The sequence below is a fragment of the Siphateles boraxobius genome, unplaced genomic scaffold, assembly GCF_051911475.1.
Source record: "Siphateles boraxobius isolate OS27281-9 unplaced genomic scaffold, OSU_SipBor_1 8, whole genome shotgun sequence".
NCBI lineage: Eukaryota > Metazoa > Chordata > Actinopteri > Cypriniformes > Leuciscidae > Siphateles > Siphateles boraxobius.
In genome coordinates, this window is record NW_027509208.1 from 20,394,690 (window position 1) to 20,538,868 (window position 144,179).

The following is a 144,179-nucleotide window of genomic DNA, read 5'->3' on the forward strand; positions in this document are numbered from 1 at the left end:
TAATCTCAGGTACTGTTTATGTTCTTTATGTTAAGTTAAAAGTGTGTAATATGACTTTGAATATCATTTAGTGCTCACAGTTTTGTAGCTGTAAAAGAAACAATGCTAATTCATAATTCACCTCAGATCTTGAAATGAAACAAATGGAAACAAGAACGTTCAAACTGTAAACAAACAAGTGTATTCTTTGACAAACTTTGTTTTAGTAACTCAGTAGCCTATGTATTTTTAATAATGTTTAAATTGTGTAATATTTGTGAATTTGATTATGTACTTATCCATTTTCTTGTGAGTGTTGTCAAGATTACCCATTGGTGCTGTGCACTTGCCCACTCTGTTCACACGCTGTTCTGATTGGCTGTGGATTTTGATTGATTTTGACGCATCTCGCAGTTGCTTCGCGTCTAGTGTGGACAGTCAAATTCTTGTCACTGGATTCTTATCGCATCGCGTCTGCTTAGGACACGGTGTTAGGCAAAATCATATTATTTCATATTACTTCAAAAGTACTGTACTTCATATTACTTTTGTACATATTACAAAATTGAAAGTTATCACTCATGAGATAACAGCTATTACTAAAACACAATACATTTTACAATAAATAGAGGCCTATGATGTGATAATTATAGCTAGAAGACTTACCATTAAACCTATAATGTACCCATTCTAAAAAACTTAAAGTGTCTGTAGTTTCGTAGTTACCTCGGGATGGGGAGCGCTGCTCGAGGGCAGACCGTTATTTGGCCAGTGGTCAGAACGGGAAAAGCTCTTACACATAAACTGTCTAGAAATGATAGCAGTCGACAACACGCTACGGCACTTCTGTACGAAGTTGGGAAATCAAACTGAATTATTTCCCTAAGCTAAGGAATTCAATCGTATGTATTATCACTAGGTAGCCTAAATGAAGCAAAAGGCAAATAAAGTAAAGTATAAGAAGAATAGTACTAGTGATGATATCAGGGATTCCCAGAAGTAGGGGCTTGGATGACATTCCCTAATTGGCTATTTTGTTGAAATGAGAGCGATTGCGGGTGTGGTCGTAGTACTGTGGGACAAGGTCAGATACAGCTGAAATTTTTGGCCGATCAAACTTATTTCCAATCACACAGGTGTAAATTTAATCCAGCTAAAGAATCTGGAGATACAAAACATGTAAAAGCAAGATCTTCCTTTGATTCTTATGGAAACCATCAGCATTGTACAGCTGTTTGTCCTCGCTTGACACTCAGTGTACCTGTCTGTTTTGTCCTCCATATTCCGAGAGTGTCACCATAACTCATCAGGACTTCTCAAACATTTATCAAACCTGCTGCTCTAAAGAAGCTCAATCTCTAAACTTATTAATTTTAAAAGCATGTCTGGCAGCCCGCTGAATAATTGATGGAGTTAAGCTTATTCAGCTTTTCCAGGCCTGAAATAAAGGTAGTCGTAAAGAGATTTGACTTGCATGGTACATGCTCACTGATACATAGACTGTGTGTGGGAGGACATTTTATCTTAACTTTAGATGGTATTATGATTCAAACGGACAAACGCAAATTAAAGAATGTAGCATATTCGTGGGATTTTCAAAGACTCTTTCATTTTGCAGGGGAGATCGTATGAAGGGACAATTTCCCCGTTTAGGCCTCCTTTGCTAAATAGTGTCATTGTGAACCGGGTTGATAACAATCTCACTCGCTCTCTTGCACACTCTCCATATGTGTGTTGTTGAAGTATTCCTACACTTGTGAAAAGGAAGTGCGCTTAACTGCATTGAATGTGCACTTGTACTGTACCTCAAATCTTAAAAGTACATTTTTAAAAAACTATACTTGCAGATAATAAAATATGAATGAAATAAAAGGCTACTTAAGTGCACTTAAAGAGTAAACTTGCATGACTACGTTCATGCACTTGGTAATAATGTCAAATTTAAATTTTTACTTTAAAGAACCATTTAAATAATTATATTTTAATAATCTTTTGTCAAGCTTGAAACAGGGCAAAAAACAAAACAAAACAAACAAAAAAAAAAGCTTGAAGCACTAAAAATATCGATTGTAAATAAATAAAAACTATAACTAACTAAAAAATACAACTAATAAAATGACAAAAGCACATAACGTAATGACTAAAAATTAAACAAAAAATAACGTATAAAAAGCTAATTTAAAATATGAATAAAACTATAATAAAACTAAAATAAAAAGTAAAAAAACACTGGCTTGAAAAAATGACACTTGTGTTGTCTAACAAACCAAAGCACATATACGTACATGTTATTCAATATTACATTTAAAGTCAATACATTTTAAATAATTTAAATAATTACAAATGTGTATATTTTAATAAATTAAATTAAAGTATATTTTAGTTTACCATAACATATTGTCACTTAATTCGACAGTACATTAACAATGTTTCAAAGACAACACAAGAAATTATGAAATTGCATCATAAAGATGTATGAAATTATGAAAGTCCTTAGTGGGTAAACATGCACTACTAAATTCAACTTATTTAATTTAATATAAATTTAAACTATAATACATTTCAATTTATTTGTAAATGACATGCAATTAAGAGTCTGAAAAAATTACATTCAGTTCATCTTAATACTTCAGTAATTATATCTTAATATCTTTAAAATAAGTACTCATTTTAAAAAATATGCTAAAACTTTTTTTTTCCACAAGGCTGGGAAGAAGGAAAAATATTTACTGAAACTTGGAAAACATTGAAAAAAAAATAAAAATAAAAAAGGAATAAATGTTCGCTGGTTTAAGGATATAAGTTGTGCATGTTGAGTTCCTCTGAGCATGAACACCACACATATCTGCTGTTCACCCACATAGCGAGCCCTTATTTGCTCTTTTGGATTTGTTGAGAATCTATTTATAGGCGAGACTTACAGACGGGGTTCCTGATGGCCATGAACTTGTGGTCATTTCAGAAAGCCATGGGGGCCCGGCGTAACGATCCTCTGTCTTCCTCTGTCCTTCATGTCCAACCTTCATCCACAGGCCTCTCGCGGCAGAAACAAGGGATTGAAGTGAGAACAATACGTGCTGTGAACATACTAACACAGCATAATTCATGTGGCCCATGTGTGGGTGAATAGAATAGCCTTATGACACAGTCGTAGGAACGGTGTAGTCGATTATTGATTTGGGCTGTAACTGAAACATATGGTAAATGTACACAAATACACATGTACTTAAATCTTAGGCATATTATTTGCTTCACAAAAACAGTTGTTTTTAGACGTTACTTATTTATTTTACTCACGACAAAGTTATTTTTGTTGTTCACTTATAGGTAAAGAGAAGTTCAAAATACGTAAACAGCGATATACGGTTAGTGAACATCCCGACACTGCTAAGAGCAGCATTTAGATGGATATGTAAATATGTGCTGCACACTTTCTTCTCGATAACAAAATGAACACCCAACTAAAATAACAGTGGCGAGACTGGGGGGGTTTTGGGGCGGTGTTGTTGCAAGAGAGATAGAACAGTGAGATTTGTTGGGGGGGTTGAACTGACGAGCTACAGCGATCTGTCACATATACAAGTCCAAAAACGTTATTTATTGTGTATCTCGTAAAAATATTGTTTTTCTGACAGCTGAGAATTTGTTCCATGTCAAAAGTAACCTTCTCTGTCTTGTCTGTTGGTGTCAGTGTCCTCTTTGTCCGCAATTTTTCTCTGCGCGAGAAAATGGATGTGTGGCGTGAGAGCGTGTGAAAAGGGTTTGAAAACTTACCCATCATTGGGGTTTAGACAAATCGTATGAATTCGTAAGAATTGGTTGTGAGATAGCGTTGTCAGTTCCTATTATGAAGCAGCTCTCCAATGTGTTCATGTTTTTACTCGTAGACCTCCAACCTCGACAGACTAAACAGAAGATATGAACCGGAGAAGATTTCCACGCCAAAAAGGCGGAGCCTCAGAGCCACACCTACCTATTACGTAATTTCCACGGACCAATGGTAGTTCAAAGGTGTTTACCAGCTGAAACAATTTTTTTCAGAAAGTTCACTTTGGCAAGATCTTTTGAACACCCAAAACGAAACCAAACAAATTCGGCTTGATTTATTTTGAAATAATTTTTTTTGCCATTTTTGCTCTTAGTTATTTATTCAAAATATTCACAAAAATACACCCTGTAATTGAAGTTAATTTACACAAAATATAATTGTAGAATAAATGAAATTAATATGGTTTACTCCAAAATATGTGTTGGCACCCCTACAAATTTTAATGAGCAAAAATCTAACTGAAGTATATGCCCATTCATATATGTTTTTAAGTGAAAGTGATCAAGAACAATTAAAGGGGACCTATTATGCCCATTTTCACAAGATGTAAAATAAGATGTCCCCAGAGTGTGTATGTGAAGTTTTAGCTCAAAATACCCAACAGATAATTGTTTACAGCATGTTTAAATTGTCACTTTTTGTTTCTCAAAAAAGCGCACCGTTTCAGTGTGTATCTCTTTTAAATGCAAATGAGCAACTGCTGCCGGCCCAGAGGGCGGAGCCTCACGAGCTCGCGCTAAGTCTCTAGGAATGATAATATCAGAACATAAACTCTCAGTAGCCGTGTTCATTTCGACCCGGATTCGGACAATGATGCCCACAGAGCCAGATAATATATGCTGTATGGAGATAGAACAGGTATAGTCTAGTTTAATTACGGTTTTATAACTTATTTTCCCATCTTGCTTTTATCCACATTGTGTTGTAGCGGACCCTGTCCGAATGTTGTAAAAATATACTGATGAGTTCAATGAAGTTTATTGTACATCACACAAAAGATGAAGCGTCAATTTCACTTCAGAAAATCACTGTAAGAGCTGAATAAACCCTATATAAGAAGTCCGCATTAAAGTCTTATACATAAACTCTCTCCCTCTCCCTTTCTTTATTTATTATCAACATAACGTTACACAGCGAAGTACAAAAAACAATCGTTACAACTAACAGTAAACAAATATTATACACACCTTTTCATGGGGTGCTTAATAAACTGGTAAACTCAACTGTAACGATTATATCTGTAAAACAACTCCTATGAACTGTAATAAAGTGTGCGCTCTCACTTACATTACTGCCAGGATCAATAACGTTAGGTCTATCGCTCCAGTAAATAAATAGAGCTATGAGGATTAATACATCCAGCTACACAACACCGACAAAGCTTGGGAGACATTCTCGTCGGTGCAGCAATGGCGGATGTGTACAACTCTCAACTCGCTGTGACCTCGATCAGCGATCAGGGCGGTTCTATGTTAGAACGGCAGTGTCTGTCAACACTCGTGGGCGGGGCCTGTGGCTTAAGTGACGTCACTAAAGCCGCATTCTGAAAACAGGTCGTTGGGAGACACTGCTTTTATGGGGATATGCTTTTATGATTTATGGGGATTTAAAAAAAAAAAGGAGTGGGTGGATTTTTATCACTGCTGGGTGGTTGTGTACACACACTGCCATCACACATTTATGTCCAAACACCATGCAAAAGTGAATTTTGCATAATAGGTCCCCTTTAAGTGATAAGACATGACTTCCTGTTTCACTGGGCTCAAAATATGAAGTGACACACAGGCCAAATTCCTGTCATCACAGTCAGTTGTGCTCATATTTATTACCAAAGGGTGCCAACATTTGTGCCCACTGTATCTTTCACATATGGGAAAATATAATGGGTAATACTGTATGTCTCTGTCTTCTTCAAGATCTTCGACAAAAAAGTAAAATAAAGTCATTTTGGGTGCACACGTTCATTTTTAGAAAAATATTTATCATAAAAATAAAAATACTTAAAACTTGAAGCTGTAACCAGGTGCTAATCTGCATCCATGTTTTATACAACCATTTGCGGAGACAGGCACACCATAATTAGATTTTTTTTTATTTCCACAGTTGTGTATTATTGTTCTGAGAACTGTTTTAGATAAGCTCCAAACGGTATAACAGTGGCTATATGTGAGCTCCTTAAACTTTATAAGTGGACCAGACCCGAGACTACAGTTTTGACAGAACCACTAATTTTCAAACTTACACAAAATAGAGATTAAAATTGCTTAAATTGTTAAAAATCCAATGAGTTACTTTCTTCATTTGTGTTTTAAGCAGTCATCTATGACTCACAATGACCCATGATATACTGACGTACAGCTCCTTCCAGTAATATCTGAACTTTACGGTGACATTTTCCACCGTCATACTGTGCACCACTACACCACAGTATAACAACATAAGGAATTAATTCATGTTCACACATGAAGGTGGAGAAGATATCAGTGATGTAAAACATAGGAATGAGGCCATATTTCCACTCTTAGGGTATGTTGTTTTAAGGGGGGTGACAGTCATTTGATCCGAGACTCAATGGAAGAAATTTTAATTTTCCTCATTCTTTCTTTCTTACTTGTATGTGCCTACTCTACCTGCCCAAGAAAATAAAATAAATAAATGTAAAAAAATATATATATATATATAAAAACCACAGTATTGTCAAAACATACCATATTTATAATCCAAATGCGAAGTTGCAACATGTTGGGTTATAAACTAGCAAGGTTGTGCAGTTTAACCCTGCTGAGATGCACATGATTTAACCTAAATCTCAGCTCATATTGACTGGAATACTAATTTCCCTTACAGCAAATACCTTATATAACATTACCAGATTAAAAGTTAACTTGAATACTATATTAAACAATATTTCCATTCTCTAATCTGGTGGAAAATAAGTGGTTCAAGAGTAAAAAAGAAAAAAATAATAGAGCCAAAAATATTCCTAAGGGCTGTTAACACAGAGGATGATAACTATAAAGATAACGCCTAGGTTACTAATGTAACCCTCAGTTCCCCATTCCTTCATGGGGAACTGAGGGTTACGTTAGTAATCTAGACGTTCCCTATCAGTCAGTCACGTTCAATGTTAATCATCAGTGACTAGTGAATTGGGATCCCTATGGAAGACACCACAACTATTGACTACTTGCAGTGCCCCGAGTAGGCCAGCTGGGCAAAAGCACAGAGATTGTCAATCTCTGAATTCCTTTCACCCTTACAGTGAGACTATTGAATAACATTGGGAGAGCTTGCCTATTCCAGTTTTGGAAATGCACGCTGTGGAGACGTCATCCTGCCCATAGGGAGGATGACTGACCGTTAGGGCAGTACTACATATGGATCTCTGAAGTTGATCCAACCTATTTCAGGGGTCGATTCCATACCATACATGGGTGGCAGAAGAGAATTCTGCCGAGGGAAAGACACGTGCTTGCCAAAAGGTAAGTGTTACTGTGGAATTACACATATGGGCATCTAAGGAGGGGCATCACAACATATGCTGGAGGAACTCCAACAGAATTCGCTATCTGGGAAACGGCACTGCAAGCAGGACCAATGGCATATACTTTTAGACAGCACACGGGAGGACACTGGTTCCACTTGGAGTTTATCAAGTCCCCCGGGGCCAGCTGTGTACCAGTCCATCTATGCCAAGTGTCCCCCGGTCAGAGAATAGTATAACTGGCAATGGGTCGACTCTGTAGTCGTGAATAGGTCTACTTAAGCGAGTCCAAAGTGGTCCGAAATCAGCTGGACTGTCCAGGGCTGGAGTCTCCATTCTTCCCTGGATGTACGCTGTCGTGAGAGCTCGTCGGTTGTCTGATTGAGGTTGCCCGGGATGTGAACAACACAAAGCGACCTAAATCACTTCTGACTCCACAAGAGGAGATGACGGGCGAATTGCGACAAATGACGGTAGGGTAGACCACGCAACAGTCGAAGTGTTGTCCATCCGGACTAGTACATGCTTGCCCTGCACGGTGGCAGAAACGGGCACAGAGCAAGGTGTACTGCCAGCAACTCTAGGCAATTGACATGTCAATGCAGGTGGGGTCCCGTCCAGGGGCCCGAAGCTGCTTGCCCGTAGCACACATCACCCCAGCCCGTGTTGGAGGCATCTGTTGAGACAAAAAAGCAAGGTCCAACCACGGCCTGAAAGTTCAACGACAGACCAGAGTGATTTCTACTCGGTGTGTGCCGCAGTGCCATGCCTATCTCAGGACTCAGTCGTGAAGCCAGCACTGAAGTGGTCTCATATAAAGCATTCCGAGCTTTGTGACTGTGGCTGCCAACTGCCCCAGGAACTTCTGAAATACACTGAGAAAACACTTTGTTTGCCCCCATTTTTCATGAGCTGAACTCAAAGATCTAAGACTTTTTCTATGTACACAAAAGGCCTATTTCCCTCAAATATTGTTGACAAATCTGTCTGAATCTGTGTTAGTGAGCACTTCTCCTTTGCTGAGATAATCCATCCACCATATGGTCATATCAAGATGCTGATTAGAAAGCATGATTATTGCACAAGTGTGCCTTAGGCTGGCCACAATAAAAGGTCACTCTAAAATGTGCAGTTTTACTGTATTGGGGGTTGCCGTGACAACCCGCGCTATCAACCAGCAGCTTGACGGCTCAACACACAAGCGGTGGCTGGGCAACAGCAAAGGGGACTCAAGCCTTTATGAGAAAGGCAGGTCACGACCAACGTGCCAACATGCTCATATTCTCATGATGAGAACATGAACCACCCATGAACGCCATCTCAGCATGCTTATGCCAAGGCATGTGAGACAGCGATCCTGGCCGTCCGATGAGGACAGGAAATGAGCGTGCATTGGCTTAATTTGTACCACTCGAAGATGAGATATCTGGCGGGATCCAAATTTGTCAGTCACTCACGATTAACGTCGAATATGACTGACTGAAAGGGAACTATAATGATTAGCATCCACACCCATGGACGATATTCTGTTTAATATAAATATGCTCTACAGTTTTGTCATATGTTGCTTTAAATGCTCAAGCCTATTAAAGTTGGATGGATTCTGATTGGTTGTTTTTTTGTTCATCAGTTGGAAAACATCACTCTGCAAGTGATTCCAATGATATCTTTCCCTTGTGCCATTATTGTTATAGTTCTCGTTCTTAGTGTGAATGAGCCTGTACACTTTGATTCAACAAAGAAAAAAAAAAATAATAATTGGTAAAATTGGAGGCTCATAAAGACACATCCACAATATTCTTTATCTTCATTAATTGTATTTTTGTATTTTACAAATGTTTTATCTGATATTGAATTGTATTATATATATATATATATATATATATATATATATATATATATATAATAAACAAAAAAGTACCACATAAATGTCTGTTGACATGCCAAACTTAATTATCAAATACAACAAAAACTGTCAGACTGTCAAAAACTGTCCTCGCAATGATGTGAGACCATGAATGGATCTGCAATGGATGAACATTTACCCATTTCCAGTCCCTCAGAACTTTGATTTCAAATCAATTTTGTCAAAACCCCTGAAGTGTTGTCTCGCCGAGTTATTTCACATCACCGAACATTTGGGCCTGGTTTTGAAGCAGACAAGGTTAAGCTCTCAAATACCAAACTGCAAAAATAATTTTGCCCATGTTGGCCAGCTGGCTCTGTGCACTTTGTCTAAAGCTCCCCAGCCGTCTGTGAATGTCTTCTCCCGCCAACAAAGAGCGGCTTTGTGCTCCGTCAGAGCTATACCTCACCATGCTCTTAAATAATACATCAATATAGATAGAAGCTAAGACTTATGTTGTTGTTTTTTGAGAGAAGTGAATTGACTGGTCCATAGCAGATTACTTAAAATCCAGATCTCTCCTAGGGTGATATGTCTCCGCTCAGCATAGTGTTTTCTTACTGCAAGGTCAGGTCATTTATGTCAGCCATATCTGAACAAAGCCTGTAGAGTTCCCATGACATGAAATGCATAAAGCACTTTCTGCACTGAAAGATATGGTTATGTTTTGCCAAGGGAGATGGCATGAACCTGTGCAGATATGCGATTTTAAATGTAACAAAGCATTGTTGGCTGACTCGGGCAGCAACTACACATTTCTAAACAATGGTTTCCATTAGAAACTAGCCTTGTTTTAAAAGCAAAGTAAACACGCTTATACTGTACTGCATGCATATATACAAACTATTTGGATTCCATTTTACATCTATTTGCATACTATTTGGACCATTCCGTTAAGAAAGTGCATATGATGGATAAATATACTGTTTTATATCATTTTAAATATAGAGTGAAGAATAAGACATTATATTTTTACTCCAGTATCTAATAATAATTATAATTTTAATGACACATAATAAAATATCTTCTTAAATAAATACTAAAATATATTCATAGTATTTACAGCATACTTTCAAATGATCTCAACTAGCTGTCTCGATCAGTGTGTTTTACTTTTGTTCCCTTTCGTTGTCACTCCGAGTTACGTCGGATGACGACGAATGGGGTTTCGCTTAGAAAGCCTATCAACTTCGAGTATTACAAAACGAGCCAATGGCAAAGAAATGCCATGGGTCTGCGGAATTTGCATGGCGTAACTCCGCCCCACCTCGTGGGTATAAAAGGAGGAAGCCGGCAGCAAGCAGATATGTTTTCGCTTCGGAGCCAAGTGTATTCTTCTCTCCACAAGCCATCTCTGAATTGTCAGCTTTACAAACGAGTACCTCGAGTGTTGGTGTGACGGCGATCTACGGCGAGAGCGTGCTTCCTGCTGATCTGTTGCAGTGGTCTGCCAGTCGGTGCGTTTCTCCCCGGGTGCTTCAACACTTGAGTTTTCTCTCACTAAAAGAGCTTACACGTGGCACGTCTTTTTAAAGACGGCTCGCCCGTGCATTTCTGGTTGCAGCGGACTGGTATCGGACTCTGATGGGCACGAGCGCTGTCTAGTGTGTTTGGGCTTTGATCATGCTTGAACAGCGCTCGTGGGTGACTCATGTTCTCGCTGGGAACGTGATCATCGCGTCATATATAGGTCGAGACTCGGTGAACTCGCAAGAGTGAGAGTCCCCTCATCCACCCCCCGATCTTCGGCTGGTGGCCAGGGTGACCTGAGGGTTACGGTCTGGATCTAGGCGCCGACTATGTGTCCGTGTCCCCAGCCCCCCTCTTCAATGACGGTGCCCGCTAGTGAACTGCTGATTCCCGCGAGTCTACCCTCTGGTGGCCCGCGTGTTTCAGTTGAAGCTACAGAGGAAGATGCCATGTCTGTTGCAGCATCACTAGGTGGGTTTGAGTCTTCTGGAAGTGAGGGCTCGTCACAGCTGCCACCTTCCGGTGTGCATACGGCTGTGCCTGAGTCTGATCCGGAGATGACGACCATGCTTTCCTGGGACGATGGGTTTTGGGTAAGGCCGCCGACCCTCGTCCACGGCAAACCCCAATACCTCTCTTCCCGGACGTGCATGATGAGATCTCGAAGTCCAAGAAGACCCCCTTGTCTTCTCGGGACCGCTCGCTGATCTCATCCGCCTTTCCTCCCCTCGATGGGGCCGCTGCCCATGGGTACACTGGGGTTCCCCCGGCTGAACGCTCTGTTGCGATGCTATGTGTCCTCAGAGTGCTTCTTCTCGGCGCAATCCTAAGCACCCGCCCGTGGCCTGTAGTTTTTCGTCTACGCTTGTGGCGAGATCCTATAGCGCCACGGGACTGGCAGCCGCCTCACTGCATGCCATGGTCATTCTGCTGGTCCACCTGACCCAGATGCTCATGGACCTGCACGAGGGCGGGACTGACCCAGGGCTCTTCACTGAGCTGCGCGCCGCCACTGACCTTGCTCTCTGAGCGACGAAAGTGGCCGTACGCTCCCTGGGTCAGGTGATGCTCACCAGTCTGTGGCTGAACCTGTCTGATGTGCTGGATGTCGCGCGGACCCGTCTGTCCGACATTCCCATATCCCAGGTCGGCCTCTTCGGCGGTGCGGTTGAGGGCTTGCCCAACAGCTCTCAGCCGCCTATGAGCAGAGTGAGGTTGATTCTGTCCCGACGGCCCCGCCGTCCGCTCAGATCCCTCGTCTGCCCACCGCCGAAGGCGCCCTCCCGCGGCTCCCACCCCGCCCGTTCACGGGCCGGCTCTGGGGGCCGCGGGCGGACGCCACAGCCCTCTCCAGCCCCGCCCCCTGCTACACGCCGGGTTAAGCGGCGCTCGTGAGACGGGCACCTCGGCGATGGAGCAGACTGAGGTTGATTCTGTCCCGACGGCCCCGCCGTCCGCTCAGATCCCTCGGTCTGCCCACTGCCGAGGGCGCCCCCCCGCGGCTCCCACCCCGCCCGTTCACCCGGGTCGGCTCTGGAGGCCGCGGTCGGACGCCACAGTCCTCTCCAGCCCCGCACCCCGCTACACGCCGGGTTAAGCGGCGCTCTTGAGTTGGGCTCCTCAGAGATGGGACTCATTTCTTTCCAGGAGTTGGTAGCAGGACCACTCCTTTCCCCGGGGAGGGCCGGGGAAGAATCCTTATTCTCCAAAGAGCTGATTCTCCCGTCTCTGAGCACAGAGTTCTCGGACGTCACAGAGCGCCGCCCACAAGCCGTGCTCTCCTCGTCCCCCTCTGTCCCAGAGGTGGTTGACATGGCGTGCCGTCCACGGACCGCTTCGCCGCTGTCCCCCTCTGTCGCCAGACCCCTGGCAGAGCAGGCCCCCGCGGGACGACCAGCCTGGTCCTCCCCTGGCCCCCTCTGCCAGGGCGCGGTTGCTAACTGTGCCCCCTCTCCGGGCCGCTATGCCGTCCACATCTGGGCCAGTTACTCCGCTTCGCTGCCCCTCCGGGGGGACGCCTGTGGCTCGCATGATCCCGTTGGTTCAGTTCCTGGGAGCCTGGCTAGAGCTTCCCCGTCTGTCCCACTGGATCGTGCGTACCGTCAGGCTCGGCTATGCGATTCAGTTCGCACGGTCTCCTCCCCGCTTCAGGGGAGTCCGCTCCACTTTGGTCGGTGGCAATGCCCCTATCATGAGAGCAGAGATTGCCACCCTGCTGGCGAAGGGTGCAATCGAGACTGTCCCTCCAGCCGAGATGAGGTCCGGCTTCTACAGCCCCTACTTCATTGTCCCCAAGAAAACCGGTGGGTTACGGCCAATCCTGGACTTGCGCGTGCTGAACCGCTCCCTTCACAGGATGCCGTTCAAGATGCTCACCGCCAAACGCGTTTTCGAATGCATACGGCCCCAGGATTGGTTTGCAGCGATCGACCTGAAGGACGCCTACTTTCATGTCTCCATTCTTCCTCGACACAGACCGTTCCTCCGGTTTGCTTTCGAGGGGCAGGCATACCAGTACGCGGTTCTCCCTTTCGGGCTAGCCCTGTCTCCTCGCATCTTCACGAAGGTCGTCGAGGCGGCCCTTGTTCCCCTTCGAGAACAAGGGGTTCGCATCCTGAGTTATATCGACGACTGGCTGATCCTAGCTCACTCTCGAGATCAGGTTTGCGAACACAGGGACCTAGTGCTTCGGCACCTAGCCCGTCTGGGCCTTCGGGTCAACTGGGAGAAGAGCAAACTTTGCCCCGTGCAGAGGATCTCTTTTCTCGGTATGGACATCGACTCGGTCGCCATGTCCGCGCAGCTTACGAGCGAGCGCGCGCAGTCACTGCTGACTTGCCTAAGACAATTCGAGGGCAAGAGTGCGGTTCCACTGAAACTTTTTCAGAGGTTCCTGGGGCATATGGCATCTGCAGCCGCGGTCACGCCGCTCGGATTGCTTCATATGAGACCGCTTCAGCTTTGGCTTCGCGACCGAGTCCCGAGGTGGGCATGGCAACACGGCACGTTCCGAGTACCAGTTACTCCGACCTGCCGTCAGTTCTTCACCCCGTGGGCGAACCTCGGTTTTCTCAGGGCCGGTGTCCCCCTGGCACGAGCTTCCCGGCATGTTGTTGTCTCAACAGATGCCTCCACCACGGGCTGGGGCGCCATGTGCAATGGACATGCTGCTGCGGGCTCCTGGACAGGACCCCAGCGGCTGTGGCATGTCAATTGCCTCGAGTTGTTGGCAGTACGCCTTGCCCTGCACCGCTTCCGGGTGTTGCTCAGGGGTCAACACGTACTAGTCCGCTCAGACAATACCGCCACTGTAGCGTACATCAACCATCAAGGTGGTCTACGCTCCCGCCGTATGTCACAACTCGCTCGCCACCTCCTCCTTGGAGTCAGAAGCATCTGAGGTCGCTTCGAGCCATCTTCATTCCCGGAGCGCTGAACTGTGCAGCCGACGAGCTCTCACGGCTTCAGCCCCTCCCTGGAGAATGGCGACTCCATCCCCAGTCGGTTCAGCTGATTTGGGACCAGTTCGGGGACGCGCAGATAGATCTGTTGCCTCTCACGACTCGACCCATTGCGCCCAGTTCTATTCCCTGACCGAGGGCACGCTCGGCACGGATGCTCTGGCGCACAGCTGGCCGCAGGGCCGCAAGTATGCGTTTCCCCCAGTGAGCCTTCTTGCGCACACTTTGCGCAAGGTCAGAGAGGACGAGGAGCAGGTCATTCTGGTTGCCCCTTACTGGCCCAACCGGACCTGGTTCCCCGAACTAGTACTCCTCGCGACAGCACCTCCCTGGCCGATCCCTCTGAGGAAGAACCTTCTTTCTCAGGGACGGGGCACCCTATGGCACCCTCGTCCCGATCTTTGGAACCTCCACGTGTGGCTCCTGGATGGGACGAGGCAGGTTTGAGTACCCTACCACCAGCGGTGGTGGCTACCATCACTTCCGCTAGAGCGCCGTCCACGAGACACGTCTATGCGTTGAAGTGGAACCTCTTCGTCAACTGGTGCTCTTCTCACCGAGAAGACCCCCGGAGATGCTCGATCAGTGTTTTGCTTTCCTTCCTTCAACAGGGGCTGGAGCGAAGGCTGTCTCCCTCCACCCTGAAGGTATATGTTGCCGCCATTGCCGCACATCATGACCTCATCGAAGGTAAGTCAGTGGGGAAGCACGACCTGATCATCAGGTTCCTGAGAGGAGCGAGGAGACTGAATCCTCCTCGTCCTCCTCTCGTTCCCTCTTGGGACCTCTCAGTGGTTCTAACTGCCCTGAAGAGTGCTCCCTTTGAGCCCCTGCAATCAGTCGAGCTTAAGTTCCTGTCTATTAAGACAGCGCTCCTGGTTGCACTGGCCTCCATCAAGAGGGTTGGGGACCTGCACGCATTCTCCGTTGACGAAGCGTGCCTGGAATTTGGGCCGGCTTACTCTCACGTGATCCTGAGACCCCGGCCTGGATATGTGCCCAAGGTTCCTACCACTCCCTTTCGGGACCAGGTGGTGAACCTGCAAGCGCTGCCCTCGGAGGAGGCAGACCCAGCCTTGACACTGCTCTGTCCAGTACGCGCTCTCCGCGCCTATGTAGACAGAACGCAGTGTTTCAGGACCTCAGACCAGCTCTTTGTCTGTTATGGTGGGAAGCTGAAGGGAAAGGCTCTCTCCAAGCAAAGGTTGTCTCACTGGATAGTGGACACCATTGCTTTGGCTTACCAGCAGCAAGGTCGACCGTGCCCCCTTGGTGTGACTGCCCACTCCACCCGGAGTGTGGCGTCCTCTTGGGCTCTAGCGCATGGTGCCTCGCTAACAGACATCTGCAGAGCTGCAGGCTGGGCGACACCTAACACATTCGCCAGATTCTATAATCTCCGAGTGGAGCCTGTGTCCTCTCGTGTACTCGCTTCAACCAGCTAGTACCGGACCCGCTCAGGTGTCTTCGCTTGCTCGCCATTCCACTCCACGGACTGGATACGTGCGATATTTTCCTCAGATGAGCTTCTCCGAAAGCCCTGAGCTCCTCCAGCACTCCTGACGTCGGCGCCAGTGTCTATTGCCTGTGCGTCGGCTAGGTGCCTCCCGTGTGCATGGTCCCTCCTCTGAGCGACCCCCACATGTGTATTTCCACTGTAAGCCTCTCTGAGCGTGTGTCTTTCCCTTGGCAAGCCACCTTGCCACCCCTGGGGTTGAAATATTCCACCTGCGGCTGGACACCCCAGTGTTTTCCATATGCTTCCTTCGGGTCATATGTGTATTCTCTAAGTCCCCCCCCTCCGGGCTGGCATTAATTGCATACTTCCCCTAAGCTTGGGATATGCTTCCCAGTGTACCTTGGTATTCCTGTGTTATATGGAGTCCTTTGTCCAGGCTGACAGGGATCTCGATTTACGCAGGGCACTGGAAGACAGCTGAGAAGGTGGCGTGATTAGACTGGTAACCCCATTCGTCGTCATCCGACGTAACTCGGAGTGACAACGAAAGGGAACGTCTACGGTTACGTATGTAACCCTCGTTCCCTGAGTAGGGAACGGAGACGTTACGTCTGCCTGCCACTTTCCGCTGTACCGCGGGGATCGCCTGAGCTCAGTCTTGGCTCCTCAGCGAAGAAACATATCTGCTTGCTGCCGGCTTCCTCCTTTTATACCCACGAGGTGGGGCGGAGTTACGCCATGCAAATTCCGCAGACCCATGGCATTTCTTTGCCATTGGCTCGTTTTGTAATACTCGAAGTTGATAGGCTTTCTAAGCGAAACCCCATTCGTCGTCATCCGACGTAACGTCTCCGTTCCCTACTCAGGGAACGAGGGTTACATACGTAACCGTAGACGTTTTCATGGGACTTTTAGTTTGTTTCTTGTTACCTGTTTTCTTTGTTTCATTTTCCTGCTCCTTGTTGGTTTTGATTAATTAGCACATATGTTCGTATTTGAGTTTATCATCCTTGTGTGTTTAAGAGGCTGTTTACATGACACTATTTTCATCAAAAAACAAAAAAACCTTTTTATGCGTTTTGGCCATTCATTTTCACTAGAACGGCGTTTTGGGGGCCTGAAAGTGCAAACTTTTGAAAACATGTTTCAAAGTGCAAGCTTTTGAAAACGATACAGTTACCGTCTACATGTAAACAACAAAAACGCGAATTTGTGAAAACGGTAACGCTGTGCACATGTATATTACGTGTTCAGTTATAGCCGCGTTTGTATCTTTACAAAGTGACATTGACAACTACTGGCCTAACATTGTCACGGTTCATTAATTCACTGACTCTTTCTCGCACTGTGGGTGTTTGGGTGTGTGGGCGTGGTCGCTGATGATCATCAGTGCCAGCGGATTCTGATCAGCGGCCTCTATTTATGCTCATGGTCTTTCGTCTTGTGTTTGTCAGATCGTTGTTGGATGTTTCCCCATGCTGTGTTTGGTCTTCATCGTGTGCTACCTGTATCCGTTGGACTTACTCACCGGTTTCTGTCTGACTGCCATCCTCCGGAGGATTACTGTTCGTTTCCCTTCATTCCTCTGACTATTGGGTTGTCCATCTGCTCCCTGTGCTACCACAGAGACTGTGCCTGTTACTTCACTCATCTGACCATCTTCCTGTTCTCATCAATAAACCTCATTTCTCGCACTTGCATCTTCTGTCATCTGTTCCGTTCCAAACATGAATAATACATCTTTTTAGTCTTTTCTGCGGATATGTGTGAATGGGGATCTTTTTTACAACGTCGTTGTCTGTATGTGAAAAAAATACAAAGTACATCATTGTCACTAAGTCCCTTAGTTCATTGTCTGGTATTGTTTGCGCTGTTTTGTTCTGTTTGCACCCATGTGGATATCTGTTTTGCTTTATTTAGTAAACCAAGCTGCTATTTTTGAACTAATTTGCCTATCTTCGTCTAATTGGACTAAAAACTGTACAATGGCAACATGTTGGGTTGATAAACTAACCCAGGAAAGTTTCAACCCAGCTGTGCTGCACATTGATTTTACCCAAATGTCAGCTCATATTGACTACAATGCTAAGCTAAGTCCCCCTCATACACTTTTTATTAAACAGCATAATCTGTAAAAAGTAACATTTATAAACCGATTTAACGAAATCTTACAATAAACAACAGTCTCATCCTCTAATGTGACTGTCAAGCCAAAGTTCAAGAGTAAAAATATACCAAATAACTAGCCATATTGTGTCTAAAATTTATGTTTCTCAATATTAACTTACTATTTATTGAACTGTTGTAGGAATGCAATTTACAGAACTCGGCATGTGGTTTTGAATGTCCTTTTTCTTGTTGTCTTGCTCTGGTATCCAGGGTTATTTTTCTCTCTTTTTTTTTTTTGAATATGCTTGTATATCTTTTTGTTATGTGTCCTTGTGCCTTGTAAAAGTACTATATAAATAAACAATTATTATAATTAACTAATTAATCTTCAAGAATGTCCCACATTGTTTCATCAGGGTCGTATTTTCAACCATTTTATGGTAGTACAATAGAACTTTGTATAAAGTAAAGTCATCTTGACAGCTTTAATCTCAGCCAGAGATAACCTATTTGTCCCGCATTACGTCATTTCAGTTGCTATACACAGCATGTTACTGTAAGAATGATGTTTTAAGGAAATGCTGTGGTTAAAATCAACCAATGCTGCAAACCACATTTCTCAATGTAAAATCCACAAATATCTCAATTGTAAACAGCCATTACAGCTAAACTTTATTAAAGGGACTATGTGTAGTTTTTTACATATTTTATTATCTAAAATCAATATTTTTATTCATAATTATGTCCTCAATGGTGTACAAATACCTCTGCCAATTATCTGACTTATCCTCGTAAACAAATAATTTATTATCTTTATGTGACGGGTAGGTCCATGGAGGCTTCCATGTCGTTTCGCCATCTTGGAAAATTATATTAGCAGAGAGGGTCAAAAAGTACTAGGCCAACGCGTTTCCACAAAGCGTTTTCGTTCAGAGCCAGCGTCACGTAACTGAAAGCAGCAGAAACGGAGGAGCAGAGCAGTGAGAGGCCCTTCACTACCCCGGCAAGTTTAAAATGCTGCATTGCACTGTTATTATTCATACTGTAACATTCGTTTGTTCGTTGAGTCAAGCTGCAGTTTGTTTGAAATAACAAACCTGTTCACCCGAAGGAAAACTCGACGAAGTGCTGTTAGAAGACATCCTGTCATAGCTTTTTTGTACATAACAGCTACCGTAGATGTAACACGCGTTTAAAAAAGCGAGGCACTGGAGAGCACAATTCGTTTGAATGCAAAATAAAATTTCACTGCTAGATGGGAGAAATTCCTACACAATGTCCCTGTAATAAACACCAATAGTCTGACATAGATAATATCCTCTCAAAAGTCAAAGTACTCACAGAGAGCCTTTTGTTTTAGAGAGATTGGCCAATTACAGAAATATGCTACACCATTTGAGAGGTAAAAGCGCCCAAAGCAAAATCTCTCGGCTGGCTTTAAATATTCCCTGTTATCTGAAGACAAAAGGCACTCTTCAAAACAACTGAAACAGCCTTTCAGTTGACCAATCAGCTGTCAGGGCTTTCAACATGGCACAGACTTCCATTGAGATAAGTCCTCAACCTGTGACCTTTAAAACTAAAACATATTATATGTCTATTCCACCCCCAAAATGGGTGATTGAGTGTTTAACTCCCTTCAAAGGAAACTGAGTTATTCATAAAAGGTGTGCAGGGGCAAAAAGACACACACAAACTTACAAATCCAGAGGGGGAATATGATACACCTTATCTCCAATATGGAGGATGGAACAGAGATAAGGTCGGTTACTGAAGTAAAACCCAAAATAGTTTCCTTTCTTTCTTATTTTTTTTTCCTTTGCTATTTTCCTGTTTTGTTTTAACAAAAATAACTTGTACAAATGTAACGACCACGTTAATTAAACCCATCAGCGTGGCCTCTTTCAAAACGGTCACCTGTCAAGAGAGACGTAACTTTATTAAAATTTCAATTGCCTTAATCGGAAGGCTAATCATGATCCCATTGTCCCAGTTTGATGGCCTATCATTACATCATCCCCCGTAGAGTGTATAATCAGTGTTCTTTATTCTCTTCATGGACTTACAAGAGGCAGGTTCTCTGAAATCCTCGGAAGACGTCAAAGCGCACCATGTCATATTCCGGTAATAATGATCTGCCTCGGAGAAACAGAAATAAGAGAAGAAAGATGGAACAAACCGTCCGTGTCCAACAGGCCGATAATGACTGCAGACTGTGAGCGCCGTTAAATATAATGTGTGCTTGTTCTGATGAAGCTTAATGGACCTGATTGAAATAATTAAACAAGCTACACGATACTCTTCCTTCACACCATGAACATCAGTGTGGGCTTTAGACATTAACCCTTTCACACATAAGTTTAAAATATTCTAACTGACCCCCCAGCTTGAGTTTTTCAAGGCGACCGTTATTTAGAACTTGTCACTTTAATGTTTCCATGGTGACGCGTCATTGCTTGTCACCTGACACAGCGCAACCACAACACAGTGCTGAATGAATGATCTGCTTTTATGTAATTTTCCCTTTTTTATTAAAAATATTCACAAATGTATTAGCTATAGCATGAAACACTGATATTCCGATTGTCAAATATGTGCAAGTGGATGTGTTTTGATGTTTAAACACCTTTATAACGAACGATCGCGTTAGTTGAGCTGTATGCGCGATGGGCGGCGCCATGTTAGTTTGTTTCACAGTTCAGAGAATCGGATCTGTTGGATTTACACGTCAATTCCTCCACTTCTCACGAAATGCATGAAAGTAAGTGGCCGGTGAACTGGGAGAAGAATAGGGTCAAATGTAAAGCTACTTACACAATGTGTATCTGATATGAATAAAACGTGTCGTCTTATTATAATGTAAAGGATTATTATTGCTGCTTCCATAGACATCACGTGTGTATTTTACAAACTCAAAATCATTGTTTTGCTAGTACTTGTTTGTATTTAAATGTCTGAAACCTAAAATAAACATTATGTGGTTGAAAACACTCAATAGTTGTGATATATGACAGCACTGAGTGTGTCCTTCTCTGGCTCAGCCAGCAAACGCACAAAAGCACGTTTGAATTTAGCAGTTGATCACGTGATGCACTGACCGTTCTAATCACACCGGTGTGATCGTATCCATAGACATCATATAGATAGACGCCCTATCAACCGCTACTGCCTATTGGCGCGGACGAGCCGTGGGGGCGCCATCTTAAACCGGTCACCCGCTCCGCTCAGTGTGCAATGAACTGCCAGCGCATTTAATTAATCATATCTCACTGTATACCGAACATTTTTTTTTACGCAGGTTTTTTTGCTGCAAAGGTCATACACGTAGCTACGATACAGGACTCATTGAATATTTTGTTCACAAAATACAACCAATAGTACGGTAATGTTAATTGTTAAATCTTACTTGTGTAAAGTAATCACCGAGTGATGGTCCGCCGATTTGAGCAGGAATATGCTGCACAGTGCTCTGGCATCTACTGCTGCTATGCAACGCAAATAGGAGTATGACCGGTTTAAGATGGCGGCCGCATTTCTTGCGCCTGAGCGGCCAATAGGGCATCTAGTCTCTATATGATATCTATGATCGTATCCACCTTATTCTGCTCTAAACAATGGGCGCCGCCATGACGACGACTCCGGTTGCCTACTTCCGGTTCGTACTGTATTAGCAGTGAGAGAATGAGTTCAGGCTCTACATGTGCTGTTGTTGGTTGTTTTAACAATTCAAAGAAGATAAAAAACTTTTTAGAAACTGGGTGCTTTGAGCATAAGATAAAAAGGAGAGAATGCCTATGTCCGGTTCGTGTCAGCTACATTCAATACCAGAGAGTAGACGTTTTTGGTTAGCTGCGCTAAAACTGAAGCATCCAACAAAAAATTTGTAATACGTTACCAGTAGGGATGGGCATTTCAAGCAAAAATAATATTCGAAGATCGATGGGTATTGTGCAATTAATATTCGAGAATCGCACGCTTAAATATAAGTTAAACAAAAAATAACTAAACATACGTTTTATATTTAAGTTTCACAATATAATGTTTTTTTTTTTTAAATTTATTTCATCTATGTTGATTATATGAAAAGGGAACCGCATAAGATGAGTCAGATATGATCATAAGATGCCCAATATATCGGAAAACATTTGGAATGGCTCAGACATGATTTTGACCACTTATCAAGTTTTGTTTTGTAGAAAGCCTTTCTTTAAAGTAAATTTCGTTTAGTATAAATTGTATCTTCATTTTTATCAATGTTTTATCAACAAATTGCCTGGAATATTAAATAATAAGCACAAATAGTAGATATACAGGACACAGAGGCGCGGGCGCGTGAACTGGAGCGCGTCTCATTAATAAACGAAACGCAGCGTATAAGTTACTTGCCTCACATACATGATAAGTATATCTATAGAAAGCTTGAAATGTGTAGTTTTAAACAAAATAATTAAAAACGAGCAGAAATGGGCTGCTCTCTGCTTATGTATAGGTTAATTCGTATGAAGTGTCCATTTCTCTCTATAGGCGCGTTCACTACTGCGAAGATGGCGAGTCAGTATCATCAAATTTATCTTTGCAGTCGACACTTACAGAAAACACTTATTAATAAACAATTCAAATGTTTTATGCATAATCATTACTTTTGCCGAGTTTTTTTGTGGCAAGCTTAGGCTATGCGTGCGTTGAGATGCAGAATAGCCTATATTACGAAAACGCTCATTATGGTTTAGCATTCTCTTCCATATAGTATACATAACTTCCAACCCAACTTCAGTCGTGCACGGGTAGGGGCAGTCCTACTTATTTCACATATTTTCTAACCAGCACATCACTGCGACGTTCTGAGCAAGCGGCGCTTAATCTTCATAAAGCTTCGAACCGGAAAAGGACAACCGGCTTCCGGTTCAAACCCGCTATGAATCATGGGTAAATTCGCTAACCAGGAAAAAGGTGGATACTCCAGGGACTAGCCAAGACTGATCACACCGGTGTGATCGTACGTGTGAAAGGGTTAAAGGTACAAAACAGGATAACCACTTAAATTTCGCTCCATTCATTATATATACAAGACTCACTGAATACGGATTAGTTTAAGGTACCTTTATGTCCTTTTTGGAGTGCTAAACTTTTGAACACCGCTTACTTTTATTGTATGGACAAAGACAGCTACATTCTTCTAATATCATCTTTTGTATTCCGCAGGTAGAACAAAAATCATAGAGTACACTGTAAAAAAAAAAAAGAAGAAAAGTTGCTGCCTTAAGTTTTTAGTACAATAATTTCAACTTAAATTATATTAAACTGAAATAACATTCCTGACTCTATGAGAAAATGATTTTCTCCTTAAAAAGAGTAGTCAGACACGTTTAGTGCTCAGACACAGAGATTTGTTCTGACAATGCGATGGAGAACTACCTGAACATTACAACTGAATTTGGTATTTTAGACAAATAAATTATATGTCTCAATGCAGAATCAAAATTATAGATGGGTGCTAGAGGGATACAGCAATTACTGGTGTTTCAGAGAAGTCTGCTCTTAAAAAGCCATTTTATTTAGATGTCATGATACTGTTTGACATCTAATTTGAGAGTAGTTCTGTAGGAGCCGCCTGGAATTATTGGCATCTAAAATAAATGAACAGGCGGACGACAGACTGAACAACTGACCGACCGGCAGTATGTAGTCAGCCGATTACCCAGTCACCTTCACAAGCATGAAAAAGAAAAAAAAACAAAGTTGGGGGAAAAAACATTTCATTCTGATGAATTCAACAGCTGGCCATCTCTCTAAGTGTCAGGGAGGGAGGGAGGGAGGGAGAAGAGTCTCAATGAAAACAATGCATTTAGAGCATATCAGGGGCCTGTTTCAATAAGGAGCTTCAACCAACTCTGAGTTAAAACTTGAACTCTGAGTTGACTTACCCTGAGATGGGAAACTCTTGAGTTTTCGGTTTCAGAACAGCTGAAATTAGTAAGTTCAATCAACTCTAAGTTGACTGACTCTGAGTTAAGCGGGTGCACCACAACTATAAAAAGCCATTATCAATGGAGCACAGATATTATGAGTCACCATGGTAACAGCGCCAGACAAAAAGAGGTCTGCATATTTCTCACCAGCAGTACGCAAACATTTTTTTTTAGGCAACAGGGCAGCAGCGGCAATCGAGAGAGTTAGTTTGGGAGAAAATAGTTTCTCGAATCAATGCGTAAGTTTACATTTAATTTACTGTTATACAGTGTTGGGTGTAATTAGCAAGTATTCTAAATACTGTAATTTAATTAACGGGATTACTCTTAATTCTTCTGTTATATAAAGTAAAATACGTTGTCCTTGCATTAAATACTGCATAGACTAGAACAATTCTGTATAAAACAATAGTGGATTTAACATAACATTTTTAAAAGGTATATTTTTAAATGTAACCATCTCTCTCTACACTTTGATCAATTCAAGAATAATTCATGCAATTGTATATTGTTAATTTGAAAGCATTAAAAGTGTAGTTTATTGTCTCTTTTTGTATTGTTCAAGTGGTTGAGGTTGATATGGGATTTATAAAGTAATTAGTAATAAGTAGACCAATACTTTCTAGAGATAGTAATTATTACATTAATCTAATCCTGCAGGCATTAAAAGAGCATGGCAGCAGCTGAAAATGAAATATAAAAACATTATTCAATCAGGTAAGGCTTGAGCATATCATGGATGTAGGCTACCTGACTTTACAAACATTTGACATATTAAATAACTAAATAGCATCCAGTGTCTAGCAGTGCAGCAGCATTTTTGACATAGGTCTAATTAACACAATTACATGTTCATTCTCATTTGGCTTCTACTCAGCCAACAGAAAGAAGGAAGAGGCTCGAAAAGATGGAGATAGAGATGGAGATGCAGAGGATATTAAGATGGAGATGCAGAGGAGATGGAGATGCAGAGGAGATGGAGATGAAGAGGAGATGGAGATGGCCCTGAGCCTGAATGCTGGAAGGCCAATGGCTGAGGGAATTCCTGGAGGGACTTCATCAGAGCCAGTCACTCCCGAAGATTCAAGTGCCTTCATAAAATGTAAGAGGTCTACATATGTGTTATTTTTTATATAGGCTGTTTTTGATATTTCCATATATTTTACTTTGGGTTGGGTTTTTTGACGATCCCAACATATTCTGATGGTAATATCTGTCTTTTGGAGCCTCCTGTCCAAACAGAACCCCATACAGTTGTAAGTAGCCTACTCAATACACCAGAAATTAAGACAAATAGTATTATAAAGTGTGCTCAACCAAATGCTCATCTTCACACGACGATGGGGATGAAGAAACAGTTTCTGACGCCACAGAGAGGCCTACAGAGCAAAAAGTAATATTATGTGTTTACACATCAAACAATCTACACATTCACATTTCTTCACATTATTTATGTGTAGTAGCCTATAGAATCTAAGTTTATATCTAAGTATAAACGGATATTCTTATCTCTCCCCCGTCCCCCAGAGTGTGGAAGAACAGTAGGAGGAAGGTCCATCAACTTCTGGTGCACAGATGAACATAGTTCAGTGATTTTCAGTGAATGCCACAGTTTAATTCTGTAGAATTTGTTTAGAACTACATGATGTAATCTACTGTATTTTCAGTTGCCAGTTAAGAAGTTATATAGACTTCATCTTATAAAAAAAATTGGGGGAAAAAACAGCAATGAAAAAATGTACCGAAAGAATGAATGAGGTGTTTAAACACCGCTTCCTCTTTAAAAAAGGGGAGGAGACCGAAATAAACTCTGGGTTTACTGAAGAAAACCTGCTCCCGACCAGGTTAGGTTCACAGAGTAAGTTACCATGGTAACTGACTCGAAGTATAAGTTACCTCTCTTTCAGAAACGGGCTTGACTTACCCTGCTTTCTCAGGTTTGACTTACCTCCCCTTCTGAAAAAGAAAACTCATAGTTTCCCTCATCTCAGGGTTAACATACTCAGAGTTTTCACTTAACCTCCTTTCTGAAACAGGCCTCAGGTGCTTGCCGAATGTGAAAACAATGGATGGAACGCACATCTAACGTTATATGGGTAACTTCATTGTTAAATTTTAGAATCCCCTGAAATAAGTCGTATTCTGATGTGTGTTTCTGACATGATCAGTTAACTATATAGCTTTTAACACTTTCAACACCAGAGTTTTTTTTTTTTAAGTTTCCAGCCACCGCCAGCATAATTTCATCGATTCATGCATTACTTTTATCAACATTCGAATGTGTTTAAGTTTTATAAAAAAGTAACATTTTGAGAAAAAAGCTGAGAAAAATGTATTCCCTTTCAAGGGAACTCGCGTTGCGTCGATTGACGCTAAGGGGACGCTTTGCATGTTGATGTATTGAAGCTCATGTAAAATCAGTCCAATGGCGTGAAGGGACGTCAGAAGCGGGTGACGTCATGAACCAGGAAGTATAAAGCCGGTTCAAAACCCAGCCGCGACAGCTTTTGTGTCTTCACAAGCGCTCTATGTGAAATTGTCCTTGTTATTTGGTATATACCTATTGGTATATATATATATATATATAAGACTATAGCGAGCAAGCAGCAGTTTAGAGTGTGTGTGCTCCCCTGCCCCCGTTATTTAACGGGTGGGGACACACACACTTTATGTGTTGTTTATTTTGGAGAGAAGCATGCACGGTCAGCGCTCGAGGGTGCTGACTTTGAGCACTGTATTGTGTTTCCCTTGGGGACACTCCGATCCCGCCTGGCATTTTTTAAACGAGGACGCCCAGGCTCGCGTTCCCCAAGGCTCAGGTCCCGCTGCTGCCGAGGCACAGCGAAGACTTCAGACTTGGGGTTCGCGAATGGATCTGTCAGCGGGGTTAGAGACGGGCTCTGCCTTATCTCTGACTTCACCTGACAGATCTAATGCCTCGTATCAGTGTTCGGAAGCACGCGCTGCGGTTTCTTCCACCCCGATACAGGCACAAACACTACAGCTATCCAGTTCCGATGGACTGGATGTTGTTAGTGTTTATGCTCGTGATACTGAGGATTCACCACCTCAGTCTCATGTTTTTGAGGAGCTTGTTGAGGTTGTAACAAAAGCGGTCCAAAGAATACATATCGATTGGCCGGAAGATAAGCAGGACGTTCGTTTAAAAAGCAAACTAGACGAACGCTTCCTGTCCTCTCATTCACAATCTCAACGCCTGAGCCTTCCGTTTTTTCCCGATCTCCACACTGAGGTGTCGAGATCGTGGACAAAACCTGTGTCATATAGAATGTACAGTGCACAATCATTATGCTACTCTTCTATTTCACAATATAAAGAAGGTGGAAGAGATGCTTGCGAGCTATCTCTCCCCTGAATCTGCATCTTCCCTTAAAGCCACATTATTACCCACCAAACCAGTTAGATTAACTTCAGCTTTGGTGGGTAAGGCTTATTCAGTAGCTGGTCAGGCTGCAGCATGTCTTCACACAATGTCGCTGCTGGAGGCTGAAATGTTAGGAGACATTAATGAGGGCGGGGCTATTTGCCCGAACGCAGTTTGCGAACTGCGTCGAGCCACAGATTTGTCTCTCAGGGTCGCCAAGGAGACGGCTATTTCTATCGGCCGTTCTATGCCAGCCCTGGTGAAAACCTATTAAAGAAAATGAGAAAATATTTTTATGGATTTTCCTATCTCTTTATCTGGCCTCTTTGGTGACGCAGTGAACACGGTCATCGAGAGGGTTCAGGAGTCAGCCATACAAGAAACGGCTGCCTTCCAAAAACTTCAACCCTCGCCAGACACATGTCTCTGGGGTTGCTGAGCGGGAGCAGCCCCAAACTTTTAAAAACTGTGCCACACAAAAACAGAGCATGGCTTCCCGTGTTCCCCCACAAAAAGACTGGGGACACGGAAAGCGTGCTCAACAGCAGCCTTCAAGGGGTAAGACGGATCTGAGGGCCGTCATTATTTCCAAGAAAGCTGCAAAGAAAAGGCCTGACGTCCGAGGGTGCAGGCCATCAAGGGCAGTTCCCCACTGAAGCAGAGCGGTTAACACCTCTTTTTACGGTGCCCTCGGGGGACCGTTATGCTAACCCTGCCACCTCGTGTGTTACAGGGCGCAGCGGTCTCCAGCGAGCACATATCTCATGTGCCACCCAGAAACGTAGTGGCCCTGGGATGCCCTCCCCCTCTGAGGAGGGTCCTAGAGCAGTCAGTTCAGTCGTTCCCTGCCGGTTTGCCGTTACAGGGCGATGGGCTGATTGCTCAACAAAAACTGAATGCAGAAACCAGTCTCGAGAGGCTGGTACCTTTACTAGAATTCTTGGCAGCGTGAAGCTACTGCCAAATATTTCTCATTAGGTCCTGCAGACCATAAGGGTCTTTCATCCCACCGTGGTGAGCCCCGAGCAGGTTTTGGTAATGGAACAAGAAGTGAAAATCCTGTTGGACATAGGGGCCATAGAATATGTACCTCCCTCCAGCAGGGACACCGGGTTTTTCAGCCGGTATTTCATCGTTCCAGAGAAGGATGGGGGGTTGCGTCCCATTTTGATTTTAATAGTTCTGTACGTTTCCATCATGTAACTAAGGTTCAAAATGTTGAGACAAATCGTGCCACAGATCAGCTCCGAGGACTGGTCTGTCACGAAAGATCTCAAGGACGCATACTTCCACTTTTCCATCCTCCTATATCATGGGAAGTTCCTGAGATTTACTTTGGGGGGCAAAGCATACCAATATCGAGTTCTTCCGTTCGACCTAGCACTATCACCCCACACTTTCACGTAATGCGTAGATGCAGCTCTGGAGCCACTGCGTCCTCAGGGTATTCGCATGATGAACTACATAGACGATTTGTCGATTCTAGCTCAGTCGCATCTGTTGGCGGTTCGGCATCGAGATGTCGTTCTCACCCACATGAAAGAACTGGGGTTACGGCTAAACGCCAAGAAGAGTGTACGTTCTCCATTACAGAGGACCACTTTTCTAGGGGTAGTGTGGAATTCTATGTTGATGCGGGCGCGCCTGTCTCCGACATGCATAGAGTTCATCCTGTCAGCTGTGGAAAGAATAATGCTAGACCAGTCACTAACTGTGAAACAGTTTCAGAGACTGTTGGGTTTGATGGCAGCAGTGTCCAGCATGATACCGTTTGGCCTGCTGTACATGAGACCTTCGCAGTGGTGGCTCAGGACCAAAGGGTTTTCCCCGAGGGGCAACCTCTTTCGCATGATCAGGGTTACGTGGTGATGTCTACGTGCCCTGGTTATGTGGAAGAAACCTTGGTTCCTCTCCTAGGTCCCTGTGTTGAGAGCTTCTTGTCGTTGCAGGATGCTAACGACAGATTTCTCCTTCACGGGCTGGGGGAACGATCCTGGAAGGACGCTCAGTTCAGTGTAAGGGTTTTCCCCGAGGGGCAACCCCTTTTGCATGATCATGGTTACGCGGTGATGCCTACGTGCCCTGGTTATGTGGAAGAAACCTTGGTTCCTGTCCCAGGTCCCCATGTTGAGAGCTTCTTGTCGTCGCGGGATGCTAACGACAGATGCCTCCCTCCCGGGCTGGCTAGCGATCCTGGAAGGACGCTCAACTTAGGGCCTACCAGACCTCAGGGGCCACCATGTGTGGGTCCACACAGACAGCACATCGGTGGTCACCTATATAAGTCATCTAGGAGCAGACATCCTGTTGAGATAGGGGCTGAGGCCCGGGGATTAGATGTTACACCCTGAGGTGGTGGAACAGATATTTAGGGAGTTCGACCAGACTCAAATGGATCTGTTTGCGTCTCGAGAGACTTCTCTCCCTGTCCACTCTGGTTCTCCCTCACGCATCCAGCTCCTCTCAGACTGGATGTTTTGGTACAGACGTGGCCGAGGCTGCGTTTGTATGCTTTTCCCACGATCGCTTTGCTCCCGGGAGTTCTGGAGAGAGTTCGCAGGGACCATCTGCGCCTACTTCTTTTAGCCCCGCGGTGGCCGGGCAGAGTACGGTTCCCAGATCTATTGTGTCTCCTCTACGGGCCTCCTATGGAGCTTCCCGTCAGGAGAGACTCTCTGTCCCAAGCAGAGGGCTCTATATTTCACCCTCGTCTCAAACTGTGGAACCTGTGGGCTTGGCCTCTGAGGGGGCCCAGCTCACAGGGTCAGGTCTCTAAATCGAGGTTGTGGAGGCCATTCTACAATCCAGAGCTCCCTCCACGAGGAAAATGTATGCCTGAAGTGGAAGGTTTTCACTTCATGGTGCAGTGACCATCAGCTGAACCCAGTTAACTGCCGGTTGGTACAGTGCTGGAGTTTCTGTAGGATCGGTCTTAGGTGCTTAGCACATTCCTTTGGGGGGAATGTCTGTGGGTAAAGACCCTCTGGTATATCGTTTTCTATGTGGCACGTTGAGGCTGAGGCCTGCTGTACGCACTAGGGTACCGACTTGGGACCTGGCTATTGTCCTCCTAGGCCTTTCCCAGGCTCCCTTCGAGCCCCTGGAGGAGGTTCAAGCTAGTTTTCTTACTTTAAAAACTCTGTTCCTCCTCGCTGTTTCTTCCCTTAAAAGAATAGGAGATCTTCAGGCTCTGTCGGTTGCACCCTCGTGCTTGGAATTTGCACCTGGAATGGTTAAAGCGTTCATTCATCCTAGACCAGGTTATGTTCCTAAGGTCCCCACTAATGTGGCCCAATCTATAGTGCTGCAGGCCTTCTGTCCTCCTCCGTTCCAGGATGCGGACCAGGAAAGGCACAATTTTCTATGCCCAGTGAGTGCGTTGGATGCTTACGTCCACAGAGTTGCCCTGTTGCGTAAAACCGAACAGTTATTTGTCTGCTTTGGACCCCCTAACAAGGAGTCCCCTGGATCTAAGCAAAAGATGAGCAAGTGGGTGGTCGAGGCCATCTCACTTGCTTATGAGTCGACCGGACAGCCTTCACCAATGGCCGTTCGGTCTCACTCAACTAGGAGTATGGCGGCCTCTAAGGCCTTATTGTCAGAAGTACCTCTTCAAGATGTTTGTGATGCGGCGGGCTGGTCCTCACCTCACACATTCGTTAGGTTCTATTCTCTGGACTTAGACTCTACACCAGGGTCCCGAGTGCTCTCGTCCTAGTGCTGCTCGCCCTGATTTCACACTGGACAGGCACTTCTCGCTATGGTGGCGATAGATGTTCCCTTAGCGTTAGATCGAGTCCATTAACACCCACAAAGCTTCACAGTCCTATAGCTCGTCCTGGGTCAACATTTCATTCAGTAACATTAGGCAGTTTTGATTTATATGGTGTTTAATGTTAATGATTGCGCTATTTATTTTACATTTGCATCTGCTTGTATCGCTTGTTTCTGCTTCTTCTTCACCTGTGTTTTGATCAGGAGAGGAACTTTTTCAGAAGATACGTAATAGCGCCCCCTACCCAGTGGTTAAAGTGGTATTTGGCAGGCGGTGGAACCCTCCGATTTTGTGTAGGTGCAACAGGGAAAAACCGGACAACATTGAATATCGTGGTAAAGCAATACTTTTTGGGACAAGAGAGTCACTGTGGCAACAATATCACAATACTTATTTACTTGATATGTTAATGGTTTTATTTTGGTCCATCTATATCTACATCTACACTGATATGATGACGATACCATGTTAAAATTGCTGAACACCACAATATGGAACACAACCTTGTTTTTCACAATGTAAATTTAAATGGGAAGTCCAAAACTGGACTCAAATTTAACTGTTACGTGTGGGTTTTGCTGTGTCTTGTATATCACGTGATTCCTTGTTTGTCATGTGACCCTGCCATATGTCTTGTCTTTTGTTGTTGTTGCTCAGTGTCCACAGGTGTTCCTCGTCCATGTTTATTAGTCTCCCTAGGTGTTTCTTATTAACCACGCCCCCTTGTTATCTTGTTTAGCTTGTTTGTCTGTGTATTTAAACCCCTGTGTTTCAGTTGTTGGCAGTCGGTTGTTGTTTTATGTTACTCCTGTCCTGTTCTGAGTTCCCTGGATTTCCTGTTTTTGTATTTGTTTAATTAAATGTGCTTGCAATTGGATTCACTCTCCGTTTCATTCCTGACTGGATGTAACAGAACAACCGACCCAAGATGTATCCAGCAGCCAGTCTCTTTCGCCTCAGCCAAGGTGACCGCCCTATTGGGAAATATGTGGAGGAGTTTTGTGGACTTTGTGATGGGGTGGACGTTGATGATAATGTCTTGAAAGATATGTTCCGTTATGGCCTTACGGACCTCCTAGAGTACCTTATGCCGGACAACACCCCTCAATGGACTTTAGAGCAGTACATTGATATTGCCCTTCGGATAAGCTCTGCGCTTCACGTCAGCCACATCCAGCCAGAGCTTCACGTCAGCCGCGTCCAGCCAGAGCTTCACGTCAGCCGCGTCCAGCCAGAGCTTCACGTCAGCCACGTCCAGCCAGAGCTTCACGTCAGCCACGTCCAGCCAGAGCTTCACGTCAGCCACGTCCAGCCAGAGCTTCACGTCAGCCACGTCCAGCCAGAGCTTCACGTCAGCCACGTCCAGCCAGAGCTTCACGTCAGCCACGTCCAGCCAGAGCTTCACGTCAGCCACGTCCAGCCAGAGCTTCACGTCAGCCACGTCCAGCCAGAGCTTCACGTCAGCCACGTCCAGCCAGAGCTTCACGTCAACCACGTCAAGCCAGAGCCGAGGCCCTCTTCGCCGCTGGTCCTGCCCAGCACAAGGCCCTCTTCGCCGCTGGTCCTGCCCAGCGCTCAGTCCTCTTCGCCGCTGGTGCTGCCCAGCTCAAGGCCCTCTTCGCCGCTGGTCCTGCCCAGCGCTCAGTCCTCTTCGCCGCTGGTCCTGCCCAGCTCAAGGCCCTCTTCGCCGCTGGTCCTGCCCAGCTCAAGACCCTCTTCGCCGCTGGCCCTGCCCAGCGCTCAGTCTTCTTCGCCGCTGGTTCTGCCCAGCGCTCAGTCCTCTTCGCCGCTGGTCCTGCCCAGCTCAAGGCCCTCTTCGCCGCTGGTCCTGCCCAGCTCAAGACCCTCTTCGCCACTGGCCCTGCCCAGCGCTCAGTCTTCTTCGCCGTTGGTCCTGCCCAGCGCTCAGTCCTCCTCGCCGCTGGTCCCGCCCAGCTCAGAGCCCTCGCCGCTGGTCCCGTCCAGCCCTGAGCTTTCTTCTACCGATCCAGAGACTGTTCAAGTCACGTCTGCCGATCCAGAGACTGTTCAAGTCACGTCTGCCGATCCAGAGACTGTTCAAGTCACGTCTGCCGATCCAGAGACTGTTCAAGTCACGTCTGCCGATCCAGAGACTGTTCAAGTCACGTCTGCCGATCCAGAGACTGTTCAAGTCACGTCTGCCGATCCAGAGACTGTTCAAGTCACGTCTGCCGATCCAGAGACTGTTCAAGTCACGTCTGCCGATCCAGAGACTGTTCAAGTCACGTCTGCCGATCCAGAGACTGTTCAAGTAACGTCTGCCGATCCAGAGACTGTTCAAGTCACGTCTGCCGATCCAGAGACTGTTCAAGTCACGTCTGCCGATCCAGAGACTGTTCAAGTCACGTCTGCCGATCCAGAGACTGTTCAAGTCACGTCTGCCGATCCAGAGACTGTTCAAGTCACGTCTGCCGATCCAGAGACTGTTCAAGTCACGTCTGCCGATCCAGAGACTGTTCAAGTCACGCCTGAACCTGATCGCTCTATGTTTGTTTCTGTGTTTACGTCTCTCCTTGTGGCTGTTTCTGTTCTGGTGTCTGTTCCAGAACCGGAGCCAGTGTCTGTTCCCGAGCCCGTGTGTGTGTTGTCTGTTCCCGAGCCAGAGCCAGTGTGTGTGTTGTCTGTTCCCGAGCCAGAGCCAGTGTGTGTGTTGTCTGTTCCCGAGCCAGAGCCAGTGTGTGTGTTGTCTGTTCCCGAGCCATTCTGTGTGTTGTCAGTTCCCGAGCCAGTGTGTGTGTTGTCCGTTCCCGAGCCAGTGTGTGTGTTGTCCGTTCCCGAGCCAGTGTGTGTGTTGTCTATTCCTGAGCACGAGCCAGTGTGTGTGTTGTCCGTTCCGGAGCCAGTGTGTGTGTTGTCTATTCCTGAGCACGAGCCACTGTGTGTGTTGTCTGTTCCCGAGCCAGAGCCAGTGTGTGTCTTGTCTGTTCCCGAGCCAGAGCCAGTGTGTGTGTTGTCTGTTCCCGAGCCAGAGCCAGTGTGTGTTGTCTGTTCCCGAGCCATTCTGTGTGTTGTCTGTTCCCGAGCCATTCTGTGTGTTGTCCGTTCCCGAGCCAGTGTGTGTGTTGTCCGTTCCCGAGCCAGTGTGTGTGTTGTCTATTCCTGAGCACGAGCCAGTGTGTGTGTTGTCCGTTCCCGAGCCAGTGTGTGTGTTGTCTATTCCTGAGCACGAGCCACTGTGTGTGTTGTCTGTTCCCGAGCCAGTGTGTGTGTTGTCCGTTCCCGAGCCAGTGTGTGTGTTGTCCGTTCCCGAGCCAGTGGGTGTGTTGTCTATTCCCGAACCAGTGAGTGTGTTGTCTGTTCCCGAGCCAGAGTCTGTGTTGTCTGTTCCTGAGCCAGAGTCAGTGTGTGTGTTGTCTGCTGTTCCTGAGCCGGTGTCTGCGCCGCCCTGGCCGCCCGAAGGGTCTTCGCCGCCCTGGCCGCCCGATGGACTGTCTTCTCCGCCCTGGCCGCCCGATGGACTGTCTTCTCCGCCCTGGCCGCCCGATGGACTGTCTTCTCCGCCCTGGCCGCCCGATGGACTGTCTTCTCCGCCCTGGCCGCCCGATGGACTGTCTTCTCCGCCCTGGCCGCCCGATGGACTGTCTTCTCCGCCCTGGCCGCCCGATGGACTGTCTTCTTCGCCCTGGCCGCCCGATGGACTGTCTTCTCCGCCGTGGCCGTCCGAGGGCTCATCTCTGCCCTGGTCCCCTGCGCAACCTTCTCTGCCCTGGTCCCGTTCCCCTGTTAGGACTTGGCCCTCCTACCCTCCCCCAAGACCACCTCCGCTTCACCACCCTCCTGAACTTTAGTGTTTTTGTTTCAAGGGGCGTCGGGAGCCGCCCATAGGGGGGGGGCTATGTTACGTGTGGGTTTTGCTGTGTCTTGTATATCACGTGATTCCTTGTTTGTCATGTGACCCTGCCATATGTCTTGTCTTTTGTTGTTGTTGCTCAGTGTCCACAGGTGTTCCTCGTCCATGTTTATTAGTCTCCCTAGGTGTTTCTTATTAACCACGCCCCCTTGTTATCTTGTTTAGCTTGTTTGTCTGTGTATTTAAACCCCTGTGTTTCAGTTGTTGGCTGTCGGTTGTTGTTTTATGTTACTCCTGTCCTGTTCTGAGTTCCCTGGATTTCCTGTTTTTGTATTTGTTTAATTAAATGTGCTTGCAATTGGATTCACTCTCCGTTTCATTCCTGACTGGATGTAACATTAACATACAAAAATGGCTGCCAACCATAACAGAAATAAATCAATCACAATTATGGAAATATGACATTAGCCCACTTCACCTTCTGAACAGCACTTCATCTTCTTCACCTTGCTCTAGAACAGCAATTGTCACATTACCACCTCACCACAGCCCCACCCACATTACCACCCCCTCATAGACACAGACATTCAAATGTGAGGTAGTTAGGGGGGTTTGGGGGCAAGATCCCTCAAGAAAGTTTGGGTTTCTCTGACCTGCATATGTGATACACTCAAGTCAGAACCGTAACGGAGAACATAACGTCGGGAAGCGTGTTTGTGAAGGAGGGCCAGGGGGTGATATTACGTTTTGATTTCATGCATGATGAGAATCATTGAATTTGATTTGAATGCATTGATTTTATTTTATTTGATTTGAATCTATTTATTTATTAATTTATCTGAGGTGCCGGAACCCAGTTCTGGACCGTTCTGGCCCACTTTAACCCCTGCCCCTACCTCATAACAGTGAAAACATGGAAAGCCGACCAAGAGTATGTACACCTTGCTATTTAAGCAAGGTAACTATTGTTGAAATATGGTTTATACAATACCGTTCAAAAGTTTAGGGTCAGTAGCCTACAATGTTTTTTAAACAGATACTTTTATTTAGCAAGGCATTGCTAAAGCATTATATTGATCAAAAGTGACAGTAAAGACATGTATAATGTTCTAAAAGATTTCTATTTCAAACAATTGCTGTTCTTTTGAACTTTCTATTCATTAAATAATCTTAAAAAAATAAATAAATAAGTAACAGATTCCCCAAAAATATTAAGCTGCACAATTGTTTTCAACATTGATAATAATAAGAAATGTTTCTTGAGCATCAAATCATCATATAAGAATGATTTTTGAAGGATCATGTGACACTGAAGACTGGAGTAATGATGCTGAAAATTCAGTTTTGCATCACAGGAATACAGTACATGTTAAAATAGATTAAAATATAAAACAGATATTTTAAATTGTAATAATATTTCAGAATATTGCTGTTTTTACTGTATCAAATAATTGCAGCCTTGGACTTCTTTCAAAAAAATAAAAAAATCTTACCATCCCCAAACTTTTGAATGGTAATGATAAGAGGCGGATTTTAAAAGAGGAAAATGCCTTTTAAGAAGCCTGTTATTATTATTATTATTATTATTATTATTATTATTATTATTATTATTATTAATTAGTAATATTATTATTATCCTTTATTTAACCAGGAGAATCACATTGAGATATTGCTAGCTCTTCTTCCAGAGAGACCTGGTCAAGACGTCAGCATATAAAGTTTCACACAAAAAGAATACCACAATTCACACATTCAACATTAAATAAATCAAATCAAATCAAGAGAGACAATTGCAAGTGTCCTTTAAAACATTGTGCAAGAGCCATTTAAAAGTGCTTAAGGTTGGAAGTGCATCTACTGTAGATTAAGTACATTTTGCAATTAATTCCAAGCCCAAGGAGCATATAAAGAAAAAGCACATTTACCAGATTCTGATAATACCCTTGGGACTTTTAGCCGGATATGAGAACCAGATCTAGACAACAGGATATCTATTTGTATAATAAATTAGAAAATTTGACATATAGGAGGGGTAATTTACCTAAAGGAGCATGTGAGACAAGGAATTCTGATGTGCAAATTGAGTTTAGCACAGATAATTTTTTTTGCTGTGTTTGTAGTATTATCTAATTTGCCTAATTCCTGCATGATTCTGCTGCTAAAACAACACATGCAAAAAAAAAAAAAAAAAAACAGACAAACTATTAACTTGCATAAATCCTTCTTTCAGAATTCACTTCTAAGAGAGAGAAACTAGGGCATGAAGTGTATAAATGGTATATCGAGGAGTTTCTATAATCTCAGTGTGTTTACACAGGATTAACTCTGGAAGTTTTAGGTTGTGGAAAACTCAGTCTGCTCCAGAATTAATTAACATGCAGGGGTTCGTTTGAGCCATTTGTGAACGGCTCTTTTGTTCAAATAATCACAAAAAGGAACTCCGGACCCATTCCACTGCCATAAAGTTTTCCAGCATCCATTTGCCTCAGCAGGAGGCCGTGAGAGCTGCTACAATGGGATGTGGAGATGAAGGCAGACAGGAAGAGAAGATGATATAGCTTGTCTTATGTAATAGTTGTTAAAGCCACAGGTGGATCCAAACGAGAGTGGTTTGTGATTAAGTGATCATATTAAACCGTCATGAGTCATCTGTGCTCCACAGACGGAGACCTGAGGGACATCACAATTCTTTCTTAGAGATTACTATAGGGCCGAAACAACTACAGGAATGTAAGACTTTTTTTTTTTTTTTGTTCTGTCTACAAGATTGTGTAAATGCAATGTGTAGGCCTTTAGATTATGTTTCTAAACCTAACTCAACACGTTATGTAGATGTTTGTCTGGCAAAATGCAGAGTATCTGCAGGGTTCTCTTGTAGAGGAAGATAAAGGGTGGGAAAGTAGATCAGCTTACACACCTGAACCAGATCAGGTGACGTGGAAGAAACAAATTCCAACAGCCAAATACACTAACAGAAAAAAGGGACTTTCCTAATCGGTTTTCTTCTTTGCATACTATATAAGCAAGATGAGAAAAGATACTAGAGAACAATGAATAGAATTGAAGCAGTTTGACCGAAGTTTTTCGGAAAGTATTTATAAAAGCTGATAAAGTATTTAATATATCGTATTTAATATATATATATATATATATATATATATATATATATATATATATATATATATTAAATATATATTTAATATATATATATTTAATATATTGTGACAAATCATAAAACACTAATTCAATTCAATGTAATAAAATAAAAATAATTGTATTACTACATTTTTTATTACTCAATTTAGTGGGAAAAATCAACACTAACATGCTATATTTGCCTCTTCTTCTGTAGTTTAATCTTGTAAATACTTTTCCAGATTTTTATTTTAATCAAAGTTCAAAAACATATGATATAATAATAAAGGGACACACTTATATACTATTATTATTTACATTCACCAATTAGCTTTTTTTGCACAAATGCTATATTAATTCTTAACCTGGGAAAACAAAATGAGTATTACTAAGTGGTAAGAAGTGGTATACCAGTAGAAGGGGACATTTCCAGTATTTTAAGCACTTGATTTTTTCTCATGTGCAAATTGAGAGAGATTATTGAGTCAGACCATTCCATGTTACGTCATTTTCAATGAAATACATGGTTTATTGAATATTTTAAACGTTTTTTAATGACAAAAAAGTCAAGGCACATGCTTGTCACCATATTTTTTATTTGAATGGTCCCTCCATTTCCTCTTTATATTTCCACAGTTTTTATTACATTAACAAATATCAGATTCTCTAAATAGATAGGAGCCATGGAAAGGTCAATGGCGTTATTAATTCACTCGATCGCCCATCTGTGTCCATAGAGACAAAGCTGCAGTGTTACTATACCAGTTTTAGACACACAATCCACTCTCCCCGGGGCTGGGAGCATCTATAAATATTTCAGTGACTCAAATGGATGCCATTTAGATCCCATGCAGCCTTGGCATCCACAGGTGGAGAGCAGACCTCCTGGCCTCTCCGTACAGGCAATGTGGCTTATTTATGGAGACGGAAGGATCGAATCAATACCCCAACAGGGAGAGTTTTAAATCAAATAAAGATGATTTGTGGTGTACTCCAGTATGAAGAGGTTTTAGTGTGACTAGATTTAATTGTACTCAGAGAGCAATGCTCGATGAAACTGAAGCTGACTGTGATGACGGGAGCTAAGATGTCGTCATCACTGCCGTAGTCATTACAAATTGTTTGTGGACTTATGCTTCTTCACATTTGTTATTTAGGGTTTTGTGTTTCTGTTGACTATGGTGCAGTCCCTTAGGTTCATTATTCTATAATACTCATTTATAATAAGTTTAAGATATGCTGTTGGAGTTGATTGCAGATAGGTGCACATATCAGTGGTCTTCACAACATGTTATGTCTACTATAGTTTCTTTTTGATTTTCTCATTAACCACACAGACAAGTTTTTAGTTACGCATTTTTGTTATTTATTATTTCAAATTTGTATTTATTCCCACATTGCAAACACATGCCCACATGCTGTCTACTCACCATTTCCTGTTCCTGTGACTCCTCAAAAGAGGGGGCAGGTCCACAGCTTTCCTTTTTCTTGGGTCGGGTTAAACCATTTCTACAAATAGGGAACTTAACCCTTGGTAATGTAGGCATAGAGAAATGTATTATGGTGTTTGCATTTAGTTTAAGTTGCTGAATGAGTTTATTTTATTTATTTTTGATTTTTGAAAGTTAATTGGATAATGGTCATATATTTAAGCTACAAAGGTTTTGTATTGATACCCCTGTAGTTGGTATGGTCTTGAGTGTAATGAGCCTGTTCTAGGCTATATAAGACAGTCTAAACTGAACCTTGGGAGAAAAGGAGGGGGTATCATGGAGATTTTTGCTGCCTGTAGCAATTTGTTTTTTCTTTGGTTATTGTCATATCAAAGTTTGCACTGAGTCCAGTGTATGTTTATTTTTGGAATATATATATATTTTTTTGGTTTAATTTTGGAATTGTTACTGTGACACTTAACTGAGAGTTTGTACACCCCTACTACTACACTGGCCTTTAATAAAAATCCTCTTTGGGATAATATCTGAGTCCTGAGCCTATCTACCATCTCCCCTTGACACTGACAAAGAACTTTGTGCCTTGTTTAGGGTGTTTTTACATCTGGTTCAAGTGTCTTAAGCTCAAAGGTGTTCTTTCGGTTTTCCATGTCAATGGAAGCTTATGGGTTTAATGCAGTGAGCAAAGAAAAAATGATATCTCGATACTTTCTGGAATTTTGTCGATAATATTTAGTGTGTTACTGTGCAAGAATGTTGGCAGTTATAGGACTGTCATGGACAGCTCACTCCTGAAAGCTTTTGACATTCTTCATATTCTGTGTGGTGGTTAGTTCACATCAGTGACAGAAATTAACTTATTTTTAAATTAACCTATAATTTTAAATGGAATTCAACATTTTATGGGTTTTTATTTAAACCTTTATAAGTTATTTTTATATTATATATTATTTTTCTGGAAATGTATTCATCATCTTTTATGTCAAATTGCTTAACTAGATCATATTATATAAATATAAAAGACACAAACTCATAGAGGGGCATTTTTAGCCCCCATATCTTTAATTTTGGGGCAGTCTAACTGCATTTTAATAAACTAAATCAAAGGTGAAAGCTTGCACTCTCTAGATGAGTTTTTATGTGTTTTTTTGCAAATTGAGGGACATAGACCTCACATTGTTAAAACAATTATGATGTTATCATAAACAATACAGAGAGAAACGTAGTTGTTTCCGTGAGAAAAAAAAATTAATTCCTTCTTTCTTTTATCAGAACTTTCAAAACACAGGTTGAAATCGGGAAAGTAATCACAATACAACAGATTTTAATCGTACACATTTTAAGGTGATGTAGTTTGATGTAGTTAATTAACTACGTGTACTTACTAAAGAGTTGGGGTTAGGGTTTGGTTTAGTGTCAGTTACTTGCAATTATGCACAATTTTACAATAGGAAGTACATGTAGTAACGTGAAACTACGTGACCTTAACATAAAGTTTTACCAAATATATATACATATATATATATATATATATATATATATATATATATATATATATATATATATATATATTTGTACAGTGACAATGTAAGAGTAAAATTCATTTTTGGAAACAACATGTAATATCACATATAGGCCTACTATTTTATTTCACAATTGTTTATGTATGTATGTATGCAGGGTATTATTAGGCTGGTCTATTAGGCTGCTGTCACTTTAAGACCTGACCAAGGATTAATTATACTGTTACTTGTGCGTTTTCTTTCTGACTGTGGTTACTTTAATACTCGCCAAAACCGGCATTTTGACCTTATTTTACGTGTTTTTGACTTTTTAATCGCAATACACAGCGAAAACTAACTCAAGGCAGCTTTATGTGCGCACACTTTGGCTGTGAGCACAACATCTGTGTGAATGAGTAAAATTATGCGCAGTACACATAATCCCAAGCTGAAATTCAAGCCCTGTAACACCAACAATATTATATATTGAGTCTGAGTGAGGGGAGGCAGATTTGTGTGTAAACTTGCTGTTGGAGAGATGAGAAAGTGCAGCTGCATCATGTATCTATTGTGGGGAAAATGAGTGTATTTCAGTATCTGTACAAATAATTTTTTTATATTTTTGACTTAACTACATTGCACTTAGTTTATTCAGATGCCTTTTTAAAAGACTGAAAAAAATGAAAAAAATAAATATGTATATATATATATATATATATATATATATTAGGTTATATATAAAATTCAACCTGCCAAAGTGGCTAATAGGAGTGACTGTTACACGCCAATGCTGTGATCCACAGCATTTGGCGGGTTGGCGGGTGTTAATGTCAAGCCATGTATGTGTGTGTGTATGTATGTACAGTATGTATGAATGTATGTAGTTAGTTAGTTGTTTATTTGTTTATGGGGGTTTTAAACTCTGCCAATTTCGTGCTTTAGAAGAAAAGAAAAGAAAAAAAAAAACAGGGCAAAAGATGCCCGAGTTTGATTCTTTAAAAGACAACAAGTATGTTAACATCCTAAAAAAATCTTTCGTTTAACTGTCGACAGGATTTACGCTTGTCATTTCTCTCCCTCTGTTAATTCAGAGCTGTGGGTGGCGAGAGGCTTTTTAAAGTCTGAATCCGTAGCAGCAGGATTTTATTAATACAGTAGCTATGCTGACTCTGTCTTATTAGCATGATGATCTCTGACTTCCACATGCTGAGTAGATCTCTCAAAAGAAGGCATGCTGAGGGAAGGATGTGTGTATGCGAACACAAGTCAGTGTGTCCATGTTGTCGTTGAATCAATACGCCTTATTTCAAACCCTGTCTGGGTAGTTTATGGATGGGTGAATGAATGCAGGCTCCTGTTTAATCTGATGAACGTAATTCCTGTTAGACGAGGAAACTTTGCAGCAAGGCAAAGACAGAACAAGTGTTAAAGGTTTGTGTGTGGACAGAAGAGGAATAAGAAGAGTTGTTTTCCTTTTCAGTAGTGTGAAACCGTTTATGTTGTACCCTGGCCATATGTCCTCAGTAGGAAATGGGTTTTATTAATTCTGTTACGTCCATGTCAGACGGGTGACTTATGGTCCACGTGCACAAATGTGAGGCTGTATTGTCGGCCACGTTCAGAGTAAAAAAAGAACCTGGAAGGAAAAACAAGCTCCCATAGTTTCTTTCAACACACAAGCATGCTGCTTTCCCTAGTTTTGGAGGAAGCGGCCATTTTATTGACCCTCTGTGGTCCAGGTGTTGTCTTTTAATTGGCCGTTCTGAAAGCAATAAAGCATTTCAGTTACATTGTCTCGTAAAGTGCTTTCACGCCACTTCCAAATGATGTAATTACCCAGCCATTCAACGCACAGGCTTGAGCTAACTGGAACACGTAAGACAGGGCCATGGGCTCACAGCAAGAGAGTCAGTGAGGTTTCTCCAAATATGTTTTTCATTTAGGAATTAAAACAGAAGAAAGAGAAGCAGAAGTTTGCTCAAGAAACGGCAGCTTTCATTTCACTACTTCCACCACAGCCTGATGTGTGTTCTCAGAGTAGAGTGATGAAAAAAAGGTGCTTGGATATTTCCTTTCATGTGTAAAGTAAGCCCAATTATTCAGAGGTGTTTGCCAACAGCAGCGCACCACTGTTTATACACATTTATGAGGCTTAATGTTTGTATTCGTTGTACTATTTTTATTGTTTTGTACTGCTCCGATTGGTTCAGATGGCCCATTCTGTTGCGATTGGTCTACTCTGCTCTGATTGGTCTACCGCTTAAGTCCTCATCCTCTGGAAATGCGTACAAAGTGGTTTTGCTTACGCAGTGCAGATAACAGCATCTTCTTGACATGTCGACAACAAGAGCCAATCTCTTCCAGGCCTCAGCTACAACTACAGTGTTTGAGAGCGGGTCAATGTAGACGTTGTTCATGGGAAGCGAATGAAGTCCATAGGCTGGCATAATGCAAATTTGTTACAGACCAACATAGGTTAGAACAGAAACTAAGACTGTAATCATTGAAGACTCAGGCAGTTTGAAATCGGTTCAGAAGGAACTCTGGAAAAGATCACTTCTAATAATAATCACTTTTATTAGAACCAACTAATATCTATCTAAAATATCCCTTTGATAGCCATGATTATACCTGATATATGGAGACAAAATTGTGTCTCAAAAACATGTCTCTCCCTCAAAATGCCTTTTAATTACTCTTCTGCAAAACATGATTGGCCGGCCTTCATTCACGCTCAATGTGATAAATAGAAATGATAGTGATTAATAGAAAGAAAGCCGTGATGACCCACACCGAGCTGTAGTACATCCGTCTTGAAACACTGAAATTTCTCAAAAAAACTAAACTTGGAACATAAACAGCGCACAAACATCCAGAGTGATAGTTTGCTCAAACTTTTGTTAAATTTTGTTAAATTTTGAAATGTTGCTTTGCAAAAGCAAACCAAACAAATGCGAAAATGCAACATTTTATAACATTATAAGGAAATCATGTATTTTTATTTATGCATCTGAAAATACAATTGATTTAGAGATCATGTTGGTAGATTTGAAAATAAATCCTTGAACTCTATAAATCAGGATTTATTTGCATGATTAAGCTGATGCTGGATAAACGCAGCTGTATAATTAAAAGCAGTTTATTTTCTTCTAAGACAGACCTCCTGGCCTGTTTACTGCCTCCTGCCATGGAAACAATTGATGTCTATTCCAACTTTGTGAGCGTCCAATCAGTGTGGTCAGATATCTTGGATGAGGAAAAAAAAACAATCAGCCAAGTGGGCTGTATTGAATATATTCAACAGATGATGTGGGTGCTGAAAGAGGTATTGCTGTCTCAGAAATACATTTATTCATTTAGCTGACGCTTTAATAATAATAATAATGGGTTAAACAGTTCAGAGCTTTGTTTTCCCGTAAACAAACTATGGATTACATCGGTGCAAATTCAAAATATAATTGACATGTGAGGATGCTAGAGGAAATGTAACAAAACAAAGCAAGTTGTTCACCACGATGGGGTTCCCATGGGAACCGGCCCATGTGCGTGTGAGACATCATACAACTCTCGTTCAGTTCAGCCAGTGACTCATTCCACATTCCTGGCCAGGGGAAAAAAGAACTCCCTCAGATGAGAGCGTTAACCGTGTGAGAGATTAGCCTATTGCACTTGTGAAACTGCCGTGAGGTAGGGGGGTGGATATCGGGATTCCTGATATCTTGGCCTCAAGTGCTCACTCAGATATTTCCTGTCACTAAAAGAGGCCACTCTCCCTGCTAGACAGGTGAAGGCATGAGAAAAAATGGGCAAGAACAAACCATAGGGCTACTTCAATGAACCCACATTTTCATACACAACGAGATTTGATTGGACCTAGTTAAAATAAAGGGATCATGCTTCTTTCTCTCTTTTTTTTGATTTTCAGCTTTTTTGTGTGTAAAAAAAAAGAGTAACATATTACTTTTTTCTTTCTTTGGAATATCAGAAAGCACTGTTTCCCAACTCTCTGAAACGCCTCGATTGCATTCTTGAGTTTTCTTCAGGAAACAAACACATCAAAATCCTCCTCATTTAAATTAGGGGGGGGAGGTAGGGGGGGGGGGGGGTGTCTGGTTTAGTTGCATTAGTAGTGTGTTGAAACACACAGTAATGGTAAAGGGCGTGACCTTTCTGAAACATGCTCAAAGCAGTTGACCAATCAATTTGCTCTTAGCAAATGTAAGCAATAAAAATATGTTTATATGTACATATTTGGCAGACACTTTTATCCAAAGCGACTCACATTGCATTCAATGTATATTTTATCAGTTCATGCATTTCTTGGGAGTCAAACCCATGACCTTGGTCTTGCCATTGTCATGCTCTAGTGTTTAAACTACAGAATTGCTGAATTATGCCACACATTTTAGGCTTTAGAATTGTTGTCTTATACATGTGAAGGCATGCATTTATTAACAAGTTACATGTCCAACAAATACAACTGGTTTGATTGATCATACAAAAATAAACTACCTATTTCTTCAGTATAAGCGGTAGACATTACTTTCTAATAACTAGCTTATAATGTTAGCTTAATTAAGAGCTTGTTCTGTGACATAACAGGATTATATCTCTCGCTGTTCAACCCATGAAAGCACAATCAACTCAAGAACAATAATAACATCATCCGTATAGACTATTCTCTTGACGGTCGTGCATCAAGCAGACACAGGAAGATCTCCAGACGTGTGAAAAGCTTTTGTTCTCTAAAGAGCAGAATCGGTTATGACCCTTCATTCCACTGGATCATAAAGCATCATGAACGAAACCATGTTGTGCTCAGTTAGCAGCTTATTGGATTCCAGCTCGCAAACATAAATCAAATATCACCAAAGCTCATAAGAGTTGAAAGGCCTTAGGAACCATGAGTTATATTTTGCTCTTTACTCAGCAACACACAGCTGGATATAGGGATCAGATGACGCTGTTGTTTTTATATAGAGCATGTTGCACTACAACAACATTGTATATGATCCAATCCCCATCCAGTTTTTGATATATTCCTCGAAGGACTATCGGCAGAGGGAATTGTGAGTGTCCCCTCGCTGGTTCATTCTCCCTGAGCTCTGACATCCTGCGGCATGCCTGACCCCCTCACCCTCATGACTCCCGCTTTGTTCAGCGGGACGCAACCCCATGACCCGCTCCTTCTCCTCGAGTCGTATCTCAGGCTCACTTTCAGAATCTGCCTGCCCTCCGAATTCCAGTACGAGGCTGAAACATGAGCCCGGACCCAGTGAGCTCATCGACAGGCGTGGACTTACAAAATAACTGCGAAAAAAGAAAAGAGAGAGTGTGCGAGAGATGGAATGTAGAAACAAAAGACAGGTTAGACAGCGCTAGACTCGGCTCCTGAGGGGTTAAGTTACACGCAGCCTAAACATAAGGAAACACAAAGGTGTGTTGTGCTCAAGAGACTCATTCTCGGGACCGACCTGCACATCTCAACGGGAGCTTCTTCTCTTGAATTCAGGAGTTTCGTTCTCCCCTGCTGGAGTCGGTGTCAAAAACAAACGTAATTCCAGAAGGCTCCCGTTGCCCTTCTGACCTGCTGTGACCGAGAGGCTCTGGTAGAAGTAAGTGGCTTTCGCTAAAAGAACATCTGAGCGTGGATTGAAAGAAACACACGGTTTTGGTGGTATATGCACTGGAGACTTTCGTAACGGAATTATCAAAACTAATTGTGGCAATTACGAAATATGTCACACAGATGAAAAGGTAGCTTGGAAACGGTTATGACAGGACTGTGTGATCTGAGGCTGTTCATGTGGACAGGCTTTTTAAACTTTAATTCATTGCAGTATAATTGGATATACGACGTGCATGAATTATTTAGCCATCTTCGTGTCATTTTTTTCCAGAACATTAACTGTTGTATACTGTATCGCTTTCTACCATTTAACACTTGTTTGGATGTAGCATATGTGTGTGTGATGTGTGAACTGTGTTGTGTATGGAAGAATGTGTGATTACAGTTATTTAAACTTAAATACCAGAGTAAGTAAAGTAGGCAGATTTAATACCTTGTGGAAAAATGCAGTTCCGCTAATGATTATACGCGTAGCGTCTGAGCGCTTTAAAGCGCTGCACAATTCATTTTATTCAATTCAAGTTATTCAGTGAGGGAAACTCACAAATGATAAGGAATTGCAAGTTAAAAGCAAATTATTGTGATGCCATTCCACTGCTGCAAAGTTTATATGATGAGTCATATGTTATTTAAAACTACAACAAAAATAGAGTAGTTAGAAACCAGGTTTAAGGCTTGATATGATCGTCTGCAGGGATCATCTCTCTAACATTATATTCTGACATTTTTGCTATTACGACTGTGTTCCTTCCAGCTCAACTGTTGAAGTGTACCTTGAATATGAATCTGCCAAAAGGCTTAAATGAAAATGTGTCTTACACCCGTTATTCACCAAGTTCTACACATAATCCGGTCCTTGAATGTTTATTAAACATTATGGGGATTATGCTTTCAGCTATTAATAAGAATGTCAGTCTGAGCTCACAATGTAAATCCATACCACAGAATTCTGCCGATTTTGACTTAAAAAAGCTTTTTATCAACATGGGTTCTCATGGATTTTGTGTAACTTCAGAAAACTTACTTTTAGTTAACTAAGATTTTTGCTTCAATAAACTCCTAATTTACTGCTTATTAATAGTAAGTTAGTTGTGGTTAAGGTTAGGTATGGTGTATAGGATCAAGGGATGTAGAATAGTCATTCAGAATAATGTATTAATATGCTCTTTATAAGTACTAATAAACAGCCAATATGGTAATAAAAATCATGCTAATAAGCGATAGTGAGAATTGGTCCCCAAATTAAAGTGTTACCTTACTTTATTTGGTTATGTTAGACTACTAATTCAAGTTTTCAGGATTAAACCGTGATCTCAAAGCATACTTGGATACTGCTTGGGCTCTTACACCACACTTGAGTTGCTTGAGTTTTCCTGAGAACAAACTTCACTTTTCTATCCATTTTCTCAGACTTTTAGCCAATCGGTGTAGCAGTTCTCTTCAAGTTCACACAGGCATCACATTAACGACATGTTTCACTAGCGTTTTCCAACCAGAAAGTGTCACAATACTTAATTTTGAACACTAACTGTATTATTTTATCATTTATCATTTCATTTCATTTCATTTCATTTAGTTGTTTTTTTTTTTTTTTTTTTTTTTTTTTGAGAACGCTGTATATGTTTGTGAAGCAAAACAATAATTTTGACTCAATATTTTATTACATCTGTGCACAAACATTCATATATTTTTAATTGTAGCTTAAGTGCCCATAACTTTTTGGGCCACTGCACATTAATTATTTAATTCAAGCAAAACCAAAAGCTTATAATAAATAAGTAAATGCTCTTTTACCTTATTAATGCTTTGATATGCTTTAAACTATGGCATTGCAGTGCATAATATGACATTTCAGCAGACATCCAGCAGTAAAGTACAGTGACGGCAGTCCATGTGCGGTCAGACCAGTGCCGCGAGTTGAGAACACAGTTCATGAATCAGATGTTTTGTGAAGCAGGACCTGGCCTGAAGGCACGGCTCAGATATGCAAGAGTGCAGAGGGCGCAGTCTAGTCGCAAAATGCCAGCACAAGCGCTTAACTGTTCTGAAGCCGCACCAGAAATAGTCTCCGGCTTCTTTCGAGTCCCCCCTTCAAACACACCCTTAAGATCTTAAGATGACCTCGATCCCTCCCGCAAGAAAGAAAAAACAAACACTGTGAAAAGAGGGCTAATGTAATTAAGCTAAAGCGTGGGGTAGGGCATTCATTTAATTAAGTCAGCTATGCTTATTCCTCAACCACCATCAATCATTACAAACTGACAGGTCATGCTGCGCTTGGTTTGTTATTCCTCTTAATGTTGAGCTATCAATAAAAAAAAAGGAGCCGTGTTTTACAATGCAAAGCATTTTGGCTGAATGTAGCGAGAATGGGCACTGTTTTTTTTCCCCGTTGCTTTTGAAGGGAAGATATATTGGGATTAATAAGAGAGGCACATTTGCATATTCCAAATGATTACTGTAACACCACAGGAGACAGAAAAAAAAAACTATTGCTAGTTTCAGTTAAACTGAAGCGTTCCTACTCCAATCAATAAAAAGGGCATTTTGTATACTACAGATATATCATATAACTCCTTATATATCATAATAATATTATCAATTGATTTTCCTTCCCATTATTATAGCACTAAATTTAATGTGTTAAAATGACAGCCCTAACAACATTGGCCACAACATAAATGTAATAATAAAAATGAATAATAATAACAACAATATTAATTATTATTATTATTATTATTATTATTATTATTATTATTATTATTATTATTATTATTATTATTAGTCACCTTTATTTATATAGTGCAATCCAGATTGTTTCAAAAAAGCTTTACAGTGATAACAGGAAAATTATGAATTTCGGCTGTTTTTCAGCTGAAGTCAGTTCAGTGTTGATTTAGTTCTGTTGTGAAGATCATCAATTATTAAATTAGTTAATTTCATCTATAAAGCAGTTCTGCAAAAAATGATGTCATTGTCCAGCTCAGTTCAGTTCTCATATAACAGCATCAGTACAGGCAGATCAATAATATAGCTAAATATTAAGTATCCACAAGAAAGCCAAAGGTGATTGTGGCGAGGAATACAAACTCCATTATGTGACAGAATGGAGAAAAAAAACCTTTGAAAGAAACCAGGCTCAGTCGGAGAGCCAGTTCTCCTCTGGCAAACGAACGAACATGGTGTCATTATGATCCAGGCACTATCACAGAATTCAGGTCGAGATCGGTAGCATTCAAACATTCATCCAGTTCCTTTTGCTTCAAAATTGATTCATCACGCCGGTATGGAGCCGAAGCTGGTCATAGGGTCATTTTAACACATTAATTTTAGGACTGAGCATATAGGACCTTTCTGGTTCTTGTTTTCTCTGCTGCTGATCTGTGCCAATTGCTATTATTATTTATTCATTTTAAAGCCACACAACTCCTTAGTCACAAAACTTAATTTACATCACCACTGTTGTTCTTTTTAGGTGATTCCATGAAGAAGAAGAAAAAAAAAACACTATGCTGATTCTCTCTATAGTAACACATCCATATGAATAACACAATAGTGAAGAAATATATGCCTGCATGGTAAAAGTCAGCAAGAGAGATGAAAACAAGAGAAAATAGACAGAACATCAGGTTCAGACCATCGGAAATAGAATGTAGTAGCTGATTTATTTATTTATTTTGACCATAAGTGAAGAGTTCCATGTATTCAGCATAATGAATTGTGAGGAATTAGGGATATTTTTTGATATCTAGATAAACTATTTGTTTTGTACAAGCCAGTGTGTGTGTGTGTGTGTTTATATATATATATATATATATATAATGTCTGTTAGATCCGATGTATATATTATGACATTCTGGATAAGTTCCATCAGAAGTTCCACATATGCGGCCCTCGCATGTGCACTCTGGACTCTGGGTTTCATTTTAACCGGCCGAATTACAATACCACACTCAGCTCAATACCTGGAAGTGGTCAGGTCCACGGGCAAACTGATCCCCTCGCCTCCCCTATGCCCTATGGAGCAGTGGGGTAGAGGGAACTGGCAAACTGCCTCGAATGGAGGGAGTGGATATGGGCCACTGCTGTTCTTGGCAACCTCTGCTCATGCTGACCAGCGGGAGTGCTGGTGAAAGCAGACAGAATTATTCCCAGACACAATGCACAGCCTCTCCTTTGGGTCCGCAAGTTCTGAGGAACCTCTATGACGAGATTCAGTGTGAAGACGGGGCATCCATCCCACCTTGCACTCTCTAATTAGGCACTTCTTTTGTTTCAGTTTTTTCCTAGTACTTTCTTCCTCAGTTTTTTTTTCCCCTTCAACAACTGCTTGACAGCAGGGTTTTTGAGGTGTAACAACACACCACACATTTCTCCTGGAAAAGAGTAGGCAGCTGTCGGAATAACAACCTCATCAAAGGATACGCCGTGTCAAAGGAGGGCTATTCATATATTTTTGTTGTTAGTCAAATCCAAGTGCAACAAGCAAAGGCAAAAGAAGACCTAACGTATTGAAGGAAATATTGTTGTGATCAAGGCTGAGGGAAAAGACAACCCAAGAGTTTGTTCTCAGATGGGCATATGGAGGATATTAAGGATTTTTTTGATGTAGATTGACACTGAAACCCTTGTGAAACACGAGTCAAGATGACAGCAGCTTAAGGCCAGAGTCTGTCTTCCCACACATTGTTTCTGATACACTTTATTTGTCTGTCACCTAATAAAACACATGCGCACAGAGCTGCATGACCACATGTTGGCCAGAATTGGCTTCTACGTATCTCACGGACTATGTTTGGAGGTATGGTTTTGTGTTTATGAAGTCGAGCGATAGAACCAGAACCCACTTCTTTGGTGCCGGTGGAGATGTAGGAGAAGAAACCGCAAAGATATTGGATTACACTCCGGACCGTTGTGTCCATGTCGTGTGCTCCTGGTCTTGGGTTGAAGTTGTATTAGATTTACACCAGATTTCCACTTGTGGAGCAGACATCCCTTTTTTCTGGCTTTATCCAGTTATGTCTGGGTTCAGCTCAGCATGACAAGAGCTGTGGGGCTCTAATGCACATCACTGATGCCACCTGCAGTTTGAACAGAACCAAGTGACTGGCCTGCTGTCAGAACCTACTTCCCGGCACTGGGACACTAATCGAAAACAAATTCGGGTTTAAGCTCAGGCAGTTAACACGGCTTTGCAGAAATGTTCACAATGTGCTGACAGTCAAAAGGGCTGGTTTGATCATGTTTTGCTGATGGACTCACATGTTGTTAAAGGGAATGGTAAATTGGTTTAGTCGGTGGTCCTCAAACTTGTCAAGTACAATGGCTGATAAAATCAGAATGACTACCACATCATTGTTTTTCTTTTTCTGCTTAAAAAACAACAACAACAACAACAACAACAACAACAACAACAACAACAACAACAGACATCTCTGAATACAAGGACAATCTGTTAGAACTTTATTAATATCCATTTTCTTATCATGGAACTCCAGTTTTGGGGGTAACACATCCAAAGTAATGTGATTTATCAGATTACTTATTTCAAGTAATGAGTAATGTAACACATTACCTTTAAATACTTTTTTTTTCTCAATAAAAAACAAACAATCAAGACCAGCACGTGAGAAATAGTAACGCACAAGTTGTGTTACGTAACTTTCCATAAAAAAGTAACAAACTAACCCATTCGTTTTTACAGAGCAATATTGCAACACATTTCTTTTAAAAGTAAGTTTCCCCAGCATAACAGCATCTAAACTGTAAATTTATACATAGACATTTAATTAAATGTGACAGTTTGAAGTGAAAAGTATATATATACTTTTCACTTCAAACTGTCACATTTAATTACACACACACACACACACACACACACACACACACACACACACACACACACACACACACACACACACACACACATATATATATATATATATATATATATATATATATATATATACATATACATACACACACATTTGGAAATAAACAAAGATTAGTGGTGTATGATTTGCAAGAAAATAATTTGCACATTTAATTCAATGTGTTCCTTGATGTTTCTTTGTAATTACTTGTGAAATGTAATAGCATTTTCAGAGTGATTACTGATTCAAAAGAAATCCCTTACCATTGTTTTTTTTTTTAGTGAAATAGCACAAAAGCACGACAAAAATAACAATTACAAGTTAATTCAATGTAATACATGCATAATAACAGTGTTATTACATGTCAATTGGACCTTTAAAAACCTAACAAAAATATCAAAATATATTTTGGAATTTACATTAGTTTACTCATCCCTAAAATGACTAGAAGCGATTGCAACTTCTCTGTTAGACCGGTTACATTATCAATTTTGTACTGAAAGAAGGACACTTTTTTAAGAGTGTGGCTGTCCACCTATATTGAACGACAAAATGCCACTCGCGGATTTTAATTTTTAGTTTTCTAAAGTTCCAGAATCATGTTGTGTACCACCTGCAGGGTGAATTGCCCCACAGTTTGAGACCTCTGAGCTGCATTAAGTTTATTTGGTTGTTGATGTGCCAAGATCACTATTCTCCATGGTGTGGTCTCTCTTTTTCTCCTTGGTTTGTTTGCTTGAGAGCGAGGCTTGCTGTGAAGAAGCGTTGTGGCAGCATTTGTTCAGCTGGGCCACGGTAGGATCGTATAGCTTTGGCTGTGATCCTCTTTGGGATGGCATGAGCTCCTTTCTGGCTGCGGGCTTCAATTTCAGATCCTCAGCACATTGCCTTGCAATTGTTTCCTATTACAATCTATTGTGGCAAAATGTAAGATTCCATGAGCAGAGAGTCAGTTTGTGTTGGCCCTGCACAGTGTCGGTTGGTTTCAGACGGCGTGGTAACAGTTCGATCCCGTATTCTGTGTCACAGTCAATCCTAAAAGGCTGTTACCACTTTTTTTCTTCGTTTTTTTTTTTACCCAAACATATCAAAATGACAACGGCATAGAGCCAGTTCATTGTCTCTCGGGTATATAGACTTTCCAACACTATACTACAACAACCAGCTTCAAAGAGCAGCATTGTTGCAGACGTCCTAGGATGACATTGTTCTGTCAAACTGATTGTCCTGCATGTGGTAATGCTTGAATACAAGAGTTACATGGAGTTTTCTGTAATGTGTTCTTGCTGTGTCAGCATTGTTTAAGCAAAATTTTATTTAGAGTGTATTCTAAGTAAGTATATTTGTTTAACTGCCCAAAGTATTTTTTTTTTTAATTGACATCTTTGCCCCAAACATAATTACACTTGCATTCAAACAACTTGAGAAGCATTTGGTTTTTATATTGGGGAAAAAAAAAAAAATTGGCTTGTTTTTCTACAAGCAAAAGTCACAGATCTAGCCTGTTCCCTTTTTTGTTTTGGTGTTTGTGTGTGTGTGTGTGTGTGTGTGTGTGTGTGTGTGTGTGTGTGTTTTCCATTCCTCCCAGTGAGCGGTGGACTTCAATTATTGTGATTGGCTAGGAAAGCAAGGGTCATTGTGACAAGATGGATTCTGACTGTTTTTGATCCGGACCTCTGGGCCAATTGTCGATACACACAGACACTATGACAAATTATGACTGCGAGGGTCAAGCCTTCTCCATCTACACACATGTAATGCTAAGTCAGTAAAGCTAAAGGGAATCCTTCTGCTGAACAAAAAAATTCAAATCACAGCTCATGTGAACAATTCTTTTACAATAATGATGAAATTGTATGTTTTAGTTTTGAGCTCTGCTAACTACTGTAAGTGTGAAAAGTACTCACAAAAACACTCTCTTCATATTCCATATGCTGTGATGTCAAAAAGTCTTTGGTGTGGTTGAAACTTAAGAGAGGTAATTAGCTAAGAGAAACATAAAAAGACAAACCTGCAAAGCTCCCAGCCTACACAAGTCTGTAAAAAGAATGAGCGATCTGCCATATGCGGATTTGACGTCTAGATCAATATAACTGGACATGTGTCGTTAAAACTTCACTACAATCACACTGGCATTCCATATATTCTTAAAAACAAGATGTGAATCTATATATGCTTGTCAACAGTCTGTGTGGAAATTATTTCTAGTAACATAGCAACCACGACAGACAAAGACTGAGTTTAGCTGCAAATTAAGCCATAAATTTGCATTTTGGACTGAAAAGCAAGGTGCTTGACATTTTCCTAGAAATGAAGCAAACATTGCCACAGTGCATGTTCTGTATCCCATTATAAATATACGTATATACAAAACATATGATACAGCAGATGTGTATATACATACTCTTATCCTCCTTATATATAATTTGATCAACAGTGATAAACACACACACGCACACACACACACACACACACACACACACACACACACACACACACACACACACACACACACACACACACACACACACACACACACACACACAATGATTCATTCATAAACAATGCATATATTATTTTTTCAAATTATATTTATATATACACTGTAACAATATATATATAATAAACATATACATATATATTTATATATTAGAATTTTATTTAAAAAAATATTCATATACGCATTTATTATGAACGTATCAGTGTTTTTATAGTTAACTAAAATGAAAATAATTAAAACGTTTAAGCTGAAATCAACAAAAAATAGAAATTACTGAAATAAAAGAACTCAAATAAAAAGTAGCAGTAAAATTACTAAAACTAAAAATAAAGCTAACTATAAATATAAATAAAAACAAACAAAAAACTAATACAAATGACAACAGCACAACAAAATTTCTAAAACAAACAAAATTAAAATGAAACTGAAAAAAAAAAACATTTAAATAAAAGCTAATTAAAAACTGTAACAAATACCATTATATTATGTATACTTTTCTTTTTAGCTATTTCTCCGGCAAGTCACTTACTATGCACAAGCTTCAAGCATATTCTGTGTATGTGTGTCCCGTTGTGTATCCACTGACGAGAAGTCCACAGCAAATAAGAAAGGGTGTGGATGGTTGAAGACTTAAGAATTGTCAAAACATCTACCGTTTTCTGCACAGTGGAAACTGTAAAAAGCCTCCATCTAAATGACCTGAGGCTGAGGAACACCTACACACACAAACACACACAGAGGGCTTGTGTATATTGAGCTCCTTGGCTGAAAACTAACCGGAAGCTAAAGGAAATAAAAAGATGTCTGAACTCGCTTGTGGGGGAGGACGTGAAATAGCAAAGGAAAACTTTTCGTGGTAAGGGCCAAAATATGAGCCGCATAGAGGGAATATCTCGGCACTAATGTTTGTAGGGAACACCGGTAAAAGCACTAATGTCTCCGTGCTGCCGTCTTTAATAATACAATACACAGAAAATAGAAAATCGACAACAAAAGAACACTATGTCTTGCTTTAAAAGACCCAAGAAATAATAATTTAAAAAAAAACTACTCTAGCCTTAAGTGTGCTCTTAGATTAAACAGAAGAGCCACTTTTTTATGCCTTCTCTCTGTAGAAGTTATATACTGTATATATAGTTCTTGTGATTACTCATAACAAACATTTCAGTTTCCTGTTAATAACTGTTCCAAAAAAACCATATCTTCTATTACTACAACTAATATGTTCATCTTTCACCAAAAACCCACCGCAGAAGATACCACATTTTGCCCTCTGGGATAGAATTAGTAAAATTTTGCTCTGCCATTCCAGCACCATGAAGTATATCATGTGATTTACGGTTCCCTGTCACACGTTTTTCAAATGAAAGGATCTCTGCCTATTCAAAAGAAATATGTCACACAACCCCGAAAATTGTGGATGTTACTGCTGCCAAGTCTCCCACATATGTATAAGCGTGCTCTAATTCATTTCAGGTTTATCCACCCATTTGCATTGAGCGAGGGCCTTAGCAACACAACAGAAACAAAATGCTTCAAATGATTTTCAAATGTTTAAGCAGGTTTTAAGGGCTTTGGAAGATGGCAAGTGGGTGTTTGAGTGTCTGGCAGACAATTGGAATAATCAAATGCATCTCAGGTTTACAGAGGCTGAAGTCAAGAATTGATCTTTTAATTCAGTTAACGAGCTAACAGACGCATGTGTTTTTTTTTCAGAACAATTGAAGAAATATAATCCGAATGTCGAAAGGCTGATATTTGGTGCTATTATCAAGAATCAGGCTTCTCTTTTTTAAATCTGTACTACAGCATTTCAGTAGCTGAGCATTTGTTTGTAGCAGAGTGATAATAATGGAGGGTGACCAGATGTCCTCGTTTTCTGTGGACGCTCCTTGTTTTTGATGTGCTAAATATAGCATTTTCATCTATAAAGACATGTAGTATCATCGCACACAGCATGCAATTTCAATTACGATTTACTTTGAGTTTAAAAAAAAGTCAACTTTTACTTTGAGGTTCTTAATTCAATTTGGTTAATTGAATTAAATATGTAATCTGTCTGTCAAGCAGTTATGCACACTGACAAAATATAAAGACAGAACATGTTATACATAGGAAACATATAGTGTTTGCTTACCAGTTTTGGTTTATCTTTATTGTACTGCAATAGATCCATTCAGTAATAATTAAGTAGGATATTGATTAAGTATACGTTCATTCAGCAAGGTTGCATTAAATTAACAAAGTGACAGTATTTTTTTTTATTTAATACATTTCAAATAAACATGGTTCTTTTGAAATTCTATTCAGCAAAGAATCCTGGAATAAAGTGCCATTGTTTCCACAAAAGAATAAGCAGCAAAACTGTTTTCAATTTTTAATATTAAGAAATGTTACTTGAGGAGCAAATCGTCATATTTGTCATGTTTTTATGTGTTATTAGTTCAGTTTTGAGATCTTGTTCCCCCCGTCTTTGTGATTTTGGTTCAGTCCTGTTAGTTTTCCCGCTCCTCGTTTGTGTTCAGTTTCTTCACCTGTGTTCTGTTAATTATCCCATTAGTCCCAGTTCTTTTAAGCCTTGTGTTTTCCCTCAGTGTTTGATGGTCGTCGTCCGTGTATGGTTGTGTGTGTTTTGAAGTCCTGGAGAGTTTCCTTTGTTTCTGTCTGTTCCTGTAAGTTGACTTTGTAAATAAATCAACTATACTTCAGTTACCGTGTCCTCGTCTTCAGCTACCTGCAACAACCTGACAATATTAGAATCTCTGATCATATGACTGGGGTTATAGAACTGGAAATTCAGCTTTGCCAATACAATAATAAATACAATTTAAAAATGCATTATAATAGAAAACAGTTATTTTAAACTGGGATAATTCAAAATATTACTGATTTATTTCAAAAGCATTTTAAATCACCTAACGCAAGCTTTTGTGTTTAGCCACCTATTTTTTTTATAATTCAAAACATAAATCGCTTTTCAGTGTGTGAGGTACAATGATACATTCAGCTGAATTTTAGCTTTTTAACTTGAGTAAGCTTCCAAAATATATATACACATACATGTATTACGCATTTTCAATTGTTCATAACTTGCATTCCAGGGAAGTGTCTGTTTTTTTTTTTCTTTAAATTATATGAAATGAATTATAATGTCTTGAAAAACATACAATATCAAATTAACAAATGTTAAAGATAAGATACTTTGAATTTCTCATTGCCCACCCCATATTAAAATGTATCGAGTCAAAATAAATGATGTAGGGATTAGTATGATATCCCATCGCAGTGCTACATTTACAACAGTCAGAATACACAAAATTACCAATTTTAAAGGGGCGGCTACTTTCAAGCTTGTCAGTAAACAGACACTTTTATGGTTGGCTAACGTCATTGCATAGGAAACGGTATCAATGCCCACTCGCTATTTTATGTTAGTGTTTTGAAAAATTTCATATAAAACTGGCGTTTAAAAACAAAACGAAATTAAATCATTTACTTACAGTTTGCGATGCAGCTGCTGTCAGATCCAATACTATTAGCTGATATTTCAACAAAAGTTTTTTTGCAAACTCTCCATTACTATGTACGTTATTTACAAAACAAAATTCCAGTATAGGCAAATGTCAGTCTATCAGTGACTGAATGTCAATGGGCGGGGCCTGTGGTGGGCGGGGTCAAATATGATGTCATGATCCCTTTAATTTACAGATCATATCAGTAGAAGTTTATAATGTAATACTGACAACTGAAAAAAACTATAAATAAGCCTGACAATCTGTGCCTTAACCTCGAGCTGAGACTCTATGACACAGTGCTGCCCACTAGACTATTGCTCCTACATAACAGCTTATTTGTATCAGTTATTTTTTCTTTGGGTCGTTATATTCTTTACAGATTTCTACTTGTTCATCAGATCCAGATAAAAGTAAGGATTAGCTAAATTTACAAGAATGCATTAGAGATAGAGCGATTGCATGTGAATTCATTCTACCTGACAGATTTTCTCAACTAAAGGCCCGTTCACACCACCACTATAACCATAAAGATAACGATAAAGATATAATTCTAAAAATCGTTCTCCATATTAAAGAATAGCAGAGTTCACACCACAACTATAACGATAAAGCTATGAGGAACGATATCGTTGGGATCACTTTCAGAACGATTTTTTTCCTGCTGTCGAACAATAAAACACTGACAACCAATCAGAATCCATTCTAATTTAAAGGTCTAGCGCATTTAAAATGGCAGATGACATTGCAGAGAAGTTAATCGTCGAGGTACAAAAAAATCCTCCACTGTTTGACAAGTCAACCCCCCTTTTCAAGGATACGTTAAAAAATATGGATATATGGAAAGCAATCGGTCGTTTCCTGGGAATAAATGGTGAAAAGTATTAACGATGAGATATTATGCAGTTTAGCATAGTGTAACAAAATTACCTCAGGTAGGCTATCCAGCGCTAGTTTTAACAACATTGCTGAAGTTGCAGTGAAAAAGGCGTTGTATACATAAAGGTGTTGACTAGGCGATGTTTTTATCCCATCATTGACTTCGTCAGCTAAATTCACTGTTAGATTAGATCGATTACACTAGACTTGCTAGATTCACTGTTTAGATCAATTTTTTTACAGTCTATGGTTTAGATGCGTTCGGACATAGCATGCTGGCTGAGGACATCTGCTGGCAAAGAGGTGTAAAGGCAATAAGAACAGCAAAAACATTTTCAATGACATGTTGTAAACAACAATTACAATAAAATGTAATCTATATCATCAGTCAATATCCTTAAAGCTATTGTAGTACGTTTTTGTGAATGAAACTGTTGTTGATTCATTCGAAAATATGAATACAATTTGTCTTCAAAAGACGACAACTCTCTAAGCAGAGTGACGGATTCTCCCAACTCCTCTCGTCTTTTAAGGATATCGTGTACCCAGTGCTTTAAGTGGCCCAAAAGAGGTGCCGGTACTCTATTATTATTATACATATATTTATATATTACATACATACATATATTTACAGTCAACAGACGACCTTATAAAAAATAATTTAATTGTGGATTTGCTTGAGCTAGAAAGAGCTACTGAACATAAATAAAATTTGCAAAAGGGTATTGAAAACATTTTGAACAAAATGTAGGCTACATAAAATAAATTATAAAACATAATAACATAATAACCATAGAACAGTAGAACATAAACATGAGTCTTGCTATGGTTCATTCATTTCTTTACCCGTTTCACACACCCTCTCCGGACCACGTTGAGTTGACACCATGATTGACACATGGACACCTATAATCGGATTGCCGGCTCGATCGGACTAAAAAACCCTCATGTAAACACCTTAATCGATCCGATTGAGCTCGATCCGAATGACATTTCGATCGGATTGAAAGGGTTGGTTTATGCCTTATGTAATCCGATCGAGAGAACATGTAAACACTTGATTGAAAACCGAAACTGAAAGGACTGCACATGTGCAATGACGTTAAATAAACATAATGAGTATAACGCGCGGAACGAGCTGTTTTTCCTGTTGAATAAAGTGTCATATTAATAAGCTTCCCGTCATTCTAAAATTCTCATTTTACTCGCGCGTATGTGAAGTGAAGCAGGACAACGTCCCACCAGTCCTTGTTGTGGATTCTCATCCACAGACGCCTGGTTTTGGCCGCGGGGAGGGGCATTTTTACTTCGTGATCAGCACGGCAAAATGGTTAATATGCTCTAAATTATGACCAGAGACGAATTAATATTACGTCTGCTGTTTAAAACAAATAAAGAACCAATAGAGGAGAATATTTATGCGCGAACAGCGGGAAACTCTGTATATTCGTGCAGTTTGTGCATGTCAAAAAAATCAGATCCAATTTGAAACTGGTGACATAGCCTATAAACGCGCACATCAACCCGATTACTTTATTTATCATTCATGTAAACACCTTGTTCAGATTCATCAATCGTATTGATTTCATTCCGATTGTGTCCATGTAAACGTAGCTACTGACAGCGGCAAAAGCGACGCATGCTCTTTTCACTTGTAAAACTCAAGGGTGTATGGGAAGCCTAATGTAGTCTCTGCTCTCGGTGGGACGAATTAGGAAGCGTGCATTGTGAAGGGCGCTCTGAAAAGCGACAGCGCAGCCAAAGGATTAAAACAGATGTGCAAATGAGCGTACTGGTACGCTAAAAGCACGTTCTTTATGCACGGAGAGGTGGCGGTACGCTCAAGAGCTATATTTGGAAGTGGCGGTACTGAGTACCGGCGCGTACCGGCCCACTTAAAGCACTGCGTGTACCCAAAAGCGCCTGTTTTTCTTTTGATATTTTTTTGTAAAGTAAAGCAGCAGCAGGTCATCCATTTTCGATACTTTGAAACCGCAGCGCGGGCGCGCGCGTGCTTAGAATAAAAAGTTTGCAGTGTCCAAGGACCTTTAATGATATGCTAATGCCTGCTGGCATGTTGATGTGATTGGTTACAAGGTAGTTTGTTACATCAGAAACACCAGCAATTTCAAACAGCGTTTTTGAGACTGACTTTTGTTCACTGCAGTTTTAAAGAGAAAATACTCAGCAATTGTGTTGACGTATGAATTTGCACATGGTTTGTCCTAAAACACATTAAAAATACCACATAGACATATAAACAACATTAACAACTTGATTTTCACCAGAGGGTAACTTGTGTCATGGCAAAGCATTAAAGTTGACTAGTCTGTGCAACCCCTTGTTGTCATTTCAGAAATCTGGTCAACTTATAATGAGTAACAGATAAGCTGGTAATGCGCGGCTCTCACTGGCATTGTGCTATTAAAGCAATTAACACCAGACTGCTGAACCAAGTTCTGCTTGGCCCATCAGTCTGCATCCCAGTCAAGGCAGGTCACCTCTGCTAAGGTCAGAGAGTGCTGCCCAGTGAGTAATGGTGCAATTGGTCTTTCTGCTGCATGAGTGGAAATGCTGAGCTATCCTGTGCAAAAAAAAAAAAAAAAATGCCAGCATTGACAAGACCAAAAGGACATAATTGCTGGGAAGTGGAGGAGTGTGTGTCTCTGCGTGTGTGAGGTGGGGGAAAGTGTCACCTGAATATGCCCTGTTTGTAATTAAATGCAGTCAAACGTCTTTCATTTTCACTAGGGTTTAGCATAAGAGATTAGCCTGTTAAGAAGAGAGAGAGATTGTTTTCTCTCGCCTGTAGCCACGGCTAGCCGGCAGCCAAGATAAACCCAGCTGAGGAAAGTGACGGCTTTCTCCCGTCGCCCTGGCGATCGGGGCAGAGCTCGGATCGACTGGTCGTTCTCGTGTTCCACGCCGGAGGAATAATAACAATGACTTTCTGGCCGTGTCACTTAAAATGCCCTGATTAGTGGCGAGAAGAGCTGTGCTGGTGTCAGCAGTGCTGTTATGCCTGCAGGGCTGTAAGTGTGAGAGTTTGTGTGTCTGTGTACAGAACGAATAAAGGGCCCCATTGATAAGAACAAGTTCTTCTTGTTAACCTATCAGTTCAACTGGCCTGAAGCCAGCACAGGCAGTCTCGAGGCATGTTCTCACATCGAGAGCGGTTACTGAAACATTACTGCTCGCGTCTCGGAGGCCTGTCATTACGCGACGGAGTCCGATACAATAAAAAAAAAAGATAATGTTTTAAATTACTATGAGTGCAAACTATTCTCATTTCACCGAGAACAAAAACAAATAAACTCAGAATAAAACAAGTCCTTCCCCCTTATTTGTTGAAGTTGGATGTTCAATTTCCCCTTGAGAAATACTATTACTGTACTTGTGTGAACGTGATACTCTCAAAATGAAATGAAATTATTTTATGGACTTTGTCCATACTTTTTATGTGTTTTGGCCGTTCATTTACAAGACAACAGCGTTTTGGGGGCCTGAAGATGCAAACTTCTGAAAATGGGTTTAAAAGTGCAAATGTAAAAAAAAAAAAAACGTTGAACATTTTTTATTTCAATAAATTTAAGATAAACACGGTTCTTTGAATGTTTTAGTCAGCAAAGAAACCTGCACTAATATATATTTGTTTCCACACAAAAATAAGCAGCAAAACTGAAACAAGCAACAAAATGTTGATGCCATTAAAACATGTTACAGCAATTCAGCATATTAGAATGATTTCTTAAGGATCATGTGACACTAAAGACTTGAGTAATGATGCTGAAAATTCAGCTTTGCATCACAAAACACACAAAAAAATTAAATAAATAAAAACATACTGTGTATTAATAGAATACACATTTCACAATATTACTGTTTTTAATGTATTTTCTTATCAAATAAATGCATAATAGACTTCTTTCAAAAGCATTTTATAAATCATAATTTCAATACCATTACCGTCTCTATGTAAACTAGAGTGACATCGCCAACTATTGGCCTGGCATGGTAAAACAGTGCTTTTAGTTGTTTTCACGGATATGTGAATGGAAATCGTTTTAACAACATTGTCGTTTGTATGTGAAACCTTTCAAAAAACCCAAAGGAAACAGTTTACCTAAGAGTGCAAACTATTAATAGATAGATGAACAGATCAGACAGACAGATAGATAGATAGATAGATAGATAGATAGATAGATAGATAGATAGATAGATAGATAGATGGATGGATGGATGGATGGATGGATGGATGGATGGATGGATGGATGGATGGATGGACGGACGGATGGATGATAGATGGAGTTCAGTTTGCCCGTGAGAAATATAATGATCGCTCTTGTGGAAATGTGATACTCTCAGAAAAAAAAAAAGATAACCCTGAGACTTAAAAGCTGAACTGGTTGATTGAATGGTTTAAATAAGTAAGGAGATTTTTGCAATTCCTCACACTGTTTTGCTTTTTGTTGTCAGATTTCCCCATGGCAACACAACAACATTTTCTCTCTTTTATTTTTTTTAATAACTGTACATCTATTGGACAAAATACCGGCTGCAGCTGAACAACAGATACATGTCACCAAAAACAAACAAACAAACAAACAAACAAAAATAAAACCTGAGACGACCTGCACAAGGCCTGCAACTATGCTGATAGAGTGTGTGTGTGTGTGTGTGTGTGTGTGTGTGTGTGTGTGTGTGTGTGTGTGTGTGTGTGTGTGTGTGTGTGTGTGTGTGTGTGTTCACTCTGAGTATCTGTTTTTACAATGCTTGAAACAGAGAGTGGCAATTGACAGCAAATCGCTTCAATTTAAACCACCTAATTAATCAAACAATCTCTCTCCACAACGACCTCCCGGTAGAGAATGTTTCTGGCATATTTGAAAAACCATGATCCAGAATTTGATGATCCAAAACGTGTGTCACATCAGACAATTCCCTTTATTAAATTCAACTCTTGCCGTGCTTCATATGTTTTAGCAGACAACACAAATGCTACAAATGGTCAAGTAACATAAAAGGCGATGGATGATAAGTCTGAATGTTTTAAGAATGTATTTAGCATTCAAACAGTGTAGATTTTCATGCTGTATCTATCAACATTATTAAACATTCTGAAGTCATTCACATATTTCAACTCATACTATCCGTTTTGCACTAAATATCAGAGAAGGAAATCTGGTGATGACTGATTGAAGTCTAAGTCATTGTTTATAGCATTTTCTTTCAATTAACCTCCATTATCAATGGCAAGTAAAAATACACACGGAATGGTGTAATGCATTATGTTATTCCCATAACATTTAGAGGAAATGTGATGTGACAAACCGGTGCATTTAACATTTCAGAAGTTCAAGAAAGCTACATGATAACAGTGTCCCATTGGGCAAACCGCAAGATGGAAAATATCAAGACCAATACATCTATGCATGCTAGAAACAAAGAAATCAGGATCTTGGCCAACAGCATAAATGTTTCAGATCTTAAAGCAGATATGGAAACACAACCCCACTGTGAAGATTGGTAGCATTCCACATTGTAAGCCAATGCCTTTTGTAATTACATAAAGTTAGAAAGGAATAAAATATCGAGTTATACAGTGTTGTTCTGTAAAGCCAATGACACGCATGTCATTCTAGTCTTAGAACTGCAGTCGTGACCTCAGCTACCCGTGCAGTAATCATCACAGAATATCATAATTCATGCACTCTGTCAGTTTGGTAAGAAACCGTCAAATGGGAGAATAAATATAAATGCAAATCATTTGTATGGTTTAGCCGTGCCAGGAAATTTCTCACAAAGGTCTGATTGCCAAAATGATACATAGCGTTCAAATGTGAAACATCAAGGAGGAGAGCTGTCAAGCTCTGTTATATCATAATTCAGTAATGTTTAATTATGGTGCAGTAGGAAAAATCTTAAATAGAAGAGGAAACTGGTTTCATCTGAAAAATCAAGTTAAATTAACATTATTTTGCTCCACTGTGTGAATAATGAATATTTCATCAGCCTCATATTTATTTCTGCCTAATAATTTGATTTAATTTTAACCTGATTTAACCCGATAACATTCAAATCATATGTCATTGCATAGAGTGGCCCCTGAAAAGTATTTAGGCACACTTTTAAAAACACATTAAATAAACTATCAAACCAAGTGGAATATATATATATATATATATATATATATATATATATATATATATATATATATATATATATATATATATATATATATATATATATATATATACACAAAAGTGTGTTTGTGTGTGTGTGGTATTTTATATATATATATATATACCACACACACACACAAACATCCACACACACACACACACACACACACACACACACACACACACACACACACACACACATATTTTTGATAATAAAAGAAAATATATATTGTAGATTACTGTTTGGGGTTGATAATTTGTTGAAGTCTCTAACCAAGGTTGCAATTGCTTGATCAAAAAACAGTCCAGAGTAACATTGTGAATTGTTACAATTTAAAATAACTTTTAATGCTATTTTAAAAATGTATTTATTCCTGTGAAGGCGAAGCTGAATTTTCAGCATCATTACTTGAGTCTTCAGTGTCACATGATCCTTCAAAAATCATTCTAATATAAAGATTTGCTGCTCAAGAAACATTTCGTATGATCATGAATGTTGAAAACAATTGTGCTGCTTAATGATTTTGTGTATAAAGTAAAATATTTTAGGATTATTTTATGAATAGCAAGTTCAAAAGAACAGTGTTTATTTGAAATATATTTTTTCAAATCTTATTGACCCAAAACTTTAAACAGCTTAGTGTACATAACAATCATCAAACTGGTTGTCATATCAAAAATCAATAAGAAAAGTCCCCATAGTCAATCATTTTATCCCTTAAAACACAACTTTGATGACCAAAATTACATATTTAAGCAGTTTTTTGTTGAAAATAATGCATGCCTTAAAAATGGCTTGAAAGTAACTCTACACCCTTGCCTCATTTAGTATATGCTGTTGTATGAATATGCAAATTAGCACCGCCTCCACTCGCTCACACCAGCTCAGAGATCCACACGTTGACGTGATTCGCTACAAGGTTGTTTGTGATGAGAAAAAACAATGTTTTTTTTTTATTAATAATCATTTCATTTTAATTCAGTTAAATCCATTAAATGTGTTGCTGAAGTGTAAAAATACTTTTAGAGGACACTGCATATCTAGTTATGTGTGTTTTCTGTGCATGTGTGAAGTTCTAATGCATTAATCCAGTCTTCCAGCAGAGCTATAATAAAGTCTACCTGTGTTCAGACTGACCCTCAGGTTTCACTCAGGTGTTGCTACCTGGCTCGCTCCAGCTTCTCTGAATAATGAACGCAGGCTTGCGATCTCTTCATCTTGAGTCGCGGTGACATGAGGACATGAACGCTGCAGTCCAGCTCTCTGGAACAGTGCAATTTATCTGAGGTGCCACCGTCTAAAGGGAGAGGGGGGAAATGAGTTAAATGGAGGATGCGAGGCATGAATTATACAAAGGGAACCAAGCACACACTGACCTTGGCTCCCTTTAATTTTTCCTTGTTCATTTCCTTTCTTATTTTGAGGGATAGCTATAGCTAAAGCACAACGTCCCTCTGTGCAGTCGTAAGAAAGGACAGAGGTTGTTTTGGTTTCTCTTGAGTGCAGGGCGATTGGCAATATGTCATTTGCACTGTCATGCCTCAGTTGTTCTGAGCGAGGCGGTGGGATCGGACTAGCACTACTAAAAAAAAAAAAGACTGAGAAAGAGTAAAAGATGAAGAAGAAGAAAAAAGAGTTTGTAAGAGGACCAACATGCCTCTGAGGTGCTGTGCCGCAGGAGGGGCCGATCGATCCCGTAAATCAATAAACTTTACATCATCACTCGCTGTGGCCCACTCGGTGCAGTAAGGATCATAACATAACACACTTCCCAGTCAACCGAGTGTGTTTTAACACCAGTATTTCCATATCCCAGCATTCCTAGTCAGTCTCCGTGGGAGATATCTGAAACTAGTCGTCTCTCTGTGCGTGGAACAGAAGAGAAGCAAACTGTTTTCTGCAAAACCACAGGGAGCAGATGGAGGTACAGATTGGGATGAAGGTTTTTTTTTTTGCCTGAGTAAAGCCATATGAGGAAAAAATGTTATTTGAGAATCTTACTTACATTTAGCAGATGAGGGATGCGATAGCGCTGGATTGTAAACAAACAACCCCATGAGCCCGTGAGGACGCGCTGCGAAACAGGCACCTTAAAAAAAAAAAAAAAACGTCTTAATCTCGACCGAAACGCATTTGTCTTGAGGCAAGGGAAGTATTTGGGCAATTTGTAAAATGTAAACAACAAAACTTGCAAGTCGGAGAGCTGACAAAAAAAGTGCGGTCTGACTGCATCAAGCTGTATAAACAATCTCACGTTCACACCCTTGTTGAGACACTTTCACTCACTGTAAACAATGGCAGCGCAAACACGAAGCAATTACCGTAAAAGTGGAACATAATCCTGAGACTCTATTAGATTCGGCACATAAATCACTAACTTGTATGATGGGAGTGTCTGAAGCAATAAACCCAAATCAGACATGGCTTTCAGGTGTGAAATTGATTTTTTTTAAAGATGTAATCTGAGATTAACCGAATTATTATCCAGCCAAAGTGAATTTTAGTGTGGATGATTATCAGAAAGGCCAAGTGGCAAGTTATTCATCTAAACCCGTTCTTAAGGGCCTTAAAACAATTGTTTCATTGTTACAGCATCATATGAAAGCTAATATCACACTACGATATTTTTTTTAAAAACAATTTAGCTAAACCATTTGTCTTATCCTCAAATATATACTGGAAAATAATGGGCTGGAGCTGTAAGTGAGAGGTTTTCTAAAGGGGTTATTAAATAATAGGTTTTTGAGTTTAAAAACAAGAGACTTTGGTCGGTATGGGAAAAAACACTGTAAGATCTAAAAACAAATTTATATTATCTGCCGTGGCATGGGTGAAATATCGCTTTTATCCTACAATTCAATAAGCAAGGAAGTAGATATTGAGTAACTTACAATTGAGACAAAATAGTGCCACTCTAAAAAACGCTGGGTTGTTTTAACCCAATTTTGGGTCAAATATGGACAAACCCAAACGTTGGGTTAAAATGTAATTAAAGATTTAACCTAATGGCTGGGTTTGTCCATATTTGACCCAAAGTTGGGTTGAAACAACCCAGCATTTTTTTAGAGTGTATATTTTGCTCTGGCAAAGAGTTCCAAACGAAGCCATGGCATAATAATCGATTAGTCTCCAGTAAAACATACAATTCTTTTTTTTTTCTAAGCGATTCAGTGTTTATGAGTGAATTGGTTAAATTATTTGACGATTCAACTGTCACTGGTATCATTCCTGTATTCATAGGCTCGTAGGGTGGTTGGTTTCTCGAGTTTATGGAGTGGCTTATGGAGTGTGCAGAAACATAAATCGGCACATATGCCTAGAGGGGAACATGTTTTTGAATTGAGTGAATGATTCAATGACTTACTCATAAAGACAATTGCTCTTGTTGTTGTTGTTCTCTTTTTGTTAGTAGAATTTCATGAAGGTGGATTTTGCCATGAAAAAAAAAAACACTTTCCTAACAAGAATGATTCAGTGTTGTTGAATGGATCGATTCAGTAAATGACTCAATGATTCACTAGGAAAGTCACTTATCGCCACCTACTGGTGCCAACTAAGTAACCCACAGAAAGAGTCATACAACAGATGCAAAACTGGAGTTAGACTGTATCAGCACTCTTGGAATGTCGCTCAGCCAATCAAATGTCCGGATTGGAACTAACTGTTGTATAATATTTATTTAACTGAATAATTACAACCAGATGACCTTAAGTCAAAGTCTCAGTCTAGGCTAAGTTTTCCTGGTGATTTCTAAATATTCTCTTAGCCAGAAAAATATATTTGCTTATGTTTTTTTTTTCTTCTTTTGTGAATTGATGTATCCCATATATATAAAAAAGGGTTCTTAAAGAAAAGAAAAGAAAAAATCTGTCAGTCTTTGGATTGACAGAAGCTCAGGCTGACATGTGTGGCAGACACTGACTCCTCTCTGATTTTGCCTGTCAGTCTAACTGAAACAGATTATGTCACAATGGCTTATGCTCTTGCCAAATGACTGCTGGCACATAGTCTGTGAACTTCTGAGATTTTTTCATGATGCCCTGCAGTGTATTAATACATTTTCCATCTGCACACCAAACTAAACACCGACTTACGTACAAGCATCACCACATTTTGACACATTGCAAGTTACTGTTTGTCTTTTTAGGGATCTAAAGGGAATATGCTGACAAAGCCTCGAGTGTGAATAAACACTCTCTCTCTTTCATTTTTTCTCCATCATGGTAGGCTGAGCAAAGAAGAGCCGTTTTGACAACAAAATTGTCTATTAGTGTTTGTGTGAGAGAGCCTGTGCCTCATTTACAACAAAACCGATCCACCCATTGACTTGTATGCAGCCTCATTTTCTCAAAGCTCATTAGCTGCTCACACGACTTGATTTTGCATTTATTAAACCCTAAAATACATATCGAGAGGTCATTTCTTAAGACTCAAGTGGATACATTTTTGTGTGAAGAATTGCCCATGGGATATTGAATATTGGATATTGGCCTGGGCCAATCACGAATAATCGCTCATACACACAATTAACCTGAAGCCACTGGCCACCTGAGACCAACTCATATAAGTAAGGTCACGGTACAGAAAAGAGGTCAGGAACACGAGTGCTAACCATAGATAAGATCAACTCTGTCACTAAAATCATAAAAAAATATTTTGTTAATACATTCGATCACACTTTAATACTGAGCAATACAACATCAACAACAACAACAACAACAACAACAACAAAATTCCTTTTTGGGCATTGTGGATCATGAGGAGAAAGCATATTATCATATGCAGTTTTTTACACTCTCATCAGTTCTTTCATTTCAGTTTTTTTCTTTTTTTGTTCAACAGTGTATTTACAGTGCATACTGTCCTCTGTCGCCATGTCTTTTTATATAACAATAAAGTTTGTATGTTAGCTGAAGGACTGCTGTAAATTGTGAAATTTGTTCTGTAGTTGAAGAAACACCCAAATACACTGTTTTTATAGTCATCTATATTTAATAAAACTATAATTTAAAACGTACAATACAGTGTAATCATACCCACAACGGAGCAACGTCGGACATCTGATTCTAGATCAGCACTTCCTCTGAGAACAATAAAACCTTCAGCCATGTGAATACAGGTCCAGTGCAGGTGACCCAGGATGAGGGTTGAGCTGTATCAGCACCACCAGGGGAAACTCACCCCCCTCAGACTTAAGACTTCCTCCTGCCTGAGCTCGACGGAGGGATATTCGCAGCAGATGTGACTTCAAACGCCAGAGCTCCCGGCAGGATTAGGGCGCTGGATAAGACCCATCCTCTGGCTGCCTCTCTGACCTCTGTCTCACTGTCTTTCTCCGCCAAGTCGGCAGGAAAAAACAAGGCCTGGCTTGTTGCGAGACCCTGTTTTTACAGCTTGCCGAAGCTGTCTCGCTCGGCTGAGTGAAACATTGCATACTTTGACTGTCCTCTTGTGAAAGACGCTGGGGGCTCATTACACCCTTGCTCTTTGACCATCTTGGAAAGGTGTTTGTAAGTGCAAAGGAAATAAGAAAGAATCAACCCTTTAAAAAAAAAAAAAAAAATCTTATCCTAGTCCTTATACAAGTCCTTATGCTAAGCTGCTCACAAATGTCAAGGATGACAACATTTCAAGCACAGGGCAAATACTAAACCCATCACGGATTATGTTTCACAAAGTCATTTTGTTTTGTTTTCTTATTAACTAGTTATATTAGTCATTAGACAGGCCATAAATCAATTGAACAACACATACACATACAAATCTTGGGTGGTGATGGTGCAGTGGATAAGACACATGCCTTTGGTGTGAGAGACCCGGGTTTGAATCCACTGTGAGACACCAATGTGTCCCTGAGCAAGACACTTAACCCCTAGTTGCTCCAGAGGCGTGAGACTTCAGACATATATAGCAAAATTGTAAGTCGCTTTGGATAAGATGAGTAAAATGAGATCAGCTAAATGAGTAAATGTAAATCTACTAGTGGTGTAACGATACCCTAATGTCACGATTCGATACATATTACGACACTGAATACTTCGACATATGATAAAAGGTTAACAAAAAATGTACTCTTTATTTAAATACTAAATGTGTTATTACATTGTGGGTGTAAACGAATAGGCTTGGTGCTGATAACCCAATGCACAGGACAATGGTGACACCAGCATGAAAATATTCATGATTCTGAAGCTAAAGATACAGAATTATTTTAGACGAATACGCTTGCACTCTTTCACTGACTAGATATATGTAAAGTAATGTAGGCCACTTTTAACTGGCAGTAACATAAGACATTTGGCATTATCAGGACCCACAAATATTCCCCCATTGCATTGTTATACATTATATTCAACATTATAGTAGTTTAATGTAGTACTGACACTAAAACTCTGATTTTTTTTTTCCCTAACAGTAATTTTTAATTTGGGTGAACTATACACAATACATATTGTCACTCTCCACGACATATTGTTGCATTTTTGTATTGCGATACATTGATATGATATATTGTTACACCCCATCTACTAAATCAGTGCAATGCATGTTGGTCAGGAGAGTGTGTGGGCATCGTTCTCTCTCTGTAGTGCTCCGATTGTGGATTGGGTCCAGAGGGGTCAGTGAGTGAAGGCTTTGATCCAGATTTTAAGCTTTGCCTCCAGGACACCCACTGAGTGTTCAAACAGCAGAATAAATGTGACCTGAAACCTATTTCCAGTCAAATCTATCAGCAGTGGAACATTTCCATCAGATGATGTGATATGAGTCAAAACTATGTATGCAAGTTTGTAGAATATTTTTTTTAGAAATAGAGATGATATCAGCCAGAGGGTGTTAGTGTTTATTCTCAGCTACTGTATACAGATTATGGTTTTATAGTAAGTATGTCTACATATTTCACATTCAGAAGCCTGTAAGTTTTCATTCAAGTTAATTTACTTACCCTGTCTGCAGGTTTCGACAAGTGACTTATGATATTGTTTTTGGCCACAAGTCTGGGGAAGTGAGTCTCTGAATCATTTACTCAACCGATTCACAATAAAAACAGTAACAAGTGAAACAAGTCTTATTATCCTTAAAATGTATGTCTATGGATCTACCAAGACTCATAAAAGAGCATTTAAGCATCTTGCATTGTAAAAAAAGCTGATCTTTTTTTTTCTTTTCCTGTTACAACTTGCTCACAAAACAAAAACACACACAATTCTCTAAAACATTTATTTATTGTAAAACACCGATTTGTTCACAAACGTAACATCACTACTGCATGCAGCTTGCTTGAGACACAAGAAGTTAAAAACATGAATAAGTTCAATTTTACTCTTAACAATTTCAGATTTCTTAAAAAGAGACTCAACGCGGCCATTCGAAATTATACTTGAAATTATACTGAACGCATTTGTTAACATTTGAATTACATTTAAATGATTATTATTATTATTATTATTATTATTATTAAACAAACCTAGGTGTTTTTACCCACAAAGTGTTCATGTTTGGTCTCAACTATTAAATATTTAACACTTAAACGTCTTGGATATGGTCATACTGCATTAGAGGTCTGAACAGTTCAAATGTAACTATATTATAGTATGTTGTATGTTGTCTTAAGAAAAAGGATCCGTGCACTTTTCACGGTGTGATGAAGAATATAAATCACACATGAGTTTTGGTAGCAACACTTCAGACTAGTAAAACTCCTGTGCGCAGTAGTTCTGCATTTGTTTGTTTGAGTAGCTGGCTGCTGAAGGGCCATGTGGTTCATTAAAAGCAATAAGAAAGTAAAATAAATTCCGTCACTTGCATAAAAGGAGCTGTAAATTGTGTCCTGGCACTGCTGTATAATGAAACTGAAAGGCATGAGCAAATACTTTAGAAAACCTTCTACTTTGCAAGTATTGCTAACTATTCTGGTAACGTAGCACTACGTCTCATTCTGCTCTCTATCTCTATTTTGCGAAGCAGTATATTGTGAACACAAATTCTGGTATAAGCAAGGACACAATCCAATAAACAATTGATTCAATTAGCCTACATGTGACATGATTGTGTCCTGATTGTTACATGAATTTCTTTCTTCTGCTGAACACAAAAGAATATATTTTGAAGAATGTCAGTATAACCAAACAGATGATGTATCCCATTGACTTCCATAGTATGGTTTCCAACTATGGAAGTCAATGGGGTCCATCAACTGTCTGGTTACCGACATTCTTCAAAATATCTTCCTTTGTATTCAGCAGAAGAAAGAAATTCAGGTTTGAAACAACTTGAGGGTGATAAACGTTGACAGAATTTTCAATTTGAAGTGAACTACTCCTTTAAGTGATTAAAGGCCAGTTCACACCAAGAACAATAATAATAACTATATTGTCATCCACGCCAATGCATATTGTTTTGTTTATTATAAGTGCACACTGCAGTTATGTTGATGGCTGCTTTACATGCTCAAGCTCTTGCAGTCACGTGGATTCTGATTGGCTGTCAATGTTTTTATTGCTCGTCAGCTGGCACGATCTTTTGATTCCAACAATATCGTTTTTACATGTCTTTATCATTAGTGTTGTGGATGTCCCTGTTCTCAAATAATTAGACCAATTATTAAAACTATATAGTTACATTTATCATTAGGTACTTTAAAGAGTGAAAAAAGAGGGAAAATGCCGAGAAGGCCAAGTATGGTAACCCATAATCGGAAATTGTCCTCTGCATTTAACTGCATTAAAGTTAGTAAATGCACATTAGGAGCACACATACATTATAAGCCATGGCTACACACCCGGAGCAGCTGCGGCGCCCATGGAGTGATTGGGGGTTAGGTGCCTTGCTAAAGGGCACCTCAGTTGGTTATTTAGGGTGGAAGCGAGCACTGTTCATTCCCTACCGGTATTGAGAATCAAACCCACAACCTTCGGGTTACAAGTCTGACTCTCCAGGCCACGACTGGCCCCAATAAAAAAAATAAAAAAATATCATGATTTTCTCATGTAATTCCAAATCTGGAAGACCATATTTTGTTTTCTAAGGAACACAAAATAAGACATTTTGAAGAATGTTCAAAGTATGTTTTACAAGAAAATACTATTTCTGATTTTCTACTTCAAAATTACTTTTAATTTAAGGTGTATTGATATTTATTTTTAATTTGACACATTTACTCACAATTTCTGAGTTAAAATTGTTTTTACACCATTTTTTTTAGTGTTTGGATATAAAAACAGACTTTTTCAGAGGATCTTCCTTTGTGTTCTACACAAGAAAGAAATACACATTTGTCCTACATGAAAACTGTAATCATTTACAAACCCTCATTTTTGTTTTGGACCCTTTAAGAATACATGACAAAATTTGTGATACATGAATATAGTGCTCACTGGTTTATATGGGATTTTTAGGCAGCGGCAATTGACACTATTGTATTTACACCATGTAAAAATATATGGACACTGGTAATAATGCAAGGTCTTCAATAATTGTGTCTGGCCCAACCAGGCGTCAGTGGGTGGGGTTAGTGTAAATAACCTCTGCCAACAAGGTGGGCTATTTGCACTTAGTGTAACTAGACACTCAGGAATTTTGAGAGGCTGATATCCTTGGCAGGATACTTACTATCAAACTAGGGAGCCGATTGAGACACTCCAATGTTTTTAAGTAAATGTGATTCCATATAAAATATGGCAGCCTGTCATTTTACTTATGCATATTTTTGGAGTTCAGTATATAATTCATTGTCTGTATGGCAGGCAGGATTTATGTTGAAATGAAATTTTGTGGACCGGGAAGGACGATGCAGTCAATCACTGACATTTAGAAGATAAAAATAAATATAAAAGACATCTGGAAAGTCACTAAAAGGGCTCTTCGCAACATGATACGATGGAACTCGGATACTAGGATCAATTTATTTTCAATACGGCGGGAGACACTCTCATTTCTCAATGTTCAACGATTATAATTCTCTGCCCTTCCTTGTCATTTCATCTAACGATCGCAAATTGATTGCCAAATCATTCTGGTCCTAATAAGTGTGTGGATGTTTCCCTCCCACTCGATATAGGCCTACGTCAAGCTGTCCCCTCACTGTTAGTCGGCCACTATTTAAATATCATGCCGCGTTTACAGTAATCTGGCCCTAATTAAAATGTATAGTCTGACAGAGTGCAGTCTCGGCACATTCTGTGCGTCTTGCACTCCCGTGAGCGAATAGTTAATGAATGCTACGCTTGGAGAGAGGGAGAGAGAAGCTGTGTCTGAAAAACACTTTCACTGGCAGTACGGTAGTAGGATGAAAGCAAGATATTAGTGTGTATATGTGCTTAAATCTCTAAGCTTACTTGAATTTGTTGTACATTATTAGACATGACGTTATTGGAAGACTGTCTGAAAGCAGTTACCTTAGAAGGTGCTTTCATACAAAGACGCTGCTTGTCATATCAATGACTAACCGGTCAGCAAGACAGATGTCTTTGGTTTTCAAACAGAGAAAGAGGGAGAGATTTCCTTAAGTTTTGCCTCAGCCACCCTCAAAACAATAGTATACACCTGGATGTAATATTTATTGCTTAGTCTGAAAGAGACTGCAAAAAAAAAAGAGTTGAATTCTTAGAATAAATAATTTTATAGATTTATTTTTAATTTGGTTTTAATATTCACCTATATATTTTTATTAATTAAATTGTATTAATTAAACACCTCATACTTTATCACTAGAGAATAGATTGTATGCAATCATTTTAGACATTAATAGGCTACATAACGTTTTTGGCATAAACATGTATTTAAAATCATAATCTATATAGAACCCTATAGAACTTTTGGTTACACTTTATTTTAAGGTGTCATTGTTACAGTGTAATTGAGTACTAATATTAAGCAACTACATGTACTTACTATAGGGTTAGGGTAGGATTAAGATTTGGTTGAGGGTTAGATGCATAATTATGCATAATTTACTGTTATTACTATGTAACCTATGTAACAAGGACACTGTGTTGCCAAACTTTTTTTCTAAGAGTGGGAAAGTAACGGTAAGGTAAAACTAATTAATCAGGGTGTGTTTGTGGAATAAATCAGTTTTGAGTTCATTCAAAAGATCTGACTCATTGCCTCTTTTATGAGTGCTCTGAACTAGGAAGTCAACATTTTCACTGAAACACTAGGTTACTTAAATCTTACGACTTCAGAAGAAACAAGTATAAACCACTTTTATAATACTTTTGAATGATTGATGATGAATTTGAAAATAGAGACTGGACATATTCAGTGTATTTGCATGAAAAAAAAAATATTTTGTGCTCCACCACCACTTGCAACACGTTAGTATTTTAAGTGGCTAATTCGTAGGCTACTCATTATGGTTTAGGGGGTTGGGTTAAGGTGAATTTCCATGCTTTCATATATATATATATATATATATATATATTAGTGCTGTCAGTTAAACGCGTTATTAACGGCGTTAACGCAAACACATTTTAACGGCGTCAAAAAAAAAATTATCGCGAGATTAACGCTCTTTTTGGCCTAGCAAACTTTGTAGTTTGTTTCACATGCTGTTGCAACAACTTGTAACGTTAGAAAAACTACAACATCACACCGATAGCTAGACCGGAAACAAAACAACAGGCAAACGAGCACACACTCGTTTGGGCTTGCGCGCCGGCCAAAGAGTAGTAGGAGTGGTAGTAGTAGTTACGTTTTGAGTGGATGGCGCGAGCGCGAGACGCCAATCTAGAGACGTGCAACACAATAGAGTGCGACGCAGGACTAGATTCGCGGGACTAGATTTGATGGCCGAGTGCGAGCGCGGGCGTTAATGCACTCACTCTGTGTGTTTGGGTACGGGAGAATAAAACGATTCGCAGGACATCCCGCAAACTAGAAATATCTATGAATAAAAGATAAAAACTAATACATTTTTATTCATATGTTGCAGAAAAGCAAAAAGAACAACTAAAACAAAATAGAAACAATTTACAGGCCAGTTTCTTTTTATAACATGTTTGCAGCGTTGAAAGATATAGCCAATCACAGACATGTGTGTTGATTTCTTGAACGCAATGGCCAATCAGAAGCATTTAAGATAGACTCCACTCACCGCTCAAAACTGACTTTTTGTTCAGAGCTGAATTCTGTATGCTGGCAAATCATCTAATTATAACAAACAAAGTGTATATATTATGAAAGATTCATTGTGCCGTCAGCTTCATTGATAATAACAGAGATGTGTGAGATTGCGATGAACTGATGTCAGCTTTTTAGGAATTTTTAAGGGAGCACACTTTGCCTGCATTCAGTCATGCCAAACCATGCACTCAGTAGCCTGCTTGCTTTTATGTTATAACAGTGGTTTGTGTGTTAATGCTTTAATAACAAATAATGGATCAGGAACATTTATGTGTATGGTGGCGACACGTAGGTGAAAGTAGCCTATTTGGAGGTAGCCTACAAAAAAAAAAAAAAAAGGCTATTTGCGGGCGGGAGCGGGACAAAACATAAATGTTACGGGCATGAGAAACTAACATAGAAAGTAGGCTGAGAACGACAGTTATAACAACCCACGTATTAAAAAAACAGTCGAGTTTAAATCGTGCTCGGGCTTATAATTAGGCTACAGTTAATGTGTCGGGCCGGGCCGGGCTTGGACACAATGTGCAAGGGGTCAGGTAGGGTCGGGCTTGATTTTTTGGGCCCGATCTAAGCTCTACAATGGATGACTTCAGACAGAAACAAATGGATACCACAGCTAAGAACAAACTTACTGCCGATCCACTTTTCCATGTTGATAAGAGCATTAAAAATAGAAAAAAATAATGGGACAAATAGAAATCAAGGGACATTTAGAATAGATACAAATGTGCGACTAATGCGATTAATCGCATTAGCGTATTTAACTCGCAATTAGTCGCACATTTGTATCTATTCTAAATGTCCCTTGATTTATATTTGTCCCATTATTTTTAAAAAAATGTTAATCGTTTGACAGCACTAATATATATATATATATATATATATATATTTTTTTTTTTTTTTCTAGAAGTCGTACATTTACTTAAGGGCATAAGGGGGAATCAAATAAGGAGATACATAGAAAAAAGTAATGTAGAATAATTTCATGTAGACTAACATTGAAGTAAATGGTCAAATATAAACATATCAACACGAAAAACAAGCTCGTACCCTTAAACAGTTGAGGAACTTAAAATGTGTGTCATTCAACCCCAGCCTGAAATCTCTTTACTTAGGACAGTGTGGGAGGATCGACCGAAGGGGAGAGAGAGAGAGAGAGAGAGAGAGAGAGAGAGAGAGAGAGAGAGAGAGAGAGAGAGAGAGAGAGAGAGAGAGAGGACGGAGGTGTGCAGAAGAGAACAGATCATTACCATCGCAGTTTTGCTCTGTAAACATCTCTCGGAGATAAATCGACGAACTCTTTTGATTCGCTTTCTCGAACTATATGATGATATGATACGCGGTGACGTGGATGGATTTTTGGATTTTTGGATTTTTTTCGGCGAGTTTTCCGACCCCTGGAGAAAGTGGATTTTGCAAATGTTAATTTGATGTAAGTTAAAGGTTTAAACGAGTGTTCAGCCGTGGAAAGGGGAACAGAGGGAATCAATTCGGCAAAAGTAGTAAGCGCGCGCACTGAGCTCTCCACACGGGAGTCGGTATGGTGTCCGGAGGAGCCACGGGCGGAGAGGAGCTCGGAACTGATTCGGTAGAACAGCATGTTTTGGGAATGGCGTTGGATCTTTACGTCCCAGCAATTTCACCGTGCGCATGAAGAACAAGGATAGGAGGACAAATGTTCTGTGAGCTTGAAATATACGGATAAAATCATGTTTTATAAGGTAGGCTGATTTTAATGGAGACAATTGCATTTATTGTGGTGGATCCGGTCCATTTACCCGTCTAAATCCAGGAATAGGTTATACTTGACATCCACATGTTAAATTAAAACTGTTGGTTTTGGACATGAATAACTACTTGTAAGTTGCATTGCCCTATAGTTTCCAGGCATGTCGTCCGAAACTATTCTGCTTAACTGTGGCTTTTACTTTTCCGCAAACTGCTGCTGCGTTCATGGATTGGCATCATTTCAACATCTCAAATAATATATTTAGGGTAAATAGTGGATAACTAAAGCAGTTTATCTGGTCAAACATAAACGCGCGTCATAGCACCGTTTCTTAAGCTCGGCGCTCAGAACCATCTGGTTATTCATTCACATCAACTGTTCACCTGATCTGCCTCGAACTGTTTCCTACGATACAAACTTTTAATGTTGTTTTTTATTAGCTATTTTTTTCTTTCTTTTTGAGAACATGCTATTTTCTCAAGATACAGTTTACCTTAGCTGTTGTCAGAAAGTCGACCTATAAAAATGTGACGATTCAGCCATTAGGGATGGTAGTTTGGTGTCTTCATAGTTTGCAGTTCTTAACGTAAAATATACGTTTCTAAACTGTATATTTTCTTAACTGATATTATAGCAACCAATTGAACAACTAAAATATAGGATAATTTGTTAAATAAGCACCGAATTAATAAAGGTGGTAAAATGGAAGACCACACGATGAACCAACGTTTAGAAAAAAATGGCCTTTCCATGAACAATAGTCAATAAACATACAATACAGACTGTGCATGTGTAGCACACAAACGCATAACACCATCGGGTAACCCATGACATGAATAATTCAGTGAATTGTAACATAAAATGAGTAACATAAATTATTATAATAGTAAGAATAAATACAAATACTAAATTATTAAATACAATGTAATTAAATGTGATGCATCATTTCTGGGTATCTTTTTACTGTTTTACTTGGTGAATCATACTTTAATATGTATACTTTGATTCATACTTTAAAAAAAATATTTTAATATTTCACTGTAAAAGTACATGTATTGTCTGTTAAAGCAAATATACTTTTTACTGTATATAGTAAGGAAACTTACAGGTAACCAATTAGCAGGTTTTTACTGTCACAGTTTTTTAACATTATGAACTTTTATTTTATTTTATTTTTTACAGTGTAGGTTATAGTTTGCTGTAAACGTCTTTATACTCACAATATGCATTTTAATGCAAATTTAAACATATATTTGTTTTTGTTTTCCGGTAATGTATCTTATTTAAATCACATCTGTCACAGCTTGCTTCTTGGTAAAGATAAGTGATCTCTTGCCAGGCATTGATTGTCTTAACTCTGTTAACAAAGCAGATGGTCAGGTCACAAAAGGAGCAGTCCAATGCAAAGATGTTTGTTGAAGGCTCAAGATTTCAAGAAGTATGTGATTTTACAGTTACAATGAAAACAATTGTCAAGTACAAAACAGTATACTGCTGTCATATTTCACGAAATGTAAATGCCAGCCAAAAAGCCTGCTTTCTATTTTATGAGAAAAAAACTACCCCAGGTTAAAACGGAAAAAAAAAGAAGTGTTGGATAAAGGGCAGTTGGACAAATATAAATAATTGTAAAATGATGAAAAACAGTGCACATTCAGCTTACTTTTATTTTATTTTTTTTTTTATTCAAATCACTCAGAAATGAGAACAATACAGTCTGAACGGTATATTCAGTGTGAGTAGAGATTCTGAGATCTTGAGCTAACATAAAACCTTTTTTTTTGCTGAGAAAAAAACCCTGTATTGATAATTTATTGCAGGTAGAGAGGCTAAATTATACCCCGATCCCATGTAATTTGACAGGCAGCATTTGTCACTCTGAGCTGTGTAGGACACACCCACTCCCTCAAGTCATTTTTCCCCCTTTGAGCTATGCTCAAGCGGGACGTGCATATTCTATGATGCACAATGAAGACAACCATATAGTAAACAGAGAATATTGCATAAGCAGTAGCCATGTACTTGGAAATACCTTTAATAAACACAAAAGTTATGTGGAACCACATACTCCTTGCTTCATGTTTTGTTAAGTTATTTTCCCCTACATTGTATTTTATTTATTTATTGGTGTTTATTTATTTATTGAAATTTGTGAATTAAAACCCATTTATGCATTACCATGCTCTTGAGACTTAATTTTAATTTTAGATTTAATTAAGAATTAATGAAGGCATTAATTGTAAGTTTTCTAAATGATTATAATTTTTGTGCATTTTATGGAGTCAGTGAACAACATGAATGGATAAGGTTTGTTGGCCTACTATGCTTTTGTTGTTAACTTTTGGATTCTAATTTCTCCTTCTTTTGAAACAGGTCTCTGGACACAAATGTCACATCGTCCAGAAACAGCCGGGGCTGGGGCCCATCAGCACTTGACAGCAGGCTGGGAGGTGGATGGTGTGGCACAGTGCTTCAGCACTCTCTCAGTCACACCCTGCATGGGCCCTACATTGATTTAGAGCAGTTCTGCAATGATCTGATTCCTCAGCATGGATGGCTAAAGTGAGAGAACCCGTGCACTCTAATGAGACCATCTCCAGACAAGGACTAGAAATTATCAAGGGATTACTCCTTAAATTCCTGGTTATCTGCAAACTGCACATTATAATAATCTTTTAAAGGACTTAATTTTTGCTGGATTTGTTATATTTCCTTTTTACTCCCTCCAACCACTGATTTTGTCTTGCCATTTCCGTTTCCTCCTTTTCTTTTTCATTATGGAGTTTCAAGCTGGATTCTGGAATAATGATTGGACTTCATTTCTTCGCTTTTGGTTGACAGTGTTGTTGAGCTTGCATGTGCAGTTCAGCCCTGTCTCCTCCTGTCCCGAGGAGTGCCGCTGCGATATAACATTTGTTTACTGTAATGAGAGAAGCCTGACGTCTGTGCCTCTGGGGGTGCAAGAGGGATATAAGACCCTCTTCCTCCACAACAATCAGATCAACAATGCCGGCTTTCCGTTGGAGCTACACAATGTTGCCTCTGTAGATACCGTTTACCTATATGGAAATCAGCTGGATGAATTTCCCCTCAACCTTCCCAAGAACGTTCGAGTGCTGCACCTTCAGGAAAACAACATCCAGACTATCTCAAGGGCAGCACTTGCCCAGCTTCCCATGCTGGAGGAACTCCACCTGGATGACAACTCCATCTCAACTGTAGGGGTCGAAGAGGGGGCTTTCAGAGAGGCTGTCAGCCTCAAGCTTCTTTTCCTCACCAAAAACCACCTGAGCAGCATTCCTATCGGATTACCAGCAGATCTCAAGGAGCTGCGTTTGGATGAGAATCGCATTGCAGACATTGACGAGGATGCCTTCCAGAATGTCACTACACTGCAGAGGCTGTTGCTGGATGGGAACTTGCTTGAGGATGAGGCCATTGCTCCGGGAACCTTTCAGGATCTTGTCAACCTCAAAGAACTGTCCCTAGCACGCAACTCCCTCACCACTCCACCACCGTTGCTCCCTAGTGCATCCCTGACCAAGCTCAACCTGCAGGAAAACCAGATGGACATCATTAAAGTGACATCCTTTGCTGGGCTTAGTAAACTGGAGAAGTTAGATATCTCTAGCAACCAGCTACAATTTCTCCCATCAGGTGTCTTTGACGGCTTGAGAAACCTGAGGCACCTTAATGCAAGAAACAACCTCTGGCGTTGTGATTGCAGCATTAAGTGGGTCATTGCATGGCTCAGGTCTCTGCCCTCTTCAATAAATGTCCGCGGGTTTACATGTCAGAGTCCAGAAAGGGTGCGTGGCATGGTAATTCGAGAGCTCACCTTAGATGCCATTGACTGCCCTGCAGGTACTGTGTTGCATCCTTGGCCAACCCATTCATATCCATCTACATTGCCACCCCGCAGAACCACCACCATCAGTACGACCACCTCTAGAACCACCCAGTTCACCACCATTTCACTCACTGCTTTTTACCCCGCCTCAGCCAACCCCACTCCCCCAGTTCCACATTTCCCTCCTGGTCCCCTACCTCCTTATGAAGACCCCTTAAAAATCTCCTTTCATGTTGTTAATTCTACCTGTATTGATGTGAGCTGGGAATCTTACTTCACTGTGACTGCTTATAAGGTGACTTGGGTCAAAATGGGGCAGAGTTTGATGAGCGACATCCATCGAGAAAGAACAGTCCCAGGATACCAACGAAGACTTAGCCTGTCAAATTTGGAGCCCAGGTCTATCTACCGCATCTGCGTGTACGTTCTGGATACTCTTAACACTTACAGACCAGGCGAGGATACTATCTGTTCTGAGGCTAAGACCAAATCTACATCCACGAACTCTGAATCCGAGCAGGCTGCCCAACAAGACAACACCTCCACACTCCTATTAGCTGGAGTGATTGGTGGGGCAGTGTTGGTGGTCTTAGTGACACTTCTAAGTGTGTTTTGCTGGCACATGCACAAGAAAAGCAGGTCATCGTCATCCAAATGGAAATACAATCGCGGCAGGAGAAAAGATGACTACTGCGAGGCCGGCACCAAAAAGGATAACTCCATCCTGGAAATGACTGAAACAAGCTTTCAGATAGTGTCGCTAAACAATGAGCAGCTTTTAAAAGGGGACTTCAGAATTCAGCCCATCTACACACCTAATGGAGGAATTGGCCTTCGAGACTGTCACCTTAGTAACAATAGCATAGCTTATTGCAAGAGCAGTAACGTTCCCAGTGTGGACTTCTGCCACACATGATGCTTTTAAATGGATGCTACAACCATTTGTTCAAAGAAAATGTAGTTCAATATACTGTACAATATACATATACATATACATATATATATTTCCAGGTGCAGTCAACATGGTAATTTATACTGTGGACAACTATGTGGAATTCTGCTATATTTTCTATTCTTAGTAAATATGAAATGGTTTTGTAATTTGTGAGGCTCAAAGTGGTTTCACTCAAAGACGCTGCATATATGTTGACGCCATAGACGTTGGCTACCTGCTGCAAGTGCAGTCCACAGGTTTTGCCTCTCAACCACTTTAAGATCTTGAAAACATTGCTAACCACTCAACCAAAATATGCCCTTTGTGCTGAAATACAGCTACCCCTTCACACAACAGTAGTTAAGATAACAGTGGTCAGGAAACCAAAACACAGCTGATTAAGCTGCAGTACAAAAAAGGAGCTGAGTTTTTATTTCTTTTTCTTTGGAATTGAAGTGCACTTTCAAAATGCTGCAGAGAGAAAGGGCAGTCATTCTGGAAATTAGTTTTGTGGAAATCACATTTGAAGGGAAAAGGACCACTCTTCAACACCCTGCAGTTCTCAGAAGGAGAGGCTGACATCGATGATCGCGGTAGAGAGATGGGCCTAAGGGTTCCTGTGCAAGCATTTTCTAGGGCGTGTTTATATTTAATGTTACCCACCAGGGGGCAGCTTGTTTCAGTCCATTCAGATAATATTATCTCAAATAGACCACAAACACTCTAGCATGTCATATTTATGACTTTTGTGTGGATAACTTTTGTGCTGGAGTCTTATTTTCAAGTAATTAGCAGCCCAAACATAAAATTAGGCATTATAATAGCTAAGCCCCTTAGGTAAACTATGAATATCCGGAGGGAGCTCTGTAATCTGAATCATGTTTTCTTAAATTATAAATTGTAAAACATAAGAAATTATGAAAAACTTCAACCGAGTCTTTTCCCTTTTATATACTTAAATTGCCCTTTCTGAAAATAATGCCCAGGGCATTTCACAGAGCTCCACCTCTCTATCTATTTCTGTTCTCTCACATGAATGTGATCAGGAACATTCTACAGTGACATCCCCATCATTGTCTTGCTTTTCCTTTACTGACCAAAACCCTTTTTAATCATGCATCACATCAGGTGGGATGATGAATGAACGTTTAAACAAAAGCCTTCTTTTCATGGAGAAGAACTTGGAACATGTCAGATTATGTCTTTGAAAGAGTTTTTGATCCCTGCATGAGTGCAATTAGGACTATTGTTTAATGGCGCACCAGTTTTCCAGGACAGAGAGCCGAGTTTGGAATGCAGGCTTACTGTGAAGTATTTATCATGTGCTGTTACTCATATACTTTACTTGCTTTGACAAGATTTTATTTTGTGGGCTGAGTTCAAACCCCCACTGCATAATCCCTGGTCTAAGAAAGGGGGGGAAGAAAAAAATCAGAGGTTATTTTCGCTTGGCAGGAGGATTCTGGATTGGGCTTGTAGTTGGGGTGGGGGTGGGGTCCTAATTGTTGGAGTTAACTATTCATCGCCCTCCAACTTGCCATTAAGTGTAAGACTAGATCGCGGGATTCTTGTTTACATCCAAATTGCTTTTGGAATTACTCGAAATCTAACAGATGTTTGATTTCTGTGACTAACAGTTGGTGCTTGCATGGGTTAACTACCAACAACACACAAGGTTTGCCTCAGTGCGTGTCACAAACAAAATGCTCTCTAAAAGGGAAAAAAGGGCTACTGCACTTCTGTGGTCTTGAAATTGTTTCTCATTAGCATCCCAGCAGGCTGCTTCGACCACCCCGTCCCTACTTTCCTTGAAATCTGGAACATCCTAGGGGCTCCATTTCTCATCTGAAGGCTTTTAACTGATGTGTACACCATTAACAATTCATTTCAAATCATGTGGCCACCCGTAACTCCTTTTAACAGACTTCCTCAACACAAGTCCGGTGCGGTTGTCAGGCTCAGGTTCCCCGAGAGGAGGCGGTTGCAGTGGCACAGACCCAAATGAATCGCTGCAAAGTTAACCCGTTAGTGAGATAAATCGGTCTCAAGCCTCTCACCGACTTATTTTCACAGAGAGAAAAGTAAAGGCAGGCTAAGCAGAGGAACTTATTTGTGCCACTATCCAATACAGCATTCCCTCTACTGACGACCTCAGGCCTAGCGTGGAGGGTTTTTGCTGGGTCGTTACCAAAACCAGAAATGTTTCATACTAAACACAAAACAGTTTTATCTATTGCCTTACTGTAACCCAGCAGTATGTCTTAATGTGGTTCATGTGAGGGATTTGACATCATTTATGCAGAGATCTGTGGATTACAGTGAGAGTTACACATTTTGACGGCAAAGACTAAATGGAAAGCACACATTTTGAAGGGCAGTGGCAAACTACATCCTGACAGACATCAATAGATGACATTGCTAACAAACCAAGGTCTATCCTCCAGACAAGAATGGTGTGTTATGATTCAGAGTGAATCATTGCCTCACTCGTGTGGAGAACATTGTTCATTATTTTCTATGGATGAGCTGAAAATCACAGTACTGGCCCTGTAGTCAAATGGATGCATTACACAAAAAGGACTGAGCAATGCCTTGCATCCATAATTCTAACCAACAGTCAATCCGTCTCTTGAAAAAGCACATTGATTTAGTTTGGAATAATTACTCTAAATGACTGTGAGGTCAGTCTGAACAAAGCACTACCACACATGTGGCTGAATACATCTTTCATCTTTTTGTGTCCCTTTCATTATTTTTTGACAGAATATATTTTGTATTATTTTTTGAATGTTTTCTCACCTGTGCAGTTTGGTAGATATCTCTATTAAAACTTATTTAATACAGACTTCAGCACATTGGTGGATATAGTAGTTTTACATTAGGATAAAGCAAAATCTATCTGATATTTGAATGAATTGATTACCAAGTGGCAGTTCAGTTTAACAGCCAAGACTAGCTGAACAACATCCACAAAATGGCATGTGTTACAGCATCCTGGGTATTTTTTTTTCTTCATAATGAGGATGGGGAGTGGTTCTACGAGTTTTGAAACCTTCTTGTTTTAAAGGTATGGTGATTTGCTTGGTCTTTAAGCTGGGTTTTGCAAGTAGAATCCATTGGGAACCAAAGTAACTTTTGATTGCTATAAGTACATCTAATTTCTTTTGTTTGTTTCCACTACTAAACTGTTGTTGTTGTCCCATGTATGTGCCTTGAATTGAACTTACAATGTAAAGTCCTTGAAACCTTTAAATGTTTTGCACAAGTTGTAAATAGAGAACCCAAGCTTTTTTGGAAAATAAAGGAGCCATCAGAATTGACCACTGATTTTGTCCATCATAGCCAAATCTCACTTTTTTCATTTTTGTTTCATGATGCATGATACATTAATTAACACATTACACCCATAGATGTCGAGAACTGTTGGCTAGTGAACTCAAGTAGGTTAAATTTCTCAAAGGATGAGGTACCTAAGCAAATTATATATGTTATGTTTGCACATATACTGAAAAATTACTGACAGCTAACACACACAAAAACTAAAACCTAAGCATTTTACAAGACAAATCCAATTCATAGAAATATTAAATTCAAGAAATGTAAGAAAAATAGGTTGATTTATTGTTTTTAACTGATTAAATGTTAAATTCCATCACATTTAATTAAATTTAGTTTGCACCATAAAATGTTCATAAACATTCTATTCCTAGTTTTCAGAGGCCATATTGCATGAAAGGACAAAAAGAGCAATTGACTATTTGATGTGTGAGGTTGACAAGTTAGCAGCAATGTAAACTTTAGACAGTTTATTTGATAAAACCCTCTCTAGAATGCATCCTTATTACTCTGTAGCCAGAGAATGGTTGCCCACTGAAGCTAAGCAGGGTTGAGTCTGGTCATTACCTGGAGGGGAGACCTCCTGGGAAAACTAGGTTGCTGCTGGAGGAGATGTTACTGAGGCCAGCAGGGGGTGCTCACCCTGTGGTCTGTGTGGGTCCTAACGCCCAAGTGTAGTGATGGGGACACTATACTGACAAAAAGCACCGTGCTTCGGATAAGATGTTAAAGCGAGGCTGTGACTCTCTATGGTCATTAAAAAATCCCAGGCATCCTGGCCTAATTTGCCATTGGCCTCTGTCGATCATCATGGCCTCCTAATCATCCCCATATACTGATTGGCTTCATCACTTTGTCTCCTCTCCACCAATAAGCTGGTGTTTGTTGGGCGTTCTAGAGCACTATGGCTTCCGTCGCATCATCCAGGTGGATGCTGCACATTGGCGGTGTTTGAGGAAATTCCTCTTTTCTATATGTAGAGCGCTTTGAGTGCAGAGAAAAGTGCTGTATAAATGTAACAAAATAAACCATATCTTTGTTTTCTAATTCCGTTGCACTACATCCTTCATGCAGGATTTTTTTGCTTTGTTTTGCAAATGCAAAATATGTAAATGCCCCTTTGGAATTATATCTGATCAAGGTTTGGGGAAGCCAAAACCAGCCTATTTATAAACAGAAGAGCTTCCCTTTAACTGTCACCGTCCCGCTAGCAGGACGCCTAACTTTACTTCAATATATTACTATTAAATTAAAGTCTTAAGGTCTAAGACTCCTAAATAGATATTTTAGCGTTGTTTTTTTATTAAAAATTATGTAGAAACAGTAATAGATGAATTTATGACAAGAATGCACCTCAAAAATATCGACATCATTACAGGAGTTCCTGACCTTTGTCACAAAAAGTCGACGCACACACTTTTAATAATTGAAACTTTGTTTTTTAATGCTAAAAGTTCATAATAAAACATATAATCTAGTATTTGTCAATAAAAAATGATAAAATAATATTATCCTCTAAAAAGTGTAATATATATATATATATATATATATATATATACTATTTTTTTATCATTACATAACATATTTTAGTAGATAGGTATCATTTGAAAGCTTACGAACTCAGAATTCATCATGCGAAAATCGTTTTGAAATTGGACGTTGCGTTGCCATAGAACCACGGTACTCTAAATTCTTTTATCGGGCTCCTCCCATTTTGGGCGTCATTATGTTTCATAATTTATTATCAAAATCTTTTCTAATCTTGACAAAACACATATTGTCAGAAAGGTCTGAGTCTCAAGGTTCCATATTTAGTGACACAAGTAATATTTGGATATGAAATGTATTAATTTCTTACGGCAGAATACATACAATTAAATTCAATGGAATGTATGTCACCTGGTGGCTATTTTTGGTATTACGCCTAAACAAAATCTCATGGGAAGTTAAATTTTTGTGATATCAACTTCAAATTTGGAAAACAACTTGGTTAGATATATGGCTTTCCTTTTATAGTATTTTTATAGTAAAAAATATTTTGTAAAATATTTATTTTATATAAAAGAAAAAAATATTTAAATATTTTTATATATTTTATATTAAGTATATTTAATTTAAACTTCCATAACTTTTTCATACTTTCATTTTTTTTAATAACCACTTCAGCAATAGTCTGCTGTGTGTTTTCTTTAAAACAAGACCAAACTTAGGTCTATACTCCAAAGCATTCTTGAATTTCAACCATTTAAGTTTGTATAGTGCATTTTAATGTTGATTATCAAAAGGGGGGGGGGGGGGGGGGGGGGTGACAGTTAAGACAGATTAGTCGACTAGTTGTTGAGACAACACATACAGTGCAATACTGTTTGAGGTTTTGCACATCTTTTGAAATAACTCTACAAAACATATTGTACAAACATGTGTTTACAAACCTTTTAAATGGCACTTCAACTACTTTGATAAATCTTGCATCTCATGTGTCACCCTCAAAATATGCACTTGAGTATTTTTGTCTTGTTTCCAGTACAAATGTCTAAACATTTTTAAATAAAAATTGTTGATTTATTAAAATGAGAGAACATATTCTTAATTTGTGGCCATGATATCCTTAAGAAGCAAAACTACTGAAGACATTAAGTCGTGTATACTGAAAAAAATATAAAAATTAAGCTAGTTTATGCTTAAAACAAGAAAATACTGTATATCTGCCATTGAGGTAAAGAAAAACAAATAATCTTGTTTTCATTTTGCGTTTTTTTTCTTACCCAATCGGGAGATAATTGTTCTTGTTTTTAAGCATAAACTCACTTAATTATTTTTCAGAAAACAAGACTTAATTTCTTGTCATTTTTCTTTTCAAGTAAATGTATATTGATTCAAGATTGTTTTGATATTTTGCAGTGCACAAATTTTGCACAAATTTGCTCTTACACTTGGTTTATTTACAATGAAACGCTCAGCTTCAAGGTTATGGTTAATTCATTGTCTTGAGAGCCAGAGATTAGCTGTTCTTCTCTTTTCCACTATGATTGTGAGAACTTTTCATAGCCTTAAGTCGTAAAGGTTCGGATTGTCGTCCTGAACACCAGGGCCTCATAAAATATGAATTTTACTCTTTTGATGATTTGTACCAAGTGGCCTCTTACACTCCCTTAAAAGATGTTGATCCTGGAAGGGGGAAAAAAATATCACACCTACACTTAGTTTCATTTTAAAACTATTTTAAAAATGTCCTTGGATTCCAATAGCAGCAAAGTCAGCAGACAACTGTCTGATTCTATCAGTTGCAAAAGACACTTCTCAGTTCCATATTTTCTTTGAAGCAAAAACAAGAAAAGAAAAAGGGAAGGTGATGTTTCGGCAAAACTATAGTTATCTCTTTTGCTTTTCATACAAAGAGATTTCAGAAATGGGTAATATGCTATTTGAAAGGAATTGTGGTGGTGGTGTATTTTCTGTGAATTTATGCTGGTACCCCTGAGTCTCTCCTTATTCAGAGCTGAAGGCTAAAATGAGTCTTCCTGATCTCTGGGGTAATCTGCCAGGTTAGTGGTCCTTTGTCTGGTTGACTTTATTGATCAGGTTCACAATTATTACGCAGAGCAGAAGCCACTATTGATCGTGCATGATTATACTGTTGAAGCCCTTCCTAGGATGGTTTAGATGCAATTTTGTCGGTACATGAAGAATGAGACTGTGTTTTTAAATCTGTCTCATGAATTCTGCTCAATCAATAAACATGAGCTTATTTGCAGGTTGGAAAAAAGGAGATTACAAACACAGCTGAGCAACCTCAAATCCCAAAAGTTTTGTTCGAACCGTCTGGAGTTTATAGTTTCTTGACAAATATCTGGGCTGTGTTGCACATTAAAATGCAAAACCATAGTTTTACTTCTAGTCATGCCTGTTCTGTCGTCGTTTTAACTTCTAAATACGCTGCAGTGTTTGTGTCTGTTTTTACATTTTGTGACAGTGTATTCTGGTAGCACAAGAAGCTATGCAGTTGTAATCCGTACAACCCGATAAACAATCTTTGAGCAAGTTTCTCTCTTGCATAAACATAAGTTCTTTTCTTGTCCTTTTTTATTTAACGGCAACAAAATGGATGATATTTTTTTCTTTCTTTTTTTCTTCTTCTATGAACTGAGGCATTTGTCATTTCTACAATGGTATGACAAGCCATTTTTAGCAGGACAGTCTAAAAAAATGCTCGCCCAGAATTTCACATTGACGATTGTCAAGCGTAGATATTTGTTATTCTATGTCTCACCTCAGAGCTGCAAAACCTACTTAAATATGCCTTAACAGAATCAGAGACCAAAAAATATGAAATGTTTTTAAATGTTTTTATGTAAAATAAAAAGTGGGGTGCCAAAAACACTCAGATTTATGGATTATGGTTTATATAAAAAAATGTCCTTTATTGTAGCTTTAGTGTACTAAATAGTGGCTTCAGAGAAAAGAAATGTGAGGCATTTAGAAATACTTTACAATCTTTTTTTATATGGCCAAACCAGTAGACAACCAGTATTTGATTTGTCACACCGTGTTGTATGCTGTTATTACAAACCAAAGAATCTCACAGTAGTTGGATTTTCGTTTTCTATTAAATGGTTAGTTTACCCAAAAATTAAAAGTATGTAATTAATTACTCACCCTCATGTCATTACAAGCCCATAATACTTTTGTTCATCTTAGGAACACAAATAAAGATCTTTTTAATGAAATCTGAGAGGGTTCTGTCCCTCCATTAACATCATACTGTATGCAACTACCACTTTCAAGCTGCAGAAAGGGGGTATCCATGTAACTCCAGTGGTTTAACCTCAGTGTTATGTAGTGACGCAGTGTTTTGTTTACGGTAAAAAAGTAGGCCTTCAACTTTCAAAATATTAATCTCCAATGCGCATTCACACAACAACGTCTGCTCTCACGCCAACACAACATGCATGTGTCGTGGTGCTCTCATGAACACGCATTGGATATTAATATTTGGTTAATAATGGGGTTTTAATGCACAAACAAAGCACTCGCACCACTTCACAAAATTGAGGTTAATCCACTGGAGACACATGTATTTTATTATGTCTTCAATACCTTTCTGAGGCTTGAAAGTGATGGTTGGTTGATGTCAATGGAGGGACTGAAAGCTTTCCATTTAATTAAAAATATCTTAATTTGTGTTCTGTCGAAAGTTCAATAAAAGTATTACGGGTCTGGAAAGGGATGAGGGTGACAGAACTTTGGGTAATCTCCCTTTTTAAGAAATATTTCTAAATTTATGAACAATGACAATATATCACACTCCAATGATTGTATTTAAATATATATATATATATATATATATATATATATATATATATATATATATATAAACAAAGATGCATCTTGCCACTTATTCAAAGCAGTTTTATTACCTTCGTTTTGTTGCTGACAGTAAATTAAGCAAGAAAGGTTAATCCGCTCTCATTGTTCTAATGGTACATGCATAAGGACTTTAATCAAGAATCATCATGGACAATTAGCACAGCACGGATCATTTCAAATGATTTAATTTCACCCTGTAGAATATTCCGTTTCACCTCTAATGAGCTGCTCACTAGATTTGCTAGTCGACTGTCTTTGCCATACTGATTAAACAGGAAACAACTAACACTCTCAACATGGCGTGGATCTATGGGTGCTGCGATTAAAATGTCTAATGCTGGTTTAAAGAGTTAAACTAGGAAAGGTGATACATGTCTGTTATCTAACTTCAAACTTGAAACAGGGGAGGCTGAGGGCATTTGTAAATTTTTTCATAGGCTAATGATTTCTTGTCATCTGTTAGACGCAAAAACCATGTTCCGGAAGTAACTGTTTATACACACTAAAGCTCAAATTTTGGAATAATTAAGTGTTTTTTTATGTTTTGTTAATGTTTAAAGCTCACTAAAGCTGCATTTGTCTGATAGAAACAGTAATATTGTAAAATATAAATTATCTATTTGAATATATTTCAAAATGTAATGTATTCCTGTGATGGCAAAGATACATTTTCTGCATCATAACGCAGTCTTCAGTGTCACATGATCCTTCAAGAATCATTCTAATATGATGATTTCCTGCTGAATTATTAATGGGGCAATTTTCTTTTTTTTTTACAATTCTTATTATTGTCAATGTTGAAAAGAGTTAATTTTGCAGCTTAACATTTTTGTGGAAACCATGATACTTTATTTTCAGGATTCTCTGATGAATAGAAAATTCTAAAGAATAACATTGATTTGAAATATAATTCTTTTGTAACCTTATCAATGTCTTTACTCTCACTTTTGATCAATTTAATGTGCAATTGCTGAATTAAAGTATTGATTACTCTTTAAAAAAAAATACATTTAAACATTACATTTTAAAATAAAGTAAAATAGTTTTTTTATTTAATTGTGATAATTTTTCACAATATTATTGTTTTATATTTTTATATACAAATAAATGCAGCCTTCCTGAGCATAAGAGACTCCTTACAAAAAACATTAAATGGGTCATATTATGTCCTTTTATCAAGTCTTGATTTTGTTTTTGGGATGTACTACAATATGTTTTTATGCTTGATTGTTACATTATTACATTATTACAGCTCCTCTCCCCCATGTCTGGTTGAACGTATAGTTTTCGATGTAGCCTTCTGAAATACAAAATGTGCTGAGATTAGTTAGCTGGCCCAGTGTGTTGAGATTGACATAACCATGAGCTCAGATGTAAATATTAACGATGGTGTTAATTTCAAACTATTTCAAGTACGATTCAGACCCTGACAATGTTAATGAACAAGAGAATTGGGCAGAATATATTTCAAGCAAAGATTTTGCAATCACAGATTTTTCAGGGCGTTTCAGAGTGGTATGTTTTTTTTTTGTTTTGTTTTTTTGAAATTTTCTTATAGATACAATCTTATCAACCATTTAATCGTATTTGTCTGAAATCTAGGGTAATACAAACAGTAATCTATCACACAATCATGGATATTTATCCTAAGGGGCGGTGAACCATCTTCCAAAAGCGAGAGCTAACAAAAGCTAAAGTGTGTTAGTTGCTTCTATGTTAGTTAGAAGGCTAGCGGAGGCAAAGCTTTGACATTTGTTTATATCATAGCTATTATAGCAACTAAACAAAGCTCATAGTTGGAAGTGTTAATAGAAAACAAAACTTCAAATAATAAGACTTACAATTTGTGATCCATAAACAACAGATTGTCCCGAAAAAACGGGAATGGCTACGTCTTTCAGGAGAAGCTTTTGTGGGTACAGCCTATATTGTACTCTCTTCTGGAAGCTGTTCTCCGTAAAATGTCCAGTGCACAGACAAACGTTGAGGTTATAATCTTCAGGAACAGTGTTAAAAATAAATCAAACTTTAAGTTTGTCAGCCTTACGACAGACCGGGGTGTAAAAAACAGCGACAACCACTCTTCCTCTTCTCTAAAGGAGCCCAACATGGCCTCACCCACTTTGTTGCGTTTTCTGGGGGGCAGGGTTTATGTACATTTTAAGGATCGTGATGTCACCAACCCAGGAAGAAGCTCATTGTTGTCCCTACCAGCCATTTGATGTAGTTCTTAAAAAGCAATTTCTATAAAAGAGAAGATCTCCCTTGCTTTGAACTATGAGGGTCGAAACGTTGCAGATGTTATTTTTGCTCAAACAGCAACATTACAGTAAATTAAAACAAGTGAAATCATAATCAAGGACCCCATTAAATCATTCCAAACTTTGAGCCTGTATAAATTGTATTATAGAAATGGGGATTTTTTTTTTTTAAATCAGCTAATAAATCAAGAACAGTCTATTTGTACTTCGATTAAATAAGTGCCCAGTACTCTATCTTGTTTGTGATTAAAATTTGTTATAATTGTAATAATTGCCCTCAGTCTCATCTATAATGGCACAGTTTTAAGAAAATGCAAAGCTATTCTGTCATGCAGGCAATAATGTGTGAGGAATTATGAAGTTAATAGAGAACATTTATCTTCACAACAATTACACAGTTATAGTTTTGTTGTCTCACTTCAATTTGCTCTAATGAAAAAGTCATTGCTAGTTTAATGTGATGTGACAAAACATTTAAATCATTAACACACCAGCTGTCAGGGCCCATTGGCACACTGCAATACACATGTAACTTTTTTCCTCAGCAACAATACACTCTGGAAACTGCAGACCTCCATATGTGTGCGTTGCAAAAGGGTTCGGGGTGCCGCTGCTCAAGTGAAACATGCCAGATGCAACCTTCAACAAATCACTCAATGTGAGCAAGATCCACGATACACCAGAACTCTGATGAAAAGAGGAGGTTAAAGTTCCTTGTGCTCTAGCCGATGAAACCACAGCTATGTTCAAAGGCAGGCTGGTGCCTGCTTCAGTATCCTCTTGTAATCATGAAGAACAAGAAACATCACAGAAAACTGCTTTTACATTTACTCTGACAAACAATTTCCATTCAGAAAGAGCTAAAGATGAAACAATTGCTAAAGCAGAGCTTTGTCATTTTCTCTTTTCACAGAACTCCGTTTGTTTGACTTTCTCAAATGGACCTTGGCAAGTCACAGCATTTTGCAAGTCCTAAGAAAAATCATTTTGCATTTATGTTTTAGGAATATGATTTGTTACCAAAACAATTTACAAGAAAATTTGAATACTGTTTGAGTGGAACTTACTAGATTAGACCACAAAGAATACAAGTAGTTTTAAACACAGACTGGGAAAAAAAATTTCTCTTAAAATACCATTTTGTTTACTTGCATACTTTAAAAGAAACACAGAAACAGAGATCTAGGATGTGCACTGCTGAGGATGTGTTCAGAAACATCAACATAAGCAAGCGAGACAAGAACCAGCTTTGGCTGAAAACATGGTCCCATGAGAAATGCATTATGGTATGTTACAGTGGACAGGGTCAGGAAGAAACATTTGCTTTAATGTTCAAGTGAAGAGTCTGTACAGTCAGCCAACAGCATTCAGCACAGCAATACTTCAGTTCCACAAAGCATGTGCACTTAGGGGCCATTTACATGACACAGTTTTCAACTAAAAACTGAAAACCTTTTATGCGTTCTGGCCGTTCATTTACACGGCAACAGCGTTTTGGGGCCTGAAAGCGTCTCGGTTACGTATGTAACCCTCGTTCCCTGAGTGGGTTACGTCGGAAGACGACGAATGGGGCTTTCGCTTAGAAAGCCTATCAACTTCGAGTATTACAAAACGAGCCAATGGCAAAGAAATGCCATGGGTCCTCGGAATTTGCATAGCGTATCTCCGCCCTAACTCGTGGGTATAAAAGGAAGATGCTGGCAACATGCAGATATGTTTCTTCACTGAGGAGCCAAGGCTGAGCTTCAGGCGATCCCCGCGGTACAGCGGAAAGTGGCAGGCAGACATAACGTCTCCGTTCCCTACTCAGGGAACGAGGGTTACATACGTAACTGAGACGTTCCTTTTCGCTGTCACTCCGAGTAACGTCGGATGACGACGAATGGGGTTTCCAGTCTAATCATGCCACCTTCTCGGCTGTCTTCCAGTGCCCTGCGTAAATCTGAGATCCCTGTCGTGAGACTGGCATGGACGGAGGATTCCAATTTAGCACAGGAATACCAAGGTACACTGGGGAGCATATCCCAAGGTTTAGGAGAATATGCAATTATTGCCAACCCTGAGAGGGGGACTTAAAGAATACACATATGACCCAAAGGGATGCATATGGAGAACACTGGGGTGTCCAGCCGCAGGTGGAATATTTCAACCCCAGGGGTGGCAAGGTGGCTTGCCAAGGTAAAGATACATGCTCAGAGAGGCTTACAGTGGAAATACACATGTGTGGGTCGCTCAGGGGAGGGACCAAGCACACGTTAGCAGTGCTGGAGGAACTCAGGGCTTTCGGAGAAGCTCACCTGGGAGAATATCGCACGTATCCAGTCCGTGGAGTGGAATGGCGAGCAGGCGAAGAAACCTGAGCGGGTCCAGTACTAGCTGGTTGAAGCGAGTACATGAGAGGACACAGGCTCCACTCGGAGATTGTAGAATCTGGCGAATGTGTTCGACGCCTGCAGCTCTGCAGATGTCTGTTAGTGATGCGCCATGCGCTAGAGCCCAAGAGGACGCCACACTCCGGGTGGAGTGGGCAGTCACATCAAGGGGGCACGGTCGACCTTGCTGCTGGTAAGCCAAAGCAATGGCGTCCACTATCCAGTGAGGCAACCTTTGCTTTGAGAGAGCTTTTCCCTTCAGCTTCCCACCATAACAGACAAAGAGCTGGTCTGAGGTCCTGAAACACTGCGTTCTGTCTACATAGGCGCGGAGGGCAGGTACTGGACAGAGCAGTGCCAAGGCTGGGTCTGCCTCCTCCAGGGGCAGCGCTTGCAGGTTCACCACCTGATCCTGGAAGGGAGTGGTAGGAACCTTGGGCACATATCCAGGCCGGGGTCTCAGGATCACGTTAGAGTAAGCCGGCCGGAATTCCAGGCACGCTTCGTCAACGGAGCATGCGTGCAGGTCCCCTACCCTCTTGATGGAGGCCAGTGCAACCAGGAGCGCTGTCTTCATTGACAGGAACTTAAGCTCCACTGATTGTAGAGGCTCAAAGGGAGCACTCCGCAGGGCAGTTAGCACCACTGCGAGGTCCCAAAAGGGAATGAGAGGAGGGCGAGGAGGATTCAGTCTCCTTGCTCCTCTCAGGAACCTGACGATCTTTGCTCTTCTCCCAGTTGACCCGAAGGCCCAGACGGGCTAGGTGCCGGAGCACTAGGTCCCTGTGTTCGCAAACCTGATCTCGAGAGTGATCTAGGATCAGCCAGTCGTCGAGATAGTTCAGGATGCGAACCCCGTGTTCCCGAAGGGGACCAATGGCTGGCTCGACGACCTTCGTAAAGGCGCGAGACAGGGCTAGCCCGAATGGGAGAACCGCGTACTGATATGCCTGCCCCTGGAAAGCAAACCGAAGGAACGGTCTGTATCGAGGGAGAATGGAGACATAAAAGTAGGCGTCCTTCAGGTCGATCGCTGCAAACTAATCCTGGGGCCGTACACATTCGAAAATGCGCTTGGCAGTGAGCATCTTGAACGGCAGCCTGTGAAGGGAGCGGTTCAGCACGCGCAGGTCCAGGATTGGCCGTAACCCACCGGTTTTCTTTGGGACAATGAAGTACGGGCTGTAATAGTCGGACCTCATTTCGGCTGGAGGGACTGTCTCGATCGCATGCTTCGCCAGCAGGGTGGCAAACTCAGCTCTCATGATAGGGGCATTGCCACCGACCATAGTGGAGCGGACTCCCCTGAAGCGGGCAGGAGACCACCCGAACTGAATCACATAGCCGAGGCTGATCGTTCACGCGACCCAGCGGGGCAGGTTGGGAAGCTCTAAACAGGCTCCCAATAACTGTACCAGCGGGGTCATGCGAATCACAGACTTCCCGTCGGTGGGGCAGCGAGGCGGGATGACTGTCCCGGACGTGGACGGCATAGCGGCCCAGTGTCGGGGCATAGTCATTGACCGCGTCCTGACAGAGGAGACCAGGGAATGATGAACGTTCTACGGGGGTCTGCTCTGCCAGGGGTCTGGCGACAGAGGGGGATGAGAGCGGCACGGTCTGGGGACGGCGCGTGCTGTCATCCGGCTCTGGGACAGAGGGGGACGGGGGGTGCACGGCTCGGAGGCGGCGCACTGTGTCGTCCGAGAATTCTGTGTGCTCAGGGATGAACATGTCACTTCTTTCTTTAACCACATTAGGGTGCTGCCCACCGGGGGGTGAGCGGCGGGGAGTGGAGAACAAAAGATTCTCCACCGGCCCACCACCGGGGCAAGGAGTGGTTCTGCCATCATCTCCGTTTAAGTGACCATCATCCCTGAGCAGCCCGTCCCAGGAGCGCCGCTTGTCCCGTCGTTTAGTGGGGGGCGGGGCAGGAGAGGGCTGGGGCGCCTTCTTACGGCTTCCTCCGCGACCAGGCCTGGGTGGAGGCGAACAGACTGAGTATTCTTCCCGGTCGGCTGGGTGGAGGCAGCAGCGGGCCGTCGGGGCAGAATATGCTTGATCGCCTCAGTCTGTTTCTGGGCAGTCGAGAACTGTTGGGCAAAGTCCTCGACTGCACCGCCGAAAAGGCCGGCCTGTGATATGGGGGTGTCGAGCAGTCGGGACCGCTTGGCATCCCGCATATCAGCGAGGTTCAGCCAGAACCTGGACCACGGCTGTGGACATCACCAAACCCAGGGAGCGTGCGGTCACCTTCGTCGCTTGGAGAGCAAGGTCGGTGGCGGCGCTCAGCTCGTTGAAGAGCCCTGGGTCAATCCTGCCCTCGTGCATGTCCCTGAGCATCTGGGCCTGGTAACCTGCAGAATGGCCATGGCATGCAAAGAGGTGGCTGCCTGTCCCGCCGCTCTGTAAAACCTCGCCACTAGCGTAGACAAATATCTACAGGCTTCGGATGGGTGCTAAGGGTCTCCCCGAGAAGAAGCGCTCTGAGGACACAGTTGCATCGCAACAGAGCGTTCAACCCGGGGGACCCCAGTGTACCCACAAGCAGCCGCCTCATCGAGGGGAGGAAAGGCGGATGAGATCAACGAGCGGTCACGGGAAGACATGGGGGTCTTCCAGGACTTCAAGATCTCATCATGCATGTCCGGGAAGAAAGGTATTGGGGTTTGACCCGGACAGGGGTCCGTGGCCTTACCCAAGTACCAATCATCCAACCGCGAGCACTCAGGACAGGGTGGAGGGGTCCACTCTAAACCGATGCTCGCAGCAGCCCGGAAAAGCATGGCCGTCATCTCCGGATCAGACTATGCACACCGGAAGGTGGCAGATGTGACGAGTTGTCACTTCCAAAAGAATCAGACCCACCTTGTGATGCTGCGACAGACATGATATCCTCCTCTGGAGCGCCAAAGGAAATTCGCGGGCATCAGAAGATGGTCCCCCGGAAATCCCCTGAACACTCGCGGGTTGCATCACTGGAGAGGGTGCGGCTGGGCACGGACGGATAGTCGGCGCTTTGTTTCAAACCGTCACCCTCAGATCACCCTGGCCACCAGCCGAAGTAGAACCTCTCGTGGAGGCGCTAGATCGGGGTGTGGATGAAGGGACCCTCACTCTTGCGAGATCACTGAGTCTTGATCGTAATGTTGCGGTGGTCATGTTCCCGCAGTGAGAACATGAACCATCCACGAGCGCTGCTCTAGCGTGATCAATGCCGAAACACACTATGCAGCGCTCGTGCCCATCAAAGTTGGCTACCAGTCTACCGCAACCAGAAGTGCACGGGCGATCCATCTTTAAAAAGACGTGCCGCGTGCAAGCTCTTTTGTGAGAGAAAATAAACTCTGAGAGTGTTGAAGCGCCCGGGGAGAAACACACTCGCTGGCAAACCACATGCACAGATAAGCAGGAAGTGCGCACTCGCTGGGAGATCGCCGTCACACCAACACCAGAGAATCTCGCTCGTCTGTAAAGCTGACAGTTCAGAGATGGCTTGTGAAACGAAGGATTAAAGGGTCATTCCACCGGTGGAGAAATGAATATGTATTGAAAGGTCATATATGTAGTAGAATAGTGTCATACATTTCTAATTTGGGACCTTCTTGGCCGATAAAAGGCAGAAAATGACTTTTTAGTGCTTGTGGGTTGTAGACAACAATCCCCATAGTGCATTGCGATGCTCAGCTCCGCAGACCACTCCCACTACAGTAGCTAGCTTAACTGCAAGATATTTGTGCAATGAACCTGCCACGTTAGTGTGTTAACAAAATGAAAATAAACTTACTTTACAGAAAGACGACCATTTGACCCTGTAGGCTTTGGCTGACGTTGCCAGTTGACGTTAGGTATTCTAAAGTAGGTGTCCAGGACGCCGCTATCCATATGAGGTGCGAAACTCGGGTGAGCAACAACACACACGTCCGTGTCATCCTCCGATTCCGTAGCACCGCTGGAATTCTCGGCAGCAGACAGACTCAGTAGACAGCTGAGCCAGCAGACACAGGCACCACCAATCTGCCCCAGCTCGAGCCATTGCGGGCTCCTCATCCTCGTCTCGTCGGCTGTGGTGACAGCAGCTTCAGCCGCCTCCTGTTCCTCCATAGCCCTCAGCGGCTCGTCGCTATACTGTGGCTCATAAAGGCAGCCACGAACATCCGTTTCTACCATAACTTAGTCAAAATCCAGATCCTCCATAATGCATCCGTCTGCGTATTCAGTACCTTCGTCCATATTTTCAAAAAGTTTCTGCCGGTGAAATCAAACGCACCGGCACTGATCTGTGATAGGTCTGTTAGCGCATTAGGTCCAACCCCCTATGGGCGGGTTTGAAAGGGTGGGAACAAGTGCTTGTAGTCTTCACCGAAATCCCCCCCTTTTACACTTCCTCCTACAATGACGTAAAATGACGATATTTGCGTCATTGTAGGAGGAAGTGAAAAAGGTAAATAGAGGATTTCTCTCGTCTCAGGGGAAAATTAAAGAGTGTTGCACGACCATTCAATAGTATGACTGGATTTCTAAGAATGGAAATCTTAATGCAAATGGGTGGAGTGACCCTGTAACTTGGCTCCGAAGGGAAAACAAATCTGCATGTTGCCAGCGTCTTCCTTTTATACCCACGAGGTAGGGCGGAGATATGCTATGCAAATTCCGCAGACCCATGGCATTTCTTTGCCATTGGCTCGTTTTGGAATACACGAAGTTGATAGGCTTTCTAAGCAAAACCCCCATTCGTCGACATCCGGAGTGACAACGAAAGGGAATTAAAGCTTTTGAAAAAGGGCTAAAAAATGGGTTTAAAAAAATATATATATATATTTATACCGTTATTATCTCCGTGTAAACTACAAAAACACAAATTTTTAAAAACTGTGCCGCCCTGTGCATACGTATAACATGTTCAGTCTATAGACGCGTAATGCTACTTTACAAAGTAGCATCGCCAACTACTGGCCTGGCTTGATAATACAGCGTTTTTAGTTGTGTTCACAGATCCATGTGAACGGGGATTGTTTTGACAGCATTGTCGTCTGTACGGGAAAAAGCTAAGAAGAACGTAAGAAAGGTTTCTGTACATCATTGTCGTGTAAACATACCCTAAAACAAAGTGAAATAATGTTTGAAGTTTCAATTGACCCTCCGCTAAGCCACGCCCGAAAACCGCCACTGGCCAATCGTGTCTTAGCATCCGTAAGGTCCTGGTTGCGTATGCAACCCACCGTTCCCTGAAGGAGGGAGCGGAGGACGTAGTCGACGGTCGACTGAATTGGGATCTCGCTAGAGAGCCTATCCTCTTCGAGTACTATTGAACGAGCCAAAGTAATTGGCGTGCGTGATTCGCATCACACACTCCGCCCCCGCGGCGCGGGTATAAATACAGAAGTGGATGCACGCACTAGTTGCTTTTCGCTGAGGAGCCGAGAGTAACCCGGGGTCAGCGGTGGTCCAGCTGTAGTGGCAAGGGGACTACGTCCTCCGTTCCCTCCTTCAGGGAACGGTGGGTTGCATACGCAATCAGGACGTTCCCTTTCAGTCGATAACGTCAGACGTAGTCGACGGTCGACTGAATTGGGATAACCTTTGAAAACGCCACTAACGCTGCCACCTTCCAATGCCTAAACCAAAGCCTCCTGATGCCCCCGCAAATTTAAGGCGGGGAAGGACAGGGCTTAGGCCAGGGAAGTCACTGCTGTTCCTACAGGACCACTGGGAAAGTGGACGCTGCGGAAGCCAGATCCAACCCAGAGGGAGGTAACGTGGAGAATACACATATGAACTGGGCGGAAACCGGGCAGTCTAACATATGGAATGTCACTGGGGTGGCTCCAGGCTAAGACGGGAGGAGACACACCGGACAGTGACGGCAGAGAGACTCTGCCGAGGGAAGACACGGGCTCGCCGCAGGGAGCCGTATCGTGGAAGAATACACATATGGGTTCGCTGTAGGGACCGCAACATATGGACCCAGCCTAACACAGGTTCCACACTGCTTACGAGTGGTAGGCCTCACACCAGGCGTTCCGCACGTCCGACGTCGGAGGGGTGTGGAGGAACTCAACAGGGTTCAATTTTAAGGGAACTCAATTGGAGTAGAAAGGCGCACGTGTCCAGTCCATAGGAGGGGAACGGCGCAGCAAGCCGACACTTGAACCGGGCTCACGGTGAAACTGGCTTCATGAGAAGGGAGCCCACGGGAAGCAGCGGTTCAACTAGGTGTCGTCCAGCCCCCAACTCTAGAATCTGTTTAGCAAAGCATATCGTCAACGCCCAGGCGGAGCACTTTACACTCATCATAGAGGAGCTCAACACCTAAGTGGACATGTTGCATCTCGGATTTTTACCGAAATGAAGGCAAGCACTAAGTGCAACTTTGCATGGAAACAGCCTTCCCTCTCTGCTGAGTTCCAACAGATATTTGTAGAGCTGGTCTGAGGTCTATGGCTTGCATTCTGTACACGTCCAAGCGAACGGACAGAGAAGCCAAGGTTGGATCTGCCTCCTCCAGGGCAGCGCTTGCAGGCTCACCACCTGCTCCTATTACGGGAGAGGTAGGAACCTTGGGCACAATCCGAGCCGGGGACTCAGCTTGTGAGAGTTAGCCGGCCCAGACTCCAGGCACAATACGTTGACCGAAAGCGAGCAAGTCCCTACCCTCTAGTAGAGACCACGTGAGCAGGAGAACTGATATAACAGAATTTTTAACTCACTGCCTGCAGTAGCTCAGGGGTGGTCTCTGCAGTGCAGTCGCACCACGGACAAGGCCCAAGAGGATAAAGAGGGACGCAAGGATTTACAAGACCTTGCTCCTCAGGAACCTGACGATCAGAACGTGCATCTGCACACTTCTGCAACACGATGAGCGACATTTAAACACAGAGGCAACATCATTTTGAGGGTGAAGGAAAACAGCCTACTCCCCCCCATTTTGCAGGAAAGAGAGCACTGAAGTGATCGAAAGCTTTCAGGATCTCCTCTGGAGAGAAGACACACTCAACGACTAGGTTCCACTTCTAAAGGATTAGCACGCTACCCATTTCTAGGGGGTGCTCGCAGAAGTGATGGTAACTATCACATGTCCCTGTGATAGCCACCTGAACCTCCGCGTTCAGATGTAAGACCGCCCGGAATCTCCGGGGGAAGAACGCGGGTGCCATCGTGCCCCGTCCCTGAAAGAGTTTTCAGGGGAAGTCAGGAAGGCTGTCGATGGGAACCAGGTCTAGTTGGGCCAATAAGGGGCAACTATGAAGACCTGTTCCTCTCCTGACTTGGCACGTAGGTGCAAGCGACGGGCGCAAAAAGACAGGAGCATTGCTCAACACAACATGTGAAGATCACTGGGCATTTCCCGGAGCATAACACTTCCGGAGCATTTTCTGCTCAGCACTTGAGTGTGATAAGTTCACTGAGCTTCAGGAGCATTCCTGCTCAACACCTGAGTGTGATAAACTCACTGAGCTTCAGGAGCATTTCTGCTCAACCCTTGAGTGCGAAGAACTTCACTGAGCACCAGGAGCATGTCTGCTCAGCACTGCGTGTGATGAATTCACTGAGCTACAGGAGTATTTCTGCTCAACACCTGAGTGTGATGAACTCACTGAGCTACAGGAGCATTGCTGTTCAACACCTGAGTGCGATGAACTTCACTGAGTTTCAGGAGCATTTCTGCTCAACATGAAGTGTGATGAATTCACTGACTTGAGCAGGAAGCAAATGGCTGCAACTACCATATACCCCAGGAGCCTCTGAAAGTTCTTTCAGTGGGACCCTTTCTCACTTCAAACACCAGCTGAACAAATTCTCATTGGAGAGACGTGTTAGACAGAGTCCATCTCCCAAACTGAAAAAGAGATACTCAGCCCGTGGGCGAGATTACTCTCTTCCAGTTGACCTGAAGACCCAACGGGCTCTGGAGCACTCGAAGGGAAGGACACTGTACTGATACTCCACCCTTACACGCAACCCACAGGATGGCCTGCGGTGCGGAAGGTAGAGATCTGTTTTTAAGCACATGTCTTTCAGGTCGGAGCTGCAGACCAATCTTGGGCCAAGATGGTCACGACCCACCACCTAGTAGCACGAAGAATGAGTTTACAACTGGCCTTCGTACCGGCTGGAGGAGTGGCTATATCAAATCCTCTCGGTTTGATGAATATCACTGAATTTTCAGGAGGACGTCTGCTCAACACCTAATGTGATGACTATCACTGACTTGAGCGGGGTAGCCGAGCCTGAGGTGGGGCAGCAAAGTAGAGAGAGTGGTGTGCTGTGCAACACTTAGCTGTCTAGCTGTGGGGTGTAAGGCTATACAGGGTCACACCCGCCAGACTGGCCCTCTTGGGACCCAGGAACAGATGAAATTGCTCTCTCTTGGAAGTGTGGGTACCGCTTGCTCCGCTTTTTTTTTTTTTTTTTTAGGGAGCCAGCGGCGGAACAGACACACACACAAACAAAGGCTCCACCCGGCCCTCACCCGGGGGGAGGGAGTGATCGTGCCACTCCAAGAGCATCTCATCCATTCCTGGGTGGCCCGCTCCAGAATGCTTTCGCTGTCGCTTGCCACCTGGCTTGGCAGCGCCTGGAGCGGGCTGGGCGTCTCTACTGCGGCCGGCTCCATGCTGAGGCCTGGGTGGAGGCTGCTGAGGAGGGCCAGCAGGAGCGGCGGCCGGGGAACGCCCACGGGGACGAGCAGGCGGAGGAGCTGCCACCGGCGGCGGGTGGAGGCAGCAGCTTGCCACCGGGGCAGGATGTGCAGGATTACCTCCGTCTGCGCTTGAGCGGCAGAGAACTGTTGGATGCAGTTCTCCACCGCGTCGCCGACCAGCCCAACCTGGAAAATTTGGGTAGACCAGGAACCGAGCCTTGTCCGCATCCGCCATACCAACCAGGCTGAGCCAACAAAGGCGCTACTGGACCACCTAGGTGGACATCGCCAGACCGATCACGCACGCTACGACACTCATGCCCCGAAGGGTGAGGTCGGATGCAGTGCGGTGCTCACCTATGAGCGCATGGTCTGGATTACCCTCGTGCATGCCATGGGTACCCTAGCCTGCAGCAACGCCATGGCACGCAAGAGGAAGCGGCTTGCCCACAGGCTTTGTAAGCTCTGCCCGTCGGAACGGACGAAAACTCATAGGCCTTAGGGGGGAGACGAGGATCCCCCCAAAAGGCAGCGGCCGCCGGACACAGGTGCACCTGTGTCGACAGACCGCTCCAATGGAGGGACACCTCGCAACCCTTCACCGTTCCTCCATCAAGGGTAATGAGGGGGAAAAGCTATTCAGGCAGTTTCTGGCAGAGAAAGATGCTGTTCACCACCTGATAAGCTCTCCATGCATTTCGGGAAAGAAATGAGTACCAGCGCGGCCCGCCCCAAGATACCAAACTCCAGATTCCAACCGAGACTGAACGGGACACGGTGAAGGTTCCACTCGAGCCCGGCAGCCTCGGCGGCCCGTTTCAGCATAGCTGATAATTCTGGATCCGGCTCGGGCAACATTGAACTCCCGGAGGGAGACAATGCAGCCGAGTCATCATCTTTAGAAGTCAGCTCACCCTCCGATGCTGCAATCGGCGTCCTGTCCTCCAGGGGAGCCCCGAGTGAAACCGCTGGCCCACCCATTACAGATGGACCATCAGACAACACAGGAGGCTCCAGTGGTTGCAGTGGAAGGGAGGAGTGAGGAGCCCACAGGGAATGGTTACCGGGCGGGACATCCAACACTATCCTCCGGTCACCCATCCCACACAGCACCAGAGGGTGGGGCATGGCAATGGGGACTCGCTCTCCGCGAACGAAGGCGAGTCTCGCCCTCAACACTGTGACAGTCGTGTTCCCACAGTGAAAACATGAGCTGTCCACAAAAGTTGTCTCAGCGTGCTGTAAGGCAAAATACGTGACACAACAGTTGTGACCATAAGAGAGAGACAGGGAACGACCGCACCCAGAAACGCACGGCCGGAATGATATCTTGAAAAAGACGCAAACGCACCCGTAATGCTCTTTCAGAAAATAGGACCGTCACCAGTGCCGGAGCACACAGGGGAATGACCGCGGCAACACTGAACAGAGAACTGAAACAGTGAAGCACTCACTTTTCCGCCCTCTAACCAGCCATCAACACACACAAACATTTAGAAATTTGTTGCTGTTAAAACAGCAGTTGAGAGCTCAAAGCTCGCGATCACCGCTGCACTCGCGCTGTAGAACACCAGCACTGGGAGAGTCTTCCTGAAGAACACCGACACACTCGCTCGTTGTAGACAACAGCACTCTCAGAGACATCAAACGATCGGCTCCGAAGCGAAAGGCAACTAGTGCGTGCATCCACTTCCGTATTTATACCCGCGCCGCGGGGGCGGAGTGTGTGATGCGAATCACGCACGCCAATTACATTGGCTCGTTCAATAGTACTCGAAGAGGATAGGCTCTCTAGCGAGATCCCAATTCAGTCGACCGTCGACTACGTCTGACGTTATCGACTGAAAGGGAACTAGGCGCGGGAGGTCTGGCAAGCTTTCGAGCGTGGGAAACATGCCGAAGCGTTGTGCGTATGGATTGTTCAAATCTGATACCCGGTATCCTAAAAGTTTGGACGGGGGTGTCATTTTTTTTCTTCCCGAAAATTTAAAAGCCAAGGTGAGAAAGGATGTGCGTGGCTCAAGCACTGTGGGAGACCCCATTCTTATCTAAGTGTCGACAGGATTAACAAAAACACATATTGCTTGGAAGTTGGAAATAATTACGGTTCTTTGTTCATAATGCACATGTTTTAACGTAAAATAAGACGTTTAAAGACAAGAGGGAGGCTCACTGACATACTTTAAAATATATTTCAGCATTTTGTTAATCGACGGCCTAACGTTACTACCCCTGACTGAGTAACTTTAACCCAATCCGATCGCGGCTCTCCCGGTGTTAGTGTTATTCCACAAGATTTATGGATAAACTTTTTGATTTATAATTATTAGATTAGTTTCACATTTCACTTACCCTGCCGTGCACGAACATAGCTGTTCCTCGATTTGTGTGTTTCCAATTTGAATGGTCACCGTGTGAGGCGGCGGCTGCTGCGACTATAGGCTTTAGCTTAAATTTTTATTAAATTATTCTCTAATCGGTTGCATATTATGGATATATCCCTCAAATGCAAACTGCAGTCCCTTTTGTCTTGCTCTATCAGATATTTCACATGTTCGCCAAAAATTACTAATTATCTCATTGGGAATGTCTGACACCAGTGCATACACACTGTAATAGATGTGCCAGACGTGCAACAATTAAGTGATTTGATGTTGGTTGGAAATCAGATTTGAGCAGTCCAGACACTCTGCTATGAGCATGTAAGATATGCATCTGCTGCAAAAACAGACATACATAAATCCCCTTACAGGCAGGTGGAGCTGGGGGAAGTGGAAGATTTCAGAGGCACTCTTAGTTCCCTTTCGTTGTCACTCCGAGTTACGTCGGATGACGACGAATGGGGTTTCGCTTAGAAAGCCTATCAACTTCGAGTATTACAAAACGAGCCAATGGCAAAGAAATGCCATGGGTCTGCGGAATTTGCATGACGTAACTCCGCCCCACCTCGTGGGTATAAAAGGAGGACACCAGCAACAGGCAGATATGTTTTCGCTTCGGAGCCAAGTGTAATTCTTCACTCCTTAAGCTATCTCTGATTTTCAGCTTCTTATGAGACGAGCAACTCTCCAGTGTTGGTGTGACGGCGATCTCCCGGCGAGTGCACACTTCCTGCTTATCTGAGCGTGGTTTGCCAGCGAGTGTGTTCTCCGCGGGCGCTTCAGCACTGAGTTTCTCTCACAAAAAGAGCTTGCACGCGGCACGTCTTTTTAAAGATGCCTCGCCCGTGCACTTCTGGTTGCGGTCGACTGGTGTCTGACTCTGATGGGCACGAGCACTGCTTGGTGTGTTTGGGCTTTGATCACGCTAAAGCAGCGCTCGTGGATGAGTCATGTTCTTTCTGTGGGAACATGACCATCGCAACACTTAGATCGAGACTCAAGGATCTCGCAAGAGTGAGAGTCCCCTCATCCACACCCCGATCTAGCGCCTCCTCGAGAGGCTCTACTTCGGCTGGTGGCCAGGGTGATCTGAGGGTGACTGTGTGGAACAAAGCGCCGACTATGTGTCCGTGCCCCGCAGCACCTTCTCCAGTGTTGCAACCCGCGAGCGTTCAGGGGATCATCGCGGGACCGTCCTTTGAGGTCCCGCGGGTGTCCTTTGGCGCTCCAGAGGAAGATGCGATGTCGATCGCAGCATCACTAGGCGGGTCTGATTCGTCTGGAAGTGACGACTCGTCACAGCTGCCACCCTCGGGTGTGAATACGGCTGTGGCTCAGTCTGATCCAGAGATGACGGCCATGCTTTCCCGGGCGGCTGGACGATTGGTTTTTGGGTGCAGCTGCGGCTTCCCGTCCTCAGCCTGCCCCAATACCTTTCTTCCCGGACATGCATGATGAAATCTCGAAGTCCTGGAAGACTCCCATGTCTTCCCGCGACCGCTCGTTGATTTCATCCGCCTTTCCTCCCCTCGATGGGGCAGCTGCCCGTGGGTACACTGGGCTCCCCCCGGTTGAGCGCTCTGTTGCGATGCAGTTGTGTCCTCAGAGTGCCTCTTCTCGCGGCGAGCCTAAGCACCCATCCAAGGCCTGTAGGTTCTCGTCTACCCTAGTGGCGAAGACCTACAGAGCGGCGGGACAGGCGGCTGCCTCTTTGCATGCCATGGCCACTCTGCAGGTCTATCAGGCGCAGATGCTAAGGGACATGCACGAGGGTAGGACGGACCCAGGGCTCTTCGATGAGCTGCGCGCCGCCACCGACCTCGCCCTCCGGGCGACGAAGGTGACCGCACGCTCCCTGGGTCTGGTGATGTCCACAGCTGTGGTCCAGGAGAGACACTTGTGGCTGAACCTGGCTGACATGCGGGACGCTGAGCGCTCTCGCCTGCTCGACTCCCCCATGTCCCAGGCCGGCCTATTCGGCGGTGCGGTGGAGGATTTCGCCCAACAGTTCTCCACCGCCCAGAAACAGACTGAGGCCATTAGGCACATTCTGCCCCGACGGCCCGCTGCTGCCTCCACCCAGCCGACCGGGCAGATCCCTCAGTCTGTTCGCCACCGAGGGCGCCCTCCTGCGGCTCCCGCCCCTCCCGCCCGGCCCAAGCAGCAGCCTCCACCCAGGCCCGGTCGCGGAGGAAGCCGTAAGAAGGCGCCCCAGCCCTCTCCAGCCCCGCCTCCTGCTAAACGCCGGGCCAAGCGGCGCTCCTGAGACGGGCTGCTCAGGGATGCTGAAAATTACTTCTCAGGAGATGATAGCAGGACCACTCCTTCCCCCGGTGGAGGGCCGGGGGAGAATCTTTTGTTCTCCACTCCCCGCTGCTCACCCACGGGTGGGCAGCACCCTAATGTGGTTAAAGAAAGAAGTAACATTCCCATCCCTGAGCACACAGAGTTCTCGGACGACACGGTGCGCCGCCTCCGAGCCGTGCACCCCTCGTCCCCCTCTGTCCCAGAGCCGGCTGGCAGTGCGCGCCGTCCCCGGACCGTGCCGCTCCCTTCCGCCTCTGTCGCCAGCCCCCTGGCAGAGCAGACCCCCGTGGAACGTTCTTCCTTCCCTGGTCTCCTCTGTCAGGGCGCGGTTAATGACTGTGCCCCCACACCGGGCCGCTATGCCGTCCACGTCCGGGCCAGTCATTCCGCCCTGCTGCACCATCGGTGGGAAGTCTGTGGTCCGTATGACCCCGCTGGTACAGTTTTTGGGAGCCTGGCTAGAGCTCCCCCTCCTGTCCCGCTGGGTCGCACGGACGATCAGGCTCGGCTACGCGATTCAGTTCGCGCGGTCTCCTCCCCGCTTCAGGGGAGTCCGCTCCACTTTGGTCGGTGGCAACGCCCCTATCATGAGAGCAGAGATCGCCACCCTGCTGGCGAAGAGTGCGATTCGAGACCGTCCCTCCGGCCGAGATGAGGACCGGCTTCTACAGCCCGTACTTCATTGTCCCCAAGAAAACCGGTGGGTTACGACCAATCCTGGACCTGCGTGTGCTGAACCGTTCGCTTCACAGGCTGCCGTTCAAGATTCTCACTGCCAAACACATTCTCGGATGTGTGCGGCCCCAGGATTGGTTTGCAGCAATCGACCTGAAGGACGCCTACTTTCATGTCTCCATTCTCCCTCGACACAGACCGTTCCTTCGGTTTGCCTTCGAGGGGCAGGCATACCAGTACGCGGTTCTCCCTTTCGGGCTAGCCCTGTCTCCTCGCGTCTTCACGAAGGTCGTCGAGGCAGCCCTTGTTCCCCTTCGGGAACACGGGGTTCGTATCCTGAACTACATCGACGACTGGCTGATCCTAGCTCACTCTCGAGACCAGGTATGCGAACACAGGGACCTAGTGCTCCGGCACCTAGCTCGTCTGGGCCTTCGGGTCAACTGGGAAAAGAGCAAACTTTGCCCCGTGCAGAGGATCTCTTTTCTCGGTATGGACATCGACTCGGTCGCCATGTCCGCGCAGCTTACGAGCGAGCGCGCGCAGTCACTGCTGACTTGCCTGAGACAGTTCAAGGGCAAGAGTGCGGTTCCACTGAAACTCTTTCAGAGGCTCCTGGGGCATATGGCATCTGCACCCGTGGCAACACCGCTCGGATTGCTTCATATGAGACCGCTTCAGCTTTGGCTTCGCGACCGAGTCCCGAGGTGGGCATGGCAACACGGCACCTTCCGAGTAACTGTTACTCCGTCCTGCCGTCAGACCTTCACCCCGTGGTCGGACCTCAGTTTTCTACGGGCCGGAGTGCCCCTGGAACGAGCTTCGCGGCATGTTGTTGTAACGACAGATGCCTCCTCCACGGGCTGGGGTGCCATGTGCAATGGACGTGCTGCCGCGGGCTCCTGGACAGGACCCCGCCGCCTCTGGCACATCAATTGCCTCGAGTTGCTGGCCGTACGTCTTGCTCTGCGCCGCTTCCGGGCCGTGCTCAAGAACCAACACGTACTAGTCCGTTCAGACAATACCGCCACTGTAGCGTACATCAACCATCAAGGTGGTCTACGCTCCCGCCGTATGTCGCAACTCGCCCGCCACCTCCTCATATGGAGTCAGAAGCATCTGAGGTCGCTTCATGCCATTTACATCCCCGGAGCCCTGAACTGTGCAGCCGACGAGCTCTCACGGCTTCAGCCCCTCCCGGGAGATTGGCGACTCCATCCCCAGTCGGTTCAGCTGATTTGGGACCAGTTCGGGGACGCACAGATAGATCTGTTTGCCTCTCACGACTCGACCCATTGCGCCCTGTACTATTCCCTGACCGAGGGCACGCTCGGCACGGATGCACTGGCGCACAGCTGGCCGCGGGGCCGCAAATATGCGTTTCCCCCAGTGAGCCTTCTTGCGCAGACCCTGCGCAAGGTCAGGGAGAACGAGGAGCAGGTCATTCTGGTCGCGCCATACTGGCCCGCCCGGACCTGGTTCTCCGAACTAGTACTCCTCGCGACAGCACCTCCCTGGCCGATTCCCCTGAGGAAGGACCTCCTTTCTCAGGGACGGGGCACCCTATGGCACCCTCGTCCCGATCTTTGGAACCTCCACGTGTGGCTCCTGGACGGGACGAAGCAGGTTTGAGTACCCTTCCACCTACGGTGGCGGCTACCATCACTTCCGCTAGAGCGTCGTCCACGAGACACGTCTACGCGTTGAAGTGGAACCTCTTCGTCAACTGGTGCTCTTCTCTTCAAGAAGACCCCCGGAGATGTTCGATTAGTGTCGTGCTTTCCTTCCTTCAAGATAGGCTGGAGCGAAGGCTGTCTCCCTCCACCCTGAAAGTCTATGTTGCCGCTATTGCCGCACACCATGACCCAGTCGAAGGTAAGTCTGCTGGAAGGCACGACCTGATCATCAGGTTCCTGAGAGGAGCGAGGAGACTGAATCCTCCTCGTCCTCCTCTCGTTCCCTCTTGGGACCTCTCAGTGGTTCTAACTGCCCTGCGGAGTGCTCCCTTTGAGCCTTTGCAATCAGTGGAGCTTAAGTTCCTGTCTATGAAGACAGCGCCCCTGGTTGCATTGGCCTCCATCAAGAGGGTTGGGGACTTGCATGCATTCTCCGTTGACGAAGCGTGCCTGGAATTTGGGCCGGCTTACTCTCACGTGATCCTTAGACCCCGGCCTGGATATGTGCCCAAGGTTCCTACCACTCCCTTCCGGGACCAGGTGGTGAACCTGCAAGCGCTGCCCCCGGAGGAGGCAGACCCAGCCTTGGCACTGCTCTGTCCAGTACGCGCCCTCCGCGCCTATGTAGACAGGACGCAGTGTTTCAGGACCTCAGACCAGCTCTTTGTCTGTTATGGTGGGAAGCTGAAGGGAAAGGCTCTCTCCAAGCAAAGGTTGTCTCACTGGATAGTGGACGCCATTGCCTTGGCATACCAGCAGCAAGGTCGACCGTGCCCCCTTGGTGTGACCGCCCACTCCACCCGGAGTGTGGCATCCTCTTGGGCTCTAGCGCATGGCGCCTCGCTAACAGACATCTGCAGAGCTGCAGGCTGGGCGACACCTAACACATTCGCCAGATTCTACAATCTCCGAGTGGAGCCAGTGTCCTCTCATGTACTCGCTTCAACCAGCTAGTACTGGACCCGCTCAGGTGTCTTCGCTTGCTCGCCATTCCACTCCACGGACTGGATACGTGCGATATTCTCCTCAGGTGAGCTTCCCCGAAAAGCCCTGAGTTCCTCCAGCACTCCTGACGTTGGCGCCAGTGTCTATTGCCTGTGCGTCGGCTAGGTGCCTCCCGTGTGCATGGTCCCTCCTCTGAGCAACCCCCACATGTGTATTTCCACTGTAAGCCTCTCTGAGCGTGTGTCTTTCCCTTGGCAAGCCACCTTGCCACCCCTGGGGTTGAAATATTCCACCTGCGGCTGGACACCCCAGTGTTCTCCATATGTCTCCTTCGGGTCATATGTGTATTCTCTAAGTCCCCCCCCTCTGGGTTGGCAGTAATTGCATATTTCCCCTAAACTTTGGGATATGCTCCCCAGTGTACCTTGGTATTCCTGTGCTAAATAGGAGTCCTTCGTCCGTGCCAGTCTCACGACAGGGATCTCAGATTTACGCAGGGCACTGGAAGACAGCTGAGAAGGTGGCGTGATTAGACTGGTAACCCCATTCGTCGTCATCCGACGTAACTCGGAGTGACAACGAAAGGGAACGTCTCGGTTACGTATGTAACCCTCGTTCCCTGAGTAGAGAACGGAGACGTTACGTCTGCCTGCCACTTTCCGCTGTACCGCGGGGATCGCCTGAGCTCAGTCTTGGCTCCTCAGTGAAGAAACATATCTGCCTGTTGCTGGCGTCCTCCTTTTATACCCACGAGGTGGGGCGGAGTTACGTCATGCAAATTCCGCAGACCCATGGCATTTCTTTGCCATTGGCTCGTTTTGTAATACTCGAAGTTGATAGGCTTTCTAAGCGAAACCCCATTCGTCGTCATCCGACGTAACGTCTCCGTTCCCTACTCAGGGAACGAGGGTTACATACGTAACCGAGACGTTCTGTGCACTGCAGAACTAGCCTACTGCAAACTCTGAAATGTGCATGTGATTACTTGTAGATTGCATGTAAAGGACATCAGACTGCACCCTCTATATAGCTCTGAACAGATTAAGAATTTAACAGGTTGAATTCCCTTATACATATATTTTTTATCATGCTTTGTCTCAATTACTCTGAAATCAGTGTTGTATATTCTGTTTCAAGGAATGGTGGACATAGTGGTACCAAGATATCATATTTTATGCTGTATATATTTTGCATTACCTGTCACATCATGATGTTTGGCCGACTTTATAATATACCAGCAGATTAAGAAAGAGAGATAATTGTAAGAGATTTATTCTTGTTTAAAAGTAAAAAGAAATGGTCTGTGGATTCATTCACAAATGTTTGGCAGGGATTTGAACTATGCCTACTGATATTTGAATGACATTGGGATTTAAAAAAAAATGTAACTCAGATGGAAACAGTTAGGTAATGACATTGTATTTAGCTGTGATTTTCTATGTAAGCTCGCCAATACTGTGCAGAAGGGCTAGACAGAACATTTCAAACTAAAGTAGGATTACAAATTTGAATCAAATTGAATCTAGTTTCCATTCTAATATGCAGAGTGCAGCTGGAAACACTGTAACAGGATGGCATTGCTCACTGGATTTAATGTCTTTATATTTGTTCAGTTGGAGGCTTTCCTTCTTTGTCTCCCTCTCATTATTATTGTTTTGACTTTTCTGCTAATAGTAGCAGTAATATCAGTCATGCCGTTTACTATGACTACTATAGTAGTATGAGCAGTTGATGGACCCCATTTACTTCCATAGTATGTTTTCCTACTATGGAAGTCAATGGGGTACATCAACTGTCTGGTTAGCGACATTCTTCAAAATATCTTCCTTTGTGTTCAGCAGTTTGAAACAACTTGAGGGTGAGTAAATTATGACAGAATTTTCATTTTTAAGTGAACTATTCCTTTAAAATGGTTTGAATGATTATCGTTCCTGTTATCTCCTGCGCATTCCAGTTTAATTTATAATTAAACACTATATTACTGATATTCTTTCATCGTACACTCATTATAGCCATGTGCCACTATTAGTGGTACTACTTTTAATACTATTACTACTAGTATTAAGGTGTATTATTATGACTGCTAATAGGCATTGTACTACTACTAGTAGTAATAATAACGGCAGAAATTACTAGTTGTCATATGTTTACTACAATGCCTACTAGCAGCAGTTTTTTTAAGCATAATAATAGTTGTGTAGTAGTAGTAGTAGTAGTAGTATAGTAGTAGTAGTCATAGTCATTATAGAAGTAGTAGTCGTAGGAAATAGTAGGCATACTTGTAATAGTACACAGTAGTCATCATTGGCATAGTAGTAGTCATAATAGTACTAATAGTACTAATGATGGTAGTATAAAGTAGTCATTGTCGTAAAGTAATAAGAGAAGTAGTCATTTACAGTTTTCTTGCAGTAAATAATTTGATAAACAAAAACTTGCCTCTGTTCCCATGTGAACCGCAAGCCAGGTTACATATGTTCATAGTTTCCAAAACTCAAGCCCAAATTACATGTAAATGACTTGGAATGTGAACAACACAGCAGAGGCTCAAACGGCCTATCAAGCATATGCTGTGGCCACCACTAGAGCTCTTGATAGAAGCATCTGACAGCACTTGAGCCTGGCGAACAGATCAGACTCACCCAGCGAGACATGGAGGGGCTCCAGTGGTGACTCATTTTACCGCCACATCCCCTGAGATCACAAAAGCAAAATAAACACAAAAGGTCTGTCTGAAACCTTGCCATCTACATAACCTCCAAACTGAAATTAAAACTCACAAGTGTGTGAACTGAGATGCCCTTCAAAGGCTTATTTTAAAACTGAATAGTACCCCTCTTAACATGCTTGAGAGGCTCACCTCAAGCCTGGCTCACAATGTGCAATTTTCTTTCAATCTAAAATCTAAATGTATGTTGTATATCCTATATCGAAAAGCTAGTATCAACAATTTTAGCAGGATACAGTGAAAATGTTTCACAAAATCCCAACAAAACTAATATAGTATGCAGTGCACCTGGCCTGATCTAGTATGAAATACAAAAGCATACCAATTTGCAGATGAAAGGTATACTCAAACCATGAGTGAAACCAAAAAACATTCAAATCAAGTATGTCTGCTTTAATTGAAAATACAACCCATTTTACAACACAGATGTCATTAGTTTTAATGCAAAATAAAACTCACCTGACGCAAAAGACTGCACACTTCTTAAAGTAACCTTAAATCAAGCATCTAATACTTACAAGACAATAAAATATGAAAAAATCAGAAAATTGAAATAGGTGAATCAGTTTATTTAAATCAATTGTCTAAACGATCAAATTCACTAAAATGAACCAACTTCCCAATATGGGCAATATGAGTTTATGTTTCCTGTATTAGTAATGTTCCACCTTGTCCCAAACGCATGTGGCATCTTCTGCAGAGCAAATTATTAGATAATCTAATGAACATTCGCATTTTAGACGTGATGGCAGACTCGACGAAGGAAAAAACAAATAAAGCATGGTCGGAAGAATCTAGGAAAAGGAAACGAGAATCTGACCGCGTGAGGAGCCGGACAAGAGTCCCACTCGATAAGGCTTTCACTCGTTGGTGAGAGCTAAAATGCAGCACTGTATGCAACAGCGATGCTGACCTGGCGTTCTTGTTGATGGACTAGTAAGTAAATCTCTTATTTGTAAACTTGCTTGCTTTCTATGTTGTATGTTGTTGTACCTACACGTTGTAAATAGTGTAAACGAGCGCAATTTGCAAACTATTATGATAAATTGCTATCAGGGTGCGAGTGCAGAGACGCTCAGCGTGAGTGGTATTTGCGACAGTAACGTTAAATACAAGTACTCCACAGCGACTCTAGGGGTCGCTGTTTGACAAAAACGGAATTCCTGCATAGTGTGCCTTTAAGCGCAATAAGCCATGAAAAAGAAGTCAATTTGGTACTTGCAATAGAGGCGGCTTTATGAAAGCGCCATTTAGATCAGTGCTGCACATGCTTTTGGTGTGAGCGCTAAAACCTGCGTAAATTAGATAAAATTATTGCAATACAGGCACTATTCAACCTGAGCGAATGAGACAAGTGTATCGATACTGCAGAAAATTATTATTGGAATCATTTCAGATATTCCAGTATCGATACAAATCGAAAAATCAATATTTCTGACATCGCTAGTAGCTACAACTATTAAATGTGGTTAAATGTCAAAATAACTCCAATAGTTGTGTGGGGTGGGTGTAGATTAAGTGCGATCTGCTGTGACCTTACAATATGGACAACCTCTATGGATCTGCCTGAAGTGTACATGTTGAGTAGACTCGCTCCCTCAGTCAAAATTGAGGGGTCAAGGGTCTGTCCAAATAAACTTACCTCGTCCACTTGATGAAGTTGAACACACTTCAAAATGGTTTTGGGGATTCCCCCAAGGGGAAGTGCTTAGGGAGAATATGTCTAAAAGTGGAGTTAAACGCAGCCTCAAGCTTGTAAATACATGCTGCAAATACTTTACATGCTGCCATTCAATGACTAACAATTTTTTTCAAGCTCCATGCTACTTTCTAGAGAAAGTAACTAAAAGCTACAATGTTTTGAAAACAGTCAAGCTGCTGTTAAACCCATTGACTTATTTATTTATCTTTATTGACATGTACACTAGGTTATGCAGATTTTAGATGGTTAGATGTAGTACTATGCTAGTATAAGTTCAACAAGTTGTAACGCTATATTAAAGTCCACTGAAGATGACGATCGGGGTTCAAAATTAAAGTGAATATTGATTAAATAAAACAAACTCAGGTAGAGTAACAGGCAAACAGTGACGAAACAGAGTGCTAGGCACAAACAATACCGAATGAAATGTACGAACTGAAGGACTTAAATACACAGGGTGAATGAACTCAATGATTAACAGGTGACAACTAATTAATCAATAAATATGGGAAAAAATTAAGAGTGGAAAAATGGAACAGGTACCTGAAGAGAAACAAATTAAAGTCCATGAAAATGAAACTAAACACCAACAGAAAGTGACAGTAGTAGTAGTAGTAGTAGTAGTAGTAGTAGTAAAAAAGAAAACAGCAGTAGTACAGTTATGGATTACTAAAATGGCTACTTGTAATGGTACTACTACTACTACGTATATTATTAGAAATGTAGTAGTAGTAGTATGGTTTACTACCATGACTACTAGTAGTTGTACTAGTAGTACTACTACTAGTAATAGTAGTATGGTGTAGTACTATGCTGGTATAGGTTAGTAGTTGTAGTAGTAGTAGTAGTAGTAGTATAATTCTGATATAGTACAATGACTACTAGTAATTATACTACTACTACTATGCATATTGTTGGAAAGATAGTAATAGTAGTAGTTGTGGTAGCAGGGTTTACTACTATTGTATGACTACTAGTTGTTGTACTAGCAGAGCTACTACTACTGTAGTCATAGTAGTATAATGTAGTACTTTTTTTTTACTTAAAAAAGTTATTTTTAATAATTATGCACACACATGTATACAAGTTTATTCACAATTTATTCACTACATGCTCATCAAACATCAGACAAAAGTTTCTCCCGTCATGAATCACACAGAGGCAGTCAGTTGTTTACGGAGACTTTTGATTCAGCATTTACTCCTAATACGAACTTAATATTGACGGCATAATTTTCCACATTCCACCAACACATGTTGAACAGAGGTGGCCAAACCACACATAGCAGACAAGCTGTCTTCGCATGAGACAGAAGTTGATGCCACAAGCAGTTTGTGCTGCATCCTTATGACCTTGGTGTAATTGGACCAGAAGCACTTTAATTTAATCGGTTCTTCCCCGCAGGAGCTTCACATTGTGTGAAGACGTAGTTGCACACTCTCCTCTATGCTGAAAGGACGAAGTCATCAATAGTGCTCTGCTCTGGGGAATAAATCCACATCTCCACACAAAGGTTTAGGAGATGGTGGAACACACTTCAGTGCCAGTTCCTCTCTCAATCTTTGTCACTATTCATCTTCCAATCAATCACAATTAATTTGACTCTATATTTATTGTCAACAGGAATACTCTTTAGTCCATATAAACTATGAGATGTTCTGATTTGAAATAGATAATACTTATTATATATATACATATAGTGTACACACACTGATGAGCCAAAACATTATGACCAGTCACAGCAGGTGAAGATAATATTATTGATAATATCCTAACAAGGCCACATATTAAGGTCTGGGTGGATTAGATCGTAAGCAAACAATAAGATTGTTGGATGCAGGTGAAATGAGCAGGAATAAAGATATGAGTGACTCTGACAAGGGTCAAATTGTGGTAAGGTGATTGTGTCAGAGTATCTCTGAAACAGCGAGGCTTGTGGGTTGATCCCAGTCAGCAGTGGTGAGAATAGGCACATTGGCTTCAGAACTGGACCTTGCAGCAGTGGAAGAAGGTCACCTGGTCTCATTTTATTTTACATCATGTGGACCCTGCCACACTGCACACATTGTTTAGGAATGGTTTATGGAACATAATGAAGAGCTCAAGGTGTTGCCCTGGCCTCCAAATTCCCCCAGATATCAAGCATCCCCAATCAAGCATCTGGGGGATGTCCTTGACCAATTAGTTTGTCAATGCAACCTGCAGGATCTGCTGCTAACTGTTACGGTCTGGTGTGGTAAGGAGAGCACATGACGAAGAGGGATAACTTGGAACAACTATTTAATAAACACTTGGAGAAATACAAGAGAAAAACACAACACGAACCAAATACTAACGAGAACGGTCAAGGAATAGGGAGAAACAGAGGGCTTAAATAACACAGGGAGACAAAGGAACATAATAGGGGCACAGGCAGAGTCGGCGCCACAGCAGATCTACTGTTGGGGCATTGGGTCATCGGCGGGGGGTGCACATCCGTTTGAGAAATAATTTGACGCAGTGGCGACATCATAGTCCAACACAGCAGAAATGCTATACAAACATTTAATCATAGCCGGAATTTGCGGGTGGGTCATGTCCCCACCACTTTTTGCCATGGGTCGATATTGTCCCAGCCAGGGGCGTAGCCAGAATTTTATTTTTGGGGGGTCCTGTCTTTAAATGAGGGGGCTATATATATATAGCCAGAATTTAATATACACAGGCCTATTCTGGTGTGTGCGGTGATGCGGTGATGCGGTGGCGACTCGTGTAACATGTAAGGGTGGCGCTGCCAATAAAGCACCTAAAAGCTGTCACAAAGAACCGGCAAAAGTAATGATTATGAATATGTAAAATATAGCAAGGAGAAATTTTTATTTTTTTATTAATAAACCAGTGTTTTCTTTGTCAGTGTCGGCTAAGATGAAGTTGACAATGCTGACTTGCGATCTTCAGTAGTGAACGTGCCAGAGAGAAATGCACATTTCATACTGATTACAAAAGCAGAGAGCAGTCTGTAGTCTGTTTTCTTTCGTTTTGAATTATTCTTTTTAAAAGTAGACATGTCTGTGAGGCAAGTAGGCTACCATATATGCTGAGTTTCGGTTTATTTAGGCTATGAGACGAGCTCCAGTTCACGCGCCGGCGTCTCCGTTTCTTACTTCTTATTTATTAAATCCAGGCAATTGGTTGATGAAACATTGATTAAAATTAAGATACAATTAATACAAAACGAAATTCAGGTTAAAGAAAGGTTTTGTGCTTTCTGTTTGATGTCTCTGTGAAAGTTTTAAAGCATCTTTTAGTTCAGAGCGCTCACGTCCGTAACGGAATATTGTTTTTTCCTCATAAATGCTAACACGAAAAATAAAATAAAATGAATATTTTATGTTCTGTGGAGACTAAGAGCCAACCCTTCTTACTTTGGTTTGCGCAGTGTAATTCACATAATCACTAAAAAATATTTTGCCCCCTTAGTTATTATTATTTTATTTTTTAAGCAATCAGAAATCTGAGCTAGCCTACTTTTGAAACATCTCGCACCACGGATGTAACAAATACTAATAAACAAATAAGACAAATAAATAAAACATCTCCAGTTAACTAGCAGAGCATTCATTTCGATTGGTTTGTTAAATAAGAGGCGATCTAGCACGCTGAAATGAGTTGTTTTTGAAATCAAGTGATCAACGTGCTCGTTGCCGCTGCGATTGGTGTGGATACAGTGTTCTCTTGTTGCTTGTGCGGAGACTCTCTATTCGTTCCGGTGATATAACAAAGTAAAATGCAGACAAACCCTGTTTGATATACAACCACTGATACACATAATCGGTTTTAATGAGGAAATACAAACCATTGAAACCATTGAAATACAAACAAAAATTAGTCGGATCGGAACTATGAATTTCTTCACGTAAAAATTCTCGCCACCAACACATATTAGATCTCGTTAAACGACAAATTAAACACAATGTACTATTTAAATCGATTGCTGTCCCACCCTCTTTTTAAAGCAAAGTTATGCCACTATTTAATATTTAAAAAATAACTACAAGGGATATTTTATTGGGCCACGCCATGGCCTGTGGTAGGAGGGGCATCAATGACCGCTAGGAGGGGCACGGCCCTCAAATGCCCCACCATAGCGCTGGCCCTGGGCACAGGTGACACAGATGAAGATGATTAACTAAACACAGGTGAATTAACTGAGGGATGATGAGGAGCGGGAAAACTGAACTGGAATAGACCAAAATACTTGAACAAAGGGTGAAACAAAGAGTCACACTGTTACAGTACGCCCCCTCCCTGCGCCCTGGAGGCTGAGGAGGACATGGTCTGGAGCAGGAAGCCTCCAGGGAGGAGGACAGGGCGGAGCAGGATGTGCAGGCGGCCAAGGCGGAGCAGGACGTGCAGACGGCCAGGGCGGAGCAGGGCGTGCAGGCAGTCAGGGCGGAGCAGGATGTGCAGGCGGCCAGGGCGGAGCAGGACGTGCAGGCGGAGAAGACCCTTCAGGTGGCCATGGCGGAGAACACCCTTCGGGTGGCCCCTCCGCTGTATATAGTGGCTTAACTTTGCTTTAAAAAGAGGGTGGGACAGCAATCGATTTAAATAGTACATTGTGTTTAATTTGTCGTTTAACGAGATCTAATATGTGTTGGTGGCGAGAATTTTTACGTGAAGAAATACATAGATCCGATCTGACCCTCCGCTGATGATGAGGAGAGGCAAAACGTCTCGGGTTACTGTAACCCTAGTTCCCTGAGAAGGGAACGAGATGATGCGTCGATGACGCTTTGGGAACGCCTTTGCGTGACTGAGTCTGAAGCACTACTGTCAACTAGTCCAATGAAATGAATGAAGCGTCACGGGCGGGTGACGTCATGACCAGGAAGATATAAAACCACATCCGGTGCAATGCTCGCGTTAGCTTATAGAGCCGAAGCAAAGTCGATCGCAGGGATGCAGGAAGTATGGCAGGGAGACGCATCGTCTCGTTCCCTTCTCAGGGAACTAGGGTTACAGTCGTAACCTGAGACGTTCCCTTTCGAGGGAACTCGCGATGCGTCGATGACGCTTTGGGAACGATAATACCCAATACGCCATATTTACATAATGCCAGATGTTAAAACTGTCGGAAAATTAAGTAAAAAGCACCTGGGATCCTGGGGCAGCTTCCAGGTCCAGGCTATAAAACCTCACAAATGTTAGCGGCGAGGACCAACCCGCCGCATCACAAACCTCCCGAAGGGAAACTCCTGATAAGAGGGCTTTAGAGGCCGCCATACTTCGGGTAGAGTGAGCTCTGACCACCAAAGGGCATGGCTGGCCAGAGGACTCATATGCAAGAGAAATAGCCTCGACTATCCACTTACTGATTGTCTGTTTAGAAGCAGGAAGACCATTCTTAGGTGAACCAAAACAGACAAACAACTGATCAGATCTCCTCCACGGGGCAGCCCTGTGGACATAAGGGTCCAGTGCTCGCACTGGACAGAAGAGATTCAGTTTTTCCTGGTCCGAAGATGTAAACGGAGGAGGATAGAATGCATGCAGTACAATAGGCCTTGGAATATTGGTTGGTACCTTAGGGACGTAACCCTGCTTAGGGTATAAGAACGCCTTAACCATACCCGGTGCAAATTCCAAACAGGTGGGAGACACAGAAATAGCCTGAAGGTCTCGGACTGTTTTTAGGGACGGAATGGCTAACAGAAAGATAGTCTTGAACGTCAGAATTTTTTCTGAAACAAGACGTGAAAACTTTCCACTTAAGTATATATAATTTCCTCGTGGCTGGAGCTCTGGAGCAAGGAATGGTCTCAACGACCTCAGTTGAGAGACCACTCTCTAAAAGTTGGGCCCCCTCAGAGGCCAAACCCATAGGTTCCAAATCTCCGTTCGGGGGTGAAATATTGTGCCCCCTGCCTGAGACAGAAGGTCTCTCCTGACAGGTATCTCGAAAGCAGGGCCGTCGAGGAGATGAACTAGGTCCGCAAACCAAATTCGACTCGGCCAGCGTGGAGCTACTAATAATAGACTTACTCTATCCTGGCGGACTCTCTCCAGAACTCCTGGGAGCAGAGCAACAGGGGGAAATGCGTACAGACGTAGCCTCGGCCACGTCTGTACCATAGCGTCCAACCCCAAGGGGGCTGGTTGTGTGAGGGAGAACCAAAGTGGAAAGTGCGTCGTATGCTGAGACGCAAACAGATCCACTTCTGCTTGGCCGTAAAATTCCCAAATGAGCTCCGTCGCCTCGGGGTGGAGTCTCCATTCCCCTGGCCTCAGCCCCTGCCTCGACAGGGTGTCCGCTCTTATATTCTGGGACCCTGGGATATACACTGCCCTCAGGGAGAGTATCTTCCCGAGGGACCACAAGGGGATTTGGTGCGCCAGTTTGCATAGTAGACACGAAACCAGGAACCCCTGTCGATTTAAATAAGAGACCACCGATGTGTTGTCTGTACGGACGAGCACATGTTGGCCCCTAAGATCTGGGAGGAAATGTCTCAACCCATTGAAGACGGCCATCATCTCCAGGCAATTTATGTACCAAGAGAGATGATGGTTCCTCCACAGACCCTGAGCTGAGCGGCCTTCCATTACCGCTCCCCAGCCAGTGAGAGAAGCGTCTGTCGAGATAGCAACTCGATGGCAAAGAGCTCCAAACACCGGACCCTGGGACAGGAACCAATGTTTCCTCCATATAATCAAGGCACGGATGCACCGCCGCGTGATCTTGATCATACGAAGTGGGTTTCCCCTCGGGGAGAACCCTCTGGTCCTGAGCCACCACTGCAAAGGTCTCATGTACAGCAGGCCAAAGGAGATCACATTGGACGCCGCTGCAGTGAGGCCTAACAGTCTCTCGAACTGTTTCGCAGTGCGTGACTGGCCTAGCTTCAACTCTTTTGTGGCTGTGATGATAGCAGCTACACGAACGGGCTATAATGTGGCCCGCATCGTGACTGAATCCCATACCACACCAAGGAAAGTGGTTCTCTGTAGTGGAGAAAGCACACTCTTCTTGGCATTGAGTCTCAACCCCAATTTCTTCATATGAGCGAGAACGACATCTCGATGCCGAACCGCTGACTGCTCTGATTCCGCCAGAATTAGCCAGTCATCGATATAGTTCAGAATGCGTATGCCCTGCAGCCTGAGCGGGGCCAGAGCTGCATCTACGCACTTCGTGAACGTGCAGGGTGACAGAGCTAGACCGAATGGAAGCACCCGATATTGGTATTATTTGCCCCTGAAAGAAAACCTCAGGAACTTCCTGTGTTGAGGGAGGATGGAGACATGAAAGTAAGCGTCCTTCAAATCTATCGTGACAAACCAGTCCTCGGATCTGATTTGAGTCACTATCTGTTTGAGTTTGAGCATCTTGAATTTCAATTTCATGACTGCACGATTCAGCAAACGGAGATCTAAAATTGGACGCAACCCCCCATCCTTTTTTGGAACAATGAAGTGTCGGCTGTAAAACCCCGATTCTCTGTCGGGGGAGTAGACCTGTTCTATAGCTCCCTTTGCTAAGAGACACTCTACTTCTTGCTCGATTACCAGAGCCTGCTCGGGATGTACTACCGTAACACCCCGTTGTAACGAGGCGGAGGAGAACCGAATTGGATTCTGTAACCTTTCTCTATTATCCGCAGGACCCAAGGAGATATATTCGCCACATTCTTCCACTCTGTTAGAAAATCTACTAAGGGTACCAGTCTCTCTAGACTGGCCTCTGGTGTTAAAGGAACAGCCACTTCAGCGACCTGAAGCATATTGGCAGGAAACAACCGAACTGACTGTTTTTGAACCCCCCTCAGAGGGCTCACGTCCGACGCAATGTCGAGTCGACACTGCGCCGAACTTTCGCTGGATACCACTGCGCCCCGAAGCACCAAGGGTGGCGGTGTTGGCAGACCGGTCCTATGAGGACCCCGAAGTGGAGCGGGCACCGTATTCTGAGGTGTACATTGCTCCACCCCGGTTGGGGCTGTCCTCGATGGTCTGACGTACATAGCGTCAGGACCTTTTCTGAGCCGAAGCCTTCCTAGCCATAAGTACGGTCCTCAGATCCGGCTTAGACTTAGGCGACTTCGGCTGAGAGTGTTGGCTCAGTCTCCAAGATTTATTCGGGGGAGCACGAGACGCAACACTTATTTTCTGTTGCACACGGTATGAGGAGCTTGGCTGGGGATGCTCACGCCCAGCATCCCCAGGGGGATGGACTCGGCGAGGAAGGAATTTTTTAAAAGCCTCAGATTGTTTTTTATTTTCTTGAAATCTTTCAACAACCGAATTCACTGAGTCACCGAAAAGACCAGAGGGAGACATCTAAAACAAAAGCCCGATCTTTATCTTTAATATCTGCAAGATTTAACCAAAGATGTCTCTCAGTAGCTACGAGGGCTGCCATAGACCGCCCAATAGCACGGACGGTCTCCTTCGTAGCTCTGAGAGAAATATCTGTAGCCCAACGAAGTTCTCGAATTTCGTCAGGACTAACTCCCTCACTCCTATCGATATCCCCCAGCAGATCTGCCTGATAGGCTTGGAGCACTGCCATTGTGTGCAGACAGGCTCCAGCTTGACCTGCTGCTATATAAGCCTTACTGGCCAGTCAATACTTAACTTATCTACAGCACGAGTTATCACCTCAATAAGCTCCTCATATGCTGGGGGGAGGGATGGCGAATCCTCTCCCCTTATTGTTTCTTTGTTAGTGATTGTGTCACTCTCACCGATGCTCAGTAACTCTACCTCCTCAGAGCTAGAGCACTGAAGCATCGGGCTCTCTTCCCGGGCGGAAGAAGCCGCAGCGCGGGCTTCCGACACCGGCAAGAGAGCAATGGATCCCTCGGGTAAAGGAGGAGATAAGGCAGAGCCCAAACTCCAACCCCGCCGAGAGGTCCATTTGCGAACCCCAAGTGAGCCTTCTCCGAGCTGCCTCGGCAGCCGTGGGTCCAGAACCCCGAGGTTCGCGAGCCTGTCCATCATCCTCAAATGTGGACAGACGGTAGAGCTCATGTGTATATGTGATATAATGAGGGCAAGGAGAAGCACAGGCTTTAAATAGTTGTTTCGCCATAACAACAATATAAATGAGAGACAGACAACAATAAATATAACAGACAGTTTTGACACAGAGCGCTTTAGTTAGGCACAAAAGCTAATGTAAGCATTGCACCGGATGTGCTTTTATATCTTCCTGGTCATGACGTCACCCGCCCGTGATGCTTCATTCATTCCATTGGACTAGTTGACAGTAGTGCTTCAGACTCAGTCACGCAAAGGCGTTCCCAAAGCGTCATCGACGCATCGCGAGTTCCCTCGAAAGGGGGAAACAAAGAGTCACACTGTTACACTAACAACATGTTGACAGATACCACAGGACACCTTCAGTGGTTTTGTGGAGTCCATGCACCGTGGGTCGGCGCTGTTTTGGCAGCATGCGGACAACCAACATCACATTGTCTTTTATGACTTTACTTTTTTACGCTTTATCATGTAGTATAAAAGCATATAGTCTGTTTATATATTGTTCATACAAAATGTTTCAAAGGTTTTTTGGTTAATCCGAAGAATGTTTCACCACTCCAAAAAGACTACATGCTTGTATGCTTTATGTTAAATAATTTAAAAGGGGGAAAACGGAATACATTTATTAAAAAGTATGAATGAATCATGGAAACATGAATTATTATTATTATCATTATTATTATTATTGTTGATATTGGCAATATTGGCTGTAATCAACAGGAAGATGTTGATTACATAAGCGGAATGCCATACCTCTATATAATTATCAGAGAAATGAAAACAAATATTTAAAAAAAAAAAAACCCTGTCCATTACAATGACCACGGTGGATGATACAAAGCTTTAGGTCACTATAATGTACAGTATGTGCCTATACTGTAGACTTTTTTCGTTCATTGTTCTCGCAGATTTCATATGTTTCTGCAAACAGACAAATCCATTATGTTTAAAAAAAAAATCTTCCCAAGTAAAGGATTTTTTTTCGCAATTATGTTTTCAAAAATAAGACAAAATTGATTAAATAAAAAAATGAAACAAAAATAGATTTTTGCAATGATTCAAATAATTGGTAACACTTTATTTCGATAGTCCACTTTAGACATTCTACTAACTACAAGTAACTTTGCAACTACATGTCAACTAACTGTCATTAGACTATTAGTAGACTGTATACTTAATATCTGCTAACACTTTATTTTGATGGTCCCCCAACAGATATTCTACTGACTATAAGTACCTTGGCTACTACAAGTCAATTTATTCGACTAACCCGAATCCTAACATCTAACCATAACCTAACAGTCTACTAATACTCTAATGAGAGTTTGTTGACATGTAGTTGCAAAGTTACTTATAGTTAGTAGAATGTCTGAAGTGGACAATCGAAATAAAGTGGAAACAAATAGATTAATACTAATAAATAAATATTACACAGTAAGTATATTTCAGTTGTACTTGGAGGACCTGCCAGTTTTAGATGCTACAAACCCAATGTGTTGTTATATCATGCTCAGTTTCAATACCTTGATTGACTTTATCTTCATGTAACCAACTATTGCAATTATGTACAAGCTCAACAATTCATTAGTTTTGTTGTTGTTGTTGTTGTTTTCAAAGCCATTTTATGCAGCCTCAGCTGTTCAGCTGAAAGGATGACACCAAAGTGGCATTCAAGGAAGGCGGAACAAGAGACAATTCACAGCATGAACCAAGACATTGCAGCAGTCTGTGTATAAAGACTCCCTTGAGGCTGAGGGAAGAAAAAACAGTGCGGCTCATATTTGTCTCGCATGACTTTGTTTCAGTGTTGTATTGACATGATTGAACCCTAAGTAAAACAATGTAGATGCACATTGTATGTCTCTACAGGTTCTATATTATTTGCTTATGGTTAGGGCTGCAAAATTAACCGAAACAAAGCCAAAACATGGCTTAGTGCAATTATCAAATAACAAAGACTGCAGTTTAATTAAATAAGTATATGGGCTGCATGCTTCATAGTGGAGCGCACTGCATTGTTCTGCATGCGAGTAGTTCAAGCAACCCAATCTCACTGCAATTCGTACAAATTCGTACGATTTTTGCTAAATCGCAAATTTTTAGGAGTTGCCCAATTAGTTCGAATTCGTACGAATTACTTATACCCAAACCTACCCATCACTGGGGTAAAGAAAAATCATACGAATTTTACGAGGTGGCTAATTCGTACGAATTCACACGACCTCACTTGTACGGATTTGTGTGTTTTTTACTAAATCGTGCATTTTTACTAGTTGCCCAATTCGTATGAAATTTGTTCAAATGACCTACCCCTTACCCCGCCCTTAAACCTACCCATCAGTGGGGTTTAGACAAATTTACGAGGTGGCTACTTCGTACGAGTTTGTATGAATTATTATGAATTAGCCACCTCGTAAAATACGTGCAAATCGGTCAGGATGTATTTTTGGCTCATGACCCTGTATTTTCAGTGATCTGAATTGATTTGATTTGCAGTAAATGTTGCTCCACACAAATTAATCTCTGCAAGTGCTTTAAATTATTCTGATGGCGTGGGACAACCTGTCACTCACATGAGAGCAACCAATAGACCACAACTATCCTATCAATACCTCAAGTGCAAAATCAAGTCCGTCCCACATTTTTACTTGTTCGAGCCGTTTCACTCGGATATACATCACATAAGGATAAAAATACCATCATAACTTCTGTTACATGCAGACTTTATTGACTGACATGAATAGAAAACGGTGAAATGCAAACTCAGAATATTACACAAACATGCAATAATTAAATGTTAAATAATACAAATATACTTAATGTATTTAATCTCACTTTATTAACCAAGGCTGCAGACTTTTGATTATCCAATTCAACCATACTAATAAGCAAAAATGTTCTGCACTCTGGAATGGAGTGTTTGTTGTTGCTGTTTGTTTGAACTGTGCTCCCTACTGTACAGGTCTGAATTTGAATTTCTTTCAGTCTGTGGATTATTCATTTCACTTTTGGTGTGAAAGGGCCTTTTTTGTCTTCTTTTTTTTAAGATTAAAATACAAGCCCAGGTGATGAAAAAATAACACAAAAGCAACGTAACAGTTAGTTACTTTGTTAGGGAGTAACAAAAAATTATAATGAATTACTTTTAACCAGTGGCGGAACTAGAGTTTTATACATGGGGTGGCCAGGGGGTGGCCACTGGTACTTTCGGGTACACACACACACACACACACACACACACACACACACACACACACACACACACACACACACACACACACACACACACACACACACACACACACACTCACACTCACACTCAAACACACACACACACACACACACACACACACACACACACATACACACACACACACACACACACACACACACACACACACACTGGAATTGGGTCACTCTGTTTGTGTCTATAAGTGTTGAACATCCAAAATATTTGCAGAAAACAAAGCTGAAGCACCAAGGAGATAAGAAAAAAAACTCACATTTACAAAAAAAAAATATATTTTTTATTTTATCTTTTATTAGATATAGCAGGCATCAAGCAGACATGTCCTTGAAAAAGTTAAACAATTTTATTGCCCATCAATATAAAATCTTATCCTGGGAAGATTAAATACAACATAATTCTTTATTTATAATAATTTATACTAATTCTAATTCTAATTATTTCATTTATAATTATTTTTTTGTGTTCATTTTTGGGTGAACTATCCTTTTAATCTGGCAAAATCATCTCAACTTAAATTCCTGAATTGGGTATGTGATTGACTGCCTGTGTCTGGTAGATGCTCTGACCTGTTGCTGGTTCTGAAGTCTGACCACACTGACTCTGACTAGCCAGTGGTGATGCAAGGGCTGGGGGGTCTGTTTGCACCTGATCTGCCTGTTAGTCCAGTCATTTTAAGCCAAAATGGGGGTCAACCTCAATATGTCCTGAGTAAGGAAAAAAAGTCCCAAAGAATCCCATTAGGGAAAGTTTAGAAAAAAACACAAATATAGCCTATTCATACGCCTATTCATTCTTTTTCTTACGAGAATAGGGTAAAAAGTTTAACCTTTAGATATCACCATGAAAATTACTGAGTTGATTACTTACATCAAGACAAACAAAAAATGTATTCCAATTTTTTACAAATTGTTTGTTAAGATGGACAAATGGTGCATAATCTAATTACGTACGTGCTAATTTGCATAAATACCACAACAGATCTAAACATTGGGTCTAGGGAGGTGAAAATGTCTTGTTGAATCTTGTTGACACATAACAGTAAAATACTTAATGTTAAGGTCTGAATGGAACCCATTTAGGCTACCCATGAGCATTAATACATAAAGGCAGGAAGAAGTACTTTAGAAACCAGCCTTTTTTAATTATTAAGAGATGGGGTTTGGGGCTGGGTCTGTGCGACTGTTTCTGGGGGACGAGTCTAAGGGAAGAACAGGAGACAAGGGTAAGGAGAATGCAGAAGACAAAAGGTAAGTAAAATAAAAAGTGAATCCCCAGAAACAGATTTCGAAACTTTCCCCTAATGGGATTCTTAGGGACTTTGTTTCCTTACTCAGGACAAAATGAGGATACAAAATTATTTGAGTTTGCTTCTGTTGCTATTTGTTCAACCTTTTTTTCATAAAATGACTGGACTATGTTTGTGCTTATTTTAAAATAACTCTGATATCTCTCCCTTTCTTTTCATGTTTAATTGACCCTGTTCAAAAATATGACAAATTTAAAATATGATTCCAAACATATTCACATTCTAATCATCATCCGATTACCAACATTTAACTCTTTCTCGCCAGTATAAAAAAAAAATGTGGTTTTGGTAATTTTCACAATTTCATGGCACCCCAGAATATTTTGTTGTATGAATATCTGAACATACCAAAAGAAAGAACAAACCCTGTGCTTTTAAAACAAAAACAAAAAAATAATGTTATTCTAGCTTCGTGCATCTTTTTTTTTTAATCAACACTTGAATGTTGGCAAGTTTCATAAAAAGCAACATGAGCAAAAAGCTGAGAAAATCGCATTTTTATCAAAGACTACATTCTAGATCAGATTCATAATGATGATCAAAACACAGTAGATCGAGTCCATCAACAACCTACACCCATAAAGCTTCATAGTCCTATAGTGATCGCATTATGATATCGCTTGTTTCTGCTCTTCTTTGCCTGCGTTTTGATCTCCTATCCTCACATTAGCTAGAACATTTGTATTCTGTAACGTACACACGGCAAGGTACTGTATATGCGTGTTTTAGGCCTAATGTAGGCTATTGAGAGCAAACCACCCTGATGCTAAACATTAAAAGCTTACTTCAAATATTATGTTTTCTTATTCGGTGAAGTTCGGTATTTTGCAACCATCTCTCGTCCTCTGCTCGTCCGTTTGAAAACTGCGCGCGCAGCGCTGCCGGCGAACGTAATTAAAAAAAAAAATCAGCATCAGCAACTGCCAGTAGCAAATAAAATTTTTGGGGTGGCACCCGGGGTGGCCAATCGCATGTCAGGGGTGTCAAGTGCCACCCCGGACCCCCCTCTGGCTCCGCCACTGCTTTTAACTGATCACAATTGCCATTATTATGAAATGAAATGAAAAATGAGTATGAAAAATGGTAATGATCTGATGGTGGACAAAACTGACAAACATGAACGTTTCCCACAATGCTGCACATTGTTATCTAGCCATGAGTCAGTTCTTCTCCTCCACTCATTCATTTTTCATCAGCCCATACCGGCGAGTCTTTTCAGAACATGCTCAAACTAAATCTAGACAATCCACTTGTGCCTGAACTACATGCCTTGAACTCATTTAGGGTCAGGCTCGAGGCCGTTCCGCATTCCCAGCCTCCTGCCGGCATCCAGAGAAGATTTCAAAAGGAGCTGTCGATATCTGAATTTTCGGCTTAGTTGCTGAACTTCCTCCACAAAAGTTGTGATTTATTTGAATGGCTCATATTGATTTGAACCATGGACATTCGGAGCAGCGCAGCAGGCGGTCAGGAGCAGAGCGAGAGGAAAGAGCCCAGACGAGGACGCCCGTCGAGGGGCTAATGACAACTGATTAAATGTCTGGAGGGATGGGGTCTGAATAGGGGCCAGCGATTGTAAATGCCCTCTAAAAGGATCTTACATTGTCTATGTCCTGCTGTGAATATAATCTGTAGGTTGACAGAACTGTGCTTGCTTTTAGGGGAGTTATGTCAAATCCACATTGATGGCAGTTGGAATGAGGCCCATTTCCTTTGGTTTGTGTACTGCTGTCCCACAGTTAAACAGTCCTATTGCGCTGACATTGCCCCAGGTTCCTTTATGTGTCATATTAAGCCCATCAGCTGAGGTAACTGCACAAGAAAACGGCTTATTTAAAGTTACAGGAGACTGTGAGACTCAAATTAACATTTTTATTAAGAACTTCAACATTGTACAGAGACATTCTCAAATGTCAGTGTGGTTAAAGTAAATACTAGTAAAACTAGTCTTGATAAGGAATATATTGACATTAATATGCTATTAAGCAATTACATTACTAAAGGACACCCGTCACATTACTAAAGGAATCCCCCCTCCCCCCAAAAAGTCACAAGTTTGTAATTAAGATTTATATTTTAAGTTTGTAATAATTAAGATTTATATTTTTAAAGAAGTCTCTAATGTTCACCAAGGCTGCATTTGAAAAACAACAAGAACAACAACAACAACATTTACAACATTTAAATATATTATTTTAATGTATATATATATATATATTCAAATGTAATTTATTCCTGTGACTTAATGCTGCTTTTTTAGCATCATGAAGTCTCCAGGCTTCAGTGTCACATGATCCTTTAGAAATCATTCTAAAATGCTGAATTGCTGTTCAAGAAACCTTTCTTATTATTATCAATGTTGAAAACAGTTTTGCTGATTAATAAAGTTTTTTTTTTTTTATAACATTTATTAAAATTGAAAGTAAGGACATTATGATGTTACAAAATAATGATTTTCAAAGAATTGTGAAAAAAGTATCACTCCACAAATATATTAAGCAGCAAAAAATGTTAACATTGATAACAAAAAGTAACTATTTTTAATAATTGTGCAGCAAATCAGCATATTAGAATGATATCTGAAGGATCATGTGACACTGAAGTCTGGAGTAATGGCCGCTGAAAATTGCTGCTGAAAACCCCACGCAAAATGATCGTATGGATTTTTGGAGCTTGACAGCCCCCTTTTTCCCTTTACTTTTCAGTAATGGCATAGTATTGAAAACTCAGCCTATATGGTTAAATCATAAGGCAATCTATACTTCAACAGACTGCCATCAGTGTGTCTATGTATCTAATGTGCAACCTTGCTCCACAAATTGACTTTACATTGAAAGGTAGTTGTGAAGCCCTCAATTACTCTTAGTGTTACAGTCTGAAGTGCATTTCATCCACAGATAAAGATCTCCATCCACAGCATGAGTTGCAAATGAAATATTGAGCCTGAATACAAAGATAACAATTATGAAATATTAACATTAATTCCACCAACCCACATAATTTAGCTGAACAATGTAAACTGATTAAAAAGACCTTTTAGAGAGTTTGTGTGAGAGGCGAATAGAAGCTTCTGAATAAAGTTATTATTAACGAGCAGCATAATTACATCCACATAAAAACTGCTGAAAAGTATGATTTGTTCTAAAATACTTTGTATGAGTGTTTCTAAAAGTTTCACTACAGTAATAAGTGTTTCTAGTGTTTTGATTGGCCATTGTGGAAAAATGATTTGCTTTAGTGAAGAAACCCAAATACAACATTTTGTGTAGACAACGGACCTATATTTACAAAATCTTAAATTGATATATTTGACATTTAATATATTAAGTATTTTTGGCTAAAACAACAGAAAGCTTCATTGTTGTTGGTTTTTTTTCAGATGCTGTATAGGTCTATTTAAAAAAAAATGAAAAAATGTTTTTGACTAAAAATAAATATTTGAACATGGACATTAAACAGGCAAAGTCGACTCGACGATGACAAACATCTAATTTGGAACAAAATATGATAATTTCAGTTAATAATTAACTGTACATTTTTGTTAATTATTTACAAAAAGTGACTCTGATAAACATAGGTTCTACCAAAAACAACACAGCTCTAAAAAAAATATTGGGTGGCAATCAGGTACTAAACATGGCAAAGCAATAAATAAATATAAAAAAAAAGTTTAAAAAAAATTGAGTTTGATAGTAACAATATTTACAGTACCAATAGCGATTTGGCTGAATCTTTGATTACCATGGTGGAACGTGTTCTAAAATAATCCGAAATCAGGCTTTCTCTTGAGCTTCGAGTCTTTTTGCGATTGCAGTGCAAGATTTTCTTATTTTACTATTAATTCAATTGAATTCACATTCATTTATATAACGCTTTTCACAGTACATATCGTTTCAAAGCAGCTTTATACAATCTGCATGTCTACATTACAATTTGGAATTTGTTATCAGAGGTAACAGTGTCCAAGTAATCTCCATATGTCAAAAGTGTACAGTTCGAAGATAATACAATGCCGTTAGCAAACCTCATGTATTCATCTAGTCAGAAACAATGATCTCATTAAGCAGTTATTACAAGTTGTGATCATAATGATTACAATATATAGAAATTCTGGCAGTGGTGCATATTGAGTTGGCATCAATTGAAGTCCTGGCTGGTGTTGGCTTCATTGTCATTAAGGGTGACTCATAGTGATTATTAAATACGTTATTTCTTATATGTAATTACTACTTCAGTATGTTATAGGATCTGATTCTTTTTTGGAGGGCCCTGAAAAGCGTCAAGTGGACAACAAGGTTGGTCTCCAGGCTTTATCGACCTCCTTTGTCGAGACCTCTATTTTAAGAAAACCTGCTAAAACTCAAACACAGCTGAGAGCTGACAGTTGATACAAAACACTGCCAACAATCATGACAGACAAAACCCCTTCCCTGCTTGCCCTTTCACCTTGATATCTTACAACACAGAAAAATGACACTCCACCAATCCCACTGAAAACCTACTGAAGCCCAGTGTGAGCCAGAAACAGTGGTGAAGTGCTAGGCATAAACAAGCATCCCAAAGAGCGCACTGCTATCACTGATCGATACAATTCTCCTCCTGAAGAAAGCTTTATCTCCAAGACTGATGTTTTATATATGTGTTTACACGTTTGAAGCTTGTTCAAGCCGATACAGAAAGCATAGTGGTTTTTTTTGGTTTTCCATCTTCAATAGATAACTCCTGTGTTGGCCTTGAACGTGGTTTCATTTGTTTCCAGGGCAATGGTGGGTTATTTCCTGCTAGGCATCTAAGAGAATCATGCCCTTGACATTTGGCAAGGCTCAAATAATCTCAGCGCGCGGCTGGGAGGAGGAGAAATTGGGCTGCGGGGCGAGATCGTCACGGCTCTTTATTGCGGGCATGTCATCGTACCTGCTGTAATCGGGCGGATTGCCGCTTGCCTTTCAAAGCCCCCAAATATCATCTCAGTATCCTCGTGCATCCTCACATCCCCTGCGAACTGTCAGCAAAACACGTCGCAGCAAAGGTGACCTTTCCTTTAGCGCTTCTATTCCTCTGAGGAACTGTCAAGTTGGTCGGAAACAAAAATATATCAAAGGAATTTGCTGTTTGGATACCTCCTGACAAGCCCTCTGGTGTCTTGACAACAAAGAGGCAGATACAAATATGTTTGTGTAATCTATCCAATCAGATTAGGTTTGGCCTTCCTGTGGCTGGATCAAAGTGACAGCGGAAAGGTTTTTTTTTCTTATACCGCTGAAGTGTTCTGTAATGAATACGCCACCAAATCTGTGATAAAATACGTCATCTCCTATCTCACTTCGGATTTTTCTACCGGCGATATTTCCTACCATGATAATAGTAATCCTACCATGTCAGTTTTGTTAAATGTTTGATGTGTTATATCTTGATGTACTAATTTAAATCAGATTTCAGACAAAGCATATTTTTAGCTAATGCATATGAAGGGAAAAGAAAAAAGGAGGAATCGTTAAGAAAGAAATTACTAATTTCAATGATTACTACAATGAAATACTATTCTAAACTCTTTTGCACTACAATGATTATTTATGCTATGATCACCATTATACTGTATGGTCCGGTTTCACAGACAATGATTAGATTATTCCAGGACATTTAAGTAGCTTGTATAAATTTGCCTTAGAAAAAAAAATAGAAAAAAAGAAAAACCTTACTCATGTTCATCTTGAGACAAAACAATGGCACTGACCTATTTTGAGATATGCCGGTGCAAGTTGCCTTCAGTTCAAACAACTCAAATATGAATTTTAGTCTGAGACTAGGTTTAACCCGTATCTGTGAAACCGGCTATATATTAATGAATACTTAATTCTGTGAACATCACATAATTTATCAGTTTAATCTGAAGTTTTTTTGTTTTTTTTTAAACAAGTGTTTACTTATATTTTGAATTACGCATTTCACTGTTTTAAGGTGGAAGTAAATGTCCGTAAACCTAAGAGAAATGTGCCGATACTTTCCTGCCACATTATTTGGTTTTCTACTGATTTTCTTTTCTTTTTCCCCCGTTTTGTTATACAGTGTATGACCATTTACATTCACAGGAAACCTAAACTGCATTGTCGTAATTTTAAAATAGTTTTTTTGTGTTGTTTTTTTTAAGTAATGTTGGCTTTTAAAATGAATTTAACAGTAGTTAATTGTAGTGGATGAAAGGAAAAATATGCCATGATAGTCTGTGGGTGTTGATGGCGCGGTGGATAACACATATGCCTTTGGTGTGAGAGACCCGGGTTCGAATCCACTGTGAGACACCAATGTGTCCCTGAGCAAGACATTTAACCCCTAGTTGCTCCAGAGGTGTGCGACCTCTGACATATATAGCAATTGTAAGTCGCTTTGGATAAAAGCGTCTGCTAAATGAATAAATGTAAATGTAATAATATAGGCTAATAATACATATTTATGCAGACTTTGGCTCAGTTGGGCTGATCAGATCTACTATACATCACTGATCTGGTAGATGAACCAACTTTTACTGAAAACAATATAAATTAAAATATAAAAATTAATTAATTTACTTGAGAAGCAATTGCACAAGATATTAATTTGTACGATATTAATGTAAGTATCTGGTTCAGAATGTTTTGACATTTCAACTAGAAAACCATACAAATTTTAGATGTGGGTGGTACAGGCCCATTTTTGCATATTAAAGTTATATTATAAGCAATCCTTAGCAAATGACAACAACCTCGAAATGGTGTATTAGGGTGTAACATCTTTAATGTTTTACATGTGTCTATTCTTTCTGTTCAAAGTTGTTTTCAGTTCAAAATTGTACAAAAATACTTTGTACCACAGAAAGAAAAGTTCTGAAACAGCCAGCAGTTTTGACAAATCTACTTTTTACGACAACCAAGAGTTAAACCACATTAAACAGGAGCAATTATAGATGCACCTATATACACTTCATGCAATTATTCCTTTGGACTTGTTTAATCTTGACTTTTGATTTTTTTTTCTCCCCACAACAAAAAAAAGTAAAGGTTATACCAACTGAAAGGAAAATCTGAAATCTTTACTTACAAAGCAGTATTGTGTAAATGTGCGTTATTACTCAGTTTGACATTCTGAAATGTTAAACAGCCAGTGGGAATTACACCACTCTCTTCCCACCCTCAAACAAATAAAAGCTATTTTAAAAAGCTTAATTCATTTAATGGGGTAAAATTAAAGGCAAGTTATGACACTGAGTTTAAATGTAGCCATCAACAGCTGAAGGGAAACATTTTAGATGGCAGGTACTTCACACCCTTACATTAAATGTAATAATTTAATTGATCTCAAATATCAGCTGAACAGTGTGTTCAGTACAACAAAATTAATAGCTAAGCAAAAATACTAAACGGTATTTCTTCAGGATAGATCTGTTGAGACATGAGTGCATGCGTAGACAGATTTTGAAAAAGTTTCTGTAGAAAATATATTTTGCAATATCTAATAAATGGCCAAAAATCGCTTGCTGAAAAGGCATTTTGACATTTTTACTTTGCACATCAATTACATAAAACTATTTAATATTCAGCTAAATGTAAAGTATTTGTTTTCTACATACCTCCATAAATTTGTAACACTGAATTGAGTGGAAAGGAACTGGAGAATTAGAAGTAACACAGCTGAGACTTGAAGGTGTATTAAAGGCTTTGTAATGTATCATCCTACATGACCAGCCTTTCTTTGTAGTCGACATTACAGCAGCCTTTGGGGAAAAAATCTTTACAAACACTACACTCAGCTACCTGTCCAGGCCTTAGCTTCATATTTCATGGCCACACTGCTGTAAATCCAACATGTATTTCACAACCCCTTAAGGGTATCCAAACTGGGGGTGTTTTTTTTAATTTTTTTATTTCATATTACACTGATGCTGAGGACACTTCACTGCCTGCCAGTATCTTCTAGAGGTTCAATGGCAAATAAAAGTGTTTTTCTCTTCTTCTTTTTTTTAAATCTAGCTTAAAACAAGAAATAAATAATTGTTTAAAAATCAAGCAAAATGAAGTAAAAAATTATGTATTTTCCTTACTCCTTGAATACACGTGGGTATAAATGTATTGAATATTATTATTTTGTAATGTTTCTTAATGTAAATAATTTGTATATTAAGTCAAGGTAAAGTTTTTTTTCTTCAATATCCCAAATTATTCATCCATAATTATTTTTATTTTTATTATCATAATAATAATCATAATTATTATTATTAAGAGACTTGCTGAACTGACACATGAGGGACTTCAGGTGTTCTGGCTATGATTTTTCAGGTTTATTTTTTAAAGTCCTTTTATGTTGGTTGGATCATATGACTTTATTTCGGCATGCAACATTTTTAAACACTAAATATTTTTACTATAAAATATTAGCCATTGTAGAAATTAGCTTTTCCAATCCTTTAAAAAAAAAGAGAGATTGAAAAAATTGACCCATTCTTTATATTAAGTGGCTTTAACTACTATGTACTTACATTGAAATTAATAATTTGATAAAATGGACTTAGTGTACATGCATGTTTTTACATTGTACTTATATTTTAACCCTTTGATGCACAACATGGGACTAAATAGACCCGACTGAGTTTTAATTTTCTATATCTTTGCAAGAAATTAATTTCATAATTCAGTATTCCAGGCATTCCTCAATTAACTTGTTTTTGATCATCACAAATCCTTATTTTTATTTTTACTTTCTTACTTTTTGAATAAAAATAGTTTTTGTATCGCAACCCTTCTAATGCGCAACATGGGTCTAAAAAGACCCGTATTCATTTCCTATGTTGTTTCAGTCATGGCTGAGTGTTTTCTTTGCTGAATCTTTAAAATATATGTATTTTATCATTTGTTATTCCAGGTATTCATTAAATATCTTGTTTTTGATTTCCACAAATCATTATGTTTATGTTTCCTTTCTTACTTTATAAACAAACACAGTTTTTGTATTTCTACATCAATTTTACATACATGGGTCTAAAAAGACCCGTATTCATTTCCTATGTTATTTCAGTCATGGCTGAGTGTTTCTTTGCTGAATCTTTAAAATATATGTATTTTATCATTTGTTATTCCAGATATTCATTAAATATTTATATGTATGTTTCCTTACTTTATATACAAACACAGTTTTTGTATTTCTACATCTATTTTACATACATGAGTCAAAAATGACCCATATAGAAACCCTTGATATTTGCACATATTTGCAAGTAGAAACATATTTACTACAAGTATTACATTAGTACATTAGTATTACATAATACTATTCACCTGCCACACATTTCACAACTCAACACAGCTGCTTTTGTATATTTGATGCAAGTCTTATTTTATTTTAACCACAGAAAATATTTGATATTTTGTAAAAGATAACTGGACATAATATTTGAATATTAGGCTATGGTTACCTTGACCATGAAATCCTAGTGAGAAATTACTTGTGAGAAAGAGAAAAATATCCAATACTATTAGCTAGCTAGCTGTTGACATATTCTATTCTAGCTAGCTAATGTTAGCTACACTAAAAAAAAGATGGGTTTTTAAAGGGGAACTCAGCAACTCTAGCTATTTCTTTACTGATTTTCACTTTTGTTGTCGCATGTTTTCTCAACGAGCTCCACCTACAGCTGTGGGAGTATATTTCACAACAGTGTTGTAAAAAAACTCACTTGCGGCACCCTCCTATCCCTTTCTACCGCTGCTCATGTGCATTTGTTATTATCGGAGCCGGCCAATTTTATCGTGTGGAGCTATGTCTACCGAGGAGGGTAATACATCATACACATTGAGGGCAGCGTGTGTGTTTATGTCGAATTGCCATAAAGCAGTTTGTGTTTCTCGCTCGTTCTCGCTTCTCACAAGACTTCCTGTTTCCAACTTACTGGGATGTTAGTCCCGATGTTGCAAGGTTGGTTTTCCACCTAGGAACGTTGGGGGGAGCATGGAAAGTCACCATTCTCACCAGAACAGGTTATTAAACCATCCAAATGATTTCTAAACGGTTTTATTAAAGGGTTAGTTCACCCAAAAGTGAAAATTCTGTCAGTATTTACTCACCCTCATGTTGTTCTAACCCCGTAAGACCTTCGTTCATCTTCGGAACACGAATTAAGATATTTTTGATGAAATCTGAGAGCTGGATCACTCCTCCATACTCCTCCATAGGCTTCTTGAGGGATTGAACTTGCAGGCCCCGGAAAGTTATTACAGACATTGTTAAAATAGTCCAAGTGACTACAGTGGCTCAATCTTAAGTTTAACAAACGACGAGAATACTTTTTGTGCGCAAAAACAAATCAAAATTAAAGACTTTATTTCAACTATTAATTTCCTTCTCTGTGGGCCTCGAGTCAGTTCACTAGTGTAAAAGCGTAGAGCTTCTGTTGTTGTACGTCACACGCATCACACACATGACCAGCGTCGGCCAATAGTGAGCCTTCGTGTGACGTAGCTCTACGCTATTACACTAAGTTAACTGACTAGAGGCCAACAGAGAAGGAAATGAATAGTTGAAATAAAGTTGTTATTTTTGTTTGTTTTTGCGCACAAATGTATTCTCTTCGCTTGATAAACTTAAGATTTTGCCACTGTAGTCACTTGGACTATTTTAACGATGTCTTTATTAACTTTTCGAGGCCGGCAAGTTTCAATCCTTTTAAAGCCTATGGACTAGTATGGAGGAGTGATCCAGCTCTCAGATTTCATCAAAAATATCTTAATTCATGTTCTGAAGATGAACGAAGGTCTTACAGGGTTGGAACAACATGAGGGTGAGTAAATACGGACAGAATTTTCATTTTTGGGTGAACTATCCCTTTAAGTTGAAATAGTTACCGAATGCCCCTTTAAAGCTTATTTACATGTAATAGGCCTAAAAGTTCTATTAAGAACCGTATAGTCTTGAATAAGCCATTATGCTGAAATAGTTCGATGTGTTAAGAGTTTAGGGTCCTTTTTTTCCCGCCTTTTTTGATTTTAAAATCTGTAACTGTCAAAGCCACCTGAAATAACATAGGAAATGAATACGGTCATTTTAGGCCCATGTATGTAAAATTGATGTAGAAATACAAAAACTGTGTTTGTTTATAAAGTAAGAAAGGAAACATAAACATAATGATTTGTGGGAATCAAAAACAAGATATTTAATCAATACCTGGAATAACAAATGATAAAATACATATATTTTAAAGATTCAGCAAAGAAACACTCAGCCATGATTGAAATAACATAGGAAATGAATATGGGTCATTTTAGACCCGTGTATGTAAAATTGATGTAGAAATACAAAAACTGTGTTTGTTTATAAAGTAAGAAAGGAAACATAAACATAATGATTTGTGGAAATCAAAAACAAGATATTTAATCAATACCTGGAATAACAAATGATAAAATACATATATTTTAAAGATTCAGCAAAGAAACATTCAGCCATGACTGAAATAATATAGGAAATGAATACGGGTCTTTTTAGACCCATGTTGCGCATTAGAAGGAGTATCCATAGCTTGTGCATCAAAGGGTTAAAAATACCTGCATGTAATTGCACCTGTAATTAATGGTTGTACTTACATTTTTAATTACATTGTTGACCCTTCCCTTACACCTTAACCCACCTTTAAACCTTCTCATACCAGAAACACCTGTATCACACCTCAATAGCAGCACAAGTGTTTTACAATACAACATGAACACAATAAGTGCATCGTACCTACTTTACGATGTAAGTACATAATTAAAGCCACTTAATATAAAGTCAGACCAAACATTCTAAAGTATAAAGCAACTTCTCCCAAACATGATAATGCAATTCTACATGATTATGATGTAATGATGCTTTTCCAAATGGCCTGAACTATGCGCTGGTGTGGTAGTGAAGCCCATTACCTTCCCTAATAATTATATTTGGGTCGTAAGCCAATTAGCTGTCACCATAGCAATATAAAGGGCGATAGATCGGTGTTTGAGGTAAGCGTCATTGTCAACATCACTAACGCGTCGAGAACTCTGTATTGTTGCTGCTTCCGGCATCACGTGTGGACATTGGAGAGAGAGGTATGAGCATTTGGTGACTTTGTGAGATTATCTTTTTTAAAGTGAGTAATTAAATGTCACTGGTTGCATTTTTTTGCCACCATAGTAAGCTCTGATTGCTTGATTGCCATTTCGTATGTTGGTTCGGATCAGCTGGTCTGGTTCTCGTGCGGGTCTTGCACTGCTGCTCGGCTGCAGTT

At 41.4% G+C, this 144,179-nt stretch overlaps 1 protein-coding gene across 4 annotated transcripts; it reads left to right on the forward strand.

Annotated features, from left to right (window-relative positions):
- The first annotated feature begins 24,326 nt into the window (after window positions 1-24,326).
- On the forward strand, window positions 24,327-87,260 carry flrt2 (fibronectin leucine rich transmembrane protein 2). 4 transcript variants are annotated; one of them, XM_077220478.1, is made up of 3 exons: window positions 24,327-24,383; window positions 24,544-24,768; window positions 81,530-87,260. In XM_077220478.1, the coding sequence occupies exon 3, from the start codon at window positions 81,934-81,936 to the stop codon at window positions 83,920-83,922; it is 1,989 nt and encodes a 662-aa protein (XP_077076593.1). In that variant the 5' UTR covers window positions 24,327-24,383; window positions 24,544-24,768; window positions 81,530-81,933; the 3' UTR covers window positions 83,923-87,260. The 4 variants fall into 4 exon arrangements, with proteins under 4 accessions (XP_077076593.1, XP_077076592.1, XP_077076591.1 ...); XM_077220477.1 differs by lacking the exons at window positions 24,327-24,383; window positions 24,544-24,768 and adding an exon at window positions 45,785-46,340; XM_077220476.1 differs by lacking the exons at window positions 24,327-24,383; window positions 24,544-24,768 and adding an exon at window positions 78,508-79,148.
- Window positions 87,261-144,179: the final 56,919 nt, after the last annotated feature.

Bases quoted from the DNA above. Each gene is read 5' to 3' on its own strand.
- flrt2 (XM_077220478.1), top strand. From the start codon at position 81,934: ATGGAGTTTCAAGCTGGATTCTGGAATAATGATTGGACTTCATTTCTT.